General features: G+C 32.9%; 2 protein-coding genes and 2 long non-coding RNA genes across 5 annotated transcripts in view; 2 read left to right on the plus strand and 2 right to left on the minus strand.

Moving 5' to 3' along the window:
- Window positions 1–59,884: 59,884 nt before the first annotated feature.
- Window positions 59,885–98,965, minus strand: LOC127710679 (uncharacterized). Its single transcript, XR_007986271.1, has 3 exons — window positions 98,817–98,965; window positions 61,542–61,662; window positions 59,885–60,081 (listed from the first exon to the last, which is right to left on the minus strand). It is a non-coding gene; the product is annotated as an uncharacterized LOC127710679 (long non-coding RNA).
- Window positions 98,966–100,199: 1,234 nt separating this feature from the next.
- Window positions 100,200–106,021, minus strand: LOC127710678 (uncharacterized). Of its 2 annotated transcripts, none has more exons than XR_007986270.1 (3): window positions 105,748–105,999; window positions 102,415–102,535; window positions 100,200–100,383 (listed from the first exon to the last, which is right to left on the minus strand). It is a non-coding gene; the product is annotated as an uncharacterized LOC127710678 (long non-coding RNA). The 2 variants fall into 2 exon arrangements; XR_007986269.1 differs by having other exon boundaries at window positions 100,205–100,383; window positions 105,872–106,021.
- Window positions 106,022–110,468: 4,447 nt separating this feature from the next.
- LOC127711048 (complement component 1 Q subcomponent-binding protein, mitochondrial-like) lies at window positions 110,469–121,617 on the plus strand. The gene is made up of 6 exons (XM_052217003.1): window positions 110,469–110,768; window positions 111,316–111,460; window positions 111,996–112,095; window positions 115,929–116,040; window positions 117,877–117,971; window positions 121,269–121,617. Exons 1-6 carry the CDS (start codon window positions 110,513–110,515, stop codon window positions 121,416–121,418), a joined length of 858 nt encoding a protein of 285 aa, XP_052072963.1. The 5' UTR covers window positions 110,469–110,512; the 3' UTR covers window positions 121,419–121,617.
- Window positions 121,618–129,790: 8,173 nt separating this feature from the next.
- The window catches only part of LOC127710832 (zinc finger protein 431-like), a 10,017-nt gene continuing 3,554 nt past the window's right edge, over window positions 129,791–136,253 (plus strand). Inside the window, exons 1-3 of the mRNA XM_052216793.1 lie at window positions 129,791–129,857; window positions 132,321–132,459; window positions 132,925–136,253. The exon at window positions 132,925–136,253 is cut by the window's right edge and continues 3,554 nt beyond it. Coding sequence (XP_052072753.1) covers window positions 133,118–135,805 — 2,688 coding nt within the window. The 5' untranslated portion in view covers window positions 129,791–129,857; window positions 132,321–132,459; window positions 132,925–133,117 and the 3' untranslated portion in view covers window positions 135,806–136,253. The remainder of the gene's footprint in view (window positions 129,858–132,320; window positions 132,460–132,924) is intronic.

Here is a 136,253-nt window from a genome sequence, read left to right on the forward strand (position 1 = left end):
TATAGCGAGCAGTAGATATTTGTATTTCTACCTTATGTATAGACATGTATGCATACTTATGGTAAGATTGCAGTGACTGAGTGTTAGTAGTGAGTGAAAGTATCAGTAGCTTTTTTTTCTCTCCAGTATTTTCCTGTTTTCTTCATATAAATTTAAAAATATAAGAAAATGGATAGTCTTGTACAAATTATTCTATGTTTTACCACAAAAACAATAGTCAACTAGTGTTTGTAGGGGTATTGTAAAATCCTGACTGTAAAAAAAAAGTTTAAATAAAAATAAACAAAATTACATATATGCGAACCATATTCTAAAATTTGTTTTCACTATAAATCTGAAATTTTTTAATCGTACAAATTCAATATTTGACTTCATCTTTTACGATAATGCTCTTATTTTTCAAAACAAAATCAAACACCGTTTATTTACACTCAAAATTGGCACTAAAACACACTTAAAACTAATCAGAGTTTATTCACGTATACTATATATAGTGTTCAATAATGGCCCATTATTTCCACAAAACCATCTGATTTGCGAGAAGGAGATATTAAAAAAAGTTGACTCATATAAACCTAATTTTGGCAGTTAAATTCCACAAAAGAGTTCTAGCTTTAAGTAATATAGATTAAATTTGTTAATATTGGCGAATGCGTGTTTCAATAAATCATTGGATGTAAGCTATAATATAAAACATTTTGATTTCCTTTGAAAGAACATATGTTTCCGGGACTCTTGTCGTAAAATATTGAATAAAAGCTTCCCCTGGCAACAAACGTATAATGATAGGTGTCCAGCTAGGTTTTTAAAGTCTTTGAAAATCCAAAACACTGTTATCAATTTGTTTACTAACTGTGGTTGTTCATAAATCAAAGCTGATAATTACCATGTTTGTCAACAAAATTAAGACGAATAGCTGTGATAATCAATGTTCATAAAACACTCGATAGCACATGTTCATAAAACATTCGGTAGGACATGTTCATAAAGCACTCGGTAGGACATGTTCATAAAACACTCGGTAGGACATGTTCATAGAACACTCGGTAGGACATGTTCATAAAACACTCGGTAGGACATGTTCATAAAACACTCGGTAATAGATGTCCGAAAAAACCCTCGGTAGGACATGTTTATAAAACACTCGGAAGGATATGTTATAAAACACTCAGTAGGACATGTTCATAAAACACTCGGTAGGACATGTTCATAAAACACTCGGTAGGATATGTTAAAAAACACTCAGTAGGACATGTTCATAAAACACTCGGTAGGACATTTTCATAAAACAATCGGTAGGAGATGTTCATAAAATACCCGGTAGGACATGTTCATAAAACAATCGGTAGGATAGCTTCGTTTAATCGTATTAATCGTATTAATCGTTCATTTAAAGACTCATTCTAATTATTGCTGAGGGTGGGAAAATCGCAATGCAGTACAAACTTTTAGACAAAAAAAAAACGATAGTGCCAAAGGCAGTTGTACATTAAAGGTGAAACCGTTGTTCGTGAAAATACATATGCGATTAATTAACAACAAATGCTATTGTGTAAAAAGTGCAGTTCATAGCCTACTTTAATGCACCTTATTAATAACTACTTGCTAATTTAAAATCAAGCAACATCATCACCAAAATCTGTGTGTTCAATATGGTTAATACATTTTTCGATTCAAAATTGTAAGGAAATTACTCTCTTTGGTTTTTTCCACGTTGTTACCTTATTTCAATAAGTTGAGTTGACTTGATTTATAACAAACCTTTCTAAAATTGTTCGTTAATGAATTTTGGAATTGTTAGAAACTACGGTTTCAACTCCTTCAGGTAAAGTTGACCTAGATGGATTTGGCTATCATTTTAGGTCTTTTTTGTTATATAGCACTTCAATTGTTTATAATACATCCACAGCTTTCAAATATTTGGCTTTGAGCGTTCCTGATGAAAGTAAATCTAGAAAAGCGCTTCGGACGCATTAAATTTATAACGTCCTGTTTTCATATTTTACAACATCCAAAAAATATTGTTTGCTAATATCTTTGATTCACGTTCTCATATATTGTTTTAAAATATACAGCATATATTTCAATAATATCAAAAAATAATATTTTCTTCATTGGGTATTTCATATTGTTGATATTCCATTTTCTCTGAACTAGTACACATTTTTGTTTAGGGGCCAGCCGAAGCCCGACTCCGGGAGCGGGATTTTATCGCTTTGATGGAAACCCATTGGTGGGCTTGGGCTGTTTTCTGGTCTTTGGTCGGTTTGTTGTCTCTTTGACACATTCCCCGTTTCCATTCTCAATTTTTTGTTGAAACATTTAAAGTAAATACTCTTCATATATTCCAAAAACATTCTGCAGAAATGTTTTGCAGAAAATATAACATTTTGAAATACCCCTTAATTAATATTCTTACTGAAATTCTATTCAACATTTTAAGGATATAAAAATAACAATTTGCTTTGTTCAAAATCCAAAAGACTATGTTTAACTTGTTTAAATTACCCACAGCCCAGTATTGAGCCGCCCGGCGTCGGCAAGAAACTTCTCTCCTATATAACAACAATACCATGAATACATCACTTACATTACAAATGTTCAGTAATTAAAAAGTTTTATCAATCTTTTATGGAAACTCCTAAACGTATACGTAAATGGTGTTAAATACCAATTCTCTGTAATCTGTAAAAAGAGGCTTGGCACGCACAGTCATGGATTTGTTCCATATTGTTATCATTTGATACTTATAATCAAATATTAAGACAAAAAATGGTGATTTCCATTGTTGCTATTAAGGTTGCCATGGTAACAGTGATTATATTATTTTTCGGTGAAAAAAAACCGCATAAAACCTTAAAAATTAGATATTTTCATGAGTATTCTATAAGAAAAAATCAATACGCTATTTATGTTTAACTGCATGTTATTACATTATTAAAATACATTTTTAATAGGAATAAACTGCGGATAGGTTTGGTCAGCTGTTTCTAATCTTTAGCTCACCTGGCCCAAAAGGGCCAAGTGAGCTTTTCTCATCACTTGGCTTCCGTCGTCCGTCGTCCGTCGTCGTCGTCCGTTAACTTTTACAAAAATTTTCTCCTTAACTTAGCCTAAATCATCCGTAGGGTATCTAATTTGAAAAATGTATCCGATGACCCCGCCCATATACCAAGATGGCCGCCATGACTAAAAATAGAACATTGGGTAAAATGCAGTGTTTGGCTTATATCTCCGAAAATAAAGCTTTTAGAGCAAATCTGACAAGAGTGAAAATGATCATTAGGTCAAAATCTATCTGCCCTGAAATTTTGAGACGCATCAGACAACATGACTTGGTAATTTTAAGGAAATTTTGCAGTTTTTGGTTATTATCTTGAATATTCACTACAAAAGTCTAAAAGTCTGAAAAGACCAGTTTTTGTCTTAATTTGCATGAACTTTTACTCGACATTCTCCAAAAGTATGACTTGTGTCTTAATTTTTCTTGACAAATTCGCATTTATATTAAATTTGCATGAAATTTACTCGACATATTCTCGACATTCTGAATATGGTCTTAAAATTTCTTGACAAATTCTTGACATTTGAATACTGTCTTGAAATTTCTCGACATATTCTCGACATTCTTATTTTTTCTCAGTATGGCTTGACATATTCTGAACATTTTGAATCGTGTCTTAAATTTACTTGACAGTTCTGAGTTTTACAAATCATGACCAATATTCATGATATAACTTTAATCTTTATTTCTCTTTATATGATATACTGTTGTTTCAAGTTACACTTCTTTACAACAAAAATAAAAGTTGGGCATGTAAAATAATTGAAAATTTGGGCATATAAATATTTTTACAAATGCAAATATGGCTATGAAATCTAAAGTATAAAATAATTCAAATGTGGTTGTGTTGATATAAAACAATTTCAATGTGGGTTTTTAAATAATTACAAATTTTGATTCCTAAATCTTATAAATTAAATGATTCAAACCAATCATACTGTAGACATATTTCATTCTACATTCATAATATTCAATGTTGATACGGTAAATAATTATTATTCCAAAATGTGGTTTATATAAATAGCAAATTATGATGATATACAAATCATTCATTTAACAGAAGAAAAATTTGTGTAATGTCATCTGTTGGAATTTATTTAGTATTACACATGGACAGGATGTTCCCCATAAAATTAAGGTATTCCACACCCCAGAGTACACGCAAATGTCAAATAGAAGTCATTGCTTTACCTGTAATCAGCCATACAACTTATCAGTTGACCGACCATGCCACTACAATTTAAAAAGTTTGTTGATAGATGAAAATGAAAATCATCATTTTGATGAAAAAAAATTGAATTGAAATGGATTTTCTTCATCAAAATTATGAAGTTAATTATTTTAACATAAAAACAAATTGAATAATTCCCAAAGATTAAAATAAAAATTATTATCTACTCCAGGAATAATAAAAAAAAAATGTATTTATAATGGGTCCCATCAATGATTTCTATAGAAATGGTTCTCAAACAGACATGCATAATATAGATCTAAACATTTTTTTCTTTTCAGGAAGGAGTTTTTTTATTATTTATTAATATTTATTTTTGATAAAAAATTATAAAATTCAACACTCAAATTTGAATAAAAAATGTTTTTGGGTTGTTCTAAAAAATGAATAAGGTTTTTGAATCAAGATGGGAACAAATTCTTTGACATAAACAAAAGCCCCCCCCCCCCCTCTTTTTTTAGCTACACAAACCCAAAAGATGAATTGTGGGGTCCAAAAGAGATACAAGACACCTATTTTAGTAAAGCAAATTTGACTGGCAGTTTTGCGAACGGCAAAAATCTAAATGCTGTTTGTCAATACCTTCTACTTATATTCCAAGTGAAAACAATTACTTAAATGTTTAATAAAAATAAATCAAAATTCAACTACATGGGGGATTATTCAGGGTATTACAACTTAGTTGCACCAAAAGGGTATCTTACTATATATACCAAATTAATCCTTGATTCTTCAAAGTTTAGTTTAGCCATAATAAAAAAAAGTATATAACAGCAATAGAATGTAATAACAGTGCAGAATAAGTCTGTTCACATTTCAGGCGAAATTTATACTGTTGAGATAGTGTCAAGACATATTTAAGACTGTCAAGAATGTGTCGAGACATATTCAGACATTGTTAAGAATGTCAAGAATATGTCGAGACATATTCAGACATTATTAAGAATGTCAAGAATATGTTAAGACAGATCGAGACAAATTTAAGACAGTCAAGAATTGGTCGAGACTAATCCAGACTCTTATCAGATGCTTCAGGAAGTGTTGAGAAATTTTAAGACAATGTTAATACTGTCAAGACACTTGTCAAGAAAAATCAAGAACCTTATTAGACAAATTCATACTATATCAAGAATTTTTAAAAATTATTCAGACAAATTAAGAATGTCGAGTAAAAATTCATGCAAATTCAGACAAAAACTGGTCTTTTCAGACTTTTTGACTTTTGTAGTGATTATAGTAGATAGAGATAAACTGTAAACAGTAAAATTGTTCAGCAAAGTAAGATCTACAAATAAGTCAAATGACTAAAATTGTCAATTGACCCCTTCAGGAATTATTGCCCTTTAAAGTCAATTTTTCACAATTTTTCGTAAATTTTTTGTAATTTTTTACAAAAATCTTCTCCTCTGAAACTACTGGGCCAAATTAAACCAAATTTGGCCTAAATCATCCTTAGGGTATCTAGTTTAAAAAAGTATCCGATGACCCCGCCCATCAACCAAGATGGCCACCATGGCTAAACATAGAACATGGGGTGGGGTAAAAATGTTCATCAGGTCAAGATCTATCTGCCCTGAAATTTTCAGACGCATCAGACAACCCGTTGATGGGTTGCTGCCCTTGAATTGGTAATTTTAAGGACATTTTGCAGTTTTTGGTTATTATCTTGAATATTATAATAGATAGAGATAAACTGTAAACAGCAAAAATGTTTAGCAAAGTAAGCTCTACAAATAAGTCAAATGATCAAAATTGTCAATTGACCCCTTCAGGAGTTATTGCTCTTTAAAGTAAATTTTCACAATTCTTCGTAAATTATTGTAATCGTTTACAAAAATCTTCTCCACCTATTCTACTAAGCCAAATAGAATTAAACTAAGCCACAATTTTCAATAGGGTATCTTGATTGAAAAATGTATCCGATGACCCTGTCATCCAACCAACATGGCCGCCATAGCTAAAAATAGAACATAGGGGTTTACTAAAGAAGTCTATGGGAAACTTGTAAAAAACCATTTCAAATAGTCACAACTTGAAAACTAATTTAAATAATGATAAGGGGTTTTCAGTAACTATTATAAGACTACAATGGGATGACCTGCTTTAAATTTAACTACTTGGCTGAATTAAACCAAACTTGGCTTCAATCATTATTAAGGTATCTAATACTATTTATTATGATTTTAACCTTATTTTACATGATTTCCAAAACCACAGTAGATACAGGTGAGCGACACAGGCTCTTGCGAGCCTCTAGTTTTATTGTCTCTTTGGAATGCAATTGAAGATTCACCACTGCCATAAAATACTGAAAAATTGGTGTTTTTTAGAAGACCATAACAAAAATTGCACATGTGTTGGACCAAATATTTTTCTTTTTTCTTATTGTCTTCAGTATAGAGTTGAAATAGTTTTACACAAAAATTTGGGGAAATTGAATTTTTTATTCAAAAATACATCACAAAATAGGTAATATAATAATTGTAAATATTGAAAAGCTATTATCTCATAGAACATGTTCAATATACTGAAATAAGGTTTTTATAACGACAAAATTGTATTTAGAGGATAGTTTCATGCTTGTACACCTAGTAATGTAAATTCTGAATGAAACAGACTTTTTTGTGCATAAAAGTCACCCAAAAAACACAATAAGTAATTAGAATACGGTTGCCATGGTGGCAAAAAAGGGAAAAAATCACCATAATTTCTTTAACTTTCAAACTCTATAGTGCTAATGATATAACACCAATAATGTAATGTATCACAAACCAAAGGAAAAAACCACATGGTTGCCATGGTAACAGAATATCAGATAAAATACATCCTAGTTTTAAATCATATTGTCTTATTTTGTGGCAAGGATAAGAATTATCATATATATAATACTGCCATCATCAGTTGTTTTACTATAAAAATAAAGTTATCTGTACAAACCAAAGATGTATAAGTCAGTTACCTCAAGTTACCTGTAAAACCACAACATTGTTCTACTTATTTGTCACCAAGTAATGTAATGTCTAATTGACCAACATTTGCTGAGTAAACATTATTTTTTCAATAAGTTATGTTAGTTTACTAAGAAAAATTTCTAAAAACTGGATTTTGTTAAATTTACAGAATATTTTCTGCAAAGTCTCACACAGAATGACCAGTAAGCAAATTTTAAATATTTTTTAATTACTGTGGTATGTTTTATATACATGGAATAAAATGTTTACATGTGCATCAATGTTTGAATGAAACAAGAAACTGATATGGTCAGGTACCATTGGAATTGTGCGCTTAGATGAAGTAAAAAGTAAAATAACAAAAATACCGAACTTCAAGTAAAATTCAACAAGAGGCTCTCAAGAGCCAGAATCGCTCACCTGTAATTTTTTGCTTAAATCTTTCATCAATGATTATTTTTGCTTTTCAATATATATTAATGAGTGGCTTAACAATGCCATTTAAATGTTCTTTATATCTGTCATATCTCCTTCAAAAGCAAAAAAATGTATTTTACCCCTATGTTCCATTTTAGCCATAGTGGCTATCTTTCTTGACGTACAAGGAAATAAAATACGAAATTTATACTAGATACTCTGAAACTCATTCAGCCCAAGTTTGGCTGAAGTTGATTCAGCAGTTTCAATGTAGAAGATTTTTTAGAAGTAAGCAAACTTGATGAACAAGTTGTGAAAAATTGTCTTTAAAGGACAATAACTCCTCAAGGGGTCAATTGCCAATTTTGGTCATTAAACTTATTTGTAGATCTTACTTTGCTGAACATGTTTGCTGTTTACAGTTTATCTTTATCTATAATAATATTCAAGATAATAACTGAAAACTGCAAAATTTCTTTAAAATCATCAATTCAGGACCAATAACCTAAACGACGGAAGACGACGGACGCCAAGTGATGACAAAAGCTCACCTTTCCAAAAAGGAAAGTTCCTTGTCAAATAGCAAAATTAAAAGCTCAAACACATCAAACGAATGGAAAACAACTGTCATATTCCTGTCTTGGTACAGGCATTTCCTTATGTAGAAAATGGTGGATTAAACCTGGTTTTAAAGCTAGCTAACCTCTCACTTGTATGACAGTCGCATGAAATTCCATTATATTGACAACAATGTTATGAACAAAACAAACAGACATATTAGGCAAGATGTCAAAAATAGGGGCACAGCAGTCAACATTGTGTTATAATCTTAATCACTATAAAAACAAACAAATATGTCAACAAAGAAAAACAAAATGGCATTTAGACAAAGCATATAAGCAAAAATGAAAGACAAGAATACAAAAATGACGATAGCACAATAACACAATGGCGGGATGTATAAGTACCGAGCCACGAAAAGAGGATATTACCAAAAATGGACTAAACAGTAAAGTAAGTAATTTACAAAGACAAATAACAGAACACTATAACACATAACTAAGATAATAATCAAAGTCAGTACCTAGAAACTATACTTCAAGACCATCGTGTATTATTTGTGAAGTTGATATGGAATATTTATCAACAAGGTCTCGGTATCTTCCGATGAACTTTTTTAGAAAAAGGAAAAGACTTTCTTTGACATAATCCTGGTTCATCAACATTCTGCTAAGACACTGGTGACGTTTTATAAAGTCTGAGTAGCAGCTGCAAGCTCTTGAATACCGAATGGGTTGGGAAATGTATATCCCATATGCAGGTAGAAGTTAGTATATATTGCTACTAAGTTGGGGGGAAATTGATAATTTCAAAATTAAAATCGTCTCGTTTGTCATAGATTCTGGTACTGAGATGAACACTTATGTCAAATTCGAGGTATAAGTCTAAAAATGAGGCGGAGGTAGCCATGTCTGTGGTTTCTTTAATATCTAGTTTTGGAGGGTATATTAATGGAACCCAATCAGAAAAGTTTGGATTGTTAATGGAAAGAACATCATCAATATATCTGAATGTGAAATTAAACGATCTGGCTTCTTTGATCTTCTTGTTTTGACAAGTGTTTGAAGGAACTCTGACTCGTATGAAAATAAGAAGAGGTCGGCAAGGAGAGGCGAACATTTCGTTCCCATAGGAATGCCGACAATTTGTTGAAAAAGTCTACCTCCAAATTCAACAAATATGTTGTCAATAAGACACTCCAGCATGCTGATCACTTGTTCCTCTGTGTAGCAGGTTTTACCTTTTAGTTCACTATTAACAAAATATGACGTATGGTATCCCAAAGTAATAAATTTATAGCATATGCTACAATTTATATATTGAAAAGCATTGTGAATTTTAGACGATTTTTCAATTTCACATGGGGAATGGTGATAGACAGGGTTGAAACCCGACATCCTGTTCTTAACGTTTTAGTATGCTTGTGACTGAAAAATACAGGACCAAAAAAGGGTTTTTTTCTAAACCTACATTGAACATACATGCACATTTGCACATCAGGATAAAACAATATACTTATTTTACATCGATATTTTGAACTTTTTTGAGATGTTGTCATGACAAGGTAGTAGCTGGACAGGGCAATCATTTACTCAAATTCATCGGGGCAATACTCATGATATGATCAATCATGTGAATGATTTTCAATGACATAGTAGGTATTAGAAATGCATCATGAGATGTAAAAGTGAAATATGGAATTACCAGTTATGACCAAAGTGTCCCCAACTTGAAATTTTCATTAATCAAGATTAAATTGACCGTTTGATAAGTAAACATTTTTGAATTTGCCTTAAACCATGTGCATTTTCTAAAATTATCAATGAAAAACACCCTTTCAGCATTTTTTGAAGTTTTGTAAAAAACAACAATTTGCTCTTGTATACGTAGTAATTCTCAAAAAGTCACTGGAGCTAATAATCTTTCATGTTTATTTTTAAAGTATAAGGCTAAACCAATCACAAAACATAAGAAACTAATAGTCCAAGGAATATCGATTAGGTTAATTCAGCTGACAAAAACACATTTTAGCTACTTTTGCCTTATTAAAAATGGAGCAAAATGATTTGTTAGGTAATCATAGTAACGGTCATTTATGTTCTTAAAGTCAGGTATATTTTTTTTTCATTTTTAATGTATATCAACATGTACACAACATGTATAGATAATCGAAGACTATGCGTGGCCAAATAATTTTGGTGGTTACAGAGAACTTTTACAGTAGAAATACGACATTAGTTTTCTACCAAAATTTTCAAAACTGACATAGTTTGACATATTGGTGTAAGTTAAAGCGAGGCAAAAGATACCAAAGGGACATTCAAACTCATAAGTTGAAAATAAACTGTCAATGCCATGGTTAAAAAAGAAAAAGACCAACAGACAATATAGAGTACACAAAACACAACATAGAAAACTGAAGACTGAGCAACACGAACCCCACCAAAAACTTGGGGTGATCTCAAGTGTTCCGGACGGAAAGGCAGATCATGCTCCACATGTGGCACCCCCAGTTAAATTATTTAGAATATTTAAGAAGCAAACAAATATTAACATGAAAAATGTTGTTCATAAAGACAAACGTTACGGTAAATAATAAAGTAAGTTCGTACATGCACTCTAAATATACGGGTAAAAACAATTAGAAAATTGACAAGAATTTATAAAAAAAAAAGTTTGAAAAGGGATTCACAATGACGCAACGTAATAATAGATCTCACTCAACAAAACCATACCCTCCCAATGCATATCATTGCTTCTAATGCTGGATGTGTAGTGGAAAATTTATACAACAATTAATAAAACCGCATGTAATCTCAGGTGCTCCAATCTATATGCTAAACACATAGATATAAGAAGATGTGGTATGAGTACCAATGAGACAAATCTCCATCCAAGTCAAAATTTATAAAAGTAAACCATTATAGGTCAAAGTACGGTCTTCGACACGGAGCCTTGGCTCACACCGAACAGCAAGCTATAAAGGGCTCCAAAAATTACTGGTGTAAAACCATTCAAACGGGAAAACCAACGGTCTAATCTATATAAAAAACGAGAAACGAGAAACAATTATGAACCACATCAACAATCGACAACTACTGAACATCAGATTCCTGACTTATGACAGGTGCAAACAACTGCAGCGGGTTTTAACGTTTTAATAGTACCAAACATTCACCCTTATCTGAAACAATAGTGTAACATCGCAACATAGAAAGACACACTATAAAATATCAATTGAAATGGCTTAACTCAATCAAAAGACATATTAACACCAGTGAACATACACTGAACAAATAAATTTGATCTATGATACAATGTAAATATAAAATAAATAAACTAAGGGAAGCATGTTTAGTAACGCCAAAAATCGCTTATTTCAAATATATAGAATTGCTGACATTGAACCAATCATTAGGTCGGATTTTGTTTAACATAATTGTATATCATCAGATAATAAAAGCATAAAAGACAAACGTCAATTTTTTTTTTTTAATTTAAAAGTAAACTCGTCATAGATATAAGAATTTCAATTGTGTACGCCAGACGAGCGTTTCGTCCTCTTTATACTCCAAAGCTACTATGGGATATCAAACGTTTTAAAGCAAAGATATAATTACTTTGATCTTAAGGGGATAAGACATATTCTTTATCAAATTGTAATTCTAAGTCAATTCTTAGACTGAATTTTAATATATATTTAGCTCTAGATTCACTACTTGAAAATAAAACTTAAAAGACATGATGTGAACATATTCAGTTCTTTGAATACAAATGAAATATAAAACATGTCATGTGTGATTAGCTTATTCCTAATTTTATATTTTCTTGTACCTTGTCATAAACCTTTGAAATCAATAAATTGTATCTTTGTTTCTGTGGAAATACTGTTGTTTCAATTTTTCATAAAATATATAAAATGGAAATAGTATTAGACTTCACAAACTAACCATTATTCATATCAAAGAACTGTGTATTGTAAAACAAACCAATCCATTTCAAAACAAAATATGTCTTGTAAAGATCACCCAAGATACAAGATACAAGATGCTTTATGAAGGTAATTATGGTGCACATTGCTGAGCATAATAATCAATCATCACACAATAAAGTAAATACATCAAACAAAATTGCAATCTTTGATTTAAGGTTGTACTTCGGTCAGGTTTAGGAATTTGTGTCAGATGTTCGGACTCCTTGGTTTTTTTCCAACGATACAGGGTAAACTGTTTTACCCCATAACACTCATTTTTCTTTTCATATAAGACTTCTTTAGCTCATCAAAGGTCATTTACAAAAATTTAAGCAGATTCTAGATTTCTTTTCTTTCGATTGGAGAACCAAATAATACCAATGCAAATGTAAGGTAAAAGTCTGAGTCAGCCTTTTCCAGCATTTTTTTTTAAATTAAATATCTCGAAAAGGAGCTTCATAACCTATCAATATTTTTATCTTATTTTGTTCCTTAACTTTTACTCTTCTGACTTATAGTATCAATTTTAAATTCTAGATTTTTTTAATTTCACCTCAGTATATCCTTAAATGAAAAAGTAATGACGAAAAGAAACGAAATATAAACAAATAAGAATACACATAATTAAATTAACCACAATTTAATTTGTATTAATTAAAATGTTATTTACATATCAGGAGTCACACTGCGATCATAACAAATCCTGTTATTCAATTAAAACAAATTAGATGAAGTATGATTGAGACAACGATCCTTCTAAGACCAAAAGACCACTATATATGTGTATATTATGATATTATTTTAAGCTTTGCTTGATATTAAGGATGTTCGCTCCTCTTGTTTTTTATTTTTTTGCCAGATATTCGGAATCCTCTAGTATTATCCATGTAGTGCCATTAAAAATTTTGCCCGCTAACCCCTACTTTTCTTTTCATAATTTTATTACATATAGTTTTAAAAGCCATATTTGAAAATCTTATAAAATTCTTTTTATTTTTTCATTGTTTTTGAAAGAAAAAAGGACCAATGTTAAATGTATGAAAAGTATAGAGAGAATCATATCCCGCCAAATTTTCAAAGGCTCATATCTCGAAAATAAGCACACGAAACCTTCATTTTTTCTGCTTTTTTTAATTCCTTCATTTATATACTAACAATTTATAACAGTCTTTTGAGAAGCTTATTATTATGAAACAGAGTAGCGAACATCCTTAATGATACTGTTTCCAATATTTCTAATATTTTTTCATTTAATTTAAATAGAGTTACATGTAGATATTTATTTATGATTACAGATTTATCCCCCGATGACATAAGCCAATTAAATTTATTCTTATCTGACATTTTTCTTTGATTTTTTAAATTCTTTTTCTAATATATATATAAACATAGAGAATTTCAAACAAGTCGACAATTCTAAATTATGTAACATTATGCCAGATTTCGTTCAAAAACATCAATCGGATAATTTAATATTCAAATGTTCGGCCAACCAAAACAGAAAGCATGATAATGGAATGTTACTTCCGTATTTTTGAGCTTGTTGTAGTTGATTGTCTTCTACCTGGTTAAATACATTAAACATAATTGAGATATCTTTTATTTTAAATTAAGATAGCTTGTTTTGAACTACTGTCGACTTAATTTATATAAAGTCAAAACATGAAAACTAAAAATACTTCTTTTGAAACATCAATTCACACTTTATTTTATATAATCTGTTGTTCAATCAGATTGATTTTGTTAGGTAAAGCTCGATACTTTTCATGCATATATTTTTATGTCATCAATTTTACTTTTCAAATATTCTAAATAAGTCTAAGTACATACGAAGATGCGATTACGAGACCGAAGAATATCTCGATGAAAATGTCTGATCATTTCGTTTTAATATTACTCATGGTTTATGTCCAATGTGGTAAGTTTATGTTTTAATATTTTTATACAAGTACATGTTAAAAAAAATGTTAATAGCTCTTAAACAACATAACCAGTGTTAAGTATTTTCAACTCACCTGGCTCAAAGGTTCCGTATAATCTTTTGTCATCACTTGGCGTCCGTCATCTGTCTTTGTCCATCGTCGTCAGTTGATTGTAACTTTTACAAAGATTATCTACCATGACACTACTGGGCCATATTCAACCAAACTTGACCATGTTGACCACAAGCATCATCGGTGGGTGTAGCTTAAATATGTCCTATGACCCAGCCAGCAACAACCATCTCCGAAATGGCTAAAATAAAACAATAGGGGTTAAATGCAAGTTTGTCAATGATTAAACTACATTTAATATAAAAACTATGAAGAGATCTACCTTCTATTGTCAAAACTGTCAGACTACTTTCTGTAGGAGTTATTGCCCTAAATAACGAATGTTACCATATTCTTTTCTTCATTTTTGCCTTTTACCTTGAAAATTATAATAGTTAGACATAACTTTTATGATCAGTAAGACAGGATCTACAAATAGGTCACTTACGAAAATCGTCAGTGGACTCGATCTTTATAAATCATAAAGAAACCTAGGTTTCAACTCCCTTAGGCAAAGATGACCTTAGATGGATTAGGTTATTTTTTTTTATGTCCTTTTTGTTTATATAGCTCTTCAACTGTTTCGGTTCTTATACATCATTGACTTTCAATATTCAGCTTTGAGCATTCCTGATGAAAGTTAATCCAGAAAAGCGCTTCGGACAGGGAATTTTATAAAGTGCTGTTTTCATTTTTCACAACACTGGGTCGATACCGCTGCTGTTTGACTGTAAGTCCAAAGGGTATAATCAGATTAGTAGACAGTAATTCAGTACTGCCATGTTTTATAACAAACCTTTCCAAAATTGTCTATTTATAAATTTACCAATTATAAAAAAACTAAGGTTTCAACTCCATCAGGCAAAGTTGACTTCAGATGGAATAAGCTAACTTTTTAGGTCCTTTGTGGTTAAATAGCTCTTCAACTGATGTATTAGGGTTTGATGAGAGTCAATTACCAATCTGCTAATGCGTGATAAATAATTACTGGTCATAAGTTATCAACATTTTTAATAGGAGTAACAGGACGAGTATCACATGTGGAGCAGGATCTCCTCACTCTTTTAGAGTACCTGAGATTATCCCCGATTGTTTGTGGGGTTCATTTTGATCAGTCGTTGTCAGTTTATTTTTGAAGAGTTTGAATGTCCCTTTGGTATCTTTCGTCTCTCTTATGGAATGTTTTCCTTTTCTTTTAGGACACCTGATGCGCATTTCGATAATAAATAACTCAATGAAACTCGAATCCAAAATATTTGAAAGTCCAAAACAAAATACAAACGTGCAAAAAGCTGATTAAAAAAAATAAGGACACAAAATTAAATTTAAACCCGGACAAGGAATCAGAGCTATGCATAAAAACGTTTTAACAAAAATACCGAGCTCCAAGGTTTATTAAAAAAAACGGAAGTATATAAAACCTGACAAAATCAAACGCACGACTATATCAACTAAAAGATGGAGTGGAAAACAACTGCCATATTTCTGACTTGGTACAGCAATTTCCGCGGAAATGTCAAACATACCGGGGTTGATCTCAGGTGCTCCAGAAGGTTAAGCTGATCCTGGTCCATATGTATCACCCGTCCTGTTGTTCATGTAAGTACAAACCTATAAGTTGTGTTCTCAACCGACCCTCATTGTCAATTTCTAGATATAAGTCAACATATGAGGCAGATTTAATCCTATCTGTTGTATCCTTTATTTCACTTCGGTACGTTTAACATAGTCACCAAGCGAATTATTTAGTTAGAGGACATCATTTATATAGGAAAAAGTGAAGTTAAAGTATAATGCTTACTGCTTTTCATTCTTCCTAAGAAGCTCCTGTGTGAATTCAGCCTCATGTGAATAAAGGAACAAGTCGGCAAGAAAAGAAGCACAATTGGTTCCCATGGGATTTTTTGTTGAAAAATACGGCCACCAAACGTAACAAATATGTTGTCAATCAAGCAACTTGATAATGTCAGTTTCAGAGAATTTTTTGTTTGAATCAGAGTAATTTAACCCTCCCTAAAACTAAAATACGTGTACAAAATGATAACAAAACTCATAATTCTAGTATGACGTGCTTCTTTCGCTTTGAAAACAACAGCGTGATACAATTCTCGATATATCTATACTCAGTGCAGACTCAGAGACGTAATTATCAATGTCTGTTACAATTTACCTCCCACGCAAATCCACATGTACCATATCCTATGTGCAAAAACTATGCTGATTTCGCTGTGTTGAAAATTGCAATTAGATAAAAGAAAAAAAAAATTAGACATTAATTCTAAGTATAATGCATAACAAAAAGAATCAATGCATTTGTACATGGAAAAATGTACAAAATTCGATTAAAATAAAATCTGCTAAATTACATTAATGCGTTTCATGTCATAAGAATGAAAACGCTCAGGCTGACGGGTTTCAGTTACGTGAACGATCCAAATTCATAGAATATTCTATTAAAATTGAGTTTTGATATAGGTGTTGTTTTATTTTCTTTTCTATTGCATTATTCGCACATCTACTGATTCTATCAAGTCAACATTGCGGCTCCTTAGTTACAAAATTTCAACTGTGGATTTGACGGTAGCTTACGAAAAAAATGTAAGTAAAAAAAATGCAAATGTTAGGGTTGAGTATTCAAAGAATTAAAAACATTTTTTCTAAAGATTATTTAAGAAATAAATGTCCTCGTGAGCAACGCTCGTGATAAAATTCGAATATAACGACCCATGCCATGTAGACATTTCCAACAAATCTATGGCTTTCATGAATTATTTCTTAAGTCAAAAAAGATCTGACAATCCCATGGGAAAATACGAAAAACGAGCAAAAAGACAAATAAAAGTATACAAAACACAACAAATGAAAGTAATGGCTTAGCAACACGAACCTGGGGTAATCTCAGGTGCTCCAGAGGGATGAGCAAATCCTGATCCACATGTTGCACAGATCGTGTTGATAAATCAAGTACATATCCGGTTATTAGGATTAAGGAGGGCTATCATTTTTCTTTGACAAAGAATGGCTAGATTGAAAAAGCAAATAAATTCACGAGTAATGTGTGAAGTTTTTTTAAAATCTTTTTACACCATTTTCAGCTTTTGTTGAGCTAATACTTTAGAGATCACCAGCCATGTTTCATCAATTCTAAAACGCATAAAACTAGATTTAAATTTGTCATGCTTTGCATGTGCAGAGGCTTTTTTTGTTCGGTTTAGAATTAAGGCAACAGTAGCAAATCGATGTTCAAATATCATAAATTGATTAAGAGGACATATGAAGCTAAAGGTAACTCAATCTGAGGAAATCGCATAAACACAAAATGGAGCGAAGACATGTACACGAACGAGTTATTGGTACCGTGAACCACTCGTTACAGTGGAGAGTATAACATTGCATTAGGTAAGATATTTGTACAAAACGTTATATCGGTTCATCATGTTTACTCTCAATCAAACGTGTGCATGCGGAGCACTAGTTTTTAACAGACATATTGAGTATTATCAGGTAAGTTTTTTGAACATTTTTGAAGGCCGTATGGTTGCCTATAATTGCTTACATCCACTTTATTTGAACTTTTATGGATAGTTGTTTCATTGGCAATCATACCACATCTCCTTATTTTTATATTTATACTATATACAAACAAAGTTATGTTACATACATGAACATCAATAGTTTGTTTTGTTTCTACTTTAGGAAATGGTGTAGATGAAATATGGATAAAAACTTTAAGCAGTGGTAATGTGCATGCATTCGATACTCAAGATGTTTTTAATTATTACAACAGCCTATCTAACTACCATTTATTTCCTTCCCAAACCAAGAGCTTCCGGTTTTCAATAAAAGCCTGTCGTGATGCATTTATTCTCTTATCTGTTGCAAAGGACCTGCAGTCTCAAGACTTCTATGAAATTTGTATGGGTGGATCAGGTAACAGTGAGGTATATTTGCGTCGGAAGTACAATACAGGTAACACACTTCTCCTATATACGCCTGACATATTAAAGTGTACGGAGAAAAGAACGATGGAGGCGAGATGGACGCTTGACGGAAATATGGTCCTATACAAAGAAACTGCAGCTGGAACTGAAACAATACTGAACTGGACAGATCCCACCCCATTACCTATTGAAGGGATAGGAATCATGACTGGATGGGGAGCAAATGGAATATGGATTATAGAACATACGTGTAAGTATATAAAAAATAAACCTGCATTCCATTTATGTATAGATTCTACCACTGCATTACGTGTGATACGATATGTATCCACTCAAAACAGTTAATTTTTTTTTAATTTAATACGCGAAGCTCGCCGAGTGTTTTTAAATATTTGAAATTTAACTGTCGAGAGTGTATAAATGTTTGGTGGTGCAATCTGTTTCTCTGATAATTTTAGACAACATACAGACAATCTTAATTAATCCTTCTTTTCGAATGATTTGCAAAAACAGCACCTGTGATCACCACTAATTTTGTTTTAAAGGTGTTCGTATTGCTCTTGGTTTAGTATTACGTGTTTTTTTTAATGTCTGTGTTGTTTATACTGGTAACAGTCTTGTTTATCCTTTGTCATGAAAACGTTTCAATTTCAAAATTTCACATTCGGTCAAGTTTCAGGTCTGAAAATTTAGCTGACCGATGGTTTACGAATTTTAATGATGTCTTAGGGTTAGATAAGAGTCGATTACCAATCCGCTATGTGATGCCTTATCACTTGATATAGCCTATTAACATACTTTATGGGAGTAACACGACGGGTGTCGCATGTGGAGCAGGATCTGCTAACCCTTCCGGAACATCTGAGATCACCCCCAGTTTTTGGTGGAGTTCGTATTGCTCATTCTGGTTTTCTATGTTGTGTCTTGTGTACTCGTTATCTTATCTTTTTTAGCCATGACGTTGTCAGTTTTTTATTTTCGACTTATGAGTTTGAATGTCGCTTTGGTATCTTTCACCTCTCTTTAAAATACAGCTAATATTCAAACAGTATACGATAATCACATAATCCTTATTTGTATGGTAAACAAATTTATTGTTGGATGGTATTTATTTCACCAATTATCTTATTTCTACCTAACATATACATATCAGCGTCTTCATTGCACCTCCGAGTATTACATGTATACCTGGACAAGAAGCATTGTGAAGAGAGCGCTCATTGCATTGAATACGAATTGTTTCTGATCTAGTTCTTACTAATCTCATCATCTAGATATAGAATATAATTTACCGCTGAAAACATGTTCAGGCGTAGATTCTTAATATTAACTTATGATAAATTAAACTTATGATAAATTAAACTGATGCCTAACACTGGTTTTATTATCAAAAAGGAGGGAAGAAATGAAGATGAAAACAATTCTACACCTTTGTCAACGCCTTCCGTTTAACAAAGCATGATAAATATGGGCAACAGTAGTATACATGTACCGGTGTTCAAAAGTCATAAATCGATTGAGAAAAAACAAATCCGGTTTACAAACTAAAACCGAGGGAACACATCAACTATAAGAGGAAAACAAAGGAACAACAGGAACACTGAAGTGCAACAAAAACAAACGCCAACATACATAAAAGCGAATTATTTGATAACAACTGCCATATTCCTGACTTGGTACAGGAAATTTTAAGAAAAAATGGTGGTTTGAACCTGGTTTTATGGCTACCCAAATCTCCCGCTTATATGACAATGTTAAAAAATATCGCTAAAATGACACTACGTGACAGACACACAGCACAAACATACGCAAAAACACTCATCACAGAGAAACGCACAAACAAATAATATAATAGTCGACACAACATGCAAACCACAGAACAACAAACATCTTCCATAAAGAACAGACACCACAGGACGTCACAAACAGTGACGCACTTACGTAACGAACATGCAATCTCGAATTTTATACAATTATTTTCACAATACCAGTCCAAATAATTTCCATGACAATGATGGTATTGAAAGGCTATTTTTATAATTTCTTGGACTACAAACGATAAGACATAACACATTATCCTACCGAAACCATAAAAGAAACATAAAAAATATATACATGAATGTTGGATGTACAAAATATCGAGACACGTCGTATAGCAATGCAAATTCACATTCGGTATAATAGTCATATTCGGGAATATGTCACGTTTTGTACTTAGCAGACAGACGATATAGATGTTAAAGAGGCCCAAAATTTCAAGAGGCCCAAAATACTTCCTGTATTGATTCTGGTTCTGATTTGTATAGATTAGTTGCAATAATCATGGACATTGCTAACCATAAACTATTCAAACCGGTATCGACTACATCCAAAAATGAGGAAAAACGTAATACTGTTAAGGTAGAATTCGCCAATAAAGCTTTAGATGCTATCAATATTAGTAATATTTCTCCAGAAATCTGTACAAAAAACTATACCTGATTACTTCAAAAATAAAAAATAAAGGTACACCTGTAATTTCTTATACTTACACCAAGTCTATTGCATCTAAGATTTTCAACAACAAGAGGGTTTTAGAGGCCTTTAACCTCAAAGATGTGAAATCCAAGCCTCCGGATTGCTCATGTGCATCGTCGCAATACAGTTATAGTCCAGCTGGTCATGTTATTACTGGAGACCTTGACATCGTTACAACGTGAACAACTAAGAGAGTTGTTAGCCAAAGGATCAATATATAGAATTCCCCAGCCCATCAACTGGAAAAAGAACTTCAGGTTACTGATGGATGCAGTTGAGGACTATGCAAATAAATAGGTAAAGCGCGAACCAGACGAACCAGAACTGGACACTTTGTCTGAATGGATCAAAGCTATTCGATCGTGCATTCAGAAGCGCATTCAGAAACTGCTATGTACTATGAGCACAAGGGTGGCTAACCCTTTCAAGAATCTGGAGGTTGTGGATGATTTATCCTCTTTGCATGACAAATATGTCGTCGTTCCAGCAGATAAAGCATCAAAAAATATTGTCTTCATATGTAAAAACCTTTATTATCTCATAAAAGAGCTTGGAATAAATAGAACAACTGGTAATCCTACATATTCTTTAACATCATTTACAAAATCAGAAATCTGTCCTTCTTTCTTTTGGTATCAACATCAAAGAAAACGGAGAAAATTTACCGTCATTATACATGATACCAAAACTCCACAAAACTCCATATACAGAACGATACATAGCTGGATCATCAAAATGTTCGACTAAACATCCTTTTAAAGTACTGAATACTATACTTTCTACAGTTAAAGATGACCTTCAAAATATTGTGATGAGATATATTCTACCAGTGGTGTTAACCAAATGTAGATTCTCAAAAATTCGAAAGATCTATTGCTTAATCTTCGATCACAATCTATGCAATTTTGCAGCAACATAAAGATTTTTTATTTTTCTACGCTTGACACTACTATTCCCCATGATCAGTTGAAAGATCGACTTCACCATCTCATTAAACAAAGCTTTTCTATAAAAATGGGAATCGTAGATACAAATTTCTTGTTTTGGGTTATAATAATTCTTATTTTGTGAAAAACCACACTGAATCTACCAGAATATATACTGAAGATGATATTATCAAAATGCTGGACTGTTTGATCGACAATATATATGTTGATTAAGGGGACTGATATTTCAACAGACAGTCGTATTCCAATGGGTACTATTTGTGCACCCCTACTGGCTGATTTGTTTTTGTACTCGTATGAAGCAGACTTTATTCAGAACCTTCTTAAAGACAAAAAGAAAAAGCACCTTCCAAAATTCTTTAATTTTACTTTCAGATATATTGATGATGTCATATCATTGAATAACCCATGTTTCAGCCAATACTTACATCTCATATATTCCAGTAAACTTGAAATTAAGAATACTACTGATACTTTAAGGACTGCTTCATACCTTGATCTTTTCCTCAATATTGACACAGATGGACGACGTCACACTAAAATCTATGACAAACGGGACGATTTCAACTTCCCAATTATCAATTTCCCATTTCTCAGCAGTAACATCACCTTCGTATTGTGTTTACATATCTCAGTTGATAAGTTATACTCGTGCATGTTCACACTATACTGACTTCATATACAGGAGTGTGCTCCTTACGCAGAAACTGCTCCAACAAAGTTATGAGGAGGAAAGATTAAAGATGATACTCCGTAAATTTTATGGACACCATCACGAATTGGTTGATCCATACGATGTGTCTTTGTCCAAACTAACTAGGGACATTTTTACCACGTTTAAAATTGTGGTTTGTCATTACGTCGTCTGATCTTTTAAGTACCGAACGTGACCTATTCCCGATTGTGACTGTTTTGCTGAGTTTGAATTCGCATTGCTATAAGACGTGTCACGGTATTTTTCTATCAAAAATTCTTGTATTTAGTTTTGATGTTATATTTGTTATTGTCAAATGTCTTATCGTTTGTAGTTGTAATTCTTACTTTTTTCTGTTTTGTTCGTGTGTGAGTGTGATTGTAGTTTGCGTCAACTACACTTACACTATGTATTTGGTTTTCAGTTTGATTTAGAAGAAATACCGACATAGCTAGATAATACAATTAATTATCTAATTACTAACACAATTTTATGTTAATAAGTATTGTAATTTTCATTGTTATCAAATACATGTAATATCAGTATTACAAACCTAATCTAGAACTCTATCCTATTTTTGGAAATTTTTTGAAATTTACCTGTGACGTCACTTTCGTGAGTCGATCTATTCGGCTGAAATACAATGCGTTGTTCGGCTGTGCTGTTTTTATGTGCTGATCTAGGTTGTTTTACGTATTCGTTTTTATTCTGTAGTTAGTCACCACTTCGGTGTTAACATGTTTATCAATTATATGGTAATTTTTATATTTTATAAATTTACTGTTTGCAACAATATGAATTATTCTAAATACTAAATATTTTTTTATCCCAGGCAGAAAAACCTAGCCGTATATGGCACAACTTTTTGGAATTTTGGGTCATCAATGCTCTTCATCTTTAGGCCTGGCACCTTTGATAACTATTAGCTTGTAATGTTCTATCGTATTGTTTATTTGTGTGTTTCTCTGTCCTGTATGTTCTTCCATTTATTTGTATTGTAGTCCTGTCATGTAATGTTGTCATTTTAGTGTTTTATTTAACATTGCAATTAAAGCTGGAGCTTTGGCTAGCCACACAACAAGGTTCAACCCACCATTTTTTCTTAAAAATGTCCTGTACCAGGTCAGGAAATGGCTATTGTTATCTTATAATTCGTTTACGTGTGCGTTGCATTTTAGTGTTTCTGTTGTGTCTTTGTTCTCCTCCTATATTTGATGTGTTTCCCTCAGTTTTAGTTTGTAACACGGATTGTTTTTTCTTAATCGATTTATGAATTTCGAACAGCGGTATACTACTGCTGCTTTAATTTTTAAACCACAATCTAAGACGTGGTAAAAATATCATTTGTTAGTTTAGACACAGACACATCGTATAGAACAACCAATTCGTGATGGTGTCTATAAAATTCACGGAGTGTCGTTTTTAATCTTTCCTCCTCCTAACTCTGTTGGAGCAGTTTCTGCGTAAGTACCACACTCCTGTATCATGTGTATATGAAGTCAGTATAGTGTGAACATGCAAAAGCGAGAATAACGTATCAATTGAGATATATGTACTAGTAAACACCATACGACGGAGCAGACGGTATGTTACTGCTGGGAAATGGGAAATTGATAATTGGGAAGTTGAAATCATCTTGATTGTCATAGATTTTAATGTGAAGTCGTCTATCTGTGTCAATATTGAGGAAATGAGGAAAAGATCAAGGTATGAAGCAGTCTTTCATGTATCATCAGTATCCTTAAAAAGAATAAATTATAAAGCAGAAGGAACATGAACAGATTATTGAAATCTTGTATATTATACAGTGTCTAGGTCTGACGTGAAAGGTATGTCAATTGTCCTAGTTCAACGACTCAAGATTAAACAGAAATTGAAAAGAGAGATAATGGAAGCGGGGAATGTGTTAAACAGACAACAACCCAACCGAAACAGCCCAAGGCCACCAATGGATCTTCAACGCAGCGAGAAAATCCTGCACCCGGAGGCGAGCTTCAGCTTCCCCCTACACAATAATGTATACTAGTCCAGTTGAATGGAACCCACTAAACTTCGAAACATACAAATGAACTAATTAAACAATAAATTAAAAATAATACAAGACTTAAAAAGGCTAGAGGTTCTTGATTTGGAAAAGGCGCAACAATGCGGGGGGGGGGGGGGGGGGGGGGGTTAAACATGTTTTGTGAGATCTCAACCCTCCCCCTGTAACTTTAGCTAATGTTGAATAAACAAACACAAAGCAATACGCACAGTAAAACTCAGTTTAAAAGAAGTCTGAGTCCGATGTTAGAATAGGTAACAGGAGAAACAAAGCAAAATGACAATGATCAATAACAATCATTGAATAGATATAGGAAGATGTGGTATGAGTGCCAATGAGACAACTCTCCATCCAAGTCACAATTTATAAAAGTAAACCATTATAGGTCTAGGTACGGCCTTTAACACGGAGCAGTGGCTCACACCGAACAGCGAGCTATAAAGGGCCCCAAAAATTACCAGTGTAAAACCATTCAAACGGGAAAACCAACGGTGTAATCTATATAAAAACGAGAAACGAGAAACACGTATGAACTACATAAACAGACGACAACTACTGTACATCAGATTCCTGACTTAGGACAGGTGCAAACATTTGCAGCGGGATTAAACGTTTTAATGGTACCAAACCTTCTCCCTTTTCTGAAACAATAGTATAACATCACAACATAGAAAGACTGTATGTTGCCCTCTGGGTGTCTTCCGGTGGATTTTGTCTTTGGTTTTATGTCTCACTGACGTATGCCCACATCTCCTTCCTGAAGTCAGTTGGTCGTTTGTGATAAAGCATCCTTAATAGAAACGTAACCGTTTGAAAAGGATTACCCTCCATTAGTGTGATCATTGTCATGGCAACCAAATGCATCAAGATCCTTGGTGGTTACCATGTTTGATCGGTTGCTTGCAAATGAAGAAGATGTCATATATTGAATATGTATAGAATACTTGCTGATGGATAAATCAAATGTAACGAGGATTGTCCATAAAAACATATCTCTAATATAGTTTATTATCATTTTAACATATTTTGTAAAGAATGATTTTGAATCTGGCTTCAATTATGTGTCGTCAGACCTTGCGTTGTGTAATCGTTGGGGTTGAAGAATCGGTCTGTGAATTTTAAACAAGTGTCGTCAATTTATCAATAGATAAATAATGCGATGGAAAGGACCAAAAGTTTTCAAGATTAAGGAAAAAGAATTATTCTATCATAGAATATCAGTTAGCTGCAGCTTTCTTTTTTCTTAAAACTTATCATGATTGATAGAAACCTCATATGGCAGCTGATTCGCTTTCGTAACAACAATTCAGTCCTTTTGTCCTCGAATGTGACATCAACAAAATAGACGTATAACCGATTTTTTACTTCCATGATCAACGAGACGGGTGCAATTTGTGAAGCAGCACCTGCTTACCCTTCTGGAGCACCTGAAATTACCACCGATTTTTCGTGGGGTTCGTGTAGCTCAGTCTTTAGTTTACTCTATTGTGTTTTGTCGACTATTGCTTGTCTTTTGGTGGTTTTTTTTTGTTTTTGCCATGGGGTTTTCAGTTTGTCTTTGACTAATGAGTTCAAAAATTCCATTTATATTGTTCGCCTCTCTTCTACACTTTAGATAAGCTCTGAATATATCCAGAACATAAAACATTTTCATAACTGTAGATGCATGGTTAAGTATACATAAATAAGCATTAAAAGATATTGATAGAATTGTGTTGCGATTATCCAGTCTCAGAAATTTTCTGTCATTGGTTCATGTTTTATAGTCAAGCTATCGATACAGCCTCTACTTCGCTGGTCAGATTACTTTGCATGGTTCGAGAACAAACTTTTCATCTAAATATAAAAAAAAATACTTTAGACATAAATTCAACTTCATTGCAGTTTTTACGGATTAGTTTTCAGTATAAAAACATATTAGAAAATAAAATAAAAATAAATTATGCAAAATACACGAAAGCACATAAACACAAACTGGTGTACTTATTTTCTTTTATTAGCATTCTTTATTGGACGGTATTGTGGTATTCCTGCAACATACGGCAGAATGGAGATATTTTCAGCCTCAACACAAAGTAGTAGAATAAGCTGTATGTCTAAATGTTCACCGATTATTGCTTGTCTTGGAGTCAACTTCAATCAACAAACCAAAGCTTATATCTGGAGGACAGTTAATCAACAAATTAAGCGATCCGGACTGGTCATTCCATACAAAATGTTTGAACGGAACAGTGATGTGTTTAGCTTGTCTTGCTTAATAATGACCTTCACTGAAATATATGTATAGGCATCAACATATTATTTTCATGCAGTCATAGTAACTTGGATGGAGAGTTGTCTCATTGGCACTCATACCACATCTTCTTATATCTATATAGTGTCCTAAATAGATCAAATATGCAGACAATGAGTTTTGATAATGGTTATAGACACTTCAATTGCATTTGCAATTATAAATAATTTTAACGGGAGAAGAATTCATTACAAATAATTATATATGCACACAATTAATTATACATAATTACATATGTACACAATTAATTATACATGATTACATATGTACACAATTAATTATACATGATTACATATGTACACAATAAATTATACATGATTACATATGTACACAATTTATTATACATAATTACATATGAACGCAGAGTTTTACCTACAAATACATTTTTGTCGGGCTTGCGAAATTTATGTCGCGAAAGTGAGACATAGCGATCCTAGATTCCGTCGTCGGCATCGGTGGCGTCAACATTTAGCTTTAGTCTGTGGTTGCAGTTTTTTTTTTTTTTTTTGGACATCAACAACTATGTCAAACATACATGGAATTTTATGAAATTGGGACAGAAGCTTCTTTATGACCAAAATACAGTATCCAGGGCAATTTTTTCCCATATTTTACTTGTAAATAGACATAGCTTTTTTACAGTTATCTTTAGATTTTGTCTGAGGTTAAAGTTTTTCAGTCATCAATAACTTTGTCAAAGATTCATGGAAATTTATGAAATTTTGAAAGAAGCTTGTTTATGACCAAAATACAGTCTCCAGAGCAAAATTTTGGAAATGTTTATTTTCATGTGTCCTTCTTTTACTGATAAATGGACTTTTTTTTCAGTTATCAAATAGATACAGTTCGGGGTTAAAGTTTGTTACACATCAATTACTTTGTCAAACCTTCAAAGAGTTTTATGAAACTTTAGCAGTAGCTTTTTAACGATTAAGAGATAATGTCTGAAGCAAACCATTGAAAATATTTTTTTTTTCATTTTTAGTATTTTTCTGATAGATGGACATCATTTTTTACAGTTAACATTTAAAGACAATCCTTGATAAAAAAAACTACATGATAAATTTGTAAACCCTAATGGATTTTTATGAAACTTGTACAGAAGCAACTCTTCAAGACCAGAAAATAGCATCTACAGAAAAATGTTTGATTTGTTTTTTTGTAAATTCTGTATTTTACTGATAAAAGGACTCACTTTTTAAGTCATTATTAAACTTTAACACTGACAGCAGCAATCACAGGCGAGACACAGGGTTCCTCGGAACCCCTTATGAATTTTTATATAGAAATAAGCAAAAGGAAACAAGTCTATGTACAGAACCTTCTGTAATGAGAAAAAGGAAACGATAGAGAACATTTATTTTATGATTGTAGTGTTACCTACAATTTTTGTTTGTCAATTTTACAGAAAATCAAATCATATGATGATCAATTCAGCATCAGTTGGAAATATATTTTGTTAGGATATATGAATTACAGTTTGTTTATAAATGCTTTAGTCATTATAGCTAAAGACCACATCTTTAGAAATATAGCTCTTGGTGTATAAGGAGTAAAGTATGGCAAGCCATTTTACTATTTATTCTAACTTCAAGATATATAAAAAAACAACTTTATAAGATATCTTATATAGTTTATGATATATCTTATATAGTTTATGAAATATCTTATTTACTATAAAAGATATCTTATTTAGTTTATAAGATATCTTATACAGTTAATAAGATAGCTGATACAGTTTATAAGATATTTTATATAGTTTATAAGATGTCTTATATAGTTTACAAGATATCTTATATAGTTTATAAGATATTTCATATAATTTATAAGATATCTCATATAATTTTCTTTATTAGATATCTTATAAATTATATGAGATATCTTATAAACTATCTTATACAGTACATAAGAGATCTTATAAAGTGTATGATATATCTTATAAAGTATATAGGATATCTTATAAAGTTGATATCTTATATCTTATATGAGATATCTTATGTATTATACGGGATAACTTATATATTAAATAAGATATATTATGTATTATTTAAGATATCTTATATAGTTTATAAGATATCTCATATAGTTTATAAGATATCTCATATAGTTTATAAGATATCTTATATAGTTTATAAGGTATTTTATATAGTTTATAAGATAAATAAGATATCATATCTATCTTATATAGTTTATTAGTTATTTTATATTATAGTTTATAAGATATCTTATATAGTTTATAAGATATCTTATATAATTAATATCTAATATAGTTTTCTTTATAAAATATCTTATAAATTATATGAAATATCTTATAAATTATATGAGATATCTTATAAAGTATATGAGATATCTTATAAACTAATAATATAAAATATCTTATATAAAAATATTTATAAGATATCTTCTAAGCTTTATAAGATATCTTATATACTTTAGAAGATATCATATAAACTTTATAAAAAATTGAAAACAACACGTTTAATAATTTCATGCGTCCGAAGCACTTTTCTGGATTTACCTTCATCAGGAACACTCAAAGCCTAACATTTGAAATCCGAGGGATGTATAAGTACCGAAACAGTTGAAGAGCTATATGACAAAAATACATAAAACAAATAGCCAAATTCATCTAAGGGCAAAGATATCTTATATATTATATGATATATCTTGAAGTTAGAATAAATAGTAAACCGGCTTGCCATATTTAAGTTCAGCATTAAAAAAACAATTCCAATCAAAGAATTTTATTTTGCTCACAAAAATAATAGAGCAAAATGGTTATGAAAGATTCTGATCCCCACTTCATAAAACATTTCGTGATTTACTATGATCATTTGTATTTTTTATTATACTTTTAATGTGTTTCAGCTTATGATTTTGCCATTTGATAAATACGGAAGTGTATTAGAACCATCCTTCTTTATTATTTTTTTTTCAAATGGTCAATTTTAATTTTTGGAATTTCCGACATTAAAGTTTGAAATTCCAAGATTGATGTTGATATTTCCAAGATTAAAGTTGATAATTCCAAGATTAAAGTCAACAATTCGAAGAAAAAAATGTATGGCCCTAATACACTTCCGTAGTACGAGATAAACATGATAAAGGACTTTCCGTTTTGAATTTTCCTTGAAGTACGGTATTTTTGTTATTTTACTTTTTATGTACGCAACATATAGCGAGCAGTTGATATTTGTATTTACCTTATGTTAGCGGCAATAAGTGAATGTAGGCATTCAGCTTAAATCCTAGGCAATAAGCTAACGCCTAGGCAGTAAGTCTATTACCTAAATAATGTTAGGCATTACTCTTAAATCTTAGGATTTAAACTTAAATCCTGAAAATTATGTCCAGGCATTAATGTTAATGCCTAGAATAATAATGAGAGTAAATAAAAAGAAATTTATTCAAAGTTAAAATACATTTTGTACATAATAAAATAATAAGAACTGAAGTTTGATTGTCAATTAACTAAAATAAAATCATAAGTTAAATATTGATGTTAAAACTCATTGAATAAACCTATTAAAATATGTGTAAACTTGTTGGATAGTTGTTTCATTGGCAATCATACTACAGCTCCTTAATTTTATATTGATAGAAAATTGTATTGATATTTATTTGTTACCAATTGATGTGAGCTATGGCACAGACTATTTCAAAGTTTTATTTTTTTTTATAAGATGATGTGACTAGCAAAATTGCATATCTTCAGTTGTCTATTTTTGACCAGCTCAAACCGGCTCGACCATTGAAGAGCAATACCACAAGGAAATATGAGTAAGTTCGGTTTCGAATACGAAAAATACTAAAAGATGAAGAATTTTTAAATCAGGTTATATTAATGTTTGGAATATAATTTTTAAAATATCATACACCAAGAATATTTCACCGAATTACCATGTTTTTGGAAGATAAAAAAAAAAGATGACTCTGTGTTAGTAGTGAGTGAAAGTATATGTAGCTTTATTTCTCTCCAGTATTTTCCTGTTTTCTTCTTATAAACTTTAGAATATAAGAAAATGGATAGTCTTGTACAAATTATTCTCTGTTTTTTACCACAAAAACAATAGTAAGGTGGTGTTTGTAGGGGTATTGTAAAATCCTGACTGTAAAAAAAAGTTTATATAAAACTAAACAAAATTACACATAATTGCAAACCATATTCTAAAATTTATTTTCACTATAAAATCTGAAATTTTTTTATCGCACAAATTCAATATTGGACTTCATCTTTTACGATAAAGCTCTTATTTCTCAAAACAAAATCAAACAGCGTTTATGTACACTCAAAATTGGCACTTATACACACTTAATAGGAGATATTAGAAAAGTTGACTCATATAAAACCTAACTTTAGCAGTCAAATTCCAAGAAAGAGTTCCAGCTTTAAGTAATATAGATTAAATTTGTTAATATCGGTGAATGCGTGTTTCAATAAATCATTAGATGTAAACGTTTTGATTTCCTTTGAAAAAACACATGTTTCCGGGACTCTTGTCGTAAAATTTAGAATAAAAGCGTCCTCCGGCAACAAACGTAGAATTATGGGTGTCCAGCTAGGTTTTTAAAGTCTTTGAAAATCCAAAACACTGTTATCAATTTGTATACTCCCTGTGGTTATTCATAAATCAAAGCTGATAAGAACCATGTTTGACATTAATTTCAGACGAATAGCTGGGATAGTCAATGTTCATAAAACACTCGGTAGGGCATGTTCATAAAACACTCGGTAGGACATGTTCATAAAACACTCGCTATGACATGTTCATAAAACACTCGCTAGGACATGTTCATAAAGTACTCGGTAGGACAGGTTCATAAAACACTCGGTAGGACATGTCCATAAAACACTCGATAGGACATGTCCATAAAACACTCGGTAGGACATGTTCGTAAAATACTCGGTAGGACATGTTCATAAAACCCTTGGGTAGGACATGTTCATAAAACACTCGGTAGGACATGTTCATAAAACCCTTGGGTATGACATGTTCATAAAACACTCGGTAGGACATGTTCATAAAACACTCGGTAGGACATGTTCATAAAACACTCGGTAGGACATGTTCATAAAACACTCGGTAGGACATGTTCATAAAACCCTTGGGTAGGACATGTTCATAAAACACTCGGTAGGACATGTTCATAAAACCCTTGGGTATGACATGTTCATAAAACACTCGGTATGGCATGTTCCGAATTTTGGCATGGTAGTATTTCTTATTGTTTTAAAAAATATAAGTAATGGACCCATCTTGAAATTTCCAAATGGCGGATTTTTTTCAAGATGGCCGCCATAAAATATCAAAATCAATATATACTACTTATATGAGGTGAAATTTACGGTCAAATTTGTCTTGGTAGTAGTGCTGGGTGTTTCGAAAAATATTTGTTATGAACCCACCTTGAAAATTCAAGTTAGCGGTTTTTTCTAAGAAGGCCGCCACAAAATATCAAAATCAACAAATATCCCTTATATTAGTTTAAATTTGTCATGTTATAAGTGCTGGGTGCTTCGAACAATATAAGCTATGGACCCAACTTAAAATTTCATTATGGCGGCCTTTTCCAAGATGGCCGCCATATGATATTAAAATCAACAAAAATTTACTTTTAGAAGGTTACAAAGTGTTTTGTTTTGACGTACCTTCAGTAAAACTAAATGCACTATAATACCAAGTGTAAGTCACATTTATATACTAAAGCCAAACATCAAAAGATTTGTGAGGAAGTATAGAAAATGGTAACTACGGTACCTTTCTAGCAGAACACTAGTCTTCAACGAGGGATCACGAATAGACACTTGTGTTATTCTAATATACCGGTATAAGCTAGAATTAACTTCAATATATACTTCTCGATTCGAACAGCTTTCTATGTGATCAACCGGAAGAGGATAAATATTAAGTAAGTATCTAAAATCTAAGGCTTGCCAGGCCATTGATAAGGCATGTGCTTGCTTCTTCTGTTTAGTGATTATTTTGGTGTAGTTATTAAACAAGCAACCTCAACAATCTGTTTGTATGACAACGATACTTGAAAAAGCTGAACATGCAGGTATTTCAAAAGGACATGATGTAGGCAAAATTCTTTTAAATAGGCATTAAAATGTTAGTTGATAATCGTTTGGCCAAATATTCAGATGCAGTCGAGTTCTTCCATTGAGGCAAAAACGGCGCATTCCATTTTAAAGTTATTTCTGTTCTATTTCTCTATTCTTCTTTAACATTAAATTCAACTGAACTAAAACCATCTCATAATGTATATAGGCTTTCTACTGGATGCTAGGAACAAGAAAGGAGGCTAAATTGTAAAATGTACAGTTTACATTTGTCATTTATGAATGGTCCAGTTGTCTCTTTATCTACAGTACTACGAGACGATTCCATTTATGGAACATTCAACATTGAATATATGGTTCCTCCCGCGAAACCTGGTGGTTTTACAAAAGCAGCCATGAACAAAATTGACAACAACAAGAGTTTGATTACGGCTAAAGAATCGTTGCATAGTAGGACAAGTTCAATATTTTAGCATTTCCATAGTTCAGCTTTGCAAACATCGTCATAAGCTTTTTGCTTTGAAATATATGCATTTCCCTTATAATCTCTGGTACTTTAACCAATATATTATGCACAAGAACAACTGTTCGTATTATTGCTATAACGTAGTATATATTTTACTATAGAATAAGATATAGCCTTAATACTAACCAAACATATCAATGCGTTTCATACTTACATCTAATATCAACCGTCTTATGTACATGCACTCTGTCAATTGCCTAACCAGAAATACATGTAAGCCAACCTGGAATAATTTATCAATAGTGCAACTTTATCCTCACATGGTATAAATAATTTATCAAAATGATAACACAGATGGCTTGAAGCAGATGATAATGAAAACATTAAATATGTCTGGACAGCATTCCACGCATGTATAGCCAAGACAAATGTTCATCCGCCTTTATATATCAGTCCGCATGTTTCAGGAAGAGATCAAATATGTCACAGTGATTCGACATTCCATGAATACAATCCAGCAATGTTTTAATTTTTTCCGAGACATGTATAAGTTATCACTTGTGATCAATCGTTTTTTTTGCTTTTGCAAAATCGGAACAGTGGAACTGGGCAAACATATTTCTAGCAGAACAAAGAATAGTTTTGTTTTAGGTCTTCATATAGAAATGGCATCGTTGAGAACTTTATGTGATTGATTAGAAAACAGTGGTTGAGCAAGTGTTCAATCAAGGAAACAAAGTTCTTAATGAATAGCAGAGTCTTTATAGAGGCTCTCGTGCATCATGAACAAGACATGTCCATGAGGTTACAGTAGGTGTACTTCTCATTCTTATGCAAAGATCCTGACATAGTTTTTACTGAGGAACGAGACCCTGGTGAGAATTATGTATCATTCAAAGAATGGAGTAATGAGAGTTAAATTTTTAAGTCCCCTTTGCCACCACTGATCTGCAACATTAAAGATTGAACTGGACATGTTGATGTGAGATCATTAAGAGAATGTTCCTTCTAAGTGTACAAAGATTAGTATACTGCTTATTCATTGGTTCTTTGCATTTTTCATTCAAAATTATGGCTTCCAGTACTCCTACGCTACATTATACCATTTAACTATACAGTTTAAGTGTTGCAAATGTAATTTGAAAATGGAAAATGTAGATCAAGTCCAAGAGTAGAATAACACACTTGTAAAAGGAGAAGGTGGGGCAATCAGATTGACTATCAATATCACACGAATACAGCTTTTAATAGTGTTTAGTCTAGAAATGGCCATAGTAATTAACAAAATTTAACCCACCTTTTAAGTAATATAACGTGATCAGGTAATCCACATGATGTTCTACACCAGAAATGGTTTAAAAGCAAAAACACAACATTCTCAAAGCATGTGGAAGCTTTAGGGGAGGATGTGTTTCTGCCTTTTATCAAGAGTGCTACTTCGAGTGAATGCGGATGGCATATACCTTATTGGACATTTATCACAGAGGTATCATCATTTTGTAATGTGGTTATAAAATGTGGATGACAGATATAAAACAGATGTCACGGTAGATGAAAATGCCGAGGACAATGATGTTATGTACGGTCATGTTTAAAATGTGGCGAGGAGTGGGACAAACACTAAATGGGCTGTCCTTAAGAAACATTAGAAAACTGCTTGGAAAATATGTTGATGTTTAGATGATTAAACTATAGAGACTAGTACACATTTTTGTTTAGGTGCCATCTGAAGCCCGCCTCCGGGTGCGGGATTTAATCGCTGTGTTGAAGACCAATTGGTGTCCTTTGGCTGTTTTCTGCTCTTTGGTCGGGTTGTTGTCTCTTTGACACATTCCCCATTTCTATTCTCAATTTTATTAGACACTCAAAAACCATTAGTAAAACAAAACCAGATAAGAACATGGATAAAAAAAGCTAACACAAATCACTACACAAAAATCTAAAAATTGAGCAAAACCAACCCCACTGAAATCCGGGGATGATCTCAGGTGCTTAAGAAGGGTACGCAGTTTTTGTTCAACAAGTGACGCCTACCTAGGTGGTCTTGTTTAAAAAGATTGGTGAGTCATATCCAGTAATTAGGCATATATCATATAATAGTGGGTTTATAAATGTCTCTTTTCTAACCCTTAGAATCACAAAATTTAACGCAGGTGTTTGGAAGGGTGTTTATTTTCTGGCCAACTGGTAGCAATCGAGATGTTACTCATTTCAAATAGAATTCGGTGATTAGTAGTATTTATTTATCATCTTGATATTACCACAATCGAGGGAAAAAAGGATTGTGACAATGAGAAATGGAACATATCCATTATCATTTGTGACTCAGATGGTACTATAATCGGTCAAACATATTCTGATGGCGTCCTGAAAACGTTTGAATGTTTCCATTTATGAGATCTTTGATTAAATTGTCATGCAAGCAGCATCAAAGAATCATGGGAACGCAATCCTTATAATATTGTATGAACTGCAAAATGCAATTCGATAGAAGAAATAAATATCTCAGTTTTGTTCATTTTCACTTTTAGGCGGCCATTTTGAAATTTTCCGCCATTTTGAAAAAAAAATGAAAAGTCAAATATAACGTCATGACTACTAGAAACGTTGCATTACATTTTATATGTTTTAAAAAGATTTGGTTTATATATTATTTGCTTTAAGTTATACATGGTTGTGAAATTTGCACTGATTGGCAGACATCTTGAAAATGGCCGCCATATTAGTTTTTTCAGAGTGGATCCATAGCTTAAATTGACTACCAAATATATATTTATAATTGTGCAGAGTTTCAAGCTTTAATCATCAATAGATATAAGAAGATGTGGTATGAGTGCCAATGAGACAACTCTCCATTCAAGTCAAAATTTATAAAAGTAAACCATTATAGGTCACAGTACGGTCTTCAACACGGAGCCTTGGCTCACACCGAACAGTAAGCTATAAAGGGCCCCAAAAAATTACTAGTGTAAAACCATTCAAACGGGAAAACCAACGGTCTAATCTATATAAAAAAACGAGAAACGAGAAACACTTATGAACCACATCAACAAACGACAACTACTGAACATCAGATTCCATCAAACCCACAATTCTTCTGAAAATATGCACAAATCAGCTGGACTAATTGGACATTTATCACAAAGGTATCAGCAATGAGGTAATAAAATGCAGTTGACAGATATAAAACAGATGTCACAGTAGATGAAAATGACCGAGGACAATGATGTTATGTACGGTCCTGTTTAAAATATGGTAGGGAGTTGGACAAACACTAAATGGGCAGTATTTAAGAAATATTTTGAAAGATATGTTGATGTTGGAATGATAAAAAGATGGAGAAGATACTTAGGCACTCAAAAATCATTGATAAAACACAACCAGATAAGAACATGAAGAACATGGATGAAAAATGCAAAACAGACTAACAAAAATCACTGCACAAAACAGACTAACAAAAATCACTGTTCAAAATTACAAAAATAGCAACAACAAGCCCAATAAAAACCGGGGATGGTCTCAGGTAAACAAGAAGGGTCAGCAGTTCCTGTTCAACTAGTGACACCTACCTAAGTTCTCTTGTTTAAATAGATTGATGATCGAGTCATATCCAGTTATTAGATATATATTATTTAATAGTGTATTTATAAATGTCTCTTTCTGACCTTTAGAATCACAAAAATTTAAAACATGTAAAAACCATTGCTACATGTAAATTATCTAAACCTTGACCGAATGAAACGTGTGCAATGAAATAAGGTTTTCCATGCCTGTACGGTGGACAAATAAGACTTTCACCGGTTGACAACACAGACATTAAAAAGTAAAGTGGGTCTCATTGGGGTGTGAGCGTGATCCGGGATTGACCGATTTTTTGTAAGCGTGACACGTTAAAGTCAAATTATTTTTGCGTGAAAACGGGAAACGAAGTTGAGCGGAAGACGTGAAATTACAAGAGCTATCATTACAATAATAAGCGGGATATGGGATTCTGGCGAAACAATAAGCGCTTAATGTAACGTCATGACTTACTAGAAACGTTCGATACATTTTATGTTTTTTTTTAAACATTTGGTTGGACTATTATTTGCTTTAATTTGTACATGTTGTGAAATTGGACTGATGGCAGACATCTTGAAAGTGGCCACCATATTGGATATCAGAGTGGGTCCATAGCTGAAATTGACTACCAAATATATATCTACAGTTGTGTCTAGTTTCATGCTTTTATCATCAAACCCACAATTCTTCTAAAAATATGCACGAATCAACTGGACTATTACGAACTGAAGAGGAGTCTTTTAAAATATTTTGATCCGATTCTTTTCACCACAAATATATATGCGATTTATATCATGCTCGGTCGCTTCCAGTTAAAACAAATGCTATGTTTACCCTGTCGATGGTCTAAAAAGTTTAGACAGTTCATAGCCTTCTTTAATGCACCTTATTAACAACTACTTGCTACTTTTAAATCAAACAGCATCATTATCAAAATGTGTGTGTTAAATACAGTTAATACCGATTTTTCGTTTCGAAATTGTAAGGAAATTACTCTCCTTGCTTTTATCTACGTTGTTACCTTATTTCAATAAAATGAGTTGCCTCGTGTACAGTGAACGAAGAAGCAGATATAAACTTCCTATTTCTACAGTGAACGCAAGTCTCTTTACATAGCATTCTTTATACTTGATAACAAAATATATAAACTTTTATATAAAATATGGTAAGGAAATATATATTAAGACAATTTCTATAATTACACGTCAAATGATTTCCGTTTCAACAACAAAAAAATACACTGAATGATTGCTGTTTGTTTAATGTCCAGTGGCAAATAGTTCATGCATATTCCAGACGAAAAGATATTTAAAAAAAATCAATTTGTAGGTTCTGTTATTTGCATGGGTCATCCGGGATGAAGGTTGAACAATTTTGACTGCCACTGGACAAAAGTGAGTACTGCGTTGGACAGAGCTCAAAATCCACATGATGTTAGAAGCATCTAACTCTATACCTTAACTTCAACATAGTAAGTAATTAATAAGATACTCACACCAAAGATGTGTATTTACCACAACACACATAATAGCCTAACACTTTTATATCATTTTGTATATATGTATATATTGATAAAATCTATAGTCTTATACAATAAACCATAAAAAATTTCACGTTGTCTAACAATGTCTAAAGTTAATATTATATTTATTGTCTAAATTTTCATTTAACCTTGGCGTTTCGTCACATTGAATCATCAGTGCATGGTTTATGTGTATGTGTTCACTAAAGAACAACACAAAGTGTTTTGAGATTCCAACGAGCAAAACACCATAATATTCTAACTCATTTTTCGTAAAAAAACAGTGATCGAGAGGAACCACCTTGACGAGACTGTAGTGCGCGCACCGAACGTTGAGTTGAGAGCTTCAAAACTGCTCTCGCTCCCCGTCAATAAATCGACAGCGCTCTCTCTACCGATGTATGAAAGCTAGTATTGGTATCCACAACGTATTCATACAGATACAATACAGAAACAACCGTGATGTTTATGTTCGTTTCGGCAATAAAGTTTATCGACAGTTTGTAGGTTTTTTTATGGACATTTACAGCACCCCTTTACAATATTGCTGATGATATATGCAAGCTGTCATCAATATTAATTCTTTGAAAGAAATTTTTAAGATAACAGGCAAACCTCCAAATGTTATCTTGACTCATTTATTTCTTCATCAATCAATATAATAAAAAAAAAAAAATGAAATCTCTTTATTGCTGTCAATGCATATTTTTTTTAATATATTTGTTCTAATAATATTTTTTTTAAGTTTTCTTGTCGCTAAATAGTCTTCTTGTCGCTAAATTTATTCTTCTTGTCGCTTCTTGTCGCTTCTTGACGCTTCTTGTCGCTTCTTGACGCTTCTTGTCGCTAATTAGTGAGATCCCAATCTAACCATAAACTCCAAGGTTCCTGCTTTTCTGAGCAGAACAAAACACGAGACATTCTCGTCTCTAATATAAACAATAGTTAACTCATTTCTTCTTACAGGTTACTTTAATCAACTGTTTATCTGTTTACCATGTTTAAACTGGTCCGCCATTCCATCGTAGTGCAGGAGGCTCAGTGCAGCGATAAATAAACACAACAGGGGTCCAGTTTATTTACGGGTAACGTCTGTAAACCAAGAACAATGATAAAACATTGTCGACAGTCCCTCAATTCTGTACACTTTTCTTATCTTCATACTAAAGAGCTCCAAAAGTAGGCGTGCATAGTTGCACTGGGCGTGTCTAAAAACCGACCCTCGGTGGTTAACGTCTCTCGCTGGTTAACTTTAAGTGCCAATAATATAGTACTCCTATATACCGTATATCAACAGTATTTGTCTATAAATAAATAAATAAATAAATAATCTTTATTTCAAGAGGATAATCCCATTAGTTAAAACTAATCTTCCTGAGAGTCCTCAAAATAATAATAACATATTCATAAGTACATACAATATTATAATGATATATTATACACAATATACAATTGTATCTAGATAATAATGAAAAAGCATATTAATTTGCACAATTGATGAAAAATTTGTAACATTTTGTTTTAAAAGATACAAGTGTATTACTCATTTTTATTTCATTTGGTAAACTGTTCCATATTTGAGAACCTGAATATGTAAATGTTTTCTTTAAACAGTTTGTTTTTGGTTTCGGAAGATTTAACAGTTTTTCATCAGCCGAACGTAAATTATAATTCTGATTACCAATAAAATGAAAGTTTTCTTGTAAATAGTTAGGAACCATATCATTTAATGATTTAAATACAAGTATTGCCTTTTGATATTGAATGCGTTTTTCCACATTTAACCAGTTTAAACTATTAAACAACAAACTGGATGATATCATTATGTCAGCTTCTACTATAACCCTAGCAGATTTCTTTAATAACTTATTAAGTTTATTTATTCCACTTTCATAGCAACTTCCCCATATATTGCAACAATAATCAAACAATGGCAGAATATAAGCATTAAAATAAATAATACGTATATGCATAGGTAAATATTTTCTTATCTTTTGTAATAAATTGATTCTATTTGATATTGTACATGACATTTTATCTATTTGCTCATTCCAATTTAGGTTTTTGTCGATATATAAACCGAGAAGTTTTTCACAATCTACATTCTCTATTTGTTCATCTGAAATTTTGATATCTAAACTGTTCCCAGTTGAATAAAGCTTCTGTTTTGAACCAATAATCATTGATTTACACTTTTTGGCATTTAGTTTCATACAATTTTGCGAACACCAGTTTTCAATTACATGAATATCATTTTGAAGGTTAGCAGTTAGCTGAAGTACATTATTACCTTTACTTTGTAATGTAGAATCATCTGCATATAAATCTATTAATGAATTTTTTATGTTCAGTGGTAAATCATTGATATATAAAATAAATAACAGAGGGCCAAGGATAGAGCCTTGTGGTACACCAGTTTTTATGCATTTAGTATTAGACATGACGTTATTGACCTTAACTTGTTGACTTCGTTCAAACAAGTATGACTTAAACCAGTCTAGTGTACAGTTTGAAACATTATAATATTCAAGCTTTTTTAATAAAATAATATGATTAACCAGATCAAAAGCTTTCTTTAAATCTAAAAATATAACTCCGTTTATTTCTCCATTATCTATATTTGCTAACCATTCATCTACTAATTTAGTAAGTGCAGTTGTGCACGAATGTTTAGGTCTGAAACCTGACTGTGCAGTATTAAGAAGGTCATTACTATTTAAATATATATACAAACTATCAGCTATATGTCGTTCTATGATTTTGGAGAGACAAGGCAAAACTGCTATTGGTCTATAATTATCAGGATTACAAGCATCGCCATTTTTTAAAATTGGGCAAACTCTTGCAGTTTTAAAAATACTTGGAAATTTACCACATTTGATGCTTAGATTAAATAAATATGTTAAAGCTGGTGCAATGACATCTCTGCACATACTCAAAATATTTGGTCCAACATCATCTAAACCAGTTGCTTTAGACTTGTCAAGTTTTTTTAAATACATTTTTACATCTAAAATACTCATTTCTGGTATAATGAATTTTTCACTACCCTTTTGTAACTTTGATTTCACAAATTTGTTGAGTACATCGAAATTTAGACCTTCATCATTATTACATAATTTGTTATCAACTATACCTTCAGCAATATTTGTGAAATGCACATTAAATGTATTTGCTATATCAACATCATTTTGAATTACACTATTTTTATATTCCAAATGCGTGATATTATTATGTAATTTTTTGGGATTTAGACTTTTGACATACTTCCAGATAGTTTTACTATCTTTACAATTTGAGATAGCATTTTGGAAATAATTTTTCTTTTCCTGTTCTACTAAAAATGTGACCTTATTACGCCAAATTTTATAATTATATATATCCCCAATTCTATGAAAATAATCTCTTTGGTGTCTAGCGCTATTTATATCAGAAGTCCACCACTCTGGTTGTTGAGTATTTTTCATCCTTTTAATTTTCTTAGGAGCATGCTTGTCTAGGGTGCTCGGAAATAGATTATACCAATAATTAGCTGCTTCATCAACATCTCCAATCGATTCAATGAGATGAAACGGAGTATTTGTTAAATTTTCAATAAATTTATTTTTATCAAATTGTTTGAATGATCTATATTCTATGGACAAATGCTCCATTTTTGATATTTTTGGGTTAAGTTTTCTTGTTACGCAAACAGGATAATGATCACTGACAGCATAACTAGGCACATTTACTTCTGTAATATGGTCTACATCGGTAGTATAAATATGGTCTATAGTAGTTACACATTTATCTGTTACTCTTGTGGGTTTATGTACAATTTGTTGTAAACCATACAAATTAATACAGTCCTTCCAATTTCGATTTCCGACAACTGTATGATCTATATGTGAATAGTTTATATTGAAATCTCCTAAAAGTATAATTTCTTTATTTTCTGCTGACGCTTTTTCTATTTCTTTTTCAACTGAATCAATCCAAGATTGCAATGAACTCAGTGGACGATAAAAAATGCCTATTAAAATAGAGTTTGTGTTTGGAAAAATAATTTCAATCCATAATGATTCAATACTACCTATTTCTAAATCGATTCTTCTCTGGTGACATACACTATTTCGTATGTACGCAATCACTCCTCCGCCATCATTAATAGCGTTTCTATCTTTTCTTTCTATTTTGTAACCTTCAATTTGTAATGTTTCGGTACCAATTTCATCATTTAAAAATGTTTCTACCATACCAAATATATCAAATAATTGTTCATATTTTAATAGGAATTTTATTTCTTCAATTTTGGGTTGTAAATGTTGAATATTTAAACAACCTAGTTTAAACCCTTTTTGAAGTAACCAACTTGCTACCGTCGGTGGTTAACATACAATACAGTGCTCCATTACACAGTCTATCAACAGTATTTTTCTATACCTACCGTCGGTGGTTAACATATCATATAGTACTCTTATATACCGTCTATCAACAGTATATGTCTATACCTACCGTTGGTGGTTAACATACCATATAGTACTCTTATATACCGTCTATCAACAGTATATGTCTATACCTACCGTCGGTGGTTAACATACCATATAGTACTCTTATATACCGTCTATCAACAGTGTATGTCTATACCTACCGTCGGTGGTTAACATACAATAGAGTATTCATATGCACTATCTATCAACAGTATTTTTCTATACCTACCGTCGGTGGTTAACATACAATATAGTACTCCTATATACCGTATATCAACAGTATTTGTCTATAAATAAATAAATAAATAAATAATCTTTATTTCAAGAGGATAATCCCATTAGTTAAAACTAATCTTCCTGAGAGTCCTCAAAATAATAATAACATATTCATAAGTACATACAATATTATAATGATATATTATACACAATATACAATTGTATCTAGATAATAATGAAAAAGCATATTAATTTGCACAATTGATGAAAAATTTGTAACATTTTGTTTTAAAAGATACAAGTGTATTACTCATTTTTATTTCATTTGGTAAACTGTTCCATATTTGAGAACCTGAATATGTAAATGTTTTCTTTAAACAGTTTGTTTTTGGTTTCGGAAGATTTAACAGTTTTTCATCAGCCGAACGTAAATTATAATTCTGATTACCAATAAAATGAAAGTTTTCTTGTAAATAGTTAGGAACCATATCATTTAATGATTTAAATACAAGTATTGCCTTTTGATATTGAATGCGTTTTTCCACATTTAACCAGTTTAAACTATTAAACAACAAACTGGATGATGTCATTATGTCAGCTTCTACTATAACCCTAGCAGATTTCTTTAATAACTTATTAAGTTTATTTATTCCACTTTCATAGCAACTTCCCCATATATTGCAACAATAATCAAACAATGGCAGAATATAAGCATTAAAATAAATAATACGTATATGCATAGGTAAATATTTTCTTATCTTTTGTAATAAATTGATTCTATTTGATATTGTACATGACATTTTATCTATTTGCTCATTCCAATTTAGGTTTTTGTCGATATATAAACCGAGAAGTTTTTCACAATCTACATTCTCTATTTGTTCATCTGAAATTTTGATATCTAAACTGTTCCCAGTTGAATAAAGCCTCTGTTTTGAACCAATAATCATTGATTTACACTTTTTGGCATTTAGTTTCATACAGTTTTGCGAACACCAGTTTTCAATTACATGAATATCATTTTGAAGGTTAGCAGTTAACTGAAGTACATTATTACCTTTACTATGTAATGTAGAATCATCTGCATATAAATCTATTAATGAATTTTTTATGTTCAGTGGTAAATCATTGATATATAAAATAAATAACAGAGGGCCAAGGATAGAGCCTTGTGGTACACCAGTTTTTATGCATTTAGTATTAGACATGACGTTATTGACCTTAACTTGTTGACTTCGTTCAAACAAGTATGACTTAAACCAGTCTAGTGTACAGTTTGAAACATTATAATATTCAAGCTTTTTTAATAAAATAATATGATTAACCAGATCAAAAGCTTTCTTTAAATCTAAAAATATAACTCCGTTTATTTCTCCATTATCTATATTTGCTAACCATTCATCTACTAATTTAGTAAGTGCAGTTGTGCACGAATGTTTAGGTCTGAAACCTGACTGTGTAGTATTAAGAAGGTCATTACTATTTAAATATATATACAAACTATCAGCTATATGTCGTTCTATGATTTTGGAGAGACAAGGCAAAACTGCTATTGGTCTATAATTATCAGGATTACAAGCATCGCCATTTTTTAAAATTGGGCAAACTCTTGCAGTTTTAAAAATACTTGGAAATTTACCACATTTGATGCTTAGATTAAATAAATATGTTAAGCTGGTGCAATGACATCTCTGCACATACTCAAAATATTTGGTCCAACATCATCTAAACCAGTTGCTTTAGACTTGTCAAGTTTTTTTTAAATACATTTTTACATCTAAAATACTCATTTCTGGTATAATGAATTTTTCACTACCCTTTTGTAACTTTGATTTTACAAATTTGTTGAGTACATCGAAATTTAGACCTTCATCATTATTACATAATTTGTTATCAACTATACCTTCAGCAATATTTGTGAAATGCACATTAAATGTATTTGCTATATCAACATCATTTTGAATTACACTATTTTTATATTCCAAATGCGTGATATTATTATGTAATTTTTTGGGATTTAGACTTTTGACATACTTCCAGATAGTTTTACTATCTTTACATTTTGAGATAGCATTTTGGAAACATTTTTTCCTTGCCTGTTCTACTAAAAATGTGACCTTATTACGCCAAATTTTATAATTATATATATCCCCAATTCTATGAAAATAATCTCTTTGGTGTCTAGCGCTATTTATATCAGAAGTCCACCACTCTGGTTGTTGAGTATTTTTCACCCTTTTAATTTTCTTAGGAGCATGCTTGTCTAGGGTGCTCAGAAATAGATTATACCAATAATTAGCTGCTTCATCAACATCTCCAATCGATTCAATGAGATGAAAAGGAGTATTTGTTAAATTTTCAATAAATTTATTTTTATCAAATTGTTTGAATGATCTATATTCTATGGACAAATGCTCCATTTTTGATATTTTTGGGTTAAGTTTTCTTGTTACGCAAACAGGATAATGATCACTGACAGCATAACTAGGCACATTTACTTCTGTAATATGGTCTACATCGGTAGTATAAATATGGTCTATAGTAGTTACACATTTATCTGTTACTCTTGTGGGTTTATGTACAGTTTGTTGTAAACCATACAAATTAATACAGTCCTTCCATTTTTGATTTCCGACAACTGTATGATCTATATGTGAATAGTTTATATTGAAATCTCCTAAAAGTATAATTTCTTTATTTTCTGCTGACGCTTTTTCTATTTCTTTTTCAACTGAATCAATCCAAGATTGCAATGAACTCGATGGACGATAAAAAATGCCTATTAAAATAGAGTTTGTGTTTGGAAAAATAATTTCAATCCATAAAGATTCAATACTACCTATTTCTAAATCGATTCTTCTCTGGTGACATACACTATTTCGTATGTACGCAATCACTCCTCCGCCATCATTAATAGCGTTTCTATCTTTTCTTTCTATTTTGTAACCTTCAATTTGTAATGTTTCGGTACCAATTTCATCATTTAAAAAATGTTTCTACCATACCAAATATATCAAATAATTGTTCATATTTTAATAGGAATTTTATTTCTTCAATTTTGGGTTGTAAATGTTGAATATTTAAACAACCTAGTTTAAACCCTTTTTGAAGTAACCAACTTGCTACCGTCGGTGGTTAACATACAATACAGTGCTCCATTACACAGTCTATCAACAGTATTTTTCTATACCTACCGTCGGTGGTTAACATACCATATAGTACTCTTATATACCGTCTATCAACAGTATATGTCTATACCTACCGTCGGTGGTTAACATACCATATAGTACTCTTATATACCGTCTATCAACAGTATATGTCTATAAATCGGCACTTAAAGTTAACCAGCGAGGGACGTTAACCACCGAGGGTAGTAATGAATATTCATCTTTACTGGATGATTGACATCGATGTAAATAAAAATATGAGTGTAAATGCCGGAAGTAGTTGCAATTACTGTGTGTCATCGTCAGAGCACATTAGTTCATTTTAATTGTTGGAAATCATGTTTTTGATGAAAATTGAAAAAACAAAAATGAAATTGAAATTGAAATTGAATTGAATTGAATTGAGCTATGTACAATACAGTAACAGTAGACACTTAGCATATTTTGCATGATAAATCGTGCTTTTTGCATGAATATTTGGTTATACTATGTACTCATTGTTTCCATACTGTTTTATGTTCAAATAAGACCTATATGTGAAACATTTATACACGATTAATATAAAGAAATGAAGTGGGTTCATACAGGATCATACAGTTAACGATTTTATAATGTACGAAAGCTAATACTACATTCTGTTTATCAGTAATCAACTTTCAATTGCATGAGTCGTTTGCAACGAAAATCAAAATACATATTAAATGCTTATGCAACTGTTGACATATCAGCGGAATTTTTAAACAATAAATATATTTATGTTTTAAGAAAAAATATTTTTTTTAATTACATTTTCAAAAATGATCTAAATTTGTTTGATATTCGATAACCGCGTCCATTCTGCACTTCATTTGCGCCTATTTTTTTTTTCTTTGTGCCATTTGTTTTTCTTCATTTGCACCAATTAACAGGTAAACACAAGTCATGAGACATAGAAGATGTATAGAATTTATTGATAAAATAACAAAAATATCCCTACTGGCCTTCTGCCATCTGCCCCTTGTTAACCCGTGACGGGGAGGAGGAAGTGGAATCATTGAGCAGGATAAATTTATTGTAAAAGTTCTAAAACTGTATACATCACACTTAAAAAAAGCAATTTATAAAATAAGATAGTAACAGTTTGACATCAAAGCATATTTACAAGTCTTCCCTTGTGATATCTTCTCTACAATATATCATATACTTTTTATTAAAAAAAAGTATTCTTTTCCCTTTTCATGTTATGTTACGGTTGCTGCCACGTTGAGAGATCTGATTATCATGTTTACATATATTAAATTAATGCCTGGATTTTCTTTATGACATCCATAAATTAAAGTAAATGTTCGGGTAACAGAAGTGTTTTATAATTAAATCAATGAGCTTAACATGTATCTATATACATGTATCTATAATGTTCCTGTAATCGGTCAATCGGAGTGAAGTGAGATAAATACGGAAATTTGGACTGCCACTTGCTAATAGTTTGTTTGGATATATCTTTGGAATCGTCCCCCTTTTTTGGATTGACAAGAACTTTAGTCTTGCCAGAGGCGACCTCCAGATACCTCAACGATTTATTGATAGGGTTCTCTAATTGCGGATTTCATTGCACTCTCTCTACTCGAAGCTAACGATTAGACGTATCCCTTATTTAACGTGGATACGTATGTATACATCCTGTACAGCAAAAAGGACACCCCCTTTGGAAATAATTTTACCAGCAAAAAGGACACCCCACTTTGGAAATAATTTTACCAGCAAATTTGAAAATGCCGATTATTTTACTTTAATTTGGACACGTATGTATACATCCCGTACAGCCAAAAGGATATCCCCTTTGGAAATATTTTTACCAGCAAATTTAAAAACCCCGAGTATTCTAACTTTAATTTGGACTTTACCGTTTACAGATGGAAACCTGCATTTCAGCGTTAGGTAACAGTAACATAAAATAAGACATCTCATTGATTTGAATAGAATTAAGAGACTAAAACAAATGAAACTGTTTATGAATATCGTAAAATTATATTTGTAATGTTAATACCTTTCGATGCAAAAGGAATTAGAATTGTTGAGTTTAAAATTAAATTATTGGTATTATTTTAAGTAGGTGCTTCTACATGAATTAAATTTCGAATATATATAAGCAAGGGGTAGTTAATGCCAGATACTGTTTATAGACTGCATATTGGAGTACTTTATTGTATTGTATCATATCCGACGGTAAGCATAAACAGATACAACCATTTCACTCCCTAAAATTTAGAACGTATGTAAAAGTAGCCCTACCCTGACAAAAAATATTGCTTTTGGTGTCATTGTTTACTTTAACTAACCAAATAAATTCCAGAAATGAACTTTTGGCGAAAGAAAAATAAATATATATATAGACTGAATCCATGACAAATCGCCCCACTGGCAAGTCGCCCCACACCTAATCGCCCCACTTTTTCACCAACTCGCCCCACTTTCTGAAAAATCGCCCCACTTTTGTTTACCAACTCGCCCCACTTATGAAAAAGGGTAAAATCCGATTGAAAATAGGTTGGATAACTTGCTCCATTTATGAAAAGGGTAAACATCCCTCTGAAATAAGGTCTGTCAACTCACCTCACTTGTGAAAAATAGATAAAAAATGATGAATTTAGTAATGCCAACTCGACCATCTTGATGCAAAAGATGCAATCCTGTTGTATATCTATATTCCTGTCCCACTCATAAATAAAATCAATACCTATGAAAACCTTAGATAAACATGCTTTTCCCGTTTGAATGGTTTTACACTAGTCATTTTTGGTCCCTTTATAGCTTACTATTCGGTGTGAGCCAAGGCTCCGTGTTGAAGACCGTACTTTGACCTATAATGGTTTTTCTTTTACAAACTATTTTGAGCTAAAAGTTACTTGTCTATGAGTTTGTATCTATAATTAGGTATTAATGCGCTCCTTAGATTCCAGAAAACATAGGGATTTAGGTTAATACCACCAAATCATAGTACGTCACATCCGGTTGCATTGCATACGAAAATAGGTCGAAAAAAAATATTCCCTTGAATTTGACAGTTGTAGGTAATTGATCCTACATTTCATTGCAGTAAAACATTTCTGGGTCATAAACATATATCTTGGGTATTTCAAAGCACCATTTGTTTTTTTATGGAGTTTCTATAGAATAGTTTGGAAACTTGAGGTTACATGGTTACTAAAGCTTGTACACAGGTTAAAAAGGGGGAACATTTGATTGGTTAACTTCCAGTGATGGTTATTTTCTTATATGCAATGAAATGTTATGTGAAATTTTTTCCATAATACTGGACAGGATAAAACTTTACTCATGCCAAGTATTTCTTTATATTAAACAAAGATAAATTCTGCACAATTTTTTGAAAAGTGCAAATTTAACAAAGACTAATAGGGGAAAATCAATGGTGGTATTACACCTTTAGCTTCCTAAAGGCAGTTGATAGACTGTGTAATGGAGCACTGTATTGTATGTTAACCACCGACGGTAGGTATAGACAAATACTGTTGATATACGGTATATAGGAGTACTATATTGTATGTTAACCACCGACGGTAGGTATAGAAAAATACTGTTGATAGATAGTGCATATGAATACTCTATTGTATGTTAACCACCGACGGTAGGTATAGACATATACTGTTGATAGACGGTATATAAGAGTACTATATGGTATGTTAACCACCGACGGTAGGTATAGACATATACTGTTGATAGACGGTATATAAGAGTACTATATGATATGTTAACCACCGACGGTAGGTATAGAAAAATACTGTTGATAGACTGTGTAATGGAGCACTGTATTGTATGTTAACCACCGACGGTAGCAAGTTGGTTACTTCAAAAAGGGTTTAAACTAGGTTGTTTAAATATTCAACATTTACAACCCAAAATTGAAGAAATAAAATTCCTATTAAAATATGAACAATTATTTGATATATTTGGTATGGTAGAAACATTTTTAAATGATGAAATTGGTACCGAAACATTACAAATTGAAGGTTACAAAATAGAAAGAAAAGATAGAAACGCTATTAATGATGGCGGAGGAGTGATTGCGTACATACGAAATAGTGTATGTCACCAGAGAAGAATCGATTTAGAAATAGGTAGTATTGAATCATTATGGATTGAAATTATTTTTCCAAACACAAACTCTATTTTAATAGGCATTTTTTATCGTCCACTGAGTTCATTGCAATCTTGGATTGATTCAGTTGAAAAAGAAATAGAAAAAGCGTCAGCAGAAAATAAAGAAATTATACTTTTAGGAGATTTCAATATAAACTATTCACATATAGATCATACAGTTGTCGGAAATCAAAAATGGAAGGACTGTAATAATTTGTATGGTTTACAACAAATTGTACATAAATCCACAAGAGTAACAGATAAATGTGTAACTACTATAGACCATATTTATACTACCGATGTAGACCATATTACAGAAGTAAATGTGCCTAGTTATGCTGTCAGTGATCATTATCCTGTTTGCGTAACAAGAAAACTTAACCCAAAAATATCAAAAATGGAGCATTTGTCCATAGAATATAGATCATTCAAACAATTTGATAAAAATAAATTTATTGAAAATTTAATAAATACTCCTTTTCATCTCATTGAATCGATTGGAGATGTTGATGAAGCAGCTAATTATTGGTATAATCTATTTCTGAGCACCCTAGACAAGCATGCTCCTAAGAAAATTAAAAGGGTAAAAAATACTCAACAACCAGAGTGGTGGACTTCTGATATAAATAGCGCTAGACACCAAAGAGATTATTTTCATAGAATTGGGGATATATATAATTATAAAATTTGGCGTAATAAGGTCACATTTTTAGTAGAGCAGGCAAAGAAAAATTATTTCCAAAATGCTATCTCAAATTGTAAAGATAGTAAAACTATCTGGAAGTATGTCAAAAGTCTAAATCCCAAAAAATTACATAATAATATCACGCATTTGGAATATAAAAATAGTGTAATTCAAAATGATGTTGATATAGCAAATACATTTAATGTGCATTTCACAAATATTGCTGAAGGTATAGTTGATAACAAATTATGTAATAATGATGAAGGTCTAAATTTCGATGTACTCAACAAATTTGTGAAATCAAAGTTACAAAAGGGTAGTGAAAAATTCATTATACCAGAAATGAGTATTTTAGATGTAAAAATGTATTTAAAAAAACTTGACAAGTCTAAAGCAACTGGTTTAGATGATGTTGGACCAAATATTTTGAGTATGTGCAGCGATGTCATTGCACCAGCTTTAACATATTTATTTAATCTAAGCATCAAATGTGGTAAATTTCCAAGTATTTTTAAAACTGCAAGAGTTTGCCCAATTTTTAAAAATGGCGATGCTTGTAATCCTGATAATTATAGACCAATAGCAGTTTTGCCTTGTCTCTCCAAAATCATAGAACGACATATAGCTGATAGTTTGTATATATATTTAAATAGTAATGACCTTCTTAATACTACACAGTCAGGTTTCAGACCTAAACATTCGTGCACAACTGCACTTACTAAATTAGTAGATGAATGGTTAGCAAATATAGATAATGGAGAAATAAACGGAGTTATATTTTTAGATTTAAAGAAAGCTTTTGATCTGGTTAATCATATTATTTTATTAAAAAAGCTTGAATATTATAATGTTTCAAACTGTACACTAGACTGGTTTAAGTCATACTTGTTTGAACGAAGTCAACAAGTTAAGGTCAATAACGTCATGTCTAATACTAAATGCATAAAAACTGGTGTACCACAAGGCTCTATCCTTGGCCCTCTGTTATTTATTTTATATATCAATGATTTACCACTGAACATAAAAAATTTATTAATAGATTTATATGCAGATGATTCTACATTACATAGTAAAGGTAATAATGTACTTCAGTTAACTGCTAACCTTCAAAATGATATTCATGTAATTGAAAACTGGTGTTCGCAAAATTGTATGAAACTAAATGCCAAAAAGTGTAAATCAATGATTATTGGTTCAAAACAGAGGCTTTATTCAACTGGGAACAGTTTAGATATCAAAATTTCAGATGAACAAATAGAGAATGTAGATTGTGAAAAACTTCTCGGTTTATATATCGACAAAAACCTAAATTGGAATGAGCAAATAGATAAAATGTCATGTACAATATCAAATAGAATCAATTTATTACAAAAGATAAGAAAATATTTACCTATGCATATACGTATTATTTATTTTAATGCTTATATTCTGCCATTGTTTGATTATTGTTGCAATATATGGGGAAGTTGCTATGAAAATGGAATAAATAAACTTAATAAGTTATTAAAGAAATCTGCTAGGGTTATAGTAGAAGCTGACATAATGACATCATCCAGTTTGTTGCTTAATAGTTTAAACTGGTTAAATGTGGAAAAACGCATTCAATATCAAAAGGCAATACTTGTATTTAAATCATTAAATGATATGGTTCCTAACTATTTACAAGAAAACTTTCATTTTATTGGTAATCAGAATTATAATTTACGTTCGGCTGATGAAAAACTGTTAAATCTTCCGAAACCAAAAACAAACTGTTTAAAGAAAACATTTACATATTCAGGTTCTCAAATATGGAACAGTTTACCAAATGAAATAAAAATGAGTAATACACTTGTATCTTTTAAAACAAAATGTTACAAATTTTTCATCAATTGTGCAAATTAATATGCTTTTTCATTATTATCTAGATACAATTGTATATTGTGTATAATATATCATTATAATATTGTATGTACTTATGAATATGTTATTATTATTTTGAGGACTCTCAGGAAGATTAGTTTTAACTAATGGGATTATCCTCTTGAAATAAAGATTATTTATTTATTTATTTATTTATAGACAAATACTGTTGATATACGGTATATAGGAGTACTATATTGTATGTTGACCACCGACGGTAGGTATAGACATACACTGTTGATAGACGGTATATAAGAGTACTATATGGTATGTTAACCACCGACGGTAGGTATAGACATATACTGTTGATAGACGGTATATAAGAGTACTATATGGTATGTTAACCACCGACGGTAGGTATAGACATATACTGTTGATAGACGGTATATAAGAGTACTATATGGTATGTTAACAACCGACGGTAGGTATAGAAAAATACTGTTGATAGACTGTGTAATGGAGCACTGAATTGTATGTTAACCACCGACGGTAGGTATAGACAAATACTGTTGATATACGGTATATAGGAGTACTATATTGTATGTTAACCACCGACGGTAGGTATAGAAAAATACTGTTGATAGATAGTGCATATGAATACTCTATTGTATGTTAACCACCGACGGTAGGTATAGACATATACTGTTGATAGACGGTATATAAGAGTACTATATGGTATGTTAACCACCGACGGTAGGTATAGACATATACTGTTGATAGACGGTATATAGGAGTACTATATGGTATGTTAACCACCGACGGTAGGTATAGAAAAATACTGTTGATAAACTGTGTAATGGAGCACTGTATTGTATGTTAACCACCGACGGTAGGTATAGACATATACTGTTGATATACGGTATATAAGAGTACTATATGGTTTGTTAACCACCGACGGTAGGTAAAGACATATACTGCTGATACACTGTGTAATGGAGCACGGTATTATATGTTAACCACCGACGGTAGGTATTGACAATGCTGTTGATAGACAGTGCATAGGAGTACAATATTGTATGTTAACCATCGACGGTAGGTATGAATAAATGCTGTTAATAGACAGTGCATAGGAGTACTATATTATATGGTTACCACAGAGGGTGTTTGGATATGACGGTATACTCTATAGAGACTGAAGATACAAGTACTGTTATATATGGTAACCACTGAGAGTAGGTATGGTTATAATGGTATACTTTAAATAGACTGTAGATACAAGAACTGTTATTTATTTGGTAACTACTGAGGGTTGATATGGACATAACGGTATACTCTATATAAACTGTAGATACAAGTACTGTGATATATTGTAACCACCGAGGGTAGGTATGGACATAACGGTATACTCTATATAGACTGTAGATACAAGTACTGTAATATATATGGTTACCACTGAGGGTTGGTATGGACATAACGGTATACTCTATATAGACTGCAGATACAAGTACTGTCATATATTTGATAACTACTGAGGGTTGGTATGGACATAACGGTATACTCTATATAAACTGTAGATACAAGTACTGTGATATATTGTAACCACCGAGGGTAGGTATGGACATAACGGTATACTCTATATAGACTGTAGATACAAGTACTGTAATATACATGGTAACCACTGAGGGTTGGTATGGACATAACGGTATACTCTATATAGACTGCAGATACAAGTACTGTAATATATTTGATAACTACTGAGGGTTGGTATGGACATAACGGTATACTCTATATAAACTGTAGATACAAGTACTGTGATATATTGTAACCACCGAGGGTAGGTATGGACATAACGGTATACTCTATATAGACTGTAGATACAAGTACTGTAATATATATGGTAACCACTGAGGGTTGGTATGGGCATAACGGTATACTGTATATAGACTGCAGATACAAGTACTGTAATATATTTGATAACTACTGAGGGTTGTTATGGGCATAACGTTATACTCTATATAAACTGTAGATACAAGTACTGTAATATATTTGATAACTACTGAGGGTTGGTATGGGCATAACGTTATACTCTATATAGACTGCAGATACAAGTACTGTCATATATTTGATAACCACTGAGGGTTGGTATGGACATAACGGTATACTCTATATAAACTGTAGATACAAGTACTGTGATATATTGTAACCACCGAGGGTAGGTATGAACATAACGGTATACTCTATATAGACTGTAGATACAAGTACTGTAATATATATGGTAACCACTGAGGATTGGTATGGACATAACGGTATACTCTATATAGACTGCAGATACAAGTACTGTAATATATTTGATAACTACTGAGGGTTGGTATGGACATAACGGTATACTCTATATAAACTGTAGATACAAATACTGTGATATATTGTAACCACCGAGGGTAGGTATGGACATAACGGTATACTCTATATAGACTGTAGATACAAGTACTGTAATATATATAGTAACCACTGAGGGTTGGTATGGACATAACGGTATACTCTATATAGACTGCAGATACAAGTGCTGTAATATATTTGATAACTACTGAGGGTTGGTATGGACATAACGGTATACTCTATATAAACTGTAGATACAAGTACTGTGATATATTGTAACCACCGAGGGTAGGTATGGACATAACGGTATACTCTATATAGACTGTAGATACAAGTACTGTAATATATATGGTAACCACTGAGGGTTGGTATGGACATAACGGTATACTCTATATAGACTGCAGATACAAGTACTGTAATATATTTGATAACTACTGAGGGTTGGTATGGGCATAACGTTATACTCTATATACTGTATATGTACTGTAGATATAAATTCTGTAATATATGGTAACCACTGACGGTAGGTATGGACATACAAGTATACTCTTTATCGACTGTTTATACAAGTTTTGCATTGCATGTTAACCCCTGAGGATGGGTTACATTATACTTTCATCTGTTGTTTCCTTTTTAAGCCACACACACATTATCGACTGTTGATATGCTTTTCGTGATCATGGAAACGTTGTACCCGCCACATTATGTGTGTACCTTTCCCAATTCAGTAAGTAGTCTTTAATTCAGTGGTTGCTGTTGGTTGCTGTCTTTGATATTGGTTTTACGTTTATTGTTTCAGCATTACTCGGGCTGTTAGTTTTCGTTTTTCGTCACATCTAGTCGTTTGTCTTAGGTGGATAGTTTTCTCATTGGCAATCATACCACATATCTTCTTATTTTCATTGCATCATCTAAACATGGAAAATACGTATACAGAAAATATATACGTGTAGATAATATATATATAAGATCCATACAATACATACAGACCATATATCGAAACCAATATATACTAAGCATTCAGGCAATCATACAAAATGCATCTTAGAACCAGAGGTTATTTTGACACTGTATATGAGCCAGAGATACAGTATGTATACAGACTGTATGTAAAAATTAGACCCATAGACAAAGCATACAAAAAATGCATACAGACTGTATTTAAGAACCACAGGCAATGCACACACTTTATCTTGCAGTAACAAGCAAACCATACAGACTGTATCTTCAATTTAGAACAACTTACAATGCATACATACTTTATATCTGATCCATAGACAGTGTATAAATCTAAGATATACCGACAACAGAAACTGTATCTTAGAATCATAGTCAAAGCATATAAACAATGTAATAGACTAAGAACCACGAACAATACATAAACTTAATTTAACTTACAACAAAAGACAATGCATACAGACTGTATCTTGGAAGCACAGACAATGCATTGATTGTGTCTAATTAAAGAACCTTTGTGAGCAGGCTCACATACCCCACAGCCCGACATTGTCACTTAGCAAGCAAAATCTCAACAGATTATTAAGTTCAAAGACGCATAACTCCTTCAAAAGCCAATTGATACAAATTTCTTGTGGATATGCACAAAGTTCAAAGGCATAATTCCTAATTCCAAACAAGAGTGCACATGCACGCTGAAAAGTCTCGCCTTCTTTACTAACTATTGATTTTATGTTGATAGTTCTAAAAATAAAGCTTTACTACAACTATAAACTTAACATGACAGTGGCGGATCATATGACCTTGACCTTGACCTCATTTTATTGGATCATGTCCAAGAAAATGAGGTCAAGGTCATATGACCAAAACGAGAAATACATATACACCTTACAATCATTCAATACACTAAATATAGTTGACCTATTGCTTGTATTTTCTAAGAAACAGACTAAACCAAGAAAACTAAACATTGACAAATGAACCATCAAAATGAAGTCATGGTCAGATTAACCATGCCAGGCAGACATGTACAGCTTACAATTCTTTCATACAACAAATATAGTTGACCTATTGCTTATAGTTTAAGTAACCAAAACAGACCAAAACACTAAAACTTAACACTGAGCAATGAACCGTGAAAATGAGGTCAAGGTCAAATAAAACTTGCGAGACTGACATGTACATCATAAGATATTTCCATACACCAAATATAGTTGAACTATTGCATATAATATTAGAAAAAAGAGCAATACTCAAAAACTTAACTTTGATCACTGAACCAAGGAAATGGGGTCAAGGTCAGATGATAACTGTCAGTTGGAAATGTACACCTTACAATCATTCCATACATGAAATATGTAGACATATTGCATACAGTATAACAAAAACAGACCAAAACACAAAAACTTAACTATAACCACTGAACCATGAAAATGAGGTCAAGCTCAGATGAAACCTGCCAGTTGGACATGTACACCTGACAATCCTTCCATACACCAAAAATACTAGACCTACTGATTATAGTATCTGAAATATAGACTTGACAACCAAAACTTAACCTTTTTCACTGATCCATGAAATGATATCGAGGTCCAGTGAAAACTGTTTGATGGGCATGAGGACCTTGCAAGGTACGCACATACTAAATATAGTTACCCAGTTAATCATAAAAAGAGAGAAATTAACATTACAAAAAATCTTAACTTTTTTTCAAGTAGTCACTGAACCATGAAAATGAGGTCAAGGACAATGAACATGTGACAGACGGAAACTTCCTAACCTAAGGCATCTATATACAAAGTATGTATCATTCAGGTCTTCCACCTTCTAAGATATAAAGCTTTTAAGAAGTGAACTAACGCCGCCGCCGCCGCAGCCGGATCACTATCATTATGTCGAGCTTTCTGCGACGAATGTCGCAGGCCCGACAAAAACAAGAATGTGTCCACAGTACACGTTTCCCCACTCGCACTATCATTTTTTATGTTCATTTGACCGTGACATTGGGGTAAAAACTCTAATTTGGCATTAAAATTAGAAAGAACATATCATAGGAAACATATGTACTAAGTTTCAAGTTGATTGGACTTCAACTTCATCAAAAATTACCTTGACCAAATAATTTAACCTGAAGCGGGACAGACGAACGAACGAGCGGAGGAAGCATAGACTAGAAAACGTAATGCCCATCTACTATCGTGGGTAGGGCATAAAAATTTAATCATAATTTTCTGTCGATATGCACATCGACGTAGCATGTCCTAACTATCTAAAAAATTTCATGAAACTCTGTTGTGTACTTTCAGAAAGTTGTGATGACAAACTGTTGTAGGAGTATATTAAGGCCAAATTTCTCATAACTAATAGAAAATCAATGAATCGATAATTTCATAATTTCCTGTCGATATTATCTACAAAGATTTATAAAATTCTGTTATGTGGTTTCAGAGGAATTGAGATAACGAGAACAGGACAGACAGACTGATGGGTCAAAAACATTGTACCCTTAGGAACTTTGTTTGGTTTGGTATAATAAAAGGTCTGCTAAATAATGTAAGGCTGAGATCAATTAGTCAATTGGTCACACCAGTTTTTGGTGAAGTTCGTTTTGCTCAGTCTTTAGTGTTCTTTGTTGTGTTTTGCATACTGTTGATTGACTTTTAATCTTTTTCTTTTTTGCCGTGGTTTTGTCAGTTTATTATTATTATTGAGCCTTTGTTATCTTTCGCCTCTCTCTTCGATCAATTTGATTGGGAGTTAGGACATACTAATTTAGGCCCAAACTTGTCTCTGATTGTTCAGTGATTATTGCAGATGTAAATCATACTAGCCTTTACAAGGTTCTATATGGTATGTTTTTGCTCATTGTTGAAGGCTGTATGGTTGCATATAACTGCTTACATCCACTTCATTTGAACTTGAGTGGATAGGTGTCTCATTGGCAATCATATCACATCTCCTTATTTTTACAGTATTGTATTAGTGCTGCTACTAATCTGGCTACTTCCTGTTTATGAGGCCAGTGCCTTAGAAAAGAATTGTAAAAACAGATCTAATCTTTCAAAAACCAAAGACTAACTTTACTAGGAGCAGCAGTTAGTTGTCATAGATACTCATGTATAAATAGGCAAAAAAAAACATCTGCCACTTTTATAAAAGGGACTACACATAGTTTTTGAAAAGGTATAATCGGTTTGTGCTTTCTTTTGTCCCGAAACTCATTTGTGCTAAATGGTAATCTCCACCCACATTTTCGTGTTGCTTAGTCTTTAGTTTTCTATGTTGTGTCTTGTGTACTATTATTTGTCTGTTTGTCTTTTTCTTTGATAGCCATGGCGTTGTCAGTTTATTTTTGATCTATGAGTTTGACTGTCCCTCTGGTATCTTTCGCCCCTCTCTTATGACTGGCAGTTCCCTTTGCAATAAGGCTGATATTTGTAGTTTTTATCAACAGCTTGCACTTTTCTAAATTATATTTGTTTCTTAAGACTGACCTAAACTGCTTTTTAACAGTGTAATTTGATTAAGGTAGTGTTTATCAAACAACTGTTGGAAATATTTTGGACAACCCTCTTATTTACAATATTATTTGATTAACACCTAGTGATATTTGATGGTATCTTGCATAACATTAATAAAGTCTTTTTTAACAGGCAACTTGAGTTTATTGGCCCCTTATTTATGTACATCTATAGCACATGCATGTACTGCTGATCTGCATATATGATAGCAATATATTCTTATGTTTTCAATCACCCCTTATTTCTTCACTCCATTTTATAAGATAACAATCTTTTTTATTCCATATTTTATTGGTTTTTTAAAATGTATCATTATTTAGACATAAAGACAAAATGAAGCACAGTGAAAAAAGTCTACTCTGTCCTGTAAAGTTTTAGATGTTTTGTCGTTCAATCTTTGACACTTGCATGGAAACACTAAATCTTGATTACCTACAACAGAAATATTATCACTTTTAATAAATAAGTCCAATTCAGTTGCTGAAATTAACATACATGTAATAAGGAAAATGACAAAATTCAATAGACAAGATCAGATCTCCACGTGAAGAATATTCAAAAATATATCAAACATAAAAGCCAAGAACAGTTAGTTTTATTTGCCATTTAAGAACAAATAGGACCATTTTACACAGTCTATATACAGTATTTGTCCATACTTACCGTCGGTGGTTACCATACAATACAGTACTATACACAGTCCATATACAGTATTTGTCCATACTTACCGTCGGTGGTTACCATACAATATAGTACTCCTATACACAGTCTTTATACAGTATTTGTCTATACCTACAGTCGGTGGTTACCATACAATACAGTACTCCATACCTTCTATACTTCTATACACAGTCTATATATAGTATTTGTCCATACCTACCGTCGGTGGTTACCATACAATACAGTACTATACACATTCTATATACAGTATTTGTCCATGCATACTGTCGATGGTTACCATACAATACAGTTCTCCTATACACAGTCTATATACAGTATTTATCCATACCTACCGTCGTTGGTTACCATACAATACAGTACTCCTATACACAGTCTTTATACAGTATTTGTCCATACCTACCGTCGGTGGTTACCATACAATACAAGACTCCTATACACAATCTTTATACAGTATTTGTCCATACCTACCGTCGGTGGTTACCATACAATACAGTACTCCTATACACACTCTATATACAGTATTTGTCCATACTTACCGTCGGTGGTTACCATACAATACTGTTAGAGTATTAGGAGTAAATCATATATGTATGATAAGTAACAAAACTATTTTACGCAACAAATGGTATGAATGAATATTGTATTATTACTTAAAATATTATCATTTTACCCAGTGAATTTTTATTTGGTCTGTTGATTAGTTTTCATTGATAAATTTATCAGGACTGGGTTGAAACTAACCTTCAGATTTTGAAGGCTGTATCAGGTACCAGGATTGTAGTATATAATTTTACTACCTGTTAACCCATGAGTTAATCAATTTTATAAATCAACAAGCTATCAGCTTTACAGGCTAGGTAAAATTGTTCAACGATTGTTTCATTGTTCTTTTTAATAACAAAAATAATACCTGTTTCAGTAGACTGAAAATAATATTATTTTATAAAGGAGGATGTATTTAGATCAAATTGTGACATGAAAATGTCAAGATTCATTCCAAATTATGGACAAATGATAAAGCTATTAATAAAACCAAGTCGTAACCATTGCCTTTCTCTTTTCTATTTACATTATTTATGACTAGGTATTATTGATTACTTTTTTCAACTATTTTCATACTCTTTTGTTTCCTCTACTTTTCTATCAAGGACATAATTGTTTATTGCAAACTAAACATCTGCATATTTAAACTATTCCTGACTATACTCTACCTCAAATTCTGGAAACTGCAAAATTTTTCTTATCATGCTTATGGCATGAATGGTAGCTGAACAATTTCTATTTTTTGGTAATCTGGATTAGTCTTTTGCCACTGTTCTGACCATTCTGGGGCTACATAAAAAAAAAACATGACAGAATTATTAAAATTATTTGTGTAATAATGTTTGTTTACAGTCATGTTCTTAAAAGGACAAAAAATATTTTTAGTTTACAAATAAATAATTGTGATTTTAATATCTTAATATTATAAAAGAAAAGATTCAATTTATATTTTAATTAAAACATGAATGAGCACATATAAATCAACCTTTTACACAGATTTAAATCTATCATCAGTTATTATAATTACTACATGTAGCTATAACTATCATCATCTAATTTTACAAGACAGTATTTATTTTGGTGGCACATCCTGCACAATTAGTATGATATGCCTTAGGTGTCATTTTGATGCAATCACATTGCAGGTGGTTAATGTCTTAGGTTTTTATTAATGAATAAATTACAGTTTAGGCTGACCTGAGGTCAATAGGCATAAACAATGTCATCAAACTATCGGATTTTACTGTAATATAATGATATTGTGACATTTATGGGAAAGAGCATAGGAGTTGGTCATATTGGTCAATAAATTTGAAAGTTTATAACTATGTTAATATTAATTACATAATAATTAAAGTACCTAAAAAATCATTTCAAAGATTGCTCTTACAACATTTTTTAGATCAGAGCCTGTCTGCAATAGATTCAGGGGTAGTCCAAATAATTATGACTTCTTAAAAGGTTATGTTATGTTTTTTTTTCTGCAGTAGGAATACTTCAAAGTAAAAAAAACACATAAAATAGGGTTTCAAGACGTCATTATGATAATAATTTTAACTAATTTGGGATAACAATACATTTAACTTCCTTTGATGTCCGGGGGGTGTACGTTTTGACAATTAATGATTCTTGAAAGTAACAATAATTATTTCTTATTGACTATTGTTACTTTGTGCAGCGAGCGCGATGGCCGATGTGTGGTTCTCGAGTTATTTTTTAAAAAGGGGGAGTGTTTGTTACCTATATCAAATTTACCCAGTTTTGATGCAAGAAAGAATTACAATCTAACGGTCTCACTAATTAGCGACAAGAAGCGACAAGAAGAATAAATTTAGCGACAAGAAGACTATTTAGCGACAAGAAAACTATTTAGCGACAAGAAAACTTAATAAAAAATATTATTAAAACAAGAAATGATTGTAACAGGATGCTGTTACGAAGTCTCCCAAACGAAGCTCCCATGATTCATAATTCCCAGTGTCGCCTGACATTGGACAAAGTCCAGTGAAAATTGGTTTGGTCCAGTAAAGTTAATGCATTAGTGATGCCTGGGGACTAACCCTGTATATCATTCAAATCATCTTGGCATGACAAACAAGAATATATATGGTTTAGGGGGTGGGGATCTTGACCATTTACAAGATACTAGAATATTGCGGGTGGGGGGAACCCCTGGGGACTGACCCTATACATCATTGAAATGTTCGAGAAACGACGAACTGGAATATATATGGTCTAGGGGTGGGGATCTCGACCATTTACAAGATATTAGAACATTAGGGGTGGGGGGAACCCAGTGGGGACTGACCGTATACGTCATTCAAATGTTCGAGACATGATGAACAGGAATATATATGGTTTAGGGGTGGGGATCTCGACCATTTACAAGATATTAGAACTTTCTCAAATGGCAGGAGGTTCGGATGACCCTGGGGACTAACCCTGTATATCATTCAAACCATCTTGGTATGACAAACCAGAATATATATGGTTTAGGGGTGGGGATCTTGACCACTTACAAGATATTAGAACTTTCTTAAATAGAAGGGGCTGGGGTGACCCCTGGGGACTAACCCTGTATATCATTCAAACCATTTTCGCATGACAAACCAGAATATATATGGTTTAGGGGTGGGGATCGCGACCACTTACAAGATATTAGAACTTTCTTAAATGGCAGGGGGTGGGGGTGACCCCTGGGGACTAACCCTGTATTTCATTTGATGTGCTTTATCATGACAAACCAGAATATATATGGTTTAGGGGTGGGGATCTCGACCATTTACAAGATATTAGAACTTTCTCAAATGGCAGGGGGTCGGGATACTCCTGGGGACTAACCCTGCATATCATTCAAACCATCATAGCATGACAAACCAGAATATATATGGTTTAGGGGTGGGGATCTTAACCACTTACATTAAAACTTTCTTAAATGACAGGGGGTGGGGGTGACCCCTGGGGACTAACCCTGTATTTCATTTGATGTGCTTTATCATGACAAACCAGAATATATATGGTTTAGGGGTGGGGAACTCAACCATTTACAAGATATTAGAACTTTCTTAAATAGAAGGGGCTGGGGGTGACCCCTGGGGACTTACCCTGTATATCATTCAAACCATCTTCGCATGACAAACCAGAATATATATGGTTTAGGGGTGGGGATCTTAACCACTTACATTAGAACTTTCTTAAATGGCAGGGGGTGGGGGTGACCCCTGAGGACTAACCCTGTATTTCATTTGATGTGCTTTATCATGACAAACCAGAATATATATGGTTTAGGGGTGGGGATCTCGACCATTTACAAGATATTAGAACTTTCTCAAATGGCAGGGGGTCGGGATGACCCCTGGGGACTAACCCTGTATATCATTAAAACCTTCTTAGCATGACAAACCAGAATATATATGGTTTAGGGGTGGGGATCTTGACCATTTACAAGATATTAGAACTTTCTCAAATGGCAGGGGGTCGGGATGACCCCTGGGGACTAACCCTGTATATCATTCAAACCATCTTAGCATGACAAACCAGAATATATATGGTTTAGGGATGGAGATCTCGACCATTTACAAGATATTAGAACTTTCTCAAATGGCAGGGGGTCGGGATGACCCCTGGGGACTAACCCTGTATATCATTCAAACTATCTTAGCATGACAAACCAGAATATATATGGTTTAGGGGTGGGGATCTTGACCACTTACAAAGATATTAGAACTTTCTTAAATGGTATGGGGTGGGGGTGACCCCTGGGGACTAACCCTGTATTTCATTTCATGTGCTTTATCATGACAAACCAGAATATATATGGTTTAGGGGTGGGGATCTCGACCATTTACAAGATATTAGAACTTTCTCAAATGGCAGGGGGTCGGGATGACCCCTGGGGACTAACCCTGTATATCATTCAAACCATCTTAGCATGACAAACCAGAATATATATGGTTTAGGGGTGGGGATCTTGGCCATTTTCAAGATATTAGAACTTTCTCAAATGGCAGGGGGTCGGGATGACCCCTGGGGACTAACCCTGTATATCATTCAAACCGTCTTAGCATGACAAACCAGAATATATATGGTTTAGGGGTGGGAATCTTGACCACTTACAAGGTATTAGAACTTTCTTAAATGGCAGGGGGTGGGGATGACCCCTGGGGACTAACCCTGTATTTCATTTAATAGGTTTTATCATTTAGAACATTTTCAATTAAAAAGATTGTGTCTATCACAAACGGTTTTCAATTTATAATCATTTGAAAATTAAAAAAAATAAAATCCCATAGGGTTCTATAGTAAAACCCTCTTTTCTTTTTGCCCCTCAAAGTACCCCTTTATAAACCCTATTGCACAAACAAAACCCTGATTGCACCACTAGACATGTTAGTCTAACATATTGTGAAACCCTAAGTTAATCTGACAAGCGGTTTTGGAGAACGGGTGCGGACAAGTTCAAATTTAAAAGCGGCGGAAGAGGAAGAGGAAGAGGAAGAGGAAGAAGAATAATAATAAGAACTGAGCAAAAACGATAAGTCTTCCCAAACTTCGTTTGGGAGACTTAATAAATATATTAAAAAAATATGCATTGACATTTTTATTTTAATATACGGAAAGTAAAGTGATTTTCATTTTTTTTTTAAATATATTGATAGATATTGATAAATATAGAAATTTTCCTGTCATAGTATGTTATTAATTTTTACATGTTCTTGTGTTTTAGAACAATAATATATTCATTTTATAAATTTTTTAACACTCTCTTTGTCTAAAATATAATAAACTGACTGCATGCAAAATGCATTATACGTGAATCAGTGTCCAGAAAAGATAATGTTACTAAAACGTGAATATTTTATTTGGGTATTGACTTATCAAACGATATGTATGATGTTTATGCATAGTTTAAAGTTGATTGAAGATTAAAGGTAATTAACGACAATGTTGAGTGTTCAACAGTTGCTCACTATTTACAATTATTGTATATTCCGGCGCGTGTAGTTGTCATAGTCTGACGCGTGTACAAAGTTATAGGTGTTAATTGAATGTTATTGTAGCAATACAATAAGGGACACACGTCCGTTACTCCAACCAATTTGTTCATCCTTAAGCGTCATTATGCTTCTATGAAAAGAAGTAATTCTTACAAGAAAATAATCAGCTGGTTCGAAAAAAATGCCTGGCCATTCATTCTCTTGAAACCATGAATAAAGCAATAGCAGAATACATAGGTACCTATCCTATTAAACAAACAAAATATTGCTGATGATATATGCAAGCTGTCATCAATATTAATTCTTTGAAAGAAATTGTTCAGATCACAGGCAAACCTCCAAATGTTATCTTGACTCATTAATTTCTTCATCTATCAATATAATAAAAAAAAAAAATGAAATCTCTTTATTGCTGTCAATGCATATTTTTTTTAATATATTTGTTCTAATAATATTTTTTTTAAGTTTTCTTGTCGCTAAATAGTCTTCTTGTCGCTAAATTTATTCTTCTTGTCGCTTCTTGACGTTTCTTGTCGCTTCTTGTCGCTTCTTGACGCTTCTTGTCGTTAATTAGTGAGACCCCAATCTAACCATAAACTCGATAAGGGGTCAACAGCTAATCATCGCTGGGGACGTCATCGCTGAGCACGTTAGTCCACGGAGAGGACGCTAAGGAGAGATAACTGTGTCGGTATTATATATTTAAGATGTATCATAGTTATCTTGCTTTAGATAAGCTTATAACAAGAGATTTTAACATGTTTGAAGTAACATGAGATTTTATAACATTTTTTAAATAACTCTCTAAATAAAGTTTCCATGAGACAGCAACCAAAATGTAATCGAAAAAGATGTTATGTAACATTTAAAATTACAAGGAAAGAAAACAAATATATACTGTCTTTACACTTGACAGCGATTTCAGCATAAATTTGCAAGCTTTTGTAAATCTTCTTCTTCTTCTAAAACAATTATAATTCTCAATATAATTTTTAAATGTATATTTTGAAATCGTCCTTTGGCAAAAATATCTGAACAATCTTATAGTATGTCCTCATATACCATATACAATGTACAGACAACTACCTGCGCGATGATCTATTTTTTATGCCAAAAAAATCAATCAGGGTAGACAACATTATGACTTTTTTTCTACAAGTATTTGAAACATTCCTGAGCTTGATTTGTTATTTTAATTTCGACTGAAAGGTCAATACCGCTAATAGAAGGTATGCACCCATGGATTTTCACTAAACACTCAATCAATGTTCATCAGATGTATGCTATCCAAACGTCCTGAGCGTGGATTTATTGAGAGGACTACTGTTTTTTTTTTTTGGTTATAATTTTCAGTAATAGAATGTTCATAGCAGGGATGCATATTCAACATCCTGAGTTTTGATTTTTCTGATGTCCACTGAAAAGTTCTGTTATGGCTATAAAAGGTGCGCCTTTCCAACGTCCTGAGCGTGGATTTATTCTGATGTACTTTAAAAATTGATTATAAAGTCATATACTGAGAATATAAAAAAGAAGATGTGGTATGATTGCCAATGAGACAACTCTCCACAACAGACCAAATGACACAGAAATTAACAGTTATAGGTCATCGTAAAGCTTTAAACAATGAGAAAAAGCCCATACCGCATAGTCAGCTGTAAAAGGCCCCGAAATCACAAATGTAAAACAATTCAAACGAGAAAACTTAGGGCCTTATTAATGTACAAAAAGATTCTGCTATCGACTGGTAAGTCATGATATGGTCATAGAAAATATATATACATCCAACGTCCTGAGCGTGGGTTTATTTTGTTGTCCACTAAAAAGTCATATAATGGTCATACAAGTTTGTACATCCAACGTCCTGGGCGTAAAGTCGTATTAATATGCTCATAGAAGGTATGTATATCCAACGTCCTGAGCTTGGATTAATTCTGATGGCCACTAAAAAGTCATATAATGGTCATACAAGTTTGTACATCCAACGTCCTGGGCGTAGATTAATTCTGATGTCCACTAAAAGTCATATGATGGTCATAAAAAATTGGCAAATCCAACGTCCTGAGCGTGGATTAATTCTGATGGCCACTGAAAAGTCATATAATGGTCATAGAAGATTGGCACATCCAACGTCCTGATCGTGGATTAATTCTGATGGCCACTAAAAAGTCATAAAATGGTTTTAGCAGATTGGCATATCCAACGTCCTGAGCGTGGATTAATTCTGATGGCCACTAAAAAGTCATAAAATAGTCATAGTAGATTCTCACATCCAACGTCCTGAGCGTGGATTAATTCTGATGGCCACTAAAAAGCCATATAATGGTCATAGAAGATTGGCACATCCAACGTCCTGAGCGTGGATTAATTCTGATGGCCACTAAAAAGTCATATAATGGTCAAAGAAGATTGTCACATCCAACGTCCTGAGCGTGCATTAATTCTGATGGCCACTAAAATGTCATAAAATGGTCATAGCAGATTGGCACATCCAACGTCCTGATCGTGGATTAATTCTGATGGCCACTAAAAAGTCATAAAATGGTTTTAGCAGATAAGCATATCCAACGTCCTGAGCGTGGATTAATTCTGATAGCCACTAAAAAGTCATAAAATAGTCATAGTAGATTCTCACATCCAACGTCCTGAGCGTGGATTAATTCTGATGGCCACTAAAAAGCCATATAATGGTCATAGAAGATTGGCACATCCAACGTCCTGAGCGTGGATTAATTCTGATGGCAACTAAAAAGTCATATAATGGTCAAAGAAGATTGGCACATCCAACGTCCTGAGCGTGAATTAATTCTGATGGCCACTAAAATGTCATAAAATGGTCAAAGCAGATTGGCACATCCAACGTCCTGAGCGTGGATTAATTCTGATGGCCACTTAAAAGTCATATAATGGTCATAGAAGATTGGCACATCCAACGTCCTGAGCGTGGATTAATTCTGATGGCCACTAAAAAGTCTTATAATGGCCATAGAAGATTGGCACATCCAACGTCCTGAGCGTGGATTAATTCTGATGGCCACTAAAAAGTCACAAAACGGTCATAGCAGATTGGCACATCCAACGTCCTGAGCGTGGATTAATTCTAATGGTCATAGAAGATTGGCACATCCAACGTCCTGAGCGTGGATTAATTCTGATGGCCACTAAAAAGTCATATAATGGTCATAGCAGATTGGCACATCCAACGTCCTGGGCATGGATTAATTCTGATGGCCACTAAAAAGTCATACAATGGTCATAGAAGATTGGCACATCCAAAGTCCTGAGCGTGGATTATTTCTGATGGCCACTAAAAAGTCATAAAATAGTCATAGCAGATTGGCACATCCAACGTCTTGAGCGTGGATTAATTCTGATGGCCACTAAAAAGTCATATAATGGTCATAGAAGATTGGCACATCCAACGTCCTGAGCGTGGATTAATTCTGATGGCCACTAAAAAGTCATAAAATGGTCATAGCAGATTGGCAAATCCAACGTCCTGAGCGTGGATTAATTCTGATGGCCACTAAAAAGTCATATAATGGTCATAGCAGATTGGCACATCCAACGTCCTGAGCGTGGATTAATTCTGATGGCCACAAAAAAGTCATTTAATGGTCATAGCAGATTGGCACATCCAACGTCCTGAGCGTGGATTAATTCTGATGGCCACTAAAAAGTCATAAAATGGTCATAGCGGATTGGCACATCCAACGTCCTGAGCGTGGATTAATTCTGATGGCCACTAAAAAGTCATATAATGGTCATAGAAGATTGGCACATCCAACGTCCTGAGCGTGGATTAATTCTGATGGCCATTAAAAAGTCATATAATGGTCATAGAAGATTGGCACATCCAACGTCCTGAGCGTGGATTATTTCTGATGGCTACTAAAAAGTCATATAATGGTCATAGCAGATTGGCACATCCAACGTCCTGAGCATGGATTAATTCTGAGGGCCACTAAAAAGTCATAAAATGGTCATAGAAGATTGGCACATCCAACGTCCTGAGCGTGGATTAATTCTGATGGCCACTAAAAGTCATATAGTGGTCATAGAAGATTGGCACATCCAACGTCCTGAGCGTGGATTAATTCTGATGGCCACTACAAAGTCATATAATGGTCATAGAAGATTGGCACATCCAACGTCCTGAGCGTGGATTAATTCTGATGGCAACTAAAAAGTCATATAATGGTCAAAGAAGATTGGCACATCCAACGTCCTGAGCGTGCATTAATTCTGATGGCCACTACAAAGTCATATAATGGTCATAGAAGATTGGCACATCCAACGTCCTGAGCGTAGATTAATTCTGATGGCAACTAAAAAGTCATATAATGGTCATAGCAGATTGGCACATCCAACGTCCTGAGCGTGGATTAATTCTGATGGCCACTAAAAAGTCATATAATGGTCATAGCAGATTGGCACATCCAACGTCCTGAGCGTGGATTAATTCTGATGGCCACTAAAAAGTCATAAAATGGTCATAGCAGGTTGGCACATCCAACGTCCTGAGCGTGGATTAATTCTGATGGCCACTAAAAATTCATATAATGGTCATAGAAGATTGGCACATCCAACGTCCTGAGCGTGGATTAATTCTGATGGCCACTAAAAAGTCTTATAATGGTCATAGAAGATTGGCAAATCCAACGTCCTGAGCGTGGATTAATTCTGATGGCCACTAAAAAGTCATAAAACGGTCATAGCAGATTGGCACATCCAACGTCCTGAGCGTGGATTAATTCTAATGGTCATAGAAGATTGGCACATCCAACGTCCTGAGCGTGGATTAATTCTGATGGCCACTAAAAAGTCATATAATGGTCATAGCAGATTGGCACATCCAACGTCCTGGGATTGGATTAATTCTGATGGCCACTAAAAAGTCATAAAATGGTCATAGAAGATTGGCACATCCAACGTCCTGAGCGTGGATTAATTCTGATGGCCACTAAAAAGTCATAAAATAGTCATAGCAGATTGGCACATCCAACGTCCTGAGCGTGGATTAATTCTGATGGCCACTAAAAAGTCATATAATGGTCATAAAAGATTGGCACACCCAACGTCCTGAGCGTGGATTAATTCTGATGGCCACTAAAAAGTCACAAAATGGTCATAGAAGATTGGCAAATCCAACGTCCTGAGCGTGGATTAATTCTGATGGCCACTAATAAGTCATATAATGGTCATAGCAGATTGGCACATCCAACGTCCTGAGCGTGGATTAATTCTGATGGCAACTAAAAAGTCATATAATGGTCATAGCAGATTGGCACATCCAACGTCCTGAGCGTGGATTAATTCTGATGGCCACTAAAAAGTCATAAAATGGTCATAGCAGATTGGCACATCCAACGTCCTGAGGGTGGATTAATTCTGATGGCCACTACAAAGTCATATAATGGTCATAGAAGATTGGCACATCCAACGTCCTGAGCGTAGATTAATTCTGATGGCCACTAAAAAGTCATATAATGGTCATAGCAGATTGGCACATCCAACGTCCTGAGCGTGGATTGATTCTGATGGCCACTAAAAAGTCATATAATGGTCATAGAAGATTGGCACATCCAACGTCCTAAGCGTGGATTAATTCTGATGGCCACTAAAAAGTCTTATAATGGTCATAGAAGATTGGCACATCCAACGTCCTGAGCGTGGATTAATTCTGATGGCCACTAAAAAGTCATATAATGGTCATAGCAGATTGGCACATCCAACGTCCTGAGCGTGGATTAATTCTGATGGCCACTAAAAAGTCAGTATAATGGTCATAGAAGATTGGCACATCCAACGTCCTGAGCGTGGATTAATTCTAATGGTCATAGAAGATTGGCACATCCAACGTCCTGAGCGAGGATTAATTCTGATGGCCACTAAAAAGTCATATAATGGTCATAGCAGATTGGCAAATCCAACGTTCTGAGCGTGGATTAATTCTGATGGCCACTAAAAAGTCATATAATGGTCATAGAAGATTGGCACATCCAACGTCCTGAGCGTGGATTAATTCCGATGGTCACTAAAAAGTCATATAATGGTCATAACAGATTGGCACATCCAACGTCCTAAGCGTGGATTAATTCTGATGGCCACTAAAAAGTCATTTAACGGTCAAAGCAGATTGGCACATCCAACGTCATGAGCGTAGATTAATTCTGATGGCCACTAAAAAGTCATATAATGGTCATAGAAGATTGGCACATCCATCGTCCGGAGCGTGGATTAATTCTGATGTCCACTAAAAAGTCATATAATGGTCATAGAAGATTGGCACATCCAACGTCCTGAGCGTGGATTAATTCTGATGGCCACTAAAAAGTCATATAATGGTCATAGAAGATTGGCACATCCAACGTCCTGAGCGTGGATTAATTCTGATGGCCACTAAAAAGTCATATAATGGTCATAGCAGATTGGCACATCCAACGTCCTGAGCGTGGATTAATTCTGATGGCCACTAAAAAGTCATATAATGGTCATAGAAGATTGGCACATCCAACGTCCTGAGCGTGGATTATTCTGATGGCCACTAAAAAGTCATAAAATGGTCATAGCAGATTGGCACATGCAACGTCCTGAGCGTGGATGTATTCTGATGTTCAATGATAAGTAATGCGTATTGATCCTCAATTTTTTATTCAAACTCATAGACAAGGTAATTTCGGCTCAAAATGGTCTTAAATATATATTTCTCTTTCATCAAAAGTTCCATTTCTGCAAATTTGTTGGTCAGTTTAAGTAAACAATGACATCAAAAGCACTATTTTGTGTCAGAGTAGGGCTACTTTTACATACGTTCTAAATTGGAGAGTGAATTGGCGGTTTATCAGAAGTCTTGTATTTTTTTTTATTATTAATCCTTGGTCATTTTGTAGTTTTAGAAAAAACTATCTGAGCATAATTCGACTTCACAGCTCAATTTAAACTGGCTGTAATGTATGACTTTAATAGAAAATACATGAAATTTAATATCAGACTACAGCAACAGAAACTTTCAATCAAGATCAATTTTGGTTGATTTTTCCTTGTTTGTTTTACTGCTTTAAAGACTTTGCACAACCTTAACAATGCCTTTAGTATAAAAAAATAAAGGTATTGAAGTGTCCAGGAATTTTGACCCCCTTTTTTCATCAGGTGTCAGTAATGGACTTTTAATTTATCATTAATTCGGTTATGACCATGAAACAATTTTTTTATTACATATCGGTCAATAATTTTAAGTAGAAAACTTTCATTTAAGACAATTTATGGGATTGGGGTGTGTTTATGCAATATTTACATTAGGCTATGCTATTTACCACATACATGGAATGATGCAAAGATAAAACGGGTAAAAATCAAATAATTTCATTAAATCTTCATTGCGACAATTTTTTGGAGGTAGTACACAAGCTTTGTTTTAATGTTTAATACCTCAGAAACAACTTTGGAGGGAGTGAATTTGTGGTCTGACACCTAAACAGCAGTAACCATGGTAACAGTGAAAACTAATAAAACACAATCGGTAACAATCACATATATATTTTTTTGAGTGAGTTTAATTCGAAATGTCACGGTTTTATTTTTTACAGAGTTCAAAGGCAAACTCATGCATCTTTCATAAAAAAACGGAATACAGAAATTATTTCATTACGGATCACATGTGCTTGGAGAATGGACCCCCTTTTTCTGAACTTTTTTTTAAAGTAAATATTCTTAAAAATTTAACAATTTCCATTTATTTAATGTGTTTTATATATATAAAATATATGATAGCGGCAATAAGTGAAATTAGGCATTAGGCTTAAATCCTAGGCAATAAGCTAACGCCTAGGCAGTAAGCCTATTGCCTAAAAATGTTAGGTACAAAATGTATTAGTCTTAAATCCTAGGATTTAAACTTAAATCCTGAAAATGATGTCCAGGCATTAATGTTAATGCCTGAAATGAAAATGATAGTAAATAAAAAGAAATTTATTGAAAGTTAAAATTCATTTGGTACATGATAAAATAATAAGAACTAAAGTTTTTAAATGTCAATTACCTGAAATAAAATCATCAGTAAAATATTGATAACAAAAGTCATTGAATAAAACTTTTAAAATATATGTAAACTTGTTGGAAAGTTGTTTCATTGGCAATCATACCACATCTCTTTATTTTAATATGGATAGAAAATTGTCTGGGAATTTATTTGTTATTAGCATTAATTCGAATATAGCCAAAGCTGTAAATTCACGACCTTAATGACCTTGCTGTTTATGTTGCACATCAAATATTGTGAAAACATCAATTAAAGAAAAGAGAAGCCACCTTTGAAAAGCACATTTTTCGTTCTGTAAGAGCTCTTACAATATAAAATTTTGTTATGTGATCTTTGTTCACAATAAGACAATATAATTTCCATATATATGACTTTGATTGAAAATCCATTAAATCAACCCATCCTCTTTTGTATAACTCCGGTGCTTTGCTTTTGCGCCAATTGGCATTTCATTTGCGCCAAAACATTATTCCATTTGCGCCACAAACCATATTTCAATTGCGCCAAAATAAAAACATTTCATTTGCGCCAATAATAAAGGTAAATACAGGTAAATAGTAGAAAAAATAGTTTTATTCAAAAGAGAATTTTAAGAATAACAGTTTTTGATTGCATAATAAAACATATTCATCCGAAATCAGTTATCGTAACCATAATGAAAACAATATAAAATGAAAAGTTCTTATAAAAGACTTTTCATAATAATGTTAGAACACAGTTCTGTTATAAATTCACGAGATCATAAAACTTAAAAGAAAGCACTATATACACTGGGATAAAACCAAAAGTTTGTTCTGACACAAGACTTGTTAGAAACGGCTCGGATGTACTCCTGTACGTTGGATAACCGATATGTGTGGTCATAAAAATGTGTTTCCTCTATATACAAATAATGAGATGTGGTATGATTGCCAGTAAGACAACTATCCACCAAAGTTAAAATGAAGTGGATGAAAGCAATGATAGGCAACCGTACGGCCTTCAAAAAAAAAAAAAAACATAGCGTATAGTCGGCTAGAAACAGCCCCGACTTGAAACAAGTTGCTTTCTTTAAAAAAAGAAAAGCAATACGTGAACCCAAGACCGCTGACTGGTCACCAAAAAATTGTTGCTGAATTTTTGTTTGCTTTTGAATTGAAATAATTGACTGTGAATAGAATAAGATAATGATGATGTTAAAACACCTTTATTAAAATATGTAATCTTTGTGTGTAGATTCTTGCACAAGTCAGTTGAAAGCAATGTTGGATAGTTGTGAATAGAAAAGTGTATATATACAGCTACTGTTTGAATATACATTTTAAAGCTCGACTATTTTATTTATTACTTGGGAATGTACATCATTTTTTCATAACCCTTTTTCAAATCCCAGTTTCTACAAACCGGATGTCTAATGCAAATTGCACAAACCAATCGCAATATAAATTAAAGCACTCAGTTTGCTTTATAATCTGGATGCATTTATCTTATCTATCATATCTTCATATTATCCAAATATTCTACAGGAAAACTTGGTGAATAATATCTTATTTTCAGAAGTTTTATGAATACCTGAACATACTCTCAAAAGAACCAATTTATATAAAAAGATATGTAGATATAAAAAGATACCAGGATTTAAATGTTGCACGCCAGACGCAAGTTAAGTCTACAAAGAATCATCAGTGACGCTCGAATAAAAAAAAGTTAAAAAGGCCAAATAAAGTACGAAGTTAAGTAATCTGTTCCTTGTGTAGAAAATCCTAAGCATTTCGAAAATGTCAAAGTTTATAAAATAGGACAGTGACTCAAAAAAGAAAACACAAAGAGAAACAGCTGGAGGTCATAAAACCGTAAGTAATGGTGACCGTGCTTGAAAGTCACATGTAAAGCTCTTACTGCCGTGTCCTGAATTTAGATAAGAAAAGCGAAAACTCGCATTCACGAGTGAAATTAATATTTATGCATGCACGTGGTATTTTTGCGCAAGAAATAGTAAACAGAAAGCATACGCACTGATACTCTGGATAAGAATACGCATTTGCGTCATCACATATATTAATCTAATGGTTGAATTCGGATGTCAAACTACCTACCTCAAGTGTTTTGACTCCGGATTCATTGACATTTTATCCGGAATTTTTGTGAACGCAAACCGAACGAATCAAGACGTGTAGGATGTAGCTGGTCAACACAACGAATACAATTTTCAAACTCGTACCATAGTACAAATATTTAGATACTATAAGGTTGAACTATTAAAACAAACAAACAAAAATAGAATTGAAATTTTATAATAAACATACATTCCTGTTAGTGATTTTTTTTCGAAAATTTAGAATATTATATCAATAAACACAAACGTCAAATATTTACGGATGGACATTTTATTTATCAAATCAATCTCTTTTTAAAGTCTAACATTCCACTATATGAATATATTGCTATAAAAAATATAAGCAGAGACTTATAAATCCATACTAAAACAGTATAAAATAATTAACATTATGATAGTAATTAAATTTTGTTATGGTTATTGTAAAATATTAATTACGTTTTTTGTGAGATGCAAGGATTTAAATTCCTTGTGAATTGAAACCATGCAAGTATTTTTTCATTCACGACCGTTTAAAATTTAGATATTTAGCTAACTTTGGGTACGCATCCCTGTTCATTGATGCTCATATAATTTTCATAAATGTAATAACTGTTTAAACCTGTGAGACATAATGCACGTATATATGACAATTTTAATTACATATTCTATTTATAACAATCCTTTCTAAAATTGTCCGTTTATAAATTTTGAAGTTATAAAGAAACTAAGGTTTCAACTCCATCAGGTAAAGATGGCTTTAGATGGATTTGGCTATTGTATAAGGTTATTTTTGGTCATATAGCTCTTCAATTTTTTCGGTTCTTATAAATCCTTGGCTTTCAAATATTTGGATTTTAGCATTCCTGATGAAGGTTAATCCAGAAAAGCGCTTCGGACGCATGAAATTTATATAACGTGTTGTTTTCATTTTTTTCAGTCTCAGTTTAAACTTAATAATGAATATTCTCTTAGTCTGGTAGTATCTATTAATGAAATTAGATATTTTTGACGGAAAAATCCTTTTGTTTGATAATCTTTCTGCTTTCCGACCACTGCGTTTCCGACCTAAGATAAATATTTTTAACAGAAATATCGTTTTCTTAATTTTCTTCATGCTTTCCGACATTTTGCCACGCTATGATTGAAATACAAAATATCAAAATGATAATCGTTCAAAATAATCAGTTTATTCTGGGACATATCATATATCAATAAACTATGCCCAGGTTTATTGTCACAATGCACAACAGCACGCTGTATTAAATACATGTACTACACACACAACGAGTACAGGGACCGTCTATATAATTGCGTTATCATTATACTTGATATTTAATAAACATTCACATTATTAAAAACACATATGTTTTGTCAAAAGGCAAATAGGTTCTAACATATAAATGATTTTTGACTGCAACCTAGTCTTTATTGTTTTACTTTCCAATCTACAAATAAACTTTGATTGTTGAAATATACAATGTCACGTGGTAGCCTATCCATAGAGGGACCTTATCAAAGACATAAATAACTACGTACCTGTATAAATGATGGCAAAATTTCGAGAACTTCCGAGGATATCGAATGGCCCATAGATACTTCTAAAACTCACCAATATATAAGCGGGGTTCACGCAAAAAATGAAACAATCCAATTGAGAAAACTAACGGCCTGCTTGTCTCAGAATTGGCAATGTCCATCTTGACACCTAGCTTAAACATGTGAACACTATATAGTTTTAAACCTAAGTGACTCTCAGTTTCATATTAGAAATGAGTATGAACTTACTTAGTTACACAGGAGGAATTCTCTAAAAAATCTACATACTTTAAACTTTTCCTTTATATGTTACCTGTAAAATGGCGCAAATGTAGTTTATATATTTTGGCGCAAATGAAATATAACCTTGTGGCGCAAATGAAATATAACCTTGTGGCGCAAATGAAATATAACCTTGTGGCGCAAATGAAAGATTGGATTTTGTAAAAATTGCAATTTTAACCAAATGCAATGCGCTCGTATAACTCTTTAGATAAAATGGGTTTTATATTACCCCCTTCCCTTTGCATTTTTGATCGTGTTACAATTTTAACCAAATGGAAGAAATAGTACAATGGAATCATGGAAATGGTTTACAAAGCAATCATTAGCGGTTTTCTTTACCTTTTTCTTTGTGAGTTTTCCCAAAATACCATACAGTTCCTTTAGAAAAAACATAAACTATACAATTTTCCTCATCATTCTTGTTTACTTTATTTAATTAGTTTACTCTAATGGTAACTGTTTCGTACTATTTTTAGTTGTAATATATAGTCTATAGCTGCCTTCTTTTCTGGTGCCAAAAGTTTAAAATATTTGCCAAATGATTTTGCCTTGAGCGTATGATCTTTGATTTCCCCGATTCAAATTTATATTCCGCAAAGGTTCAAGAAATTTGTTATCCCTTAAATGCTAATAATCCAGATCAAGAATTGAAAAATACTAAATGGGTATTTGAGAAAATTTACATATATTAAATAAAACGGATGGAAAGATAATGTGACTGGCAAAAATTTATATCTACAGTTGTAACTAGCTCAAACCGGGTCGATTAGTTGAGAGCGAATTTTCTTGAAATGACTTTCAGATAGAATTTTCAATTTCCCCTTTTCCATTAGACGTAATTACTTGTTAATTACTTATAAACTTTAGGAGATATCTTATAAACTATATAAGATATCGTATGAATTATATAAGATATCTTATAAGGTATATAAGATATCTTATTGATAAGATATCTTATAAACTATAAAAGATTTCTTATAAAAATTTATATGATATCTTATAAACTATATAAGATATCTTAAGTTATATAATATATAAGATACCTTGTATAATATATAAGATATATTTTATAGTGTATAAGATATCTTATATAGTTTATAAGATATCTCCTAAAGTTTATAAGATATCTTATCAATAAGATATCTTATCAATAAGATATCTTATATAATTCATACGATATCTTATATAGTTTATAAGTTATCTCATATAGTTTATAAGATATCTTATATAATTTATAAGATATCTTATAAAGAAAATTATATGAGATATCTTATAAACTATATAAGATATCTTATAAACTATATAAGATATCTTATAAACTATATAAGATATCTTATAAACTATATAAGATATCTTATAAACTATATAAGATATCTTATAAACTATATACGATATATCATAAACTATATAACATATCTCATAAACTATATAAGATATCTCATGAATAATTATACAAGATATCTTATAAATTATATAAGATATCTTATAAAGGTTATGAGATATCTTGAAGTTAGAATAAATAGTAAAACGGCTTGCCATAAGTATGTCTATTGTATAAAGGATGATGGGAAAAACTGTGATTGGGAAATGAAAATACAAAATAAGTTATTTGAAAGTATATTTTAACACAATTTTTTTTTTTAGTTTAACTTGTTAATGTAAAATCACAGGATCACAGTCCAAAAAGTGTAATTAAAGCAACTGAATCCATAATATTGATTACTGAAGGCGATTCATTTTAACTATAAATGCGATCATTTTTGGAGATGCAATGCAATGCATTTTCATTGTTATTTTATATGATAATTCGACATGCAACAACTGAAAATAGTCTTTTAATGACTTTAATATTGATGATATTTACAATTTGAAATGCAAGCTAGTCGTAGATGCTTACTTGAATATACACGGGTAAAACCAAAGTAAGGTTTGGTTGTCTTGCTAGCTTTGTTTGTATAAATATTTGCTATATCTTAACTACAATGTTTAAGCAAACATTTATACAAACAAAGCTAGCAAGCCAATCACACCTTTAAACTTCAAGCATAAGGAAAATAGCTCTAATGGCGTTTTATTAGTATGTGATGTAGATTAAGACTGAAACCGAAAACTTTGTTTTTTAGGTGACGTTGATTAGCTTAACTGTCCAAGATATATGTATTTTTAAAACGACTTCAATGATGGTGTGTCTGTTTTAAGTTATATCGATTATGCGGTATGGTTTTTGTTCATTTTTGAAGACCATATGGTGACCTATAGTTGTTAACTTCTATGTGATTTGATCTCAGGTGGAGAATTATCTCATTGACAGTTATACCACATCTCCTTATTTTCATATTGTCAACATAAACTACTCATATAGTTAAATATTATAAGATAACAGTAACAGTATTTGAGATACATATAATCTGGGACTGTTATACTAGTACATTGTATTATAATAGTCCTAGATATAATCGTTAAAATCATTTATTAGTCAAAGTGAGAATAAAGACGATTTTTTTAAAGACCTGACTACCCATGAGGGTCTTGCACGATCGGAAATTGTTAAAAGAAATAAAAATAAAATTATTGAGCATCGATTTGTATCAATGAAATCGTATAAAAACATGTAGTTCATGTCTAAATAACTTCTAAAATCAGTCACTGTCTAATGATACATGTATGCATAAAAATAAAATTTCAGATTTTTTAACAGTATATTGTAAAAAAAAAAAATAGAAGTTAAAAATCGCATTGCATATAAATTTGATAACACATGATACAATCTAACAAAATTAGTCAAAAAATTCAATTAAATTAGATTTTGAAATAAGAATCAGTTCTTTGAATTGCATATCTGTAAACTAAATCATTTTTACTGTAAAAAATTACTTCCGCTTACCTAGAGCCGTAACAGTAGCCACTGCCTATAAAAAAATATTAAAAGATTTATAAATGTTTGTTTGTTAAAATATTCAAGACATTAATATAATGTATTGCTATCTATTTCAGTATTAAAAAAGTAGCATATAAATTGTTCGATGTATATTTATTCAGAATTGGGGTCATTGGAGATCTTTTTTTCTATCACATTTCGAGAGGAGTTTAAACATATTTTTTGGTATAAAATAGCTAGATTAGATATTAATGTATGCTATACATACATTAAAACAGAAATGAAAACCTCACGTTTTATCGTTCTATTGCATCATATGAAATAATCTAGTTTAAAGTTTTAAGCTTTCGTCCTTTGAGATTATCACAAACTTTGAAAAAACAGCAGCCCAGTTAACAGTTTTATAATCCCCTTTCCTCTCCGTTTCTCAGCTTGAAAGACAGATTTGGTCAAATAATATACATTCTTTTCTTTGTTACTAATTGAATCTTATTGAAACTACGTAGCTGCAGAGTCATTTAGCAATTAACTGTCTATAAGCTGTAAGAAAAAAAAAATTGTCATTCAATATTCAAAAACTAATCTGTCAAGTAGCCAGTTGAAACATCGCAGCGGATATAGATTCGTATCAATGTCCAATCTCATAAAATTACTTCAAATTGTGAAATTGTTCGATTAATTGTTTTCCAATTGAACATGTGATATGGTTTTATTACTTCTTCGACTGTGTGAATTCGTGTCGTTAGTTCAATATGGTGAATCCTTTTCCATACTAATGCAAATTTGTAGATAATAATTGCTTATCTTTTCTATATTTTAAAAAGTGTCTTTTGTTTACAATGCATCATTTCATTCCCGTTACTGATGCTTACTTTTTTCTATTTATTTGAATTAAACATCATATTCAATGTTTATTTGACTTACTTTTTTAATTGATTTATCATGCTTTTATTTATACTCTCTATACAATCCCCCCTCCCCCCCCCCCCAAAAAAAAAGAAGTTAAAAAAAGAACTGTTGTAACCACAACGGTTTTATACACTAGCAAATAAACTATCAAATTTATAAAAAAAAATACATGGTATTCATCTTTAAAAAAATGCTTCAATGCAAATTACGCACTGCTAACGAAACAGTGGCAGGAAATATTCAAACGAATGGATACATTTGGGACATTTTTTCATTGACTACTATCACCCCGTATAACCTCGATACAAATGAATCCGGACGTTGACGCGGTCGGATCGAACACACCGTGTACCACTGAGTTCAGACAGTAAAGAATTTACAATTTTAAGAAAGTCCAATATTTATTCTTCGGATATTTTGCTCGAAAATTCTTTGCCGTACTCCTCATTACTTACTGCAAGGTATTTCAAATATGTGATGTTTTTATAGGGAAATATTAAATAACGCAAGACCAGTGGCTGATTCAGGGGGGGGGGGGGGATTCCGTGGGTTGGAACCCCCCCCCTTTTTTTTGACGATCAATGCATTTGAATGGGGACACATAGTTGGAACCCCGCCCCCCCCCCTTTATCCTGGGTTGGGAACCCCCCTTTTAAAAATGGCTGGATCCGCCCCTGACGACCATGCCACTGATAAAAGCATGCTTTTAAGTTTCTCGTGCCTCATATATTTTTAAAACATACATTTTCCAAAATATCATATTTAAAACTAACAAACTAATTAAGATCGTATGTTTATTTGTTACCTAGAAACAAAGATATGCATGTTTAAACGTGTCTTTGTTTTCATATTGTGTACGGTTCGTTATCGTTACACTGTTTTATACTGTTCGATTCGTTGCGACAATATTGTATTTGTTAAATGAACTTTGTACGTATCAAAGTATGCTTTCGTGTGTTTTTAACCTATATACCATAGCATGATGTCATGGTATATAGGTTAAAAACACATGAAAGCGCCATGCATAAAGCATAATACACTATCCGTTGTATTGTTGAAATACTCTTGGAGGTATTTTGTATGAAATTATTGTCTAATCAGAAGACTAATAACCCTAGATAACGCACACAAAAAATGAAGTTTTTTTGAAGTTATGCATTTTTAAGATCCAGTTGTAAAGTCTGTCGTCAAGTACTTTTAGTAAAAATTTGTAATACAAACCCACCTACTCTGTTGTTATGACTCATTAGAAAGGTATTTCACTTGACCCATATATTTCATTCTTTAGTACTGTGAATTTAAAATTTTATCAAATCAACCTGTAGCTTAAATATATAAAAATAATAGAATCTGAAGCGAGATGATGTAGCAAATATTTTTGCTACAAACGTTTTCAAGACATAACAGTTATAATAACTCAAACATGCCCAAACATAAAAAGATGCAATCGACTTTCTCTTTTTAATGCAACTATTTAATAATTGTCCATTTTTGGGGATTTTTTCCCAAACAACTATCGCCGGGGGCAGAGATGCAAATTAATGCTTTGGAAAGATGAATCTATTATCTATTTATGGAATTTTTTTTCGGCGGAATTTATGCTTATGCACAAAAAAGATCCACTTGGATTTGAACCTACCATAATCGCATGTTTTATGAAAATTTGTCTATAATTTAAAAGTTTACAAATATCTCGAAGCTCCATACTATGATTTAAGTCAAAACATGTATATAAGATGCAAATAATTCTAAATTATGCACTTTTATTAAACTTTTAAAGCCCATAGAAACAGACGTAAACAATTCAAATATACCAATTTGGCTTTTTTCTCCTTCTCTAACAAAGAGTTCCATTTCTTTTGTTTGATTTCAATTGGGTTTCCGCCTGGTCAGCAATTAAATACAACCAATCAGGCAGGATTCTACTTCGTCAAAATTATCTCCCCATTACGCCAGTCAATTTTTACAATCGTAAAAATGGCAGCCATTGTACGGATGACGCGCTGTCAATTTAGCTCTTGATAATCGATAAATTTATCCACATAGCACCATTACGATCCTTGTATGCCAGTTCTATTTTATAAGACAAATGTATCTACTAGCTATTGAGCATCATTTTATGTACTTTTCTGCATTCAATCTACTTAAAACTATTGTCTGATCGGTTGTCAGGTGGAATTTTCGAAAGTTTAAAAACATTTAAAAAAATTCTAATTAAATATTTCGTGGAAGGCAGACTAAAACATTTCAGAGATTGAAGACCAATAACCGTAGAAAACACACACATAAAATGAAGTTTTTTTGAAGTTATGCATTTTTAAGATCCAGTTGAAAAGTCCATCGTCAAGTACTTTTAGTAAAAAATTGTTATTCGAACACACCTACTCTGTTTTTATGACTCATTAGAAAGGTATTTCACTTGACCCATATATTTTATTTTTTATTACTGGGAATTTTTAATGTTATTTAATCAATGTGTAGCCTAAATATATAAAAATAATAGAATCTGAAGCGAAATGATTTTTCAAATATTTTTACTTTATACGTTTTTTCAAGAAAGAATAGTCAACTCAAAAAGCCCGAAATTGAAAAGGTGCACCCGACTTTCTTTTTTTCGATGCAATTATTGCCCATTTTGGGTTTTTTTCCCCAAAAAAATCTATCGCCAGAGGTAGAGATGCAAATAAATGCTTTAGAAAGATCAATCTATTATCTTTCTGTGGAATTTTTTTGACAGAATTTATGCTTATGCACAAAATAGATCCACTTCGTTTTGAACCTGCCAAAATCGACTGTTTAATTAAAATTTGTCTATGATATAAAACTTTAGGGAGCAACCATTCAACTTCAAAAGGGGGGGGTTATGGTTTTTTACATCGCGATGACCGTGAGGGCATTCCGGTGTATTGCTATCGCCTAGATTTCCATTACGTAACTTTCGTTTTGGGTTTGTAACCGATCTATAAACATGATAAATACGCAGACATTCAGGAGTGCAAAAGTAACATTCCTTATCGTTTGTTATAAATACATCTCTTAAATGAATACTGATAAAAATATTTTTGTTTAGAACATAAATTAATAATATGAAAATGTTTTGTCTTTAGATATATATATATAAGTAAAAAATCATTGATAATATCTATGCACACGTACCGAAAAATTGTGTTAACGCATGCGGAAGAATATCTCAAGAATGTTTTGCGGCAATCCCCGCAAGGACTGGTAACTCTGCATGGAAGTTTATTTTTTGCGGGAAAATATGAATGCCTACTCATATCCGATCTTTTAGAAAAATCGAATTTTTACAGAAGAGTGTCCACCATGCACTTGCACTGAACTATTATTAGAATAGTAGAATAGAATGATGTACAAATGGATGAAAATTATATATACATGTAACTGTTATTTTAAGGAATCATTATGACTGTAATATTTTTTCTGTCTATGAAGAAATAACCTAAAAAATGTGGTGCACACTGAATAACCCGCGTAGCTTGTTATTTATAAGTGTGCACCACAGTTTTTAGGTTATTTCGAATAGACAGAAAAAATATTACAGTCATTCCTTATAATTTGATTCTAAATTCCATTTTTAAGGAGTAAATTATGAAAAAAAACGTTGGTGACGTCACGGTCACATGACAAAGTTATGTCTATGAGCTGATAGACAAAACACTTTAAGCCAATCAGAAGACGTGTTACATCCAAAATTAAATTATATTAATATGATATATAACAACAAACCAGTGTATACTGATTTGTATCACTACAATATAATAGTTATTACGGTGAGGTTGAATTTTCCTGTCATTTATTCATCATCCACGCACGAACCTGTCTCAGAAAAAAAATATCTCTGTACATTAACCTCAGTTTCAGGTATAGAGATGTGATTTTTTTCTGAGACAAGTGCTTTTGACCATCCACAAGAACTTGCGGTCATCCGATGGTCAGTACTTCAGTACTTTGATTTACTTAGTCAGAAATAAATTTATTTAGTTTTTCGACGAGATGAATCAGATTATTTTTTTCAAAATTTAACACTATAAGATATGGGGGGAATTTGCATTCAGAATAATTTATCAAATTGGGGATCAGAATAATTTTTTTTTTAAATCTGGTTATTATAAGCATCATAAAATATTTACCCACCCATATGAATTTTATTCAAATTTTGATTTCTTATGTGTTTTAAACTCTTTTCTTCATGAAAAAAAACCACAAAAACAGCTTCAATCTGAAGTACCCACGACTCTTAATAGCCTAACATTATAATGGGCTTTGTTCTCTAGGAGGTGGATATCAAGAACCCCGACAAATTCAGTATTTCTTGATTTTTGTTAGCCGAACTTGTTTAGTCCGAGTGAACTATCATTCAAAAATAAAGTGTGGTTGTATTTGTGGTGAAATACAAATTCAATGTTACAAAAGTTAGAAACTACAAGCATTTAGAAACACAAAAATTGACTTTCCAAACATTTGCCATTTTTAAAGTTGTCAGCAAGATAAGAATGTTATCATTTAAATAGGAAGCTCAAGTTCCTGCATATTTTTTTAAATTCAAAAATAGGACAGAAATGACTAAGTGGACTGACTGATGCACGTGCAATATGATTAATTGTTCTTTTCCTAGCGTCATACGGCAAATATGTCATGCATGTACATTATTAATTAACAATACATACAATATGTAGGTCCTATGATAAAGGTTGATCGGGATGAGCTGGGAACAGTATATCTAATGTCAATATATATGTTCCTGGGATGAGATGGTGGTGGTGGTTGGAGCGGATTAAAACTGGCATTGTAAGATAAAATTAAGCCTTGCAAAATGCTACCTGTGGGCCCCTCAAAGAGTTGTTGCAATGGTTCATAACGTGCAGACGGCATGGCACTCTATACACGAGGCATCGGAGTGAACGTTCAAAATCTGACCGGCGTTTTCAAAGTTCGTATTGGTGAAAATTTTCTGGAGCCCTCTTTGTCAATGACACCGGTACGTAATGGTTAATTGTTGGTTGCTTAACGTCCACATGAGCACAAATTAACAATGTATACACTAGGTAGGTTCTGTAATGGTGGCTGTCCAGAATTATGCACACTTATGAGAACTCATGAGCTCGTACATCCTCTCGATACTGTTTACTTATTATTTTGGCATTGCACAAGTTCTAGCGTTGCTATGACGTCTTTTCTAAATCCATTGGACATATACTGATTGATACTTTAGTCTTGAACATTATTGACCTATTAGTTGTAATTGGCTCCGAAATAACTATCAGTAACTACAAGTTCTCTTATTTCGGTTCTTCATGTGTATTGTTTTATATTAGATGTTTTTGTGCCTCGTTTCGAACTTTGAGTCAAACCAATTGCAACTGATTTGTGCAGTTTTTTAAAGGCAGTGCTTTAATGCCTTTTTTAGTTGCCGGGTTAATCCTTCCTTCCGCGATATCCAACTTATCTACGTGGGGGGTCATTAGGCTCCAAGTAGATCCGGAAATGTTGAATTCTCTCCTCTTCTTATTGTGATATAAAATGTTTTTTGTTTCATTTCATTTACATTGGGAAATAGAGAAACGATCATTGTGTTTTGTTAGTTTTAAAAACTTTTGATATATTTGTATTTTGCATTATAAGCAGTCAACCGATTGACAAACTAGAATTATTTGAATTCCGTGTGGAAAGAGCTCGGGTTAATTTCGAGTGTTATCTGCAATCTAGATGTTTATAAATCATTTCAGTCGTTGATATAATAATTAAGAGTCGACTGAACATTAATTATATTATACAATTTAAAGCGCATTTCTGTTTATGCACGTGAACCCGTCTAACGTTATTGTTATTTCGCAGTTATATAAAGTAGCAAATTATCGTTCCTGAATAGGTGGCGCCGTGGTAGCCGATCCTGTTCCTCAACTTCCGGTTTCTGCACTGTGCAACTATTTCAGTTACATTTTAAATTAACGATGCCAAGTACTTGTTGTTGTGTACCTGGATGTCATTTAAGAGAAGGACATGCATTTCCAAATGACTTAAAAAGAAGGAAAAGTTGGATCAACGCCATGGCCCAAACGCAGATTGGACGAGAACACGATTTCATCGTGGAGTCCATCTCAATCAGCGGTTGTTTGCAAGGCACATTTTACTGAAAAAGACTACGTGCAGGAAACTATTCATGGTAAAACTCTATTTTCTTTTTGAAATATATAGTTATATATGTAATCGCCATGCGAATAAACCAAAGCCTGTTTACAACCGCAATTATCGTTTTAGAATAAAAGGGGGTGGTTAATTCAAGACGTCATAATTTTTTGGATTACGATTCAATGTGATCTGTTTGAGATTTTTTGGTGATTGCTACAGTTATAATGATTTCTTACAAGAGGTATATCATACTGAGAATTATTTTAGCACTAATTATGCTAATGTAGTAATGACAGGAATGCATAAGCTATGCCTCATAGACTTTCTTGAAAAATATCAATGACAATGTTAACAGTAACAAAACAATGACATGCTCTCATCAATATTATAGTTATTTAGGTACAAACAATGTACGTTTGTTGCATAAGTCTCTCATTGTTTGTCCTTTGGATTTACATAACATACATTGAATCAGGCAAACATAGTTTTATCCAGATTGTAATGAATAAATCTAGTTAATATTTCGCCAGGTAATACAAAGTATACATTGCTAATGGAAGTTCATTTAATTATCAAAAAACTAATGTTATATAACCTTTTTCAGGGCGCAAACCCACCATACAGAGACCTAAGTCTACTGCCATTCCCAGCCTATTTTCCTGGACCAAGCAAGAGACTGAATCGTCCACAAAAAGAAAAATCAGGGCAGTTTCCCGTGAAAAAAAAAGAACTAAACTTGATGAATATTGTAGTAGAAATCTAGAGGAAAGTTTTGATTGTAAAGTTGGTTTTCCTGAAGAAGTCATTCATACTGCAGAAAGGATTTATGACTGTCCACCACCAACTGCTGAGCTAATGTTGAGCTTCAAAGATGGAATTACGCAAACACCATCAATGTCTATGTTTTCAGCAGAGAATTTTGAAATGAAGACACGTGACACAGCCATGCATTTTTATACCAGTTTAGAGTTGTATACTAAATTTTTATTTGTTTTGACCACACTTGGTCCAACAGCACATTGTTTGAGATACATATATTTTCAAATTGATAGGGTGTCAGTTGAAAATCAGTTTTTTTATGACTTTGATGAAATTGAGGCATTATACAACCAACTTTGAACTTTCTAGATTCTAGATTGAATCTAGTGTTAAGAATATTGTGTATATACATGGATTGTTTTTATGCCTAAACAGTGGTGTGAGGCTAACACTTGGCCATCTAGTGGTTTAGTTTTCGCCATCCAACTTTAAATTAAAGTTTCCTACGACTTGGATTATTATTGACAGCACAGAATATCCCGTGATAAAACTAAAGCTCCTAGAGCTCAGGCAACCTTTTCATTATATAAAAACAGAAACACTGAAAATACTTGTATGTTCGACGCCTGGTGGTTTAGTCAACTATGTCTCTACTGCATATGTTGGTTCTACCAGTGACTATGAAATAGTTGAAAGATGTAGAATACAAAATGTAGTTCAGTTATGTGATCCAGGTGACAGTGTGATGGCAGACAAAGGTTTAAATGTGCAAGATTTGTTTGCTAACTTTTTTCAAAAAAAGAAACAGAATTAGTTCCAAAACTCTTATACGGGATAGAAAAGTCTCCAATTAACATGTGCACATAGAGCGAATTATTGGACTTGGCAAAACATACAAAATTCTAACAAATCCTATGAATGGAACTGAAACAAAACTTTCATCTGAAATAACATTTAGCTGTTTTATGTTGTGTAATTTTAAAACTTGTATTGTGCCAAAGGATGCAGAAATAAAAGTGACGCAATGAATTTTGTTCTGATATATATATATTTATAATTACATGCACATGTAAATTGTAATGCATATAAAAATAAGGAGATGTGGTATGATATTCAGTGAGTTTATCGAACTAAAGTGCATAAGAAATGGGTTTAAGCAGTTACAGGTGATACTGTCACCGTACAATCTCCAACAATGAGAAAAACTTGTACCGTGTAAAAAATTTCAGAGATCTTACCACTAAGTTTTGTTGTCTCACCTTGACTTTGGTGAATTGTTTATATCTGTTGATGTAAATATAAAAAAGAAGATGTGGTATGATTGCCAATGAGATAACTCTCACAAGAGACCAAATGACACAGAAATTAACAGCTATAGGTCACAGTATGGCCTTCAACAATGAGCAAAGCCCATACCGCATAGTCAGCTATAAAAGGCCCGAAATGACAATGTAAAACAATTCAAACAAGAAAACTAACGGCCTAATTTATGTACAAAAAATGAACGAATATAACAAATATGCAACACATAAACAAACGACAACCACTGAATTACAGGCTCCTGACTTGGGACAGGCACATACATGTACATACAGAATGTGTCAGGGTTAAACATGTTAGCGGGATCCCAACCTTCCCCCTAACCTGGGACAGTGGTGTAACAGTACAATATAAGAACGAACTATAAAAATCACTTGAAAGAGGCTTAACTCATCAGATGGATAAATACAAATACAAGTGGATGTGGTCGGGTAGTTGTACATCCAAACAAGAAAAAGACAGAAAGTACAGATCTGAGAGTACTTGCAGTTACTGACAGCTAGTTCAAAGCCACTAACAACTGATATAAAAATCTTGCATCTAAGACTAAATTATCAATCCGTAAGCTCCCTTTAGAATTTTATAAACTTTAGATTTTACATTTCTGAGTTATGGTGTTTTATGGGGATTTTCCAGTTTTTGTCGAGCCTGCGACTTTTGTCGCAGAAAGCTCGACAAAGGGATAGTGATGTGGCGGCGGCGGCGCTAGCTTACTTCTTAAAAGCTTTATATTTTAGAAGGTGGAAGACCTGGATGCTTCATACTTTGTATATGGATTCCTCATGTTACGAAGTTTCCGTCAGCCACATGTCCAATGTCCTTGACCTCATTTTCATAGTTCAGTGACTACTTGAAAAAAAAGTTAACATTTTTTGTAATGTTAAATTCTCTCTTATTATAAGTAGTAGGATAACTATGTTTGGTATGTGCGACCTTGCAAGGTCCTCATGCCCGTCAGACAGTTTTCACTTGACCTCGACCTCATTTCATGGATCAGTGAACAAGGTTAAGTTTTGGTGGTCAAGTCCATATCTCATATACTATAAGCAATAGGTCAAGTATATTCGGTGTATGGAAGGACTGTAAAGTGTACATGTCCAACTGGCAGGTGTCATATGACCTTGACCTCATTTTCATGGTTCAGTAGTTATAGTTAAGTTTTTGTGTTTTGGTCTGTTTTTCTTATACTGTATGCAATAGGTCTACTATATTTTGTGTATGGAATGATTGTAAGATGTACATGTCTAGCTGGCAGGTGTCATTTGACCGTGACCTCATTTTCATGGTTCAGTGGTCAAAGTTAAGATTTTGAGTTTTGGTCTTTTTTTCTAATACTATATGCAATAGGTCAACTATATTTGGTGTATGGAAATATTTTATGATCTTTATGTCAGTCGCGCAGGTTTTATTTGACCTTGACATCATTTTCACAGTTCATTGCTCTGTTAAGTTTTTATACGCCCGTTTACGGGGCGTATTATGGTATACCGTTGTCCGTCTGTCAGTCCGTCGTCAACATGTCGGACATTAACTCAAAAATGCTTTTACCAATTTGCATAAAACTTTGGTGAATTGTTTATATCTATTGACGTGAGCTCCCTTTCATTTTTTATAAAATTTAGATTTTACGTTTCCGAGTTATGGGGTTTTATTCATTAAAAAAAGGGGGATTTTCCAGTTTTCGGACAATAAGTCAAGAATGCTTTCACCAACTTGCAAGAAATTGTGGTGAATTGTTTATATCTATTGACATGAGCTCCCTTTCGATTTTTATAAATTTTAGATTTTACGTTTCCGAGTTACAGGGTTTTATTCATAAAAAAGGGGGGATTTTCCAGTTTTCTGACAAAAACTCTAAAATGCTTACAGCAATTCTTATGAAACTTTGGTGAATTGTTTGTATGTATTGATGTAAGCTACCTTTAGAATTTTATAAATTTTACATTTTACATTTCTGAGTTATGGGGTTTTATTCATTAAAAAAAGGGGTGATTTTCCAGTTTTCGAACAATAACTCAAATATGCTGTCACCAATTCTCATGAAACTTTGGTGAATTGTTTATATCTATTGCTGTAAGCTCCCTTTTTATTTTCATAAATTTCTAATATGACATTGAGAATTAATTGAACTTTATTTGTTTATAGTCTGACAACAGGTTTACTAAGTATTGCACAACAGCAAGAAATCTTTAATTGCATATTCAATTCATATAACCAATTTCAAGATCTTTGACTACATTTATTCAGAAACCTATAATATGTCAAATATTTAATTACAATCCAAATTCAGACCTGAATCAAGCTTGAATATTGTGTCCATTTTTGCCCCAACTGTTCAGGGTTGGACCTATGCTGGCGTTTTTATACGACCGCAAATTAAAAATTTTTTGGTCGTATATTGGTATGACGTTGGCGTCGTCGTCGTCCGGCGTTGTCCGAAGACACATTGGTTTTCGCACTTTAACTTTAGTTTAAGTGAATGGATCTCCATGAAATTTTACCATAAGGTTCAATACCACGAAAGGAAGGTTGGGATTGATTTTGGGGGTTATGGTACCAACAGTTAAGGAATTAGGGGCCAAAAAAAAAGTATTTTTGTAACTTCCAGACAATAACTTGTGTGTAAGTGTATGGATCTCTCTGACATTGTACCACAAGGTTCCATATCACAAAGGGAAGGCTGTAATTGATTTTGGAGGTATTTGCCTCAAAATTTTAGGAATTAGGGGCAAAAAACAAGCATTTTTCTAGTTTCATGACAATAACTTGTGTGTAAGTGTTTGGATATTTCTGAAATTGTACTTCAAGGTTCCATATCACAAAGGGAAAGCTGGAATTGAGTTTGGGGGTAATTGCCCGAAACGTTTAGGAATTGGGGGCCAAAAATAAGCATTTTTCTAGTTTCCAGACAAGAACTTGTGTTCAAGTGTATGGATCTCTCTGAAATTGTACTGCAAGGTACCATACCACAAAGGGAAGGCTGGGATTGAGTTTGGGGGTGATGAATCATAATGGGGTTCAAAAAATTTGGGGGGGGGGGGATTTTTTTTTTCCTTTTTTTCTTTTTTTCCTTTTTTTTTTCTTTTAAAATTTTCCATTTTAAGTTGGTTATTTCTGATTTATATTTAAAAGCAAATAATAATGATATGGTAGGAGATACACACCAAACAGGATGTGTAAATTATTATATAATAAGTATTGTGCAATAGCAAGAAATTTTCAATTGCACAGTATTGCACAATAGCAAGAAATCTTCAATTGCACAGTATTGCGCAATAGCAAGAAATCTTCAATTGCACAGTATTGCGCAATAGCAAGAAATATCCAATAGCACAATATTGAGCAATAGCAAGAAATTGTCAATTGTACAGTATTGCGCAATAGCAAGAAATATTCAATTGCACAGTATTGTGCAAAAGAAGATACTTCGTATAAATTGCTTATTTCTTGATCAATTTCAATGGGGTTTTATTCTTGAATTCTTGGGGTTCTTTAATATGCTGAATCTAACCGTGTATTAAGTTTTTGGATTTTGGGCCCCGTTTTTAAATTGGTCCACAGTGAGGTCCAAAGGGTCCAAAATTTAACTTTGTTTGATTTCATCAAAAATTGAATTATTGGGGTTCTTTGATATGCCGAATCTAACCGTGTATTTAGATTCTTAATTTTTGGTTCCGTTTTCAAATTGGTTTACATTAAGGTCCAAAAGGTCCAAAATTAAACTAAGTTTGATTTTAACAAAAATTGAATTTTTAGGGTTCTTTGATATGCTGAATCTAAACATGTATTTAGATTTTTGATTATGGGCCTAGTTTTCAAGTTGGTCCAAATCGGGGTCCAAAATTAAACTTTGTTTGATTTCAACAAAAATTGAATATATGGGGTTTTTTGATATGCTGAATCTAACCATGTATTTAGATTTTTGAGTTTTCGGCCCCGTTATCAACTTTGTCCACATTGAGGTCAAAAGGGTCCAAAATTAAACTTTGTTTGATTTCATCAAAAATTGAATTCTTGGGGTTCTTTGATATGCTGAATCTAACCATGTATTTAGATTTTGGATATTGGACCATAATAGGTGAATGTCCAATTTAAAATTTTCAAGTTCTTAGACCACATTCATTCTGTGTCAGAAACCTATGCTCTGTCAAATATTTAATCACAATCCAAATTCAGAGCTGTATCAAGCTTGAATGTTGTGTCCATACTTGTCCCAACTGTTCAGGGTTCGACCTCTGCGGTCGTATCAAGCTGCGCCCTGCGGAGCATTTTATTCTTAAACTATAAGCAATAGGTCAACTATATTTGTTGTATGGAAGAATTGTTAGCTGTACATGCCTGCCTGGCATGGTTCATCTGACCTTGACCTCATTTTCATGGTTCATTGGTCAATGTTTAGTTTTCTTGGTTAATGTTAAGTTTATGTGACAGTTGTAATAAAGCTTTATATTAAGGACTATCAACATAATATCAGTGATTAGTAAAGAAGGCGAGACATTTCAGCGTGTGCACTGTTGTTGGACAACAACTCAAAAATGCTTTAAGCAGTTCGCATGAAACTTGGGTGAATTATTTATAGCTATTGATGTAATCTCCCTATAGATTTTCATAAATTTCAAATATGACATTGAGAAGAAATTGAACTTTATTCTTTATAGTCTGGCAACAGATTTATTAAGTATTGCGCAACAGCACAGTTTATTGCACAACAGCAAGAAATCTTTAATTGAATATAAATTCAATTCATATAACCGATTTCAAGTTCTTTGACTACATTTATTCAGAAACTATAATATGTAAAATATTTAATTACAATCCAAATACAGACCTGTATCAAGCTTGAATATTGTGTCCATTTTTGCCCCAACTGTTCAGGGTTGGACCTCTGCGGTATATCCAGCTGCGCTCAGCGAATCAGTTTATTTCTTAATTAAGAACTCCTTTTTTCATTCATAAATTACTTTAAACTTGGAAATATAATTTTGCTTGGAGTTATAGTTTCTAAAAAGGTATTGTCATTGAAAGAGTTGACATGTTGCAATGTACATTTATTCTACATAGTTCTATGGTACCAAATCAAAAGTTTATATAAAAGAAAGAAGTCAAAGGTTTCCCATCACAGTTTAGTTACATACATTTTTTTTTGTACCTGAGGTCGTTGAATATAGATCATTATATAAATAAGGAGATGTGTTATGATTGCCAATGAAACAAATATCATCCATACTTACCAGTAACAAACCACATTTGCAGAGTTGAATAAAATACAGTTGATAACATTTACTTATTTCTAAAAAGAAAATGCCTAACTATTTTAAACAGTATTTGAATATCAATTATATGGTCATTTTTATAAACTTCCTGTTACAAAACTTTGAATTTTTCGAAAAACTAAGGATTTTCTTATCCAAGGAATAAATTACCTTAGCCGTATTTGGCACAATTTTTTGGAATTTTGGGTCCTCAATGCTCTTCAACTTTGTACTTGTTTGGCTTTATAACTATTTTGATCTGAGCGTCACTGATGAGTCTTATGTAGACGAAACGCGAGTCTGGCTTATTAAATTATAATCCTGGTACCTTTGATAACTAATTTGACTATAAACATAGATAAAAAAGGTACAAACTGGATATAATGCACAAGTTCATAAACAAGTGAGAACAAACGCCTTCATATAGTGCTCAGAATATGACATTCATAAAACTTGTTCAATATCATTAGAGAACTCTAAATCTTAAATACTGAAAGCCACCTTTGATAAGTACACTGTACTATGCAAGATAATGATATAACTGGACTAAAAATACACACAACCTGTAATTAACTGCCTTTACAGCGCTTTCGCGCTTTGATTTTTATCATGTTGTGAAGTTACACCAGTGTCCCAGGTTATGGTGAGGGTTGAGAGTTCACATGTATAACCCCGCCGCATTATTTATTTACCTCTCCTAAATTGTTTAGTTATACATTAGGCCGTTAGTTTTCTCATTTTTATTGTTTCACTTTTTTTTTATATCGGGGCCTTTTATAGCCGACTATACGATATAGGGTTTCTCATTGTTGAATGCCGTATGATGGACTATGATTGCTTACATCCACTTCATTTTAACTTTGGTGGATAGTTTTCTCATTGGCCATCACACCACATCTACATTTATACATATATATATATATATAAAGCAAACAGTTGGAATGTGATCTAATTCATTCGACATACAATATTCATCGAGATCCTATGGCTGCTTTCGTTTTTTAGCTAACTTTGACCAAAATCTGCATTTGAAAGGGCCTCAAATTGTGAAAAGTAAGAGTTATAGAACTTTTATTGGCTATTATATATTTCTTGAAACTTTTTTTTCATCTGGAATAACATTGAAATTCAGGCTAGTTCTTCATTTGAAAAATTGCCATCAGATGTGCGCTTTTCAATGTTGGCCTTGAAAGACTGATAATATTATTGTCTACTATTTCGACAAAGTTTACAAATAAAATTTACAATAAAACACAGAAAAAGGGTCGCTGATGCCATCTCGAATACCTTAAAAAGAAAGGGATTTGTGACGGTTTTTGTCAACGAATTGTACATTGATTATTTGTAAAAGAGCAACGAACATGACACACTCGTTGAAACGAACGGTACAGTAAGAGGAAACTTATTTAGTATGATATCGTGTTTATTCTATGTGTAAATGCAACATTTGAATGCACCTAGTAATTTAACTTGCAGTTATTTATTATTGCTTATAGTATTGCTACGCAAAAGTTTATGTAAGAAAAGATATTCAACATTATTTTCCTCATAAAGCGTACAAAATTGCACCATGTCTTTGCGTTTTGCGTCTAGCAGTTTCATCAAACGTTCTATACACAATCTGAAACATGCAACAACTGTATAATTGATTAGATAAACTACCATGTACATAGACACATTGAGAGATCCCCACATAAGTTCTAGAAAGGCATTCGAAATTGTTGTCATCCCAATTGTTGTCCTGATTATCGCTTCAAACGCATCAACGTTCGGATTCATTTGTATCGGGGTTATACGGGGTGACTATGGGCGTATGACATTTGCGCCGATTTTTAAAAAAATCGATCTTTCATTTGCGCAATTTTTTTTCTTTTCATTTGTACCGATTGTGTACAGGTAAATTTCATGTGAATGTTATTTTTTATTCATCATTCTAAACCTTTTCCGTTAGCCAGTTGTACATATATATATGTTGTGAATTGTCAGTTATAACATGTATATAAATGTTGTCCCCTCCAAATAGATTGTTTTCGGTTTGATCTTGCTCAAAACATAAGGAATAAAATCCAGTCTGTTTGGCCAAGCACAGAGTATAAAGACAAATCAAGTGACCCTGATAAATGGCTATTGTAAATTTTCGGGCTACCATCCCTTCCCCCAGATGAAATCGAGGACTGCTTCACGTTTGACATTATGTCTGACGCTCCTTCTAGTGATAAATGTCATGCATTCTTAGACTACGTATTAAGTACTTATATATATGCTCAACTTCGCGTTATCCACCTTATTTCTGGGCAGCTGCGCTCGTTGAAAACTGTAAGTGGACGAATAACGGTCCAGATTCTTTTCATTCTCAGTACAATGAACAGATCTATTTGCACCACCCTAACATATATGTCTTATGGATGTCATCAAGAAAATCCAGACCGTTACTAATGTCAACAGAACTTTTGAAATGCCCACGTCTGTACGCAAACCAGAGAAAGAAAAGATGGACGTCGTCAACAGTTGGCAATTACAACAAGTATAAAAGAGCTGAAATTACAAGGAAGGAATACATCAGATGTGTAGCATATAAATACTCGACAAGACCAGATTTATAATTCATTGTATTCCGTTCTTAAGGATTTGAAACCTGTGAATAGATTTTTGAACCATGATTTGAGTGGATGTAGCAGGGTGCTTTCATCTTATAAAACTACTTATCCTGCTTGAAATCCTAATTTTGCCGAAGTATGCATAAACGGTCAAAGCCCCCAACCCGTACTACGTCCGTATTACATGGGATCCCAAGAAAATAAATATATTCGATTGACTAATATGAATGTAATACCATTCTACTTTTTTCGTGTTCAATCTCGTTTTCTTGTTAATTATTGTGATTGTAGATTGTTGTCAGGGTGGATTTAGGCGGTTTTAGCTACTTTAACCACAAAATATTTCTCGCCACGCTTCGCTTGCCGAGATATCTACATTGCACCTACTCAAGAAGAATATTTCGATAATGTTACTTCAACCAGCCTCCCCCCCCCCTTTCCAACCTAAAATCCAGAATCCGCCTCTGTTCTACCGTTTTGATATTTAAAATCCTGGATATTTTAAGCAAATAAAGACACATTTATGTCATGTTTGATTTAGGTTTACATAGAAAGATAGTTTCTATGAAATAGAAACTTTTATTAAAACGTTAATTACTAGCATGACTATTTTTTTGATATAATAATGTTCAAGTAAAATTTCTGTAATCAAACTAAATTATATTCAATTCAGTCTTTTTTTTTGTGTTTTTGTTGGGTTTTTTTCTCGCCCAATTAAATAATTAAATGTTTCCCTCAATTGTTTTGATCGTTGCGTATATATAATTTGTTTTAGATAGTAACTATAATTTGTTTTTACAGATATAATATAATTGCGAACTATCAAGATTGTGGTAGGCGAGATAACTCGACGTATAAACACGATGTTAAATGTATTTATAGTAGCAAATCATTAATTTCTTTATTGAATAGAGTTGGTCACGGACCAATCAAATAATGTTTTATTGAACGTGCCAGTCGTGGACGTACTATCCGTTGACTGTCCTGATCGGAGATGATTAGGCTGTTGACCACTGTTGATAAACTCCAAGGTTCCTGCTTTTCTGAGCAGAACAAAACACGAGACATTCTCGTCTCTAATATAAACAATAGTTAACTCATTTCTTCTTGCAGGTTACTTAATCAGCTGTTTATCTGTTTACCATGTTTAAACTGGTCCGCCATTCCATCGTAGTGCAGGAGGCTCAGTGCAGCGATAAATAAACACAACAGGGGTCCAGTTTATTTACGGGTAACGTCTGTAAACCAAGAACAATGATAAAACATTGTCGACAGTCCCTCAATTCTGTACACTTTTCTTATCTTCATACTAAAGAGCTCCAAAAGTAGGCGTGCATAGTTGCACTGGGCGTGTCTAAAAACCGACCCTCGGTGGTTAACGTCTCTCGCTGGTTAACTTTAAGTGCCGATGCAAGTTTACGAATGCTTTAATAGCAGACTTGTTTCTATTCAACCGAATTTATTATACATGTAAAAAGAGTCTAGTTATACTATCAGATAGTGCTTGTTTTATTTATTGTCTGGTAATTGTTAAATTTCTTGCAATAATTGTTCTTTTTAGACAAATAACTATATTAAACAGGCATAGGGAGAGGTTTATGTACATTTTCTCATAAATTCAAATTGTTCAAAGCAAACTCGAGTTATTGTACGATTTATATAGGAAAGAGTGAAGACCAGTCATAGTGATAACTATAAGTCACTGCATGCCATTCATTTAAGTGCAATTTTTCAGTATATGGATACAAAATAAAATTTTCTATAATTTAATAATTCTTGTTGCTGAGTAGTTTGTCTCTATCAGCATCGGAAAGTATGGCAAAACGATCATTTGAGTTGTCTGTATCGACAGGTATGAATATTTGAGACGCAACCATCTGGATTTTTAGTCTCCCGTTATAAATCTCGCAGCTTGTCGCTGTAGTCTTTCCAAGCTAATTGATGTTCGTAGATGTGTAGGGGTCCCATACTATTAATCCATACTCCATTGTTGACCTGACCAGTGAAATATATGCTGTTGTCTTGCATTCTGGTGGGCAATATCTCAAATTCCTTCTCAGGAAGCCTAGTGTTGAGTTTGCTTTTTTCGCTACGTTGGTAATATGGGTAGTCCATTTTAGGTCCTCTGAAGTTTGTAGGCCCAATTATGGGTTATGTTGAACTTGTAAAATATGTCCGTTTAAACTATAGAACTTTTAGCTCTTGTTTTTATTATTAGAATGTAGCATTTCTTTGCGTTGTAAAGTTAAGTAAAAACAGCTTTTTATGGATTGTAGTAAATATTGTTTTTATGAGATATTCAATGAACCACTTAACAAATATTCATGATATTTGAGTAAACAATACAAATTATGTTTTATCAGCAGAGACACATAGAGTCCACCATTGCATCAATTGTGTTTTTAACAGGCAACTTGAGTTTATTGGCCCCTTATTTATGTACATCTATAGCACATGCATGTACTGCTGATCTGCATATATGATAGCAATATATTCTTATGTTTTCAATCACCCCTTATTTCTTCACTCCATTTTATAAGATAACAATCTTTTTTATTCCATATTTTATTGGTTTTTTAAAATGTATCATTATTTAGACATAAAGACAAAATGAAGCACAGTGAAAAAAGTCTACTCTGTCCTGTAAAGTTTTAGATGTTTTGTCGTTCAATCTTTGACACTTGCATGGAAACACTAAATCTTGATTACCTACAACAGAAATATTATCACTTTTAATAAATAAGTCCAATTCAGTTGCTGCAATTAACATACATGTAATAAGGAAAATGACAAAATTCAATAGACAAGATCAGATCTCCACGTGAAGAATATTCAAAAATATATCAAACATAAAAGCCAAGAACAGTTAGTTTTATTTGCCATTTAAGAACAAATAGGACCATTCCACCATTTGAAGGGAAAAAAAACGAAATGTAGAGATTACATAAAATTTCATTGCAGAAATACAATTTATGTGCAACACTTTTCATTTGAATAAATAAATTCTACACACAGTATTTGTCTATACCTACCGTCGGTGGTTACCATACAATAAAGTACTCCTATACAAAGTCGATATACAGTATTTGTCTATACCTACCGTCGGTGGTTAACATAAAATACAAGACTCCTTTACAAAGTCTATATATACAGTATTTGTCCATAACTACCGTCGGTGGTTAACATTCATACAGTACTCCTATACACAGTCTATATACAGTATTTGTCCATACTTACCGCCGGTGGTTACCATACAATACAGTACTCCTATACACAGTCTATATATACAGTATTTGTCCATACCTACCGTCGTTGGTTACCATACAATATAGTACTCCTATACTCAGTCTATATACAGTATTTGTCTATACCTACCGTCGGTGGTTACCATACAATACAGTACACCTTTACACAGTCTATATACAGTATTTGTCCATACTTACCGTCGGTGGTTACCATACAATACAGTACTATACACAGTCCATATACAGTATTTGTCCATACTTACCGTCGGTGGTTACCATACAATATAGTACTCCTATACACAGTCTTTATACAGTATTTGTCTATACCTACAGTCGGTGGTTACCATACAATACAGTACTCCATACCTTCTATACTTCTATACACAGTCTATATATAGTATTTGTCCATACCTACCGTCGGTGGTTACCATACAATACAGTACTATACACATTCTATATACAGTATTTGTCCATGCATACTGTCGATGGTTACCATACAATACAGTTCTCCTATACACAGTCTATATACAGTATTTATCCATACCTACCGTCGTTGGTTACCATACAATACAGTACTCCTATACACAGTCTATATACAGTATTTGTCCATACCTACCGTCGGTGGTTACCATACAATACAGTACTCCTATACACAGTCTTTATACAGTATTTGTCCATACCTACCGTCGGTGGTTACCATACAATACAAGACTCCTATACACAGTCTTTATACAGTATTTGTCCATACCTACCGTCGGTGGTTACCATACAATACAGTACTCCTATACACACTCTATATACAGTATTTGTCCATACTTACCGTCGGTGGTTACCATACAATACTGTTAGAGTATTAGGAGTAAATCATATATGTATGATAAGTAACAAAACTATTTTACGCAACAAATGGTATGAATGAATATTGTATTATTACTTAAAATATTATCATTTTACCCAGTGAATTTTTATTTGGTCTGTTGATTAGTTTTCATTGATAAATTTATCAGGACTGGGTTGAAACTAACCTTCAGATTTTGAAGGCTGTATCAGGTACCAGGATTGTAGTATATAATTTTACTACCTGTTAACCCATGAGTTAATCAATTTTATAAATCAACAAGCTATCAGCTTTACAGGCTAGGTAAAATTGTTCAACGATTGTTTCATTGTTCTTTTTAATAACAAAAATAATACCTGTTTCAGTAGACTGAAAATAATATTATTTTATAAAGGAGGATGTATTTAGATCAAATTGTGACATGAAAATGTCAAGATTCATTCCAAATTATGGACAAATGATAAAGCTATTAATAAAACCAAGTCGTAACCATTGCCTTTCTCTTTTCTATTTACATTATTTATGACTAGGTATTATTGATTACTTTTTTCAACTATTTTCATACTCTTTTGTTTCCTCTACTTTTCTATCAAGGACATAATTGTTTATTGCAAACTAAACATCTGCATATTTAAACTATTCCTGACTATACTCTACCTCAAATTCTGGAAACTGCAAAATTTTTCTTATCATGCTTATGGCATGAATGGTAGCTGAACAATTTCTATTTTTTGGTAATCTGGATTAGTCTTTTGCCACTGTTCTGACCATTCTGGGGCTACATAAAAAAAAAACATGACAGAATTATTAAAATTATTTGTGTAATAATGTTTGTTTACAGTCATGTTCTTAAAAGGACAAAAAATATTTTTAGTTTACAAATAAATAATTGTGATTTTAATATCTTAATATCATAAAAGAAAAGATTCAATTTATATTTTAATTAAAACATGAATGAGCACATATAAATCAACCTTTTACACAGATTTAAATCTATCATCAGTTATTATAATTACTACATGTAGCTATAACTATCATCATCTAATTTTACAAGACAGTATTTATTTTGGTGGCACATCCTGCACAATTAGTATGATATGCCTTAGGTGTCATTTTGATGCAATCACATTGCAGGTGGTTAATGTCTTAGGTTTTTATTAATGAATAAATTACAGTTTAGGCTGACCTGAGGTCAATAGGCATAAACAATGTCATCAAACTATCGGATTTTACTGTAATATAATGATATTGTGACATTTATGGGAAAGAGCATAGGAGTTGGTCATATTGGTCAATAAATTTGAAAGTTTATAACTATGTTAATATTAATTACATAATAATTAAAGTACCTAAAAAATCATTTCAAAGATTGCTCTTACAACATTTTTTAGATCAGAGCCTGTCTGCAATAGATTCAGGGGTAGTCCAAATAATTATGACTTCTTAAAAGGTTATGTTATGTTTTTTTTTCTGCAGTAGGAATACTTCAAAGTAAAAAAAACACATAAAATAGGGTTTCAAGACGTCATTATGATAATAATTTTAACTAATTTGGGATAACAATACATTTAACTTCCTTTGATGTCCGGGGGGTGTACGTTTTGACAATTAATGATTCTTGAAAGTAACAATAATTATTTCTTATTGACTATTGTTACTTTGTGCAGCGAGCGCGATGGCCGATGTGTGGTTCTCGAGTTATTTTTTAAAAAGGGGGAGTGTTTGTTACCTATATCAAATTTACCCAGTTTTGATGCAAGAAAGAATTACAATCTAACGGTCTCACTAATTAGCGACAAGAAGCGACAAGAAGAATAAATTTAGCGACAAGAAGACTATTTAGCGACAAGAAAACTATTTAGCGACAAGAAAACTTAATAAAAATATTATTAAAACAAGAAATGATTGTAACAGGATGCTGTTACGAAGTCTCCCAAACGAAGCTCCCATGATTCATAATTCCCAGTGTCGCCTGACATTGGACAAAGTCCAGTGAAAATTGGTTTGGTCCAGTAAAGTTAATGCATTAGTGATGCCTGGGGACTAACCCTGTATATCATTCAAATCATCTTGGCATGACAAACAAGAATATATATGGTTTAGGGGGTGGGGATCTTGACCATTTACAAGATACTAGAATATTGCGGGTGGGGGGAACCCCTGGGGACTGACCCTATACATCATTGAAATGTTCGAGAAACGACGAACAGGAATATATATGGTCTAGGGGTGGGGATCTCGACCATTTACAAGATATTAGAACATTAGGGGTGGGGGGAACCCAGTGGGGACTGACCGTATACGTCATTCAAATGTTCGAGACATGATGAACAGGAATATATATGGTTTAGGGGTGGGGATCTCGACCATTTACAAGATATTAGAACTTTCTCAAATGGCAGGAGGTTCGGATGACCCTGGGGACTAACCCTGTACTAGTATATCATTCAAACCATCTTGGTATGACAAACCAGAATATATATGGTTTAGGGGTGGGAATCTTGACCACTTACAAGGTTTTAGAACTTTCTTAAATGGCAGGGGGTGGGGATGACCCCTGGGGACTAACCCTGTATTTCATTTAATAGGTTTTATCATTTAGAACATTTTCAATTAAAAAGATTGTGTCTATCACAAACGGTTTTCAATTTATAATCATTTGAAAATTTAAAAAAATAAAATCCCATAGGGTTCTATAGTAAAACCCTCTTTTCTTTTTGCCCCTCAAAGTACCCCTTTATAAACCCTATTGCACAAACAAAACCCTGATTGCACCACTAGACATGTTAGTCTAACATATTGTGAAACCCTAAGTTAATCTGACAAGCGGTTTTGGAGAACGGGTGCGGACAAGTTCAAATTTAAAAGCGGCGGAAGAGGAAGAGGAAGAGGAAGAGGAAGAGGAAGAAGAATAATAATAAGAACTGAGCAAAAACGATAAGTCTTCCCAAACTTCGTTTGGGAGACTTAATAAATATATTAAAAAAATATGCATTGACATTTTTATTTTAATATACGGAAAGTAAAGTGATTTTCATTTTTTTTTTAAATATATTGATAGATATTGATAAATATAGAAATTTTCCTGTCATAGTATGTTATTAATTTTTACATGTTCTTGTGTTTTAGAACAATAATATATTCATTTTATAAATTTTTTAACACTCTCTTTGTCTAAAATATAATAAACTGACTGCATGCAAAATGCATTATACGTGAATCAGTGTCCAGAAAAGATAATGTTACTAAAACGTGAATATTTTATTTGGGTATTGACTTATCAAACGATATGTATGATGTTTATGCATAGTTTAAAGTTGATTGAAGATTAAAGGTAGTTATAGACAATGTTGAGTGTTCAACAGTTGCTCACTATTTACAATTATTGTATATTCCGGCGCGTGTAGTTGTCATAGTCTGACGCGTGTACAAAGTTATAGGTGTTAATTGAATGTTATTGTAGCAATACAATAAGGGACACACGTCCGTTACTCCAACCAATTTGTTCATCCTTAAGCGTCATTATGCTTCTATGAAAAGAAGTAATTCTTACAAGAAAATAATCAGCTGGTTCGAAAAAAATGCCTGGCCATTCATTCTCTTGAAACCATGAATAAAGCAATAGCAGAATACATAGGTACCTATCCTATTAAACAAACAAAATATTGCTGATGATATATGCAAGCTGTCATCAATATTAATTCTTTGAAAGAAATTGTTCAGATCACAGGCAAACCTCCAAATGTTATCTTGACTCATTAATTTCTTCATCTATCAATATAATAAAAAAAAAAAATGAAATCTCTTTATTGCTGTCAATGCATATTTTTTTAATATATTTGTTCTAATAATATTTTTTTTAAGTTTTCTTGTCGCTAAATAGTCTTCTTGTCGCTAAATTTATTCTTCTTGTCGCTTCTTGACGTTTCTTGTCGCTTCTTGTCGCTTCATGACGCTACTTGTCGCTAATTAGTGAGACCCCAATCTAACCATAAACTCCAAGGTTCCGGCTTTTCTGAGCAGAACAAAACACGAGACATTCTCGTCTCTAATATAAACAATAGTTAACTCATTTCTTCTTACAGGTTACTTAATCAGCTGTTTATCTGTTTACCATGTTTAAACTGGTCCGCCATTCCATCGTAGTGCAGGAGGCTCAGTGCAGCGATAAATAAACACAACAGGGGTCCAGTTTATTTACGGGTAACGTCTGTAAACCAAGAACAATGATAAAACATTGTCGACAGTCCCTCAATTCTGTACACTTTTCTTATCTTCATACTAAAGAGCTCCAAAAGTAGGCGTGCATAGTTGCACTGGGCGTGTCTAAAAACCGACCCTCGGTGGTTAACGTCTCTCGCTGGTTAACTTTAAGTGCCGATGCAAGTTTACGAATGCTTTAATAGCAGACTTGTTTCTATTCAACCGAATTTATTATACATGTAAAAAGAGTCTAGTTATACTATCAGATAGTGCTTGTTTTATTTATTGTCTGGTAATTGTTAAATTTCTTGCAATAATTGTTCTTTTTAGACAAATAACTATATTAAACAGGCATAGGGAGAGGTTTATGTACATTTTCTCATAAATTCAAATTGTTCAAAGCAAACTCGAGTTATTGTACGATTTATATAGGAAAGAGTGAAGACCAGTCATAGTGATAACTATAAGTCACTGCATGCCATTCATTTAAGTGCAATTTTTCAGTATATGGATACAAAATAAAATTTTCTATAATTTAATAATTCTTGTTGCTGAGTAGTTTGTCTCTATCAGCATCAGAAAGTACGGCAAAACGATCATTTGAGTTGTCTGTATCGACAGGTATGAATATTTGAGACGCAACCATCTGGATTTTTAGTCTCCCGTTATAAATCTCGCAGCTTGTCGCTGTAGTCTTTCCAAGCTAATTGATGTTCGTAGATGTGTAGGGGTCCCATACTATTAATCCATACTCCATTGTTGACCTGACCAGTGAAATATATGCTGTTGTCTTGCATTCTGGTGGGCAATATCTCAAATTCCTTCTCAGGAAGCCTAGTGTTGAGTTTGCTTTTTTCGCTACGTTGGTAATATGGGTAGTCCATTTTAGGTCCTCTAAAGTTTGTAGGCCCAATTATGGGTTATGTTGAACTTGTAAAATATGTCCGTTTAAACTATAGAACTTTTAGCTCTTGTTTTTATTATTAGAATGTAGCATTTCTTTGCGTTGTAAAGTTAAGTAAAAACAGCTTTTTATGGATTGTAGTAAATATTGTTTTTATGAGATATTCAATGAACCACTTAACAAATATTCATGATATTTGAGTAAACAATACAAATTATGTTTTATCAGCCGAGACACATAGAGTCCACCATTGCATCAATTGTGTTACGATGTTTCTCCACTTGAGACAGTTAAATTTTAATATTTAAAAGCGCGAGGCTTGCCGAGCTTTTCAAATGATTAAAATTTGATTGTTGAGAGTGGAGAAATATCGTAGTACACGAGTTATAGTGGTGGATTCTGTTTCTTTGATGATTTTTATACGATATCTAAACAACGTTTATCCTTCCTTTTCAAAGATTTGCAGAAAGTTGTGTTCTTTGTATGTGACGTCATTATGCATGGTCGCCTTTTTTTCGTGACATCAAAATTGGAAATTGAATTTCATAAGAAACCAAGAAAATTTGACGTCATAATTAAATTCGACCAATCATTTGCCGATCGTTTTCTCTAGAGACGAGAAACATTTTTCTCACACCGATCGAGAAATGTGAAAACATGGAAAAAGCATGAAAATTAGAGAAATAATGTTCCTTGCATGTAACAGTAGTGCGGTGAGTCGAAAAGTCTAAATGTTCAACCGAACAAAAGAAGACATACATTACATACCACATATGGGACCAAGTCCATTTCCAGTTATGGACATTATCACAGTCAGGCCGGAGTTTATAAGCTTCTCCGTGGATTAAGATCATTCAAAGCCACTGGGCCTGATGAAATTCCAGCTAATATACGTAAAGAAGCAGCTGAACATATATCACCATACCTGACTATATTTTACCAGAAATCTTTGGACATAGGAACCATCCCCAACGACTGGCGAGCTGCCAACATTGTACCAGTCTTCAAAAAAGGTGAAAAACACAAAGCTTCCAACTACCGACCAGTCTCATTGACTTCCATCTGCTGTAAAATGTTGGAACATATTGTTCACAGCACCATCATGGATCACTTTGACCATCACAAGATCCTATGTGACCATCAACACGGGTTCAGAGCAAAAAGATCTTGCGAAACCCAACTCCTGATAACCCTAGATGAAATTGGCAAGAACTTAGACCAAGGAGAACAGACAGACATCATCCTGCTAGATTTCTCCAAAGCGTTTGACAAAGTGCCCCACAAAGGATTTACGGAGTACGAGGATTAACCCTCCAGTGGATATAAGATTTCCTAAGCAAGAGAACCCAATCTGTATTGCTTGAAGGGCATAAATCCGACCCCCTAGACGTCATCTCAGGGGTACAACAGGGGACAGTCATTGGACCACTTTTATTCCTGGCTTACATAAACGACCTGCCACAATCTAAAACTTCTGAGGCAAGGTTATTCGCAGACTACTGCGTAGTTTATAGGAAGATCAAGAACAACAATGACAATGACAGCCATACACTACAACATGTACAAGACGACCTAAACAAACTCCAAGAGTGGGAGTCACGATGGCAGATGAATTTCCCTCCCAAGAAGTGCATCGTGGTACGGATTTCCAACAAGAGAATTCCACTTATTAAGAACTACCAACTACATGGTCACACCTTAGATGTAGTTGAGCATTGGAAATACCTTGGAATCACCATTAATCACGACTTACAGTGGAAAACGCATATCAACCAGACTGTGGGTAAGTCATCAAGGACACTATGCCGGCTTCATGAGAAGGAACCTAGGGCGGTGTAAACCTGAAGTAAAAGCCAATGCCTATATCACCATGGTTAGACCAACTCTTGAGTATGCTTCCACTGTATGGGACCCCTACCAAAACAACCTAGAAAAAGATCTAGAACAAGTGCAGAGGAGGGCAGCTAGGTTCGTGTACAATGAATACCAAGACGTATCCCCAGGTTGTGTCAGCTCTATAATGGAGAGACTTAGATGAGAGTCACTTAAAGATCGAAGCTCCAAAGACCGCCTCATCATGGCCTATAAGATCCAAAACAGATTGGTAGGCATTGACCAAACTAAATATTACAAACCCGGAGATTCACGGACCAGAGCAGGTCATCGCATGCACCAACAGCGTACTCTAAAAGTCCAGTACAGATACTCCTTCTTTCCAAGATCAACTAGGGAATGGAACACTTTACCGGAAAAAGCCACAACATCAGCTACACTAGGCGAGTTCAAGGCCAGCCTTACCATTCTGCCTGAGGCATTGATAGGAGCTTCACACATCTAGAACTCCATGATAGATCCCAGATGTACATAGTTTTAATTTGTAAATAAATGTTGTAAATAGCTACTGCTGGATTCGATAATGGAGGAGGAAAGGCATCATGATTAAACGAGCAAAAGTCATTAATTATACACTTAAGAAGAGTCCGACTCTGTATTGAAAGAAGCCCTCGGAAGAACTGCAAGGACCAGAAGCGCGTAGTACTACGTAATATTTATCTAAAACATACAAAACATTGTTTACCCTGAAATGTAATCAATTCCATAACATCGTATTTTCATATGCATTATTTATTATAATATTACTAAAAAAATAGATAAAACTGGCCTGCATGCATGTAGAACTATAGTCATATGAAATACACATGTAAGATATAATTCGCTTGAGACTAACCAAAAGATGGTGGTTTTAGCTGTTCATTATATTGATTGGGACATAATATATTGATTTTGAGTATATACTATTACCGGATTTTGGTGGGTTTTTTTTTATTTGTTTATTTCAACTGTCCTTCTTCTTCTTCTTCTCTCTGTATTAGCTTCCTTTATAAGGAACACCAAGGATAAAATCCAAGTAAAAGTAATATTTACACGGTAAAATATAATGTATATACTTTAAAAGTCAATGTCCAAGGATAATATACACAGTAAAACTCTTCTATTTACACATAAAATCCAGCTGTCATTTATGAATAATAAAACACAAATTATACGGACTAAAAACTGTTTATTTCAGACCGTCAACCATCCATTACCTCAAGCAACTTTAAGCGTTTTATATATAGTCTGTAGCACATCTCCCTAGTTTTGGCTTCTATCTTGTTCATTATATTTTTATTTGTTAGTATTTGTGAGAAATGACTGCAGTCTATAATTAGTCTGATAATGTTTGGTTTGTATTGAAAGACACTGTGCCAGACTTCTTCTGTTGTATGTTGAGTAACATAGACCTTGATCGGTTCAAAATACGTGTTTCTAGTTTTGGATAACAGAGGACAATCCAGGAGAAAATGAGAGATGTTTTCCTCAAAAAAGTTACATAATTGACAAATTGGAGAAGGTGATTGATTAAATTTTGCTCTATTTGAATTTAGTATAAATGTTCCTGAAACTATTCTAGTTTTAATAATAGCTTTTCGAACTTCAGCTTTTATTAAAACTAGAATAGTTTCAGGAACATTTATACTAAATTGCCGTTTCTTATTTAGACCGTTGTGGTAGATTTGTCTTGTATGGTTATTGGTTATTATTTCAAGAACATGCGCATAGGAATAGTTTTATTCATGCTTTCCGGTTCAAATTCACAGCAAACCAATGGCATCTTTAATATTCAGAAGGTCATCTCTGATTTCCTCTCAGGTTGTGAAAAATTGTAAATCACGTCAAATATTAGGCGTTGCACAAACAGATGCCAATACAAGATCAATCAGTTCATTAGTTGCTAGGACGAGAGAAGCTTGTCATCAAAGACAACATGTGCAGATTTCATCACATTTATTGCAGAGAAAAGCTACAAAACACTGTTCCAACTGTTCCTGTGGAGTTCATAGTAAAGCAGAAGTTGAACAAGGTTGATGATTTAATTTATTGTTGTATTTTGTTTCTATAAAGATAATGTGATGTAGTGTGATTGCCAATGAGACAACTATCCACCAATGTTCAATTTTGACAATTTGCAGACCACAGAGCTACAGATTTTTCCTATTTCAAAACGTTTGGAATGCAACACAGGTTCGGGTAGCACTTAATTCCCCCCAAGAAATTGTTTATCCACTGTTCATAGCTTGTCAATGTATATAGTTCTTTTCTTAGATACTTTTTTATGATCCGACGTAACTATTTATGTTTGAATATTCATTTCCTTGACACTATCATCTATCTGTCTCCTTTTGTATACGTCTCTGCCTATTTTGTTCGGTTATTTTGAATCTCTATGCGACATCATTAAAAACAAAAACAGATAAATCTTATATCTGCGTTAGGGATTGTATTGGCTTGATTCTGTCAAAACCCTCTGCACTCTCATCACTCTCAATGAAAAACCAAGTAAATGTCTTGATATATTAACTCATATGCACTTTATGAATTGTTTAAGACAGCATATTTTTCAATTGAAGGAGACCTTGAATTTTCAAAGTTTTTGGAGGAGGAAATAAGACAAGAAAAAGAAAGAACAGTTCCTTTAGTAAATACAGTAAAAGATTGGGATGTACAGAAGGATGATGCTGAAGTAACATTGTCTAAATCTATAGAAAATGAACAGTAAGTCACTAAGTAGTTCTCATATCCTAACTTTTAGCAGAGCTCATCAGTGAAGTCACAATGTCTAAGGAGAAGTTATCAGTGATGTGCTTTTGCAAAGTCATAACTTTTTCAGTGGATGTCTTGTTTTTATTTTACTGAAATCTATCCAATAAATATTTTAGCAGTAATGAAAATATTTGAAAAATAACACAAGTATTAAAATGAAAGTTAGATAAAATCGAGTTCAGACAAAGCAAGTAAAAGAGCACTTTGTGAAATTAAAAAAAAATGACAATTGAAAAGTGAACTAGGTACAGTTTGGTTGTAGGGGCCTCAACTGCCAAGTGGTTTAAGTAGTAGAACTACTGAATCATTAGCCTGTCATCACTAAGATTGTGAATCCAGCACATGGTAGGTCATGGTTCTGTCTTGGCACTCTGGCTTCCCCCTGCAATAAAAACTAGGGATAAAACTTCAGTAAAATCATACCCTCAGGCTCTGCGATGTATATTTATTTTAAGATGATGATGATAAATTTTCCTTCTTATTTTAGAATACGACTTCACTTTAACATAAACAATATGGTTGATGTGTCACCACCAGAATCTAAAGGAGAATATGAAGAGGGAAATCAAAGCAATAATGCCGACATGGTAAAACATTATACCAAGTTTTTAAATAAGTGCATACTGCCTCTTATTTCAAACAACATTTTGATAAATGATTAAGCCAAATACAAAAAAAAATCTGTTTGACTTTCTTGTTCTATCCAAGTTCAGTTTATTTTTGTGCCAACTTTTATCAAAATTTCAGACAAAATTGAGTTATCTTTCTTGTTATAATAGTCCTGTATGTTAATGTAGTAGCTGATTTCCTATGCTAAGGAATAACAACTAACGAGAGCTAAGGTTCTGATGTTTATTACCAGTAGATAAAACAACTCTGAATAGCAATATAACATATATAAATAACTAGCTATTTCATATAACATAAGTATGTACTTTTACGAAATATCACAGTTTATATAATACAGAAATATAATAATAAATAATACATTTAACTGTTATTAACTAATTAGCAAGTAAAATGTATTGCAAGTAAAAAATGTTCAATGTTTACAGTCTGTGAAATTGACATCGGTGTCACGTGTACTTTTACAATTGGTTTGTCCTAAAATTACACTATACTTTGAATGTCAGCTATAATCAATATGTGTAGCTGTGTATACTTTATGTATTTACTACTGATTTACTTTTCATACGGTATATAATAAATGCTATAACTGCATTTATTAATAATGAGTTCATTGAAATACATAATACTTATGATAATTAAATACATAATATCATACAACAATCATAAAGTTGCAAATATCGTAATCATAAAGACTAATGATGTCAATATTATTGATTTGTTAAAAGCTCTGAATCTACAGAAGATAACTCATGTTTACTAAACAATATTGTTGATCGGCTATAAAAAATGCCAAACTATAATTAGATATACTCTTACCACTTGTGGAGTGAGTTTAACTGGTAAGGTTAACAGCACATCATACAATTATGGTTTCTATACAAGTAAATCAATTGGAGTCCTGAAACCAAAATATGAACATAAATACTCGGACTCAAAATTATAAAAATATACAATGTGACAAATATTCTTTACTCATTCATATTTGTACTTTATAAAAACTATTCAATACAAAACTATTACTTTATATAAATGGAAACACTTTTCCGTCTTTTGTTGTACCAGCCGCCATTTATAAAATATAGACTATTCCTGACAATAATCAAATAGTAATGTACGCAAATTAACAATATAATTCTACCGTGGCAAATAAACCGTAGATTTTAAAATCATCTACTCGTAGCTTAATAAAAATACTCTCATGTACATCTTTCTTACTAGTGTAACATGCATGCGATATGAGGAGAACAATACAAGAAAATAGTAACTTTACTAGAATATTATTTAAGTGAAAAATATAAATAATCATGTTAATAAAGAAGTAAACTTACAGTACCGGTATTCAATAAATATGTTGTGTCCAAAATAATTAGGTATACAGGTAACTATGTGGTCAATATAATCAGGACATAAATACAATCGACTGTCATGGCTATCGTCCCGTGGAAATGTACTAGGTACAAAACAAAGGAAATTAAACTTGACCGCGAAATATTAACAACCAATCAGAGACAATGATTCAAGTAACTCCCAATGAATATTCATAGAAAAATAAAGTGAATATTACTAAAGATAAAATTAAGGTTTAAAAATTATAATTTAAACTCAGATTCAATATTCGAAATATGTACGCTTTAATCATAAATATAGTAATTAAAAAGATGATTTTTACAATATATAAAATGATCATAAAAATCACTCTGCTACACTATATTGTTATAATAGTCCTGTATGTTAAAAGAAATGGTAGTTTAACTGTTGTTGTCTTACAGTTCATGTTGTGTTCATGCGTAATCATTATCAGTTCAGAGTTGTATTAATTGATACCAAGATACCATAATAAACATCATGAAGGGAAATGTGTTATTTTTACAAACAGTGACAATATTTAACATGTTTAAGATGTTCTAAGAATTTCAAATGTCTTAAATTCTTAAATTTTGTTTTAAGAACTAATTTGATGTTGCACTGCATAATGCAGTTTCTTCATTTTTATACACCCGTTTACGGGACCTAATATGGTATACCGTTGACCGTCTGTCCGTCCGTCTGTCCATCCGTCCGTAGTCAACATGTCGGACATTAACTCAAAAACGCTTAAACCAATATGCATGAAACTTTGGTGAATTGTTTATATCTATTGACGTGAGCTCCCTTTCGTTTTTTATAAATTTCGGATTTACTGTTTTTTCGAGTTTTGGGGTTTTATTCATTAAAAAAGGGGGGATTTTCCAGTTTGTGGCCAATAACTCGAAAACAATTTCACCAGTTTGCAAGAAACTTTGGTGAATTGTTTATTTCTATCGACATGAGCTCCCTTTTGATTTTTATAAATTTTAGACTATACGTTTCTGATTTATGGGGTTTTATTCATTACAAGAAGGGGGATTTTCCAGTTTTGGACAATAACTCAAAAATGCTTTCAGCTTTTTTTATGAAACTTTGATAAATTGTTTATATATATTGTTGTAAGCTCCTTTTTGATTTTTATAAATTTAAGATTTTACGTTTACAGTCAAGGGTCTAACTTAAATAAGTTATTAGAGAAAAATAACATACATGTGTTATTACAGATACTTTCATGAGTTGTCTGCTCTTTTTTTCTTAATCTGTAGTAACATATGTATGTTATTAGTTAATACATCAAAAATATTTTTATTTTTAGTGGGCTCTTGGGATTTCTTGAAACTTTGCGCAGAAACTTGATACATAACCTTAATAATTAATTTTCCAATTCAATTAATACATTTTTGATCAACCATGGTAAATCAATGAGACCAGGCTTTTAAGGGATAAACTAAGCTGTAATAACAAGACTTAGTTATTACAGGTATGTAACTTATAAAATGAGACACTTGGGAATTACTTGGAATCTTGCGCAGAACCTCATTGCATGCTCTGATCATTATTTCTTACAATGAATTAAAATATATTGTGATATATGTCTGAGAAATGGCTTTAAAGAGATGTAGAGAAGCTGTAATAACACCCTTTAGTTATTACAGGCATATATTTTCTGTGATAACATAGGTGTACTATATATGATTGGCAAACTATGAACTGTTATATCTTTCTAAAGTTTAGTATACATAAAGACAATAATAATACCTATAGAACTTGTATACAGTTTTACAAAGTAAAGGAAGTATATTGCCTCTTTGAAACATGTTACATACATATGTTATCACAGTTTTTTTATATTTTAGCCCACAATAATGACATGTATGTTATTTTTCTCTAATAACTTATTTAAGTTAGACCCTTGACTGGTTTATGAGTTATAAGATTTTATTCATAAAAAAGGGTTGATTTTCAAGTTTTTGGACAATATCCTTAAAGTGCTTAGAGCAGTTTTCATTAAACTTTGATGACTGATTTATATCTATTAAGATAACCTCCCTTTAGTTTTTTATGAATTTCTGATATAACATTGAGAAGTTATTGTTTGTCTATAGTCTGACAACAGATTTACTAAGTTTTGCGCAACAGCAGAGTGTATTGCACAACAGCAAGAAATCTTTAATTGAATATGAATTCAATTCATATAACCAATTTCAAGTTCTTTGACTACATTTATTCAGAAACCTATAATATGTCAAATATTTAATTACAATCCAAATTCAGACCTGTATCAAGCTTGAATATTGTGTCCATTTTTGCCCCAACTGTTCAGGGTTGGACCTCTGCGGGCATATCCATCTGTGCTCAGCGAAGCAGTTTATTTTATTAATATATATTTGTTCTTGAATCTGTCAACCTCTGTCTGTTTTGAAAACTTTTTTATATTTTCTAGGTTATGGCAAAACCATTATTCACAGTTGAAATCCAGAAAGCCAGTGGAAAAATACTGTCCCTTGACTGTTCATACCCAGAGTACGAAGTAGAATATGAACAAGAAGATAATGGTAAGATTTAATTAAAAGGGTTGTGTCTCATGGCTGATCTTAGCAAGAATAACTATCATTGATTGATAACTGCTTTTAAAACATCACTAGCTATAAGCAAAACTCATACTTTTAACATAGTCAGCTATAAAAGACTGACATGACAAAATGTACAACAATTCAAGAGCGAGAGAGAGGTTTAACTAGCTATAAAACCAGGTTTAATCCATCATTTTCTACAGGAAATGCCTGTACCAAGTCAGGAATATGACAGTTGTATTCCATTTGTTTGATGTGTTTGGGCTTTTAATTTTGCCATTTGATAGAGGACTTTCTGGTTTGAATTTTCCTTCTAGTTTGGTGTTTTTATGCCCTCGCCATAGCGGCTGGGAATTAAGTTTTACCCTTGTCCGTCTGTACGTATGTTTGTACGTCCCAAAATTGGTTTTCGTTCACTAACTTTAGTTTGCCTCAACCAAATTTTATGAAACTTTTGCACAAAGCTTATTACCACAAAACACAGGTCAAGTTCGAATTTTGGTAGCGTCACTTTTACCATTCTAGAGTTATGCCCCCTTTACAATTGAAAAAATGCTGGAACTTTTCGTTTCCGTTCTCTAACTATAGTTTGTCTCAACCAAATGTTATGATACTTATACGCAATGCTAATTACCACAAAACACAGGTCAAGTTCGAATTTTGGTAGCGTCACTTTTACCATTCTAGAGTTATGCCCCCTTTACAATTGAAAAATTGCTGGAACTTTTCGTTTCCGTTCTCTAACTATAGTTTGTCTCAACCAAATGTTATGAAACTTATACACAATGCTCATTACCACAAAACACAAATCTATTTTGAATTTGGTGGCGTCACATTTACCGTTCTAGAGTAAATGCCCCTTTACAAATGGAAAAATTGCTGAATTTTTCGCTTCCGTTCTCTAACTTAAATTTGCCTCAACTAAATGTGTTGAAACGTATACACAATACGTATTACCACAAAACTCAGATTAAGTACAAATTTGGGAAGCGTCTCACTTTTAAGTTCTTGAGTTATGACCCTTTTTAACGTTAAATGCTAGAGGGGGCATCATCTGTCTCGGTCTGTCCCATGGACACATTCCCCATTTATTGTTTTATTTTTTCAAAAGAGAAATGCCTGATGTATGACAAAACAATTTATGAAAAGCACAAAAAAAGTCCACCTGCTTTAAAGGGAACCTCTATTAAACTTGAGGCCTCAGAGGCCAACTCCAATCTTTATATAGACAATAACTGTTTAGTGTCTTTAAATATCAGCTGTAATTGTACGAGGCTAAGAAACAGGGGTAATGCAAGCTTCAGTCTAAAGACACTAAACAGTTATTGTCTTTATCCTGCAATTAATTTTGTACATGTTTTTCCATCCCAATCTTTGAATTTGTTTTTTTAAAGAAATCGACATGACTTAAATGCAGACCACAATGAGGACCCAAAATTGAACTGTGATGTAAACAGTAATTTGACATAACCGTTAGCTCGCAACAGAAGCAGGATACGTATATCGCTTCGTGTTATCTGTAAACCTGTATTAGTATAGTAGAAAGGTCATTTGCAGGATAAATATAATACTTGAGTAGGATTGTCAGTTTTCCTGCAGAAGATCGTGGTTCTCTCCAGTCACTACTTCTGCCTCCATCAAAAAAAAATTAACAACACGATTAATCAATTTGTGAAAGTGGCAATGAACAATGCCATTTAGTTTTGAACCTCAACTCATATGTAACCACTCTTACAAAGTCAAATTTTCTGGTCCTTTTAACACAGTTGTGACTGTAGCTTATTTAATTTCATTTTTTTGTTTATTTTTGTGTTACAGATGATGCGTTTTGTATAACAAGTGTGTCGATGTCTGGTCCACAAGGAGAAGGAGACGACAACTCTTACAGTGTGGTAGCAGAAACTATGGATGAAGTAAGCTTTCATTCAAACATTAAGTAACGCAGTCTTAACAGCATTGGATTTAATTTGTAACATAAAAAGTTTTTAATCACTCTAGCAGAATTAGAAAATAAGGACATATGGTATGATTGCCAATGACACAACTATTAGGTTTTATAAAACTAAGAAGATGTGGTACTATTGCCAATGAGACAACTCTACACCAGAGGACAAATGCAAAGTTTACAACTACAGGTCGCTGTACGGCCTTCAATAATATGCAAAACCCATACCGCATAATCAGATGTAAAGGACCCTGAATTGACAAATGTAAAACATTTCGAACAAGAAAACTAGCGGCCAGATTTATGTAAAAAAAAACAATGGACAAACGGGATAAACAGCAACAAATGACAATCACTGAATTACAGGCACATACAGAATGTGGCGTGTTAAACTAGTTTGTTGGCTCAAACTTGGGACAGGGGTGTAACAGTACAACATATAAAATTCAGTTGAAAAGGACTTAACTCATCAGATTGATATAAATCAGAAAAACATTACACAAAAAAAAAAAATGGTATTTTTGTATACATTCCCAAAACAAAAAAGATACATAAGTACAGATCCGAGAGTACAAGTCACTGTGAAGGTCATTGGAGATATAGCCAAAAATAAATTAATCATGCAGGAGAGACCAAGTTTTAGGGGTCAAAAAGGTAGGCAGACCTGCCAACTATCCCAATTTTGGCGGTATCATTTCGATTTTCATGCATCAACCCGAATCCCGATATCTGGAATCTTAAAACAAGTAAAAATCCTGATTTTCTCAAAAATTATTGGTTACCGATTTTGAAGTTTTTTTGATCAATTTCTATAAATTTATAATTTTACCTGGCAACATATTTATAACAAGTTGACGACCCTACACTAATCAACGGTCACAACAGGTGTCATAATTTTTTGTTACATGTAATCTGTTAATCTGATGGGTCATAACAATCCTCAAAATTAAATAATTTGTGAGCAGGTCAGTCAACATTTCAATTTTAATCAATTTATCATACGATCACAATTTGCAACGTTTACCGTAGTTTCATGACAAAATCTTAATTAACTGAAAGACGAAAACTGTAATGAACTCATTAGAAAACAGCGTTTATCTTGAAATCTGTTAAATTTTTTGAATTCAGACGTGTTAAAATCGACCCCATTTCGTATTCACTTCTACTGTGTAAAAACCTCCGCGGGTAAGAGCACCTCTGAACACAAAGAAAGATAACTCAAATTTTATCCATTTTCTCATTAATTAATACTGATAGACTTACTCAAAATCTGTCTTCATCCTTCTAACTTTAGGACATTTAGGTTTAGGTCTTTTGAATCATGGTGCAAAGATAAGAAGGTCTTTGGAGGGGGAAAAGGGGGGGGGGGGGGTCTTCACTTTGTATCCTTTATTTTTTAAGGCCATTTTTCTCTATTAAGTTATTTTGCCAAGTAATAAGTACAAGAATCATGCAAATAAAAGAAATCAAGGCTTATTAGCTCATCATCAGTATACCAAAAGAAAAAAGAAGAGATATGAGACTATTTGAAGAGTAAAAAACAGTGCACACAGAAACTCCGCTAAAATTGTAACCCTTAAAAATCTGGTCGCACACTAAATCCCCCATGGAGATTTTCAAAAGTTGGCAGGTCTGGGTGGGGATGTGGGATCTGGGAAAAAAAAGGGGAAATAAGTCAGGAAAATTACTAAAAATGGGAAATCTAAACTGAATATTCACTAGGCACCTGACTAATTCAACCAAACTTAAAAAAAGGATATAGTTACAATACTGTTGTCAAGTCATTAAGGATTGCATATTTTGGTATTAATATTGATTTACTCATAGGGTCTTTGCATCGGAAATAAACACATTTATTCTAAAACCAGTTGTTAGCATGATAAGGGTTATGTTCTTCTCATATATTCTATGATGGTATGATACTATATAAAACCCCTAACCGGAGGGATTGTACTTGATTTTCATATGATGCAGACATAATCTTTCAATCAGTTTAATTGAGGTCTGGAGCTGGCATGTCAGTAACTGCTAGTAGTCCTTTGTTCATTTATGTATCATTGTCATTTTGTTTAGTTTCTTTTGTTACCTATTCAGACATTGGACTCAGACTTCTTTTAAACTGAGTTTTACTGTGCGTATTGCTATGTGTTTCTCTTTTCTACATTGACTAGAGGTATAGGGGGAGGGTTGAGATCTCACAAAACATGTTTAACCCCCCCGCATTTTTGTGTCTGTCCCTAGTCAGGAGCCTCTGGCCTTTGTTAGTCTTGTATGTTTTTTAGTTTTAGTTCATTTATATGTTTTGGAGTTTAGTGTGACGTCCATTTTCACTGAACTAGCACACAATTTTATTTAGGGGCCAGCTGAGGACCACCTCCGGGTGCGGGATTTTCTCGCTGCATTGAAGACCCATTGGTGGCCTTCGGCTGTTGTCTGGTCTTTGGTCGGTTTGTTGTTGACATATTCCTCATTTCCATTCTCAATTTTATTTCTATCTAGAATGAGTTAAGCCAATTGAGTTTTTTCAATACTTTATAATTTGATACTGTGGATTCATTAATATTCGTTGGATACCAATTTTCATGGATTTAGTGGGTACAGGGGAACCACGAATTTAAATGTTCAACGAATTACAAATTTTCTAAATGAATGAATGCAGACTTTGCCTAAATCACGAAATTAAATATCCGCGAATATGCAAGTTTCCCTCAAACCACGAAAATTGGTATCAACGAAAAAAAATTAATCCACAGTAGTTGATAAGTCTATTTTCTCATTCATTTAAGTAACTATAAAGATTGATTGGTGACTAGATATCATCCAGTGGCAAATAATACATACTTAAATAGGAATGTAACATGTTAAAGTAATATAAAGAAATTATGCCTTGTACTAAACCTACACTCTTTAGTTGGTTATTAAAGATTCGCCCAAAAATCATCAGACCATTGGGACACATTATTCCATCACATAGTACACCAACCTCAGCTTTTACTCCAAATAAGTGCATGTTTTTGGGGAAGCAGCAAATTATAGTCTTAAAAGTTTTTAAATTGACATGGAAGTTGATCAAACAAATGATTGATAACACTTAAGGGGAGCCTACTCCTTAAAGATAAAAAAAAAATCCTGAATCGTACACTATTTCAGTCCTATTGGTTATCTTTCCTGGAAGTAGAAGAAGAGTCTAACGCTTTAAAGAAAACAAGACTTAATCATATAATTGTACACATACCTTGTTAATGACCATTTGTTTATGTTTCAGACAATGTATGAGATGTTGATGGACATGCTACACGACCGAGGAATCGATGATAAATTCATTGGAGATTTGGCAGATTACAGTACAGGCTATGAACAGTCAAAATATATTGAACTTCTTGTAGACCTTAAAACCTTTCTGGATGAAAAGTGAATTAGGAACATATTGCTTTTATTGTAAAAAGGGAATAAATATCAAGAATGGTGAACATTAGCCAAATGAAAGTCAAAATGACAAAAACAGGGAGAATGTTTTTAGATCTAATATGTTACTATGTAGTCATCTGTTATTGTATTTTTGACTTTGTTGCATTGAAATCACAGCAGATATAAAGTTTTTAAAAGTTTGAAAAGTGTTTATACCCCTTGTAGATCCAAATTAGCTATGTGGCAGTCAGCTCTTTCTGTGCAGATTAAAACTGCCTCTAATTACAACTCCTCCCATAGGTATTGTACATTATTTTCAGGATTGACTTGAAACTTGGCAAGATGTTAGACTATGGTCTGAACATGTTGTAAAGGGTTTCTGCTATGCAGATGTTTGATCCAAGTTATATTGGGTTCCCATGCCAAGACTATCTTTACCGTAACTACTGAACTTGTTCAAAGTCTTTAAAAGTCCTGTAACTGGTTCAAGGTGTATGATGCCATCACCTGGTAAACAGCCTTGTGGTGGCTTAAGGCATTATTAAAAATGGAAAATTCAACGTCTACTTTCAGTTTTGATATTGGTCAATTACGTGAAGTTGTTGATGAGGCTGGTGACTATTGCTAATGCTGATAGTGGTATGAAAATTTTAACTACCTATTAATAAAGGGGTTTGCCACACTTGTTTCTTCCTCGTGGGAATACATGTCCTGCAATAGTAGTATTGATTGATTGATTTATTGGTGTTTAACTCCACTTTCAACACTATTGTGCTATTTCGTGGCAGTCAGTTTTTATTGGTGGAGGAAGCCAGAGAGAACCACTGACCTCCAGTAGGAAAACTGACAATCCTAGTCAATTAAGATTGGAGTCGGAGTGCACCTGCACCGTGCGGGATTTGAACTCACAACCTCAGTGTTGACTGGCTAGTGATACAGTAGTTCGACTACTTAGACCACTCGGCCGCCAAGGCCCCGCAATAGTAGTATAGCCAAAGAAAGAACCATGACGGATATGGTCATAATTATAAATTAGCTGTTTACAAAACTTTGAATTTTTTCGAAATACTACGGATTTTCTTCTCCAAGAATGATTACCTTAGCTTACTTGGCAAAACCTATTGGAATTTTGAGTCCTAAATGCTCTTCAACTTCGTACTTTATTTGACCTTATTAACTTTTTTGATTTGAGCGTCACTGATGAGTCTTTTTGAAGACAAAAGGCACCTCTGGCATACAAAATTTTAATCCTGGTATCTATGATGAGTTTATTTAACTGATTCAACCCCAAGAGAATTATAGAAAATCAGACCACCCCACCCCATGTTGACTGGAAGTAAATGTCTGTTTTTAGGCAGTTAAGCTGCCTTATGCGAGCACCCTAGATTTGTGTTCTGCCCAATAAATGCTGAAATACGTGCCATTGTTATTATCTAGCTGGCTATTATGCTATTTATAACTAATTGGACATTTTTTGAATACTATTATGTCTGGAATACAAAAAATATGACCAGAAAAACCTTAAATGATCGTCGAACTACCCAAAACGTTTGAAGATGCACATAGGAAGTAGTGCTCAATAGAAATCCGTACGTAGTTTATTATCCCCTGTGCTTTTGGCTACGATGTCAAAGAACAATTGTATGAAATATTTCATCGCCGAAAATCGGTAATTACAAGTCGTTTATATTTCCCAAATGGCAAAATGCGCAGGAATATTGTTCATGTACAACAAATCTCTATGATAGAGGAAATAAAGTTATATAAGTGGGCGGTAATTTTTAACTTATCTATCCAAATAAGGTAGTTGTTATTTTATGAATGAAACGAGGTCATGAAACAGATGCGGAAATCGATGTTGATGGGATGTTTTAAGTAATGTGGACAAGTCGGACCGAATCCACTCAAACCGTCTAAGGTGACAACTTTGACCGTTTGTCAGATTTACTTAGGGTTTCATAAAATATTAGACTAACATGTCTAGTGGAGCCATTAATCTTTTGTTTGTGCATTGGGGTCTATTTAGGGGTACTTGGAGGGGCCTGAAGAAGGGAGGGGTTTACTATAGAACCCTATGGGATTTTATTTTTTTAAATTTCAAATGACTATTTCTCTAAAACAGTAAGTTATAGACACATGCAGTCTTCAGTAATGAGAACAGGACAATAAAAAAAATCAACCAAAATATAGGGTGAGTCCCTGGGGGTCACCCCAACCCCCTTCAATTTGAAAATGTACTTTTTATCTTGTAAACCGTCGCAATCCCCACCCTAAACAATATATATACTTGTATGGGACAATAAAAGAAATCAAATGAAAATAATTTTGGGGAGTCCCCGGTGTCGTCCCACCCCCTCCTGTTTGAGAACTTGGAAATGGTCGAGATCCCCACCCCTAAACCATATATATTCATGTATGGGACAATAAAACAAATCAAATGAAATATAGGGGGAGTCCCTGGGGACACCCCACCCCCTCCTGTTTGAGAACTTGTAAACAGTCAAGATCCCCAACCCTAAACCATATATATTCATGTATGGGACAATATAACAAATCAAATGAAATATATGGGGAGTTCCTCGGGTCACCCCACCCCCTCCTGTTTGAGACCTTGGAAATGGTCGAGATCCCCACCCCTAAACCATATATATTCATGTATGGGACAATAAAACAAATCAAATGAAATATAGGGGGAGTCCATGGGGTCACTCCAACCCCTCCTGTTTGAGAACTTGGAAATGGTTGATCCCAACCCCTAAACCATATACATTCATGTATGGGACAATAAAACAAATCAAATGAAATATAGGGGGAGTCCCTGGGGACACCCCACCCCCTCCTGTTTGAGAACTTGTAAACAGTCAAGATCCCCACCCATAACCAATTTATATTCATGTATGGGACAATATAACAAATCAAATGAAATATATGGGGAGTTCCTCGGGTCACCCCACCCTCTCCTGTTTGAGACCTTGGAAATGGTCGAGATCCCCACCCCTAAACCATATATATTCATGTATGGGACAATAAAACAAATCAAATGAAATATAGGGGGATTCCATGGGGACACCCCACCCCCTCTTGTTTGAGAACTTGTAAACAGTCAAGATCCCCACCCCTAAACCATATATATTCATGTATGGGACAATATAACAAATCAAATGAAATATTTGGGGAGTCCCTGGGGTCACCCAAGCCCATCCCGTTTGAGAACTTGATAATAGTCGAGATCCCCACCCCTAAACCATATGTTTTCATGTATGGGACAATATAACAAATCAAATGAAATATAGGGGGAGTCCCTTGGGTCACCCCACCGCCTCCTGTTTGAGAACTTGTAAACGGTCGAGATACCCACACCTAAACCATATTTATTCCTGTTCATCATTTCAAAAAGATTTGAATGACATACAGGGTCACATATGCATATCACTTTACTAGACCAAACCAATATGAACTGGACTTTGTCCAATGTCAGGAGACCATGGGAATGACGAATTATGGGGGCTTTGTTTGGGAGACTTCGTAACGGCATCCTGTTACAATTATTTCTTGTTAATTATAAAATTTTATTGATGCAAAAAATGAGTCTAGGTTAATTGAATTTACTTTAATTATTTATTAAATTATTTCTGGGCCTATAATAATTTTCATTTATGGCTCATTTTAAAGAAAACATATAAAATCTTTTAAGCAGTGTAAAGCCCGAGAATGTTTGACCAACTGTTTTATAATCACCTGTCATTTTATTCCAAACTTGGTATGGAGTAACATCATGCACTTGGGGGTGAAGATGGGGGTCATTTACATTGATATATGAGTTGCTTTTGAAAACCTTGATGAAATATTAATTAATTTGCCTTAATAATCAATTCATTTAATGAACATAAATGTACAATATACGAATGTTTAATGTTTGTTCTTTCAAATCTTAAAAAAAATTGAAGCAAAACTGCCACAGTTTTCATAATTACATTTGCCTTGGTTTTTGGTTAACTGCCTACAGCGCTTACAGTGCTTTGATTACAGATTTCAGTGACCTAGTTTTAAGAGACCAGAATTTTTGAGCCATATAATACCTCTGTGTGGTCCTCAACTAACTAAGCATGCATTATTTTCATAATAACATATCTGGAAAGAGTTTATGGACCATGAATTGCAAGATTGAACTCCTGCAGTCAAACCAGTTCAGCTCGGGCAGTTCTAAAAAGGTATATAGAGGTTCATATGGGCTATCAAAGAATGGCGGTTGCAGTCACGACTACAGGCATGATTGGGGAGGAAGGGGTTAATGTCGAACTAAATGTAAGATCCTGCTTGAACATAGATGTCATTTTGAGCTACCTTACTTTGGAAAAGTCATGAAAAGGGATTGCTTCATGTAAATTATGGGGTACATTCATTTTTCCAACAGTAAGCAAGCCCTACAGCCAGGTGAGCTAAATTATACAGCTTTGTATAAAATGGAATCTTTAAGAATAAGTCGACTGATTCAATGGTTAATCAGTACATTCAGAAAAGGCAAAGGATGTATTAGCTGCTGTCATGATCGAGGCCAAAATATTTGAAGATCCAAAGCTTATTAGAAAAGTGAAGAGATTATAAACCAAAAAGGACAAATGGTATAGCCAAAGTCTGTCAAGGAATCAGAGTTTTGCATGAGTGAGATATCGTGATTCCATCACTTCAAATAATTTCACAAATTTTGTAACAGCAAATTTTAATAACACAAAATACGTATTTTCATGCCAGTCACTCATGCAAAACTCTGATATTGATAGCCGCTTATTTCACGTGAACTTAAAATAAAAGACACTATAGATACAGTTAAGTGTGTTTCAGTGATATCTTTACTTATATATAGGATATATAGGATGTGACAATCGAATTTGATAATATTCAAATCGTGAACCTTTCATTTAGAAATAAACACTTTTGAATTCAGTTTAGGCACATAGTACGTGGGATAACTCGTGAATCGGGGATCATCAAAGACCGAGTAGCTTTTCTTGAGAAAAAAAAAACCCAAAAACTAGTCTCTCCAATTCAAGAAAGTCCATACCTGCCATCCCGTTTTGAGCGGGAGACTCCCGCTCAAATGGCGAAATTCGGGAAATCTCCCGCTTGCCGGTATCCTCCCGCGCGGGTGTATAGAATCTCCCGCTTTGGGATATTTTAACCTTGAATGACAAGTCAACATTAATTACGTTTTTGTCTCACTGATGAGGATTGTTTTTACCTGTAAATCACAGACCATGTGAAATTATATGGCTTCACTTCACAGCTTGGGTGTCAAACATAGTACTAATTAACGATCATTAACGACTTTTGCTTCATGCAAAACACTTCAAAGAAATTTCGGGTTACTTCCCCTGTTTAATCCTGTTTTAAGTTACCCTTCTTAAAATAATGTGAATTGATAAAACAATATAAACTAAATACAAATTAAACAAAGAATCATAAAAGGATGGCAATTAAAAGATTTTGTATGCCTTAAGACAAAAAAAAAATAAATATATTTTAAAAAATCTTTTAAAAGATCTATACTTCTATTCAATGTTTATATTGAAATTTATAAGATATGTATTGAACCAAATTTAGTGAAATAAATATGTGCACACACAAAATGCACCTGTAACAACATGATTGCTCTCTTATAACAGAGGTATCCGGGGTGAAAATTGTCCGGAAGGGATCCAATGTCAAAGTTTATGAAATAGGAAAGAAACAAACAACACACCTTCTGTAGGATATAACCATATTTAAAGAAACAAAGTATATCTATTAACTCTTATATGTGTTTCGTAGATGAATAAATAAAAACGTCATATATTTCACTTGAAAATGTCGTTCGCGCAAAATCTCCCCCTCAGCTGTCATAGCTGAGAGGGAGATCTCCCTCTTTGAAGGTTTCAGAGGTTGGCAGGTATGCGAAACCTCATGAATTGCTAATCTGACAAAGCTTTGCAATATTGATAAAACAAGATTCAAGGGGGAGACAATCAAATTTCACGCCATTATTTTGTTTGATCTGTGGTGTTTAACGCCACTTTCAGCACTCTTGGCTGTATCAGTATTTATTGGTGGAGGTAAAGGAGTGCCCCGGAGAGAACCACATACCTTCGATAGGAAAACTGGCAAGCATAGTCACTTTAGATTGGAGTCTAACACACCTACCATGAAAATGATGAGAGGGATTCGAACTCAACAAGTGCCAGTGATCGCTGCAGATAAGCTACTTAGACCACTCGACCCCTCACTAGTATTTTTTTAAATTACAAGAAATCAAGAATGACTGGCTACTGGGCTGGTGAAACCCTCGGGAATCATTCTTGATTTCTTGTAATTCAGAAAAACATTAGTTTTTCTTCCAGTTAACATTACATACACTACAGTCTGCAGTTAAAGTTGTTTAAACATTTATTAGATTCATAAACCATCCTGGATTTTTACCAAACTTAGAGAGAAGCTTCTTACAATCAAAAGATAGTATCTAAAGGAAAATTTTTTTTAAATTTTTCCCAATTTTTGTTTAGCCTGCGACTAACAGCAAAAGTAGGCCAGACACTAGGTTCCGCGGAACCCTAACGAATTTTTAACCTTTTTTTTTTAACGAAAAGTGAAATTATCAATGTGAATTTTAGCAACAGAAATTTTAAATATTGAATAAGAAATTTTAATAAAATCAAGACGGCACAATATAAAAAATATCATGTAAATTGAAATACAGCACTAAAAGTCTTGAAAGTTAATTCAAATGTTTAATAATTGTAAATGTGACTTGTGCACCAATGAACGTATGTGATTGGCTCTTGTTATACCGGCCCCTTACTGAACGTATGTGATTGGCTCTTGATATACCGGCCCCTTACTGAACGTATGTGATTGGCTCATGATATACCGGCCCCTTGTACCAGGTTGTTCATAAAATTGCAATAGGAATTGTTCCTTTTCTTCGTCTTGAATAGACTGAAGAGCAGATTCATCGATACTTCTTAATATAGAGTGGGGTGCTCATTTTCGCCATAATTTTCCATGTTTTCTGCAGTTTATGTTCAGACCTTTAAGTTTTTGAAGTATACTGATATTTCTGTATGAAGATAACATCAAAAGCAAAATATTCTTAGCTTGAAAACATGTTTCTCTGAAAAAATTCATCTGAAAAGTTAGATTAAAGGCTTTTTGAAATCTCCTGATGTTTTGTCATAGGGGGACACATATTCGCCGTTTTTACACATCTATTTAAAATGAAATAACTGCAGCTTTACACAATATTTATCAAATCAATTTTATTATAGATGAATAGCAGACATTTCAAAGGTGAAAAGAACTGAAATTTAGGGCAATCAGTCAAAGAATTACTAAGAAATACTTCTTTGAAATCTTTTTTTTCATTCAGGAAATTGGCCGAAAATTGTTGTCAATTTTTCGGTTCTTTGCGGTAAGTGCCGAATTTTTTTCTAAGTTTAAAAAATAATCATATTTGTTATAAAAATATAATTTACCGGCATATTTCTTCCATTTCAGCAATTCTTTGAAGTTTCTACACCTCAAAATCATAAAACGGCGAAATTGTGTCCCCGGCGAATATGTGCGCCCCTCTCTATATGTTGTTTGTAATTTGAAATTTTCCAGAAACCGAAAATGGCCGGGTGACGTAAGTTAACGTTAGCCCTCACGATATCCGACTTTTTTTCCTCTGTCTGTTTCAGCAATATTTATTCCATAACTAACCAAATTGTAAATCGTAAATGCAAACAACTTAAGCATTAACCCAGCATAAATTATTGTTGACGGTTTTAGTTTGGTGGTCCGAGGGGCAGAATTTCATTCAACCAGGTAAGTTTTCACTAAAATAGTCTCTCTATAAAATACAGTTCAACGGATTAATCCTGTGCTGAAATGAGCTATAATATCTACGCTTAAATGTCCCTTAGTAGATTAAAATTTTCGCTAAAATGTCCTGCGCCCATGGGGAGAGGGTCTCTTTTTATAAATATATAAAGGTATATACAGACGTGCCGCTGGTATGGGTAACTTTTTTGGAATATCAAATATATCAATGGGGTAAAATAACAATGGGTAGACATTTATGATCATATTGTTTAATAGTCCCAGGCAAAATGAAGGTAATGAAAATTATAAACTTTTAACTTTAAATAGAAATTAATAATGAATGCCACGGATGAACATGCGGCAACAATTGAATATTAATAAATTTATTTCAATTTATCAAGGATTTGTATAGTGACTAAATCCTTGAATGTATATAACAAATAATTAATATTATGTTCTTTTTTAGTTTTAAAATAACAGGCCTCAATATTCCGGTGGTGCCTGTCCGTAATTAGTTTCGTCTATTTTCATTCAGTATTGATTTCCGGTTGCTAATTTTGCAAACAATATTTCTTTGTATTGACAGTCCAGCTATGTTTTCACAATATTGGTGATTTAATGATTAACATTACTTTATGGTCATATATATATCTCATTTACACTTGATAGCGTTCATCTTTGAAAGCCTCAAAGGCTGATTAAAATTTCTGACGATTTTTTACTTTCAGAGTTTATCTTGTCTGAACACTATAAATCCCTATAGATTGAACACAATACAGACACTTGGCTTGTTTTCTTATTTAATATTGAGAATTTGACTTAGTGCTCCAGCTTGAAGCGAAAGAGGCATGGTCATCCATACTAGTGTCATGGATATGACCGATTGGGGAAGATTATTTATGGGTATTATCATGATTATACACCAAAACAGGCATCAATTTTCAGTGATACTGATAAAAGTTATTAAATTTGGATTTCAAGATATTTGCTGTCATGGCCCAAACATTCAGGTACATTTTGTAAATAACGAAATTTTGGCCCCAAAAGACCATAACTTTAAATATCATCTTGGTCATGTTGGTAAATTTTTAAAGCCTTCAAAAAGTCAGATTTTTGGAGCCCATTATCTATGTATTTAGTTCTCATTTGAACTATGGTCTTCAAGGAAAAAATGTTGCCCTTTATATATGAATGTTTGCGCTTTGACATCCATTATGATGAAATTATGAAATGTAAAATTCAATTTTTTATCACTGTAGATTGATACCCGATTTTGGGTATAATACCCATAAATGGGGATAGTACCATTTATGAGGATCTTCCCCAATCTGTATGAGGCAGGTGTTACCTGTGAAAGAGAAGGGCATCTGTATAATAAGTAGTGTCATTTTTGTTCAACATTGTACAATCCATTTTTTTCTGTATTTTAAAATAAATTGATTCTATTTCACAATTTACATACATATGAAATTGTAATAGGACCCTTCACGGTTAGTTCGGCCATATTGGATAGGGGGCAGATTTTTTTGAAAGAGGTGGAAATAGTACATGTAGTATGAAAGTATGGGAAATCCTATGCATGTTTCCAAGCAACTCCTCTGTTTTAAAGATGTTTTCCCGTATTTTTCACACCATTTTTACCTCCATTATGAAAATCTGCCCCCTATCCAATATGGCCGAACTAACCATGAAGGGGCCTATTGTTACCATGGTTACCACCATTTAATTTACATGTAGGCAGCATTCTGTTATCTATGGAAGCCCATTAATAAGGACCTCCCAAAAATATAATTTGAATTCGATATCAAGAATTAAAATCGTTATAAGGAATTGTAGAATTCATCATGTTCATTATCACAGATTAAATACGTTATCACAAATATATGGAATTAGTTATAACAGTTTTTGTAATTCGTTATAATCTTTTTGTAATTCGTAATAACGGATTATATTCGTTATCACATTTTTTTATAATTTGTGATAAGGGATTAGGAATGTGATGTCGATTTGTTTAATTCATTATTGCGAATATGTATAGTTTGTTATCAAAGTTTTTTTTCTAATTTGTGATTACAGATTAAGTTCGTTATCACAGATTTTTGTAATTCGTGATAAGGGTTTAAAATCCTTATTATAAATTGTATAATTTGTAATGACGGATTAAATTTGTGATTATGCATTAACGATGTATAATTCATTATTACAATATATGTATATTAATTTTAATGGATCCGTTATCATGAATTAAAAAAAAAATATTTCTACGAATTCGTGATAACAAATTTAATCTATTATAATGATTTATACATTTCGTTGTTACAATTTTAATCCGTTATCACGAATTCCAAAAAATTGTGTTAACAAATTTAATTTGTAATTACAAATTACAAAAACTGTTATAATTTGTGATAACGATTTAAATTCCTGGTCTCAAAATCAAATATATATTTTTAGGAGGTCCTAAATGGGCTTCCGTAATGATCAACAAGTCAGCTGCCCCAAGAAGAAAAAAACTGGAAAGAAATATGCAGATGTGAAAGAGAAAGAAATACAAAGTTAACAATTTAGGATTCACAAGTATATTGATTTTTTAACCATGTTAACTGTAATGATTTTTTTTATGAACAAAATATATTTCATTGTTGACATGGACTTATTAGAACACTTTATTTTAGCTCCTCAGTGTTTATAATGATGTTTGATGATCGATCTAAAATAACTATGAATATGATTAACGACAACAAAAGCATTCTTTACTGTATAAATTCCTGCACTAAAAAGAAACATATTAATTGCATAAAACAAAAGTTTCATAATAAAAATCTGTCTTTTGAAGTAGGAGATTAAAATCTGATTTGCAGTGCCACTGTGTAGTGCCTATATACATGATATAGCCTAGGACAAGTATGACGGATTGTCATGATTATAAAGATGTTGTAGGGAGAAGATTTAAAGTCATTTAAATGCTGATATTATGTTGTACAACAATCTGGACTGTTGTTTTAGATTAGAACTGTGTAAATCTAACATATAAAAGTATCATGATGTTATTATTATAATTATTTTATTACAGAGTTGACTGGAGTATAGACATTTTGTCATCCCAGGACTTAATTGATGTACCCTTGCTAAAGTTATGAAAGTTGGGCTATGCAGAAAGTAGGATATATAATTATGCAGCTTTGAAGATCCTTGCAACAACTCTCTGGGAGGTCAGTTGCCAGGCCAAAATTTCTGTCCCTATCCAACATCAACAACGTTATAAGCAAAAAGCGATAAACAGATTAGCAATGTCTTTCAAACTTGAGTATGTTTCTGGGACACATTGTAGCTAAGAAACACCCGATCGTTTGAAAAACCATCGGTAATCTATAAGTATTTTGTGTCTCAGACTCTTGTTTTTATAATAAGATCAGAAGATTTAAATGTCCCACATGTGACCAAGGCTTTATTTTTATACGCCCGTTTACGGGACGTATTATTTATTCTATTCTCAAAACTCTCATGCTAAGGTAAAATTAATTTACATTTAACTAAGAATTAATTGGTAAGCTAAAAGAGATTTAGATCAGAGTTTTTTTATTTTACATTTTAATGTTGAATTATGGTATACTGTCATGACTGTTGTTAACTTTTAAACAACTGTAAACTAATTGATAATCTGTTGCAATTTTCAGACTGAACAACAGAGAATACTGGATAAATGCAACAAATTTAAGATAATGTGGAAACTGTTATAGGCTATGTACAATGTATACCTGAATTGATTCTGGTGGAAATTTTTTAAGAAGCTTTAAATCAGAACCAGAGACATCCCTGTATCTTACAGCTAACTGATAAACAGAAGTTTGTGAGTTGCTTTTACGCAGCATGGAAGAAAATTTGTCTGCAGGTGAAGTACATGTACCAGTAACACAAAATAGTTTAGTCCTTGTAAAACAAAGTCTTGGCTCTTACAGCGAAAACAGAGAAATTGTTTTGGAAAAAAACACAGACAATACAACAGAGTCAAAGAAAGACATTGTTGATATATTTAAATCTAAGAAAACACACTTGATAAAACAGCAGAAGAAATCAGTAAACGGTAAAACTGTAGAAATATTCCAGTGTGGTATCTGCCACAAAACATTTAATGTAAAGAAATATTTAAAATGTCATCTATTAACTCACACTGGAATTAAAAAATTTAAATGTGAAATTTGTAGTAAGAGGTTTCTTCGAAAAGTCCAGCTCTTAAGTCATCAAAATGTACATAAAGATGGAAAACCGTTCTTTTGTGAAGTCTGTAACCAAGGTTACAGCAGTAAAAGTTATTTAAAAGCACACCTTAGAATTCATAATGGTGAACGTCCTTATCAGTGTGAAATATGTCCAAAGAGATTCACACTACGAGAAACACTCAAAGAACATGTCAGAATTCATACTGGAGAAAAACTTAGCACATGTAGTGTGTGTAATAAAGAATTTAACGACCATCGTAGACTTCGTTTACACATGAAAATACACATAGGAGATAAAAAGTACAAATGTCCAACGTGTGGTAAAGGATTTATTTTCAATTCTAGTCTCAAAACACACATTCTTATTCATAATGAGGAAAAAGCTTTTACATGTGAAACTTGTAAGAAGTCATTCAAAACAAAAAATCAACTTAGGAATCACATGGTTACTCACAGCACTGAGAAAGCATTTAGATGTGAAATATGTGGACAGGAGTTTGCTCGAAAATCATATTTAGAAAGACACAGTCGAATACATACTGGTGAAAAACCATATAGGTGTGAAGAGTGTGCAAAAGAATTTTCCACCAATACACATCTTAGACGACATGAGAGAATCCATTTGAATATCCGACCCCATTCATGTGAAATATGTGGGAAAAGTTTTGCAGAAAACTGTAAACTACAAGAACATTTTTTGACTCATACAATTACAGGCAAGAAGCCTTATGAATGTCAGTATTGTGGAAAAGAATTATTGACAAAGCAGACGCTACAAAAACATGAAAAACTTCACACAGAAACAGACGTGAAGGAGTTTGAGTGTAAAATTTGTCAGAAAAAATTTAGACGTGAAGTGGACCTTGAAATTCATTCTAGAATTCACACAAATATACGTCCATATAAATGTGACTTGTGTGATAGGACATTCATTCAGAAAGGTCACTTACAGAGTCATTTGAAAACTCATGCAAATTTAAAGCCATATAAATGTGAAATTTGTCACCAATGTTATCGAACAAATGAAAGTTTGCAGACGCATATAAAAAGACATCAAGGTGTTAAACAGTTCTTTTGTAAAATTTGCGACAAAACCTTTGTTGCAAAATGTGAATTAATTCAACACTTACGAACACACACAGATGAGAAACCTTACCAATGTGAAATTTGTAAGAAATCGTTCCGTTCAAATAATTCTCTTAAGCAACATACAAGGTCACACAAAGGTGAAAAAGAAGTGAAATGTACAGTTTGTGGGAAGGAGTTTAGTCAAAAAGGGTATCTCAAACTACATATGAAATTACATGAACAAGATCAGCCTTTCTATTGCGAAATGTGCGGTAAAAGGTTTAATTTTAAGAATCGTCTACAAAAACACATGGAAATGCATCTTGGGATAAAGCCGTATAATTGTGACAAATGTAGTGCTGGGTATACAAGGAAGGAGTACTTGGTCACACACATGAAAACACATGATGTGACTGAAGGTGAATATGCAGACAAAAGTACATTCCCATCTGAAAATACTGCTTCTAAACATACAAAAATGGGTGCATACACATCAAAAGATGGAAAAATTAAGAAAAATAAAAAATCAATTACAACTGATCATTCAATTAAAAATGGTGCGCGAAATTCATCCACTGCAGAGAAAGAAGTTACTGATCCTTCAGTAATCACAAATCACATTCAAGAGGCTATAAATTCTGTTATAAACAGTTCCCTTCAAGCATCTAATTTGAAAAAGGGGGGTGGAAGATCAGGAAGTAGGAAAAAAAAAAGTTTAAAAATAAGTTTAAAGGCAAAGAGGAAAGAAAAATCTACAAAAATTAGACAAAGAAAGGATAACCCTGATTCATGTACATCAAGAAATGAAATTTCAACACTTAGTAAAGAATTAGAGAACTTAGAAAGGGAACCAGAAATTGCAGATGATGTACAACTACAAGTAATGAAAGAGCAAGAGACAACTGAATCAACAGCTCTTTCAACAGAATTAACTAAATCACAGTATCCAGGATCATATCAAACTGTAGGAGCAAGTGTTGACAGGGAAAACAGTCTACAAGATTTTAAAATTGAAGTAAATGATGATTTTGTTAATGGAACTGATAATCCTAATGATCAGTCTTTGCTTAGTGTTTCAGATAATGCCTTCGGTGGAAATAATGCTTGTGAAAAAATGTTAAAATCATACAGTGATAGTTCAGCAGATATTGTGGGAAAAGATGTCAGTTTGCCTTGTGTTAAAACTGAACCTATTGAAAGTCTTGATTATTTACAAAATGAGACCTTTTCTGTTGAAATCAATCCCTTTTATAATAATGAGATTGTGTAATCTCTCATTCATGTAGAAATTTTATTTAATAAGCTAAGTTAAGGGATCACACCTCCTCTACCCCTTAATTTTTAGCCCCCTCTTAGATTTACAGCACTTCTCTTGATTTTTGAGGTCATATGCAATAGGAATAAGTTTTGAAATATTTCTTAATCATGTTAATCAGTGTAATTTTCTTGATTTTGCAAGTCTATATAAAAATGTACATGACCTATAGTTGTTAATTTCTGTGTCAATTGTTCTCTTGTGGAGAGTTGTCTCATTGGCAATCATACCACATCTTCTTATTTTTATATGATATTTATTTTTTATTTTTATTGTCATAAAATTAAGATGCATACCCTTTCATGTTTGTTGTGTCTTTGTACTTTTGAATTTTAGAGAATTGCAAAAGGATATATATATAAACAAAATAATATATTTTAATATGTTTAATGGATTACGTAAG

Source organism: Mytilus californianus, unplaced genomic scaffold (genome assembly GCF_021869535.1).
Source record: "Mytilus californianus isolate M0D057914Y unplaced genomic scaffold, xbMytCali1.0.p SCAF_8, whole genome shotgun sequence".
In the NCBI taxonomy this organism is placed as follows: domain Eukaryota; kingdom Metazoa; phylum Mollusca; class Bivalvia; order Mytilida; family Mytilidae; genus Mytilus; species Mytilus californianus.

What these genes read in the sequence shown, in the direction of transcription:
- LOC127711048 (XM_052217003.1), top strand. Translation starts at nt 110,513, where the DNA reads ATGGCATCTTTAATATTCAGAAGGTCATCTCTGATTTCCTCTCAGGTT. An exon ending in TAAAGCAGAAGTTGAACAAG is followed by an intron (nt 110,769 to 111,315) that starts GTTGATGATTTA and finishes TTTCAATTGAAG; the next exon opens with GAGACCTTGAATTTTCAAAG. An exon ending in AAATCTATAGAAAATGAACA is followed by an intron (nt 111,461 to 111,995) that starts GTAAGTCACTAA and finishes TTCTTATTTTAG; the next exon opens with AATACGACTTCACTTTAACA.